This window comes from Numenius arquata, chromosome 3, assembly GCF_964106895.1.
Source record: "Numenius arquata chromosome 3, bNumArq3.hap1.1, whole genome shotgun sequence".
Taxonomy (NCBI): Eukaryota; Metazoa; Chordata; class Aves; order Charadriiformes; family Scolopacidae; genus Numenius; species Numenius arquata.
Genome location: NC_133578.1, coordinates 23,194,077 through 23,297,823, shown reverse-complemented (window position 1 = coordinate 23,297,823; position 103,747 = coordinate 23,194,077). Strand labels below are relative to the sequence as shown.

Below are 103,747 nucleotides of genomic sequence, written 5' to 3'. Positions count from 1 at the left end.
TTATTGATCCGTAGCAAAAAAAAAAAAAAAAAGTTCTGCTTTCTAGTTAAGTTGTTTTAAACTTACAGAGCTGAGATACTGTTTCATGGCTACCATTTTAAACTCCCAACGACCATATTGCAGTTTTGTATCTCGCTGTGTTGTCTTGAGGTACAGCACCAGCCGTCCTTTTTTGTGTTTCCCAGTGAGGTGTACTAAAAGGCATCTTGTTGGGCCCTTGACGTAGTACGGCAAGACAAAACATGCACTATTATTTCAGCCAGGTTTTACAAGCGCTTACTGTGATTGTGTCCAAAGAAAGTATAAATTCCTCCTTTCTCCAGGCTGTGGCCTGCAGAGTTTTCATGTTGAGGTATAAAGCACGTCAGCGTGCTCTACTGCTAATCTATTAGGAGACCCTGTCAGAAGCCACCGAATTCCTGCCAGAATTCAATACTTTGTGCCTCTGTTTCTTTGAAATTATGGGGCCGCTTTGCAGCCAGAATACGGGCCCATGAACAGTTTCAGTACTTGGTACCCATGGATACACCTTTGCTGACCCGCCAGAAATGAGTTTTTAAACCAGAAATGAGTTTCAGCCGCCTTTTTAACATGTTAGGTTTTGCCCCATGGCGGTGCTACCAGCCTCACCACCACCACCACCACCACCCGCCGCGCTGCCGGTGCCCGTGCTGGGGCGGGTGACCCGCCGACCCAACCGGGCCGATGCGGGGGCAGCGACACCGCTCCCGCCCTGGGTACCGGCCGAGGGGCCGCGGCTGGTACCGGCGGTACGGGCTCCGCTCTCCTCATCCCCGGCGACCGCTGAGGGGAGCCCGCCGCCGGGAGCGGGCCGGGCCGGGCGGGGCAGGGCAGGGCGCTCATTACCACAGCGCTGCGCTGAGGCGGCGGCTGTTGCGGCGGCGCGGCGGGTGGGTAGCGGCGGGCGGCTCCTCCTCCTTCTCGCCGAGCGCAGCATGGCGGTCAAGGTGACTCTCCCCCTCCGTCGCTTGTGGCAGGAGGAAGACGGGCGGACCCCCCGCCTGCCCGGGGGGGAGGAGGGCGGCGGGAGGAGGCAGCCGCTGCTGTGGGAGCCCCGCGGGGGGCCGGGGAGAAGCCGCCGGCGGGGGGGGTGGGTGATGGCGGGGCGGCCCCGGGGAAGGGGCAGCGCAGCCTGCCCTGCCTCCGCCCTCTGAGGTGAATCGGGGAGGTGGCGGGCCCGGGGCGGGCGGGGGTCCGTTACCCGGTGGCGGGCGGGCCCGGCGGGCGGTGGCGGCTGGTGTCGCGGGGGGCCGGGGCGCCCGCGGGTCTGCCCGGCGGCCCGGAGCCTGACAGCTGTCACCGGCGCTGAGCCCTGGGGAGTCCCGGAGCGAGCACCGAGAGCTGCTATTCGGGATTCGCCCCGCGGGTAGATAAGGGACTGGGTATTGCCGCTCTTATCAACGCAGGCGGCGGTTCTTATCTCCTCCCTGTCAGTAGCCGGCTAGCGAGGCACTAATTTGCGTGTGTTTACAGGTGCAGTCAACCAAAAGAGCGGATCCTGCTGAACTACGAAGTATTTTTTTGCAGGTAAAGAGATCTGTCTAATGTTGTTTGACTGACAGACACTTATTTTCTGCCCTTTCGGCAGTTTGCCACAGCACCCGACGCACGTCGTGCTTGTGGGACGCTTAAAAGTTCACTCTGCAGGCACGGTGTGTGTAAAGGGCCTTCAGGTGTTGAGGAGAAACTGCTCCTGACACAAAGCGTGATTAGCCATTTCCAAATTATAATCTTAAATAATTTTCAGAGGTATTTTCTAATTTCCTGTAAAGCAGTTATACCAGTAACTAAGTACTGTTACTGTTTAAATTCACTTCTGCAAGATTCTAAAAATTATTATTCCATGGTTGTATGTTTTGTCCTGGGGGTTTATATGTGTTCTCCTACAAATGAGTAGACGACTGGCAATGTTTTTAGAACTTAAGACTGATATCTTAAGATTGATGTATTTCATAATATTATCCCTTGCAGGGCCTTAGAATTAACATATATAAATAACAGCATGAAGCTTTCCCTACTTCCCTTAGTTACAGTGGAGCACAATCTGAAAGGAAAATCCAATCAATCCTAAAACTTTGATAATAAGGTTTGAACCAGGCATATGGAATAAGAACAACTATGGTTTAGGTCTATAGTTGGGCCACTGATATTTCCAAAATCACTACCTTTTTTCTTTTCCCTTTATGTTGAGTACTACACAGTATGTTCAAGAAGCTTTCCTCTATGAAAAAGGAAAAAGAAAAGTATTAAAGCTAATACTGTAAATAATAAAATCTATTATTTCATCTTTCACATGTATCTTTTGGTCCCACTGCATTATCTTATGGTTTCCACATAAGATAAGGAGACATACCTTTTTGCCTGAGGGAGAGAAGTTATATCCCAACCATAATTTTGGCAGATTTTTGCTGTGGCCTATTGTGTTACACTGGTAGTGTTGCTGGAGTGCTAAAACTTAGAACGCTGGAATCAAACCGTGAAAGCCCAGCATTTAGTTTCTGGTAAAAATATCTTCCACGACATGTTTGTTTATTGGTGACATGACATTTAGCTTTTGTAGATAAGGAGTGCAGTAGAGTATGTCAATAAAATAAGCAGCATGAAAATACAATTTTAAAAATACATATAAATACAATACAAAAATGTGTGGTTCTAGAACATCACACAACTCTTTTCCAACTTTTTGCAAGATACTTTTACATGTTTGATTGCAAAAAAATTTAAATGTGGTGTCAAAATACCCTGTTTACTTTTGGAAATGTGGACTTTTTATGATTGTTGACTTCAGTCAGTAGAAGTGCTTTTTTCTGGAAATAAGTAAATTGTTTGAAGTCCTTGATTTTGGTCATAAAGGGAAAAATGGAGAGAAAGAACGTTGTACCACTGGATCTTTAAATTGTCTCTCTGACAATACATGTTTTACTGACCTAAAAAGCAGACAGTCTGGTTTTAAAACAGCTTTTTGGTCTTCTCTATGTCTATCTTATAATCTTCAAAGAAACATGCAAATTAAGGTGTAGATTGTTTTGTGCTCTGAGGGATGAAAAATACAAAAACTCTCCTGCTTCCTCTTAACTATCTGAGATTTGCAGTAAAAAAAGACAACACAGACACTTCTGGCATAGAAAGAGATTTTATATTCTTTTGGATGATACATGATTATAATCTAGTTTGAAAATTTGGTTTTTGTTTGATAGATAGCAAGCAAACTTAGTTGCAAACTTTAAAAAAATCAAAAGAGAACCCGCTCTTTCTAAGACTAAGTTGTAGAGAGCCATGTTATGAAATATTGCTAGTCAGGGGTCAGATGTGTTGTGCTCTTTGCTGAGAGTGCTGGCCTGTTCTGTGAGCTTCAACTAAAGGGCGTGCATTCCTTCCTAAATTTGGCTTCCCTTGGAAATGGGCGCAAGGGAAGATGTGAACTCTAGGCCTCTTCGTCATCCACCTTATTCATAGAGAGTGTACTTAAATTTCCTTCTCTATGCTCTAATATGATATGTGTCCTCTGTCCATTCAGTTAAAGCTATATCATAAGGGATGCTTGATACACACCTTTCTCTCAGATTTTCTGAAGCTTGCTATATATTTATTTTTATTATTTTAAACTGTTAAAAATCTTAACTTTGACTTGTATTAAAAAGATGTGCTATTATTTCAGTGTATTCCTGTAACCATGAAATGCAGACATTTGAAATGTCATGTTTGTACACCATCAAATAAGTTACCTCTCAGATGTTTGCTAACCACTGAGTCCAGTAACAACTGTAAAGAATAAAATAGAAGTTCACTGAAGGATAAAAGGGTTATGTAGAACAACAGTTATCAGATTTCTTAGTGAGACTTTGTTCTTTATTCTTAGGCAAGACTCAGTCAGCCCTCGGGGAATATGGTTGAATTATTCCCTGCCTGCTGAATGCAAGTGGAACCTGTTCCAGCAAGGTGGAGAAAGAAGGGAAAAAAACAATTTCCCAATTTTAATACAGGAAACTTCCCTCCCCACTTAAAAATGTCCTGAATCTCTTGCTGATAGCTTAGCTTAACTTGAAAAATAATAAAATGCTAAGAGTACCCATAGGTCTCTCCTGTTTTGGCACTTATTTCTCCTCTGCCCAAATAAAATAATTGGGATAGAACCCCACTTTAAATTGAAAACTAAGCACTTTTTCAAAGGAAGCATTGTTTCTGAAAGTGTGGCGATACCTAGCACTGTATTGTGCAGAGTAGGATTTTTGTGTGTTCATGTTACGTGATGACGTTTAAAAAGAAGTTTCATGCAAATGCATCAAGTGCTTACCTGAGACAGTCTGTAAATGTATCAAGAATTTTGTGTTATAAAGTAATATAATTCAAGACTGAGGAAAATACAGATTTAATTGATGTGTTATGTTTTATATGCAAATTAAGATATAATTTACAATTGCCTATTTTGTGCTAAAAGATTCTTGACTTAAGTTGTATGGTGAAAAGGTAATTTGAGGACAAATGTAAATACGTGCCAAAAAGGGAATAGCCTAGCTACTTTGTCAGGCCTTAATTTATTGGCTTGCTGCCAGACTCTTTCAAAATACCGTGACCTTCTCATATGGAGCAAAATGTATCTGTCAGTTAATTATTTTTGTCTCAAAAATTTTTAACAAAACTTCCTCCACACAGTTGTGTGAAACAATTGTGAAACAATTCACTGTTTGTAATAAACTCAGATACGCTGGTATCTGAAGAAAAACAGATGATGATGTTTAGATTTTGACTGTCTTTGATATGCACTCTACTGTCATACAGTTGAATTGTTATTTCTGAAGATAACACTCCATACTCTGCATGTTTGATGGTCCTTCATACATAAAATTTTACTTGGATTGCATGTCTTGCAGCAGAATTGTGCTTCATAATGCATTTTTTAGTCACTGGTGTATGTGACTGAGAACCTTCTGAGTTGACTCAATGAAGCTACAATTTCATTATATAGTCATGTTGGCAGCAGTGTTGAATTAAAGGATTCCTCTCCACTGCTTTGTGTTCTTATTTTTGTCGAAATTGTCTATTTTAATTTTGGATTAGTTCAATAATCTGATTTACAGTTCAATCTTGCGAACGTCTGTCATCATAGCGATAGGGTGGAAGAAGGAGAGGTGATAAGGTGATGTGAGTGGCCGGTATTGTGGAAGATGCGGGAGATGCTGAATCAATGCTGATGCGAGCTCCTTTACGCTGAAATACTGCCCTGACTGAATTGGTTGGGTTGCGTACAGCTGAAACAAGCATGAGACATGTGAATGATCCCATGTATCGTAATGGAGTGTTACACCTTTGCAGGTATTGTGTGTAGGTTTTATTGATAATATTCTAATTTCTGTGAGTCCCTAGCAGAGTAAGGGCCCGTTTTGTTAGCCTTTCACATAAAGCCATGTCAACTGAATCAAGATACTGCAGTAGGTAGTGGAAAAGTTACAAACTACAGATAAGGCCATTAATTGAATTTTGAATTCACTAGCATAGATGTTGCAGTATAGGTCTTGGGTGGCTTGCCTTTTTTTTTTTTTTTTTTCAGAGAACACTTACGTAGTCATCTTTTAATGACTAGAACCTAGAAAGATGAATTACATTTTTACACATGAATTAAAAATCACCACTTTTATTGCAAATCCAAGTTCTAATTAAACAGTTGTGTAGTTTTGTAACTTTACTTTCTCAAAATGAACACAGTTCTGCGTATGCATTTGAAGGTCTGCATCTAAATCATTGTGTACAATAGAGAGTGAACAGAAGAGGTGTGTTTTAAACTATTAAGTAAGCTTTCCTACAGGTTTTGTGAGCAAAAATGCTTGAGAAACAAACTCAGTCATCAAACTGGATTAGGTCACAGTAGCTTAGGGAACTAGAAATCTTTTGTGAGCTACTTTCCTGTGTTCTAGGATGCAAGTATAGTTTAACTTTGAAATCTCAAAATTTAGGTTTTATTTATAAGATTACTGTCATGTCATAAATAACTACAAGAATTTTTTTTTCTGCAACTATACAGCCATCTTGAAACAAGATCTGAGGGGTATGAACTTCCATAATACATTTCCTTTCTATTCGTTACTTGTGATGCTTTCTACTCCTGCCTCAAGATTGGCGTTACCCAGTGTAACTGGGCAGCTGAGGGCATGGAATTTACTTCATGCTAAAACGTTCACTTTTAATTTAAAGTTGACCTATAGATATGAATAGATATAGATACGAACCAGTGATTAAAACAGAAAAGTAATCAGTAAAATTACTGATACAGACATGTGGCAGCTGTCTTGGTGTATAAGTAATAAAGCTTTACTTGATTATTTTATTTTTAGTTTTATTAATATTTAAGTTATGTAATTCTGAAATTTGCCTTTGATTTTAATTTGAAACTTTATTGTTAATAAAATTAAAACTCAAAATCAAAGTAAAACATTTCAATTGACCCAAATCTTTTTTGTCTGTGTGTCGGTTTTCACTTAAATGAAAATGCCAAACCCATTAGTTTCAGGATAAAAATTAATCTGAAAAGTTACCTCTCACAGAAAGAGGAGAGAAATAATACATATTTTCCAAGCTGACTGTAAGAATGATCAGGAACAATTATTCAGACAATATCTGCTACTGGAAATTGTAAGAAAATGTATGTGCTGTATTTTCACAATGTAGCTACAAATGGAAGGCTACAGCATGGCTGTAATTCTTATAAATTTATGCAATTGCCTGACAGTTTCTGAAAATACATAATTGTCTTTTTATTAGAAGATATTGGTCATTATGTGGACACGTCTATTCTACAGGGGTAATCTGATTGTCATGGTATGCAACTAGTATAGTAACACGATTAGTTTAATCAAGCCCTTCGGTTTCAGAGCAGTTAACGTGGAAACAGTTGTGCACCATTTTAAGTGATATTCAGTAAAGATACTGGTTTGATAATCACTGATAATTAGCATCTAAATGGATTAATTTTTGTTTGTGTGGTTTTGTTTTTTATTTTCACCCTAGTATGCCAGTGTTGAGAAAGATGGTGAGCATTACATGACCCCAGAAGATTTTGTGCAAAAATACCTAGGACTTTATACAGATCCGCGTTACAATCCTAAAACAGTGCAGCTGTTGGCTGGAGTGGCAGATCAAACAAAGGATGGGTGAGAATTTTGCTTTCCATTAGAAGCTTGTAATGCATGGGTAAATGCATGAGTTGGATAATTTCATCTTCTAAAATACATTATTGATTTTATTACACTTCAGGCTTCTTTAGATGATAAGTTTTTTCTCAAATGAAATAGGTTATAAATTTGTGGAAATTGGGAAAAAATTCGGTGTTAAACAGGGAAGAATCCAATGCACGTTTTTTAAAATTAACATCTGTTTTAGTGGAATTTTAAAAATTGCTACAAAGGCAGGGGAAGCTGAACTGGAAATAAGTTTAATGGGGTATGATTGCCTTGGAAAAGTTCTTTTCTGTATACTCAACATCCATGGTTAGATATTATGTAGAGCTTTTAGTACCTGTAATGAAACATGGAAAAGCTTTCTTAGTTCTGTAGTGTGCAATTCAAATGAAACCATTGAGTTTTTTTGAAGTGCTGGCTCTTAGAAGAGAGACGCTAATGACTCAATGAAGGAAGAAGGTGTTTGGCTAGTCAAGATAAGGTCACACCACATAAAGCTTTTCCAACTCTGCTTACAGATGATACTATTTGCTTTTAGACAGTTCTCTGAAACTAATTTACAAAATGTTTGCTCCACTGAGGTAGTACCCTTGGACCCACTCATCTTCATATGAGCCTTTTCTCTTGCTTTATGTAGGCTTCCAGCTTTGGCCTTGGATTGTAGTAGGAAGTGTGGACATTGTTAAAGTAAAGTGAAAAAGTTAAGATGGATCAGAGAAGTGGTCAAAAATGCAGAAGGGAGTGGGTATTTTGTAGAGAAGAGAGAAAGTTGGTTTTAAAACAATATACAATACATTTGTAAATATGCAGATGTAACTTAAATTTGAAAGCTCCTTGACTGCCTTTGATTTGTTAGTCTAAATCTGACCTTTGACATTGCTTAAATGTTTTTATTTTCCTCTGTTCTGCTTTAGAGTATTTTAGTTTGCATAGTGTCCTGAGCAGCTTGCACGATAACTGTGCTTTACGAATAAAATTGTATATGCTATATACATTTTACATTAAACGGCAAATGTAGGATCTCCTGTTTGATGTAATGTTACATGATTATTTTTTTTACTTTATAAAGCTGCAGCATTTTGATAACACATTTGATAAATCCAAATAACCTGTCTCCGTTTACAATACATAGCTGCAGTTTGTTGCATTGTTATGGATTGTAAATGCTATTTTGTATGTATCTGTTGAAATAATAGTCTAATTGATGACTAGTAAACCAACGTGTTGAGTATCTTGTTTCTCTGAAAGCTGCCAGTTATCTTTTACAGTGTGCATTTCTTCAGAAAATGTTTTATAAAAGGATCTTTCTTACACTAAGAAATCAATAATATGTTTTATTGCTACAACAGAACTTTGCATTGATGCATCACTTTTTTTGTTGCTTTCTCTGTGAATATAAGTTTGTTTTGTTTTAATACGGGTAATGTTTAAAGTGAGGTAATCAAATAGGGGTAAGTGTGCTTTATCTACTTCTGTATGGGAACAGTGGGAATAGGAATTATTACCATAGTGTCTGCAATACAAAATGTTTGTCTGTCTGAATACCTGTTGATATGTGTCTGAAATTTATTCTCCTAAATATTCTAATCTATATTTATCTCTAATCTGTATTTCATGTGAAGAATTTATTACAACCCCATCATGATCATTGGATTATTTATTTATTTTTGCATTCACATTCTTCTGTTTGTAGTGACCTGTAATATGTCAAAATCCAGAGTCTTATTACTATATCACCTGCACAGAGAGTTTAATCTGTAGCATGAATATTTATTATAATCTTCAACTGAATTCCAGAATGCATTACATCTTTCCAAGGACTTAAAGTGACTTTATGAAGTTCAAGGAAGTATCAGTAGTCCTATTCCATACAGACATTTGTAAGTTAAATGACAGCCCAAAGTCACACAGTGTCATGGGGAAGCTTTGGGTTCTGTAACAAAATTTCATTCCTGTATCTGCTGTCATATTCTCTTAGCCTTGCTTGCCTTTCAAATAAATATGCAATGTGTTTTTGGTAACTTTTCTTTGTTAGTAATTTTTTATTTAATTTAGTTTTGAGTTTGACACTTTAGAAAAAAAGCATGTCTTGGAACTGGCTGTCTGTAGACATATGTTTAAAAAAATGTATTTTTACTTCTTCCTGATGGTACTTACTTAAATGAGAGTGCAATTGCCTTCTCCCATTACTACAGTACAATACTGGTTTGCTTTAGTGGAACTCAGTAAGGTAGTCCTTAAAACTGATGAGTCTTCACTTTCAATGTGTTACTTTGTCATTCGTCATCGTTTCTTCGTCATTGTTACAAATGCATGTTCTGAGAAATGAATGGGATGAGGTCTGAGTAAGAATTTGGCCTAAACTGCCTTGTCTGCTATCTGTTTAATACAGTGGGATTCTACTGATGCTGTAGGTAAGCATTCCTGTGTCATCGAACTGCAGGCACTACTTTTGAAATTAGGATACATATCCTCTCTGAACATATACTCTGAATATATATATGAATATCTACTTACATATGTGTGCCAAACCCAGATTGCTAATTATGTAAGTCAGTTAACGTTTACAGGTATTGCAGCTTTAAAATCAAAGATATTCTTCTCCCTTCAAACCTTCAAAGTTTCACAGCAGTCATTCGGAGTTCTTCATTTTCATTGCTCATTTCTGGCTACTCTGCTTATCAGTTCTTAAAATTTGGAAATGTGTTCTTCTTAAGCTAAGTCCTGAAGAAGAAGTTGATGTTTCACATAATTGAGAGTCACAACTGAGCTATATGTAACGTTTAAAAGCAGTGTTGTGTGGGAAAAAAAGAGCAGAGTTGTAGTAGGAAAAAAGGAAAGATAGAGAAGAATTGTAAACACACGGCTTACTTTATGTGCCATTGAAGAGTAATGGTACAGAAGAAATAAGAGGAAAGGAAATTTTAAAAAATGTTACAGATAAAATGAAAGGTGAGTGACGTGATATTCTTATGGACTCTGTAGTGCAGCAGGTTTGCTGAATGATACTTGAGTAATGATTGGGTGGGAAGCTCCATCATTCTGTTTAATCCAGCTCCTGTTATCTCCGCGCTAATGGATAATGGAGGATCACAGGGGATATCCCTGCTCTTAGTCATTGCAAATTGAATATATGGAAAGGAAATTGAATGTGTCTGTCTCCTTTTGCTGTAGGCACTGTTAAAGTGAGACCTCTGAAGATGGCTTCTTTCAGGTTGAGGCTTCTACGAATGCATTCTGCAAAGATCGTCACTTGATTCTGTCACTTATAAAGCTTCCTGGTTAGGAATTAGTTTGTATGTCAGGTTTATGAATGTATGTGAGGTATATTTTGAAATTATATTGTTTACAGTTATTTTAAAGGATATTCTGCTTCTCTGATACTAAACCCTTACTCATCAAGATCATCCTTTTGGGTGAAATTGACTTTGCATCTGAAGAACCATTCTCACATCTTTGATTTTTGTGGTTAAAGTGTGACAAATTAGTATTGTAATTCTATATTTGCCATCTTAAGTCCTTTCAAAACGATTACTTTTTTTTTCTGTATTTTCTGTGTAATGCATACATACAAGAATGTTAACATATGTAACCTTGTTTAAAGTATCTCAGTTCTGCTTTATGTATACTTTGACAGGGAAAGACTCGATAAACTAATGAATATTGTGGCTAATGATCTCATATGAAGAGTACTAAATTTGTCTCAGTGGCCAGTCCAGCCCAAACCATGACACAGATCAATTATGTACATTTGCTAGGAAAATGTACCATCTATAGTGATATTCTGTTTTAACAGCATCTAATGAAATAGTAATTTTTTCTGTTTAATTAAAAAAATTTAATTGACGTTTGTATTCCCATTGATAATTTATTTGATGCTAAAATAGATATCCCATCATTTATTTCTATAGACTGAGCTCAGGAACTTGTAATTGCATGGAATATTCTAAGTCATTGAGCTAAGCCCCCTATTTTTACAAGGATGAGAACACACAGTAGTTTTAATAAACCAAGCTTGCTGTTAAAACCTAAGGCTCTTCTGCAGAATTCTGGAAAGGCCACACTATGTGCCTGCTCTGAGTATCTTTATGGATATGTGATTTTGTTCTTGTGCCAACATTATCCTTTATCTTCTCCTGGTTTAGGGCTTATCTTTCTGCAGCTGTTCCTACATACAGCCTTAGGATCCCGTCTATGTTTTTTCTGTTAGTCAGAATAAGCTGAGTTCCACTAGAAAAGTTATTTATGGTTATCCTAATAAGTTACCCGTGCATACATTCAAGTCTGACTTTGTATATGTGTTGAACACAAGGAATTGGATTTCTATGCAGCATTCCAGTGATGTTGTGGGAATCCTATCTGGGGATACTGCTGCTTCCTTATCTCACACCGAAACAGCTTTCCTAATGCATCCCGAGTTGCGTTTTTCTTTATGGTGACTGTCTTGCATACACAGGTCAGAATCTTGTGGTCTGCTGTTACACTCAAGTCCTTCCCTGCCTTGGTCGTGTCTAACTGTCCTTATGCCCAATTGTTATTATAATTTCTCTCTCTCTTGTCCTCAAGTACGTGACTTTGTGGTTCATGTTGTATTTGAAGTGTAATATTTTTTCTATATACATAGTTAAGTATAACTTAATCTGTTTGGTTTTTATGAATGTTATATGTTGTTTTAAGAAAATGCATATATTTTGTAGTATATTCCTATACCTCCATTAAACTATCTTTTCTTTCTCAGTAGAAATGCATATATAAATTAGTAATATAATGAGAGCTGTGTAAATTTCATGGTGGTAGAATTTCTGTGGGTTTTTTATGTCTTTTTAAGTGCTGTCTGCTTACATTTGTAATTACAAGGTAATAAGTTGTAGTTATTTCAGTGAGAATTTATTATATTTTGTTGTTGATGGATATGAAGAATTCAGTCATTTTATAGAGGAAGAAACTGAGTTGCTTAAATGTTAAGTAACTACTTAAATTTAACATACTTTTTCAGTTTCTAGTGTAGTGTCTTAAATTTTTTATATTAGAGTTTTATTTTAATAATTGTGTCATCCAGTTTTCTAGAGCATCAAACAGGAAATATCATTGGTGTTGTAAATAATTTTTGGAAATCTTTATAACTTCTGTATTTTTCTTTGTAGGCTGATTTCCTTTCAAGAATTTTTGGCATTTGAATCTGTTTTGTGTACTCCAGATGCAATATTCATTGTTGCTTTTCAGTTGTTTGACAAGAGTGGCAATGGCGAAGTAACATTTGGTAAGAATATCTTAAGAAAAACAGTTTAAGAAAGTGATTATAATAGTATAAGTCATAATAAGGGTTCATCACCATTGGTGCATAGAAATGCGTATTGTGCAGTACTGTACTGATTTCCTAAGAGTTTGCGTAAGTAATACTTTTTTTTTCCTTTCAAGTGATACAAGCTTAAGAAATGCACAGAAACAAAATACATTTTGCATTGTCTCCTTGAATCAAGATTTTTCATGTTCCTGAAGTAGTTAATACAATCTTGTTCAATGTCATCCTAAGTACGTTTTTTTGTCATGGACTTTGAACTACTTCAATGATGAGGGATTTTTGAGATGCGTTCTGGTTCTCCACGTATCTTTGAAGAATTGTCATTCAATACAGTAGGAGATCAATATAGAAGTGAAGGCGGTCTAACCTTTTGAATTCCTAGTTTAGTGTTCCTTTTCTTGAGGAACAAATCTTACTTTAGTATTATGAGTGTAGCTTCCAACTAGATCATATATTTGAAAACTTAGGAAGAAAATACGACCTTTTAAGTTTTGTTACTTCCCCCCCCCCCCCCCATCACATAAATTAGTAATTGGACAAAATTCTTTAACCTAACTATACTGCTTTATGATGTTGCTAAATAACTGTTATTAACATTGCAGTTTAAGGAGGACTAGGTTTTATTTTTAAAACTTTATATGTTTATGAAAACTAGATAAATCAATGCTATGAATTTCAATGAAATGAAATGAGAATTAAATGTTATTTCTATCCAAAAGAATAAAACTCTCAATAAAGAAAATACAAACCATGTTTGGATTTGTAACCACTCGCTGTTTGTACTATTTCATTCTTATGAAAATTATTACAACTTGTTGAAAAAAATATGCAAGTGTCTTTTTATGGAAACAAACCGCTTGACTTATGATGTCTGTTAAATTACATTGTTAACAGAAGGGTCAAATACTAAGCAATTTGCATACACAACATCTTGAAAAGAAAATCTTTAGAACTTAAGTAAAGGTGAAATCAGTAAATGCAGTCATTAGGAAGTAGACAGACTACTATAATCAGTGTGACCATGTTAATGATGGTATATTTAATAATCTCACAAAACGGGGATATGCACTTTGTAGCTCTCATGAGCACACTTGAAATAGCTGGTTCCATAAATGAACAAAAAGTTAATTTCTGTATACAATTTCTGTGTTTCTGTGTACAATTTCAGATTGTTTACAGATTCCTCAATCAGACTGAGAGCTGTTATTTTTAAGACCACATCATTATATTAAAGGCTGAAAGAACAACACAAACGGGAAACTGTAAAACAGGAGATTGTGCAATTTTTTCCATATATTTTTTGCTGTTTCTTTTTTTTATAAGGCTGATAAATTTTTAATAGGAAACTGTAGCAAATTTAAAATTTACTATTGGTTTCTTGTTTTTACAGAATCAATTATATTGCAATTATTACTATATTTAATGGTATGTTGTAACATACCAGTGCTACATATTTTTGTGCTACAGTTCCCACATTTACTGCTGCCTTTTTTTCTTTTGTTGTTTGTAACGTGGGCTACTTATTTTTACTTCCTAGGCATATCATACAAATTAATGCATGTGGAAGAAATGTGAATGGTGATATATGACATGTTCAGGATTTAATAACTCTGCAGTCAATTTCCAAGTCAGTCTTGTGGCCTATAGATGCTGTTTTGTAAATGAATCCTGCACTCTTTCATAGTCAAACTACATAAACAGAAAGCACAGAATTTAGTTTCGTATAAAAACAGGAGAATATATAAAATTAGGTCTTAAGGTTAAAAGTTGTTATAAATTATTAGAAATACACTGAAGTGGTGTAAATTTAGCCAATTGGTGTGAAAATTGCTATCAGACAAGTCAGCTCTCATTTTATGAGTGTGTAATGTATCCAATCTGCAGATAAACCATTTTGGTTATGGGAGCAAACATGAGCCAAGATTTTCTTTGTGTGGATGTGATTGCATTGGTTCCAAAGCTAACTCAAGCCAGTAAGTCTTTCCGGAAGTGGTAGGGTTTTACTGAGATTTTTCTTCACTGTGCATCTGGAACAAGGGGTGGAGGTGCTGGAAAGTGGAACGCAGAATCAGCTTGAGTCTGTTAGGCCAGTAACGTGAACGCAATACTGGCCTTGCTGGACATGAAATAATGTCTCAAAATCATTTGGGTATGGCTGTGTGGCATTTTCAAAAACTATCATGGTCTAATCAGGTTTTCAGTTATCTGGAGAAAGTTAAGTAGACTTGTTGATTTTTCGAGCTGGCTCTATTGGAAAGTAAGTTGCTCCAGTCAGGTTCACATTTCCTTTTTAGGATTTATGTACTGACATGGACTCAGACCATACTTGAGCACTTTAGGTTCTTTCAGTCCTCTTTAGTCTCAATTTGCCACTTGTCTCTTCAGAAGTTTAGCTTCCAACTCTCCAATAAGGAAACTGTTAATCAAATTGTATTACAGAAGAACCTTTGTCTTATGAGTGAAGAAATGGAAGAGCACAAAGAGTTTATGATTCTTTAGAACCTGTTTGGTAGAAATACTTGTTGGCTATGCTATGCTAATCAATGACTTTGTCTGTGCAATATCATAGGTTAATTGGGATTGTTGAAACTGGAAGCCTTCTGTCACTTTAATGACATCTACTTTCTTATTGCTTTCGAACATTTTTCCAGGAGTTTTGGACATCCAGAAATCCTGTACGAATGACTTTCATAAATGCGCAGATAGTGTGCTGCAGTATTTGTGTAGCAGGTCTATTGCAAGAACATGAAATTTGACTTAGTTTGTATAAGCAAACTGTATGTACAGCATGCTCAGTACTTTTCATGTGTTTCAGCTGCACTGGACTTGCTGTCACCTTGGTGAATAAAAAGCAATAAAACGACTATTTTAATAACCCATTGATACAAGTGACAGTGTAGTTTAAATGACTTTTTAATCATGGAGAAATAGAAAAGAAGCATTTCTTTTCCTGATCAAATGCTTGTCTTCTTACGGGCACAAGCTGGAACATAGGAAGTTCCATTTAAATATGAGGAAGAACTTCTTTACGGTGAGGGTGACAGAGCACTGGAACAGGCTGCCCAGGGAGGTCATGGAGTCCCCTTCTCTGGAGATTTTCAAGACCCTCCTGGATGCAGTCCTGAGTAATGTGCTATAGGCAATCCTGCTGTGGCAGGGGAGTTGGACTAGATGATCTCTAGAGGTCCCTTCCAACTCTGACAATTCCGTGATTCCGTGATTCATAAATGATTCCTAGGTGAATATTTTATGGGGAATGTATTGCTGATGAGCCCTTATAATATTACTTTAACTATAAAATATTTAAAAGGATTGCGTTCTGTAGCCAGAGAAGACTGACAACCACTTTGGTTTTTGATCATGTGATGTAACTGACTAAGCTACTTAACATGAGTGAAATATTTAAAAACACTTCATAAAATTAATGCTATTGTACTAAGGAAACTTCTTTTTATTGCTATTCTGTGCACGTCTTTTGACCTGATTTCAGGTTAAGGCAAACCTAAATATTAAATCTGCTCAAGCTATTTGGTTTACTTCAGTGTTGAAGCAGATAATCCTTACTGTGGTTAAAAGGTGAAGTCTGTGACTATCACTGAAACTTCTCTCAAAAATAGGTTGTCTAACTGTAAGTAAAAAGATTCTTTGTAATTTATCCCTTTGGCAAACTATACTATGATCTGGACTGTATCACTTTTAATTGGGATGTACAATTTCCAGGCTTTTTCCAGCTGTGCTTCCTTGCAGAGTCACCACAAAGAAAGCCATTTTCTGATAAACTGGAGAGTTTCAGAGACACTTTTTTATTTAAATACCCATGCTGGTTTGGGTAGAAGGATAGAGCTAAAATAATGAGATTTTGGAACAATTTTACTGCCTTCATGTTTATGATTTTTCTGTATTCAGAATTTTTATATTATTGTGGAGATAATTCGAAAATATTTACGGAACTGAACATAAGGCTTTTAAAAACATCCTGCAGCTCTAAATCTAATGAAAAATATTTTGCAGAGTATAGTGGCCTCTTCTTTAAATGCACTGGGTAATTAAAGGGATTGGATACCTAGTAATGCAACTATGTGAAAATTACCATGATATTGGTGAATTGAAATAATAAATGTCAATGTAATAATTTCAGAAGTTGGGTATATGGTGATACTGAAATCTTATCCATCTATTTTCTTAAACAAATTTTAACCTGGGAGAGAAAGTTCAGATTTCCCTTAATCAGAACATAGAGTTTGAGAACACTGGAAGAAGATGAGTGAGAAGAACAAGAGAAAGGAGTTGAATATATGCTGTTACAGTTCCTTGCTTTTGAGTATTACTTTTCAGGAAACACAGATCACTCCTAGTACTCACTCTTCCCCCATTTCCAAAAGAGCAACTGGATTGAAAGTGCTAGGATTTGGATTTAATCTTAAGAATTCTGCTTTATAAAATATTATTTGCAACCATAAAGGCTGGAAACCGTTTAAAATGTAAACAGAAGAAATCTCATAATCACATGCCAACAGATCTGAGGATATAAGAAAAACACCATGTGTTTATAAAGTATACTGTAAACTAAAGCTGCTATTTTTTCTTGACTTCCTGGTGGCCATACGTTAGTTGCCTGTTTTCAAGATGCATTTTTCTTAGCACACGCAAATAGTGTAGAAAACATCACTGTATGTTATAACTTCCATTTGTCCTCATATTTTAAGTTTTTTGGTTGTTTCTTTCCTGTTGTATGATTCTTTCAGGTTTAAACCACAGTTTTAAACACTTGTGAGTAGTGCAGGGTGGGAGCCCTTCCTTATTTTTTATAATAATATGGTATTAAGTTCAAAACCATAGTTCAGCAAGAGGGAGCAGAAAAGGAGAACTCCACATTAAAATTATATATATCAACAATTTGTTGTTATGGCTATTGATCTTAAACAGAATCATTAATCCTTTTAAAGTAAGAGCAGAAATACAATGTAACTATTTCTAGTTTAGCTTTCTCACTTTTCCTGCCACTTGTCATTTTGCTCTCATGTCTAAGCAATTATTGCATTGTTTACATTTGTATCACTTAATATACTTCTGATGCATCAGGTGCTACAAAAGTCTTTTTGCCTTTAACTGTGATTTTTTTATTTTATGCTTGAAAGTGGAAATATGTAAAATTTGCTGTTAGCAGAAATAGTGAAAAATTTCAACAGAATATGTTAAAATGCATTATGTACAGTAAGGCTCAAATATGTATAAATGGGACTGTAGATGACTGAGTAGACAGATTCAAAAAAACCTACCCTATTAAAGAACAAACCTTTAGCATACTTATGCTAGTATTTAAAACTATCAACTTTATATTTGTGTGTCTCTAACAAGCGTGATTGATGTTCCGTCACTGGTGAGAGGGAACGGCAAGCTCTGTTAACAGGTTGATGGCACCGGAATTGTGTGAGGTTTCCACTCAGCTTCTTGGGGAGCTGACAAGTCAAAATGATAGGTACTACCTCAACGCTTGCTTGGGGTACTGAGCTCATCCCCATCAACAAGACATCCTAGTGTTCCCGAGTTAAAGTATTCTTCCTCCTTCTGTGAAATTCAGTATTGCCTAAAACCTTTGTTTTTCTTACATCATTTTTCTGAGCCCGATAGGTAACAGTGTTGGATGGCGGTTGAGCCAGTCATGTGTATGCTGCCTGCAGATAGCTGCTCCAGGCATCTATAATTTGTTTAAAATGATTGGGTGGGGAAATTCTGAAGCAATCTTGAGAGAATACGTGTCGCCTTGGAGGTAATGTACTAGTGCACTAGAGTAGTAGGTTTATTGTTCCTGGGGCTGATGGTAAGTTGAGTATGTCATCAGGCTGCTGACTTGTATGCCTATCTGAGAAGAAAATGCATTGCTATAAGCCTGGAAAGAAAGTTATCAACTCAGTAGGAAAGAATTCCACTGCTGAAAGGTGAGCAAAGTGTAGGAGAAGACATTAGTAAATGAGCAACATGTATGGACAGGGACAATGAATGCATTCTGTAAAATGTCATACTAAAATGAAAGGGTTTAAAAATAATTTGCTGTTTGCCCCCTGCAGAATAGCTCTGTTGGAAATTTGAAGTACTTGTAGTTTATCTTAATTTAGAAGCATTACTGGGTTTTGACTGAGAGATAAAAAAAAAAAAAAAGAAAAAAGAAAAAAACCCCAGCATCTGTACCCTAACGTTACCTGTTTTTTTTATTGTTTACTTTGCTTCTGCTGTGAAAAAAATAAATTAAAAATAAGATGCGATCATAATTCACAGTGGTGAAAGTGTAGGTGATGATCACATTATGTATAATTTCTGAAATGTGATTGTCCGTTTGCTGCTTCTCATGACATGAATGGTTACTTGTGATGGCTATTTCCTTTAATAAAAATTGGATTAAAAAGGTATTCTTCATATATTGTGAAGAAAGCATTGCTACTCTTGAGTAGAAGTAGTAAATTTTAGTGTTTATCTAGAGATGTTTGAGAATCCCAAATGGCTTTGGAAGATTGTATTTAGAGTTGTAATGGTTTTAACTGTGTCAGTTATTCACAACAAGTACATGGTTTTGCTCCTGTACCCAAATGTTTCATAAACAAAGCCAACATGGAATTAATTAAACATTAGATACCACAGCATATTCTAAAACCCGGACTACTGTAATACACACAGTATACATTACTGATTGTGAGTGTGGAAGAAAGGTGGATAAGGCACCTCAATTTTCAGAGAAGCAGCAGGCTAATTTAGAGACCGTTTTTTAAAGCTATTTAGCCACCACTGGGATTCTTCAAGTATCAATACACTCAACTATTGAATACACATTTGTTAATTAATTTTCCAGTATTATTTTTATGTGCTGAAGAACCTTGACTTGTGATGTGTTGATAACTGGTTGTAAACATTTTTCAGAAGGAAAAATTACTAGTGTAGGAAACTGATTCTTGGTTGTTTAAGTAGTATACATTAAATGCTTGAATGGGAGTTATGAAAAGACCAGAGGCTTAAGTCTCATTAAGAGTATTTGAAAGATCTGTCTATATGAGCATATATGAATATGTTCTTATAAAAAAAGTGAGACTTTTTTTTTTAACCTTTCTCTAAGGTTAAAAGAAGTGATCATTGGAAACAATTGAAAATATAATTTAAATTTTCTGGCAGATGCAGCACGTTCCTTCCTAAATTTCCATTGTGCAAGTAGTCACTAGTTGGCACCCTGTTTGTACGCTAGTAGCCAAGCCAATAGATACAATTAAGCCATGGTGTCATCTGTTCCATTCACAGTTCAGTGCCATTTTGCAAGCTCAATAGTGAGCTGCACTGATCCGTTTGTGTTTGCAGTGCAAGAAGACTCTGGGTAACCTGGTCAGAAGCTGCAGAGAATCAGTGGTAGGTGGGGAGTTTATATTTGCATCTCCTGGTTCCTTGCCCTCTAGCAATGATGACTGAATCTACCACAGACAAAACTTTCAAAGGAAGTATGGCAAAACAAAATAGTTTAGCACCGACTATGTTTTGGGTGCTTTATTTCTCCTTTTTTTAACCCTCACTTTGCATATTGATACCGGTGAACAGATATGAGTGGACAGTTACAAGCAGTCAGGGTGGTTTTTTGTTTCTTGTTTACCTGAACAACTTGCAGTGCAAACTGTGGTTTAAATTGCAGGTTTTTTTACTATAGTCTATGTTTGACCTTTAAGTAAGGGCTAAATTACAGTTAAATCACTTACTAGGCATAATCTGCCCTTTGAACATGAAATCCCAAAGTAACTGTGAAGCAGATGATCTAGCCAAGGAATCCTACTTTGTGTGTCCCTGTTCTGAGACAGATTTGTTCTGACCATTCTCCTTCCTCTCCTCGCTGAAAAGATAAAACAATGTAGTGATTTGCCTAGATTTGATCTACAACTAGTAGAATGGCTGTAGAACTGAAAGTATGAATGAAACAAGGAGTCCTTTAGCATAGAGAAAGCAAGACATTTACTCCAAATAAATAGCTCTTGATGGAATTATCAGATTATATTAAAGTTCTTTTCATTGCATTTTGTCTTTTAGCAGAACTGTTTACTGTAACATATAAAAGAGTAAGTGTGTTTTCAGCTAAAATATTTTCTACTTTGTTTCAAATTTAAGCTATATGCCACATTTTATCTTAATAAAATTCTTGATAAGAAGAAATCAACTGGGGTACTTTGCGGTAGGTTTTGAAAAGTGTTCGGGTGGTATGGATAGATGTCCAGTTATACTGTTTATGTGGTTGGGTAATTGCCCAAAAAGCAGGCTTGTTTTGCAGCATGGCAATGCTGTATATGAATAAAGAATGCTTTTTTTTTTTTTTTTTTCAGATGAGGTTTTTGACTGAATTCAGATAATACATTTGGCATTGGGATTTCAGTTGTACAGTATACATATGGAGAATTCCATATTTTGAAATGACAGCTTTTTTTCTTCATTTAAAAGAGGACATCTCTATCTTCACTTATCTTAAAACATTTTAATAACTGAGACTAGCAATTATGTTTTATAGGATTTGATTTTTGTGCTAAGGCCTTATCAAAAGCTTTTAATAAGGTGCTTTCTGCTGAGTTAATGATATGTTTTAGATGGCATTTCTTATACCTATCTTCAATAGACATATTCAGACAGTGTGATTGTAATAATCAAGTTTCAATCAAACCATACTTAGTATGACAAATATTGCATGAGATTGTAATGCAGGTATTCATGCTCTTGATAAAGGGCTTAATTTGGCTTCTTGTAGAGATGGAGAACCTCTATTGATTTTTATATCAGAATGCAAAATTGCTCTTATTTGTCATGTATGAGGGAAATTGCTTCTTAATTAAAACTAAATAAAACATTCACGCCAAGGTTTTATGCAGTAATACAAAAAGTATCACGTTGTGTCACAAATGTGTTCTCATATAGGTCTGTAAAGGTCTGGTTAGCAATTATTCTTAACAAACTAAACCGCTTCTTAAACAGCTGCTTAAAACATCATTTGTTTGTATACTTCCTGGAATGTTTGTAGATTTGCTGTACCCCAAAGCTTACCTGTTGTTTTTCCCTCTCCCAAAGCAAATATCAAAGAAATATTTGAACAAACTATTATTCATCATCATATCCCCTTCAACTGGGACTGTGAGTTTATTCGACTGCATTTTGGACATAACAGGAAGAAGCATCTTAACTATGCAGAGTTCACTCAGTTTCTTGAGGTCAGTTATTAACCTTCTTCTAAAGTAGAACTGCAATTCATTTTCACTTCTAATAATACAGTAATACCGTTATAAATTTTGAACTTATTCTGGTAGTGATAGTCATTATCTGATACTAATCCTGACAGTTATGATGAACTGTTATTTCTCTATACCAGTTCTGTAAGCAGTGTGTATTCATTGTGGTTTAACTTGAATGCCATCCTATAAAAGAATGGGACTAAATATACTGTTTATGAAATTAACCATTTTACTGATTGTTGTTCAACTGGATTGAGGGCCTACTTTTTCTGTCAGAGGAATTTAATAGCAAAACTAACCTCGAGCAGAGAAAGATTGCATCCTTAATATAACCAGTTGTTATGAACCATATAACCTCCCATATAGATGTTTTAGCTTCTTTAACATCTCTTTTAGTTTTATAAACATTATCACGATACTTACACTTTTTTTCTCTCAATGGCATGCATGCAACCACACATATATTGGGAGCTTGGTCTTAAATGCAGCCAGCTTCACACGAGGCAAATCTGCTTTCCTGAGATGTTGCTGAAGCACTCTCTAGGGATCAGGCTTTAGAGGATCTCAGTCCTGGAACTGGACTTTGCTAAGCCAAAAAGTTAAAAACATATTATGAATTGAATCTTATACTAGAAGGAAGTAAAGGGAAGACATCAGTTACAAAGGATGGAGGAAGAGGATAGTAGGAGAAACGTACCTTACAATTCATGAGAGAGGAGTTCACAGAATTGTAGGTAATTGCACTGAAATTCATAAATTAACATGCAGTGATCACCCTATGTTATTATTTATAATTTTCTGTCTAGTAGACCTGAAGAAAAATAGATTTTGCACTTCTAGAACTGGTCTTTAGAACAAAATAATTTTGGACATACTGTCGTCTTAAAAGTAGGCAGTGATAGATGCACTTTGATATCATCTGTAATTATTGTCCAGGATAAAATTAAATCTAGAGCAAATTCTAGAAAAACATGTTGAACTAGATAGGTTCTGAAGTCTATATTGTAAATTGAGATACTGGAGTTTGGCACAGTCTTTCAAGGCTACAGTATAACTTGATGTTACTTTAAAGGAATAAACAGTGGCCTGCAATTGATACTGCATATTTTAAGTGATATGGCATGAATTTGGGACACTAGTGCAGAAAAAAAATCAGATTGCTAGTGAGAAGAATCTTTATGTTGGGAACCTGGAGCAAAGTGATAAATATCTGTTCTCTTTTTATTTTTGTTGTTCCAAGATACTGTCATAAAAGATACAGTAACCTCCTACTGTCTTCATATAATAAAACCCCTCAGCAGGGAAGGGTAGTATAGAATGCGGTAATTTCAATATGTACACAAGTTGGATATTGTTGTCCCTCCTTTTACATCAGGTTGTTTTTCTTATTTGATCTAGCAGCACCTTTGGGCTTTGGGACTTGGATTAGAGCAGGCTTGTTGCACTGTGATCTAGAAAACCTTGATCTTGAGGTTATAGGACGAGAAATTACTGTAAAGGTGATGCAAGCTAGATAGTTTTCCCTCTTCTTATTGTCTGTCAGAACACGGTTATTATTTTAGCTGCTTCTAGAGGTATGAATGATAGCTGAATGTGCTTTATTGTTTGCTTGAATAGAAGGAAACAACTTTTTCTGGACATAGAATTTACAACCATTGTTATTATCTTGAGGTTAGGTTACTGCAGCGTGCTTTATATGAAGGTTTTTACAGGTTGTGTAGGAGTTTTAAATTGCCTGAAATGAGTGACCATTTCTGACATTATGGGAGGTAGCTGTTGGTGGCCATCTAAATCTATATTATATAATTTTCCACTGTCCTGTTTATTTTCAAGTGCTTTTCAGTGAGTCTAATAGCCCAGTCATATTTCATCTTGTATGTGTAAGGTATCAGCTCACTTTGAGCCTTTAAGATCAATATCCGAAGTTTCTCTAGCAGTTAAGTATTTAATAAAGGAATTGGTAGCAGACAGGACATGGCTATGTGAAGCTTATTTCTCAAATCATTTAGTGAAAGTGCATATTTCATTACAGTTGAATCGAGGCTTTTCTTTGATAAAGGAATGAATCTGTGGATAAAATCAGTCTGAAGGCTTCTTGTTTTAGTTGAGCTGGTCTTTACGGTTGTGCTATGTTCTACACGCACGCATGTATTGAGGCATGCTGTAGTGAAAGTTCTGTGAACAGAGAGTTACAGAATTTGCATCTAATCTGCTATGTCTGACTTCGTTCTAGGAGCTGCAGTCAGAACATGCAAGACAAGCCTTTGCATTGAAGGACAAAAATAAAAGTGGTATGATAACTGGGCTGGACTTCAATGACATCATGGTTACCCTTCGGTCGCATATGCTAACTCCATTTGTGGAAGAAAATTTAGTTTCAGTAAGTGTAAAGAAAAGTGCCATTTAATAGCTGTACTGTTTTAAGATGCTGCTGCTTCTCTCCCACTTTTTCTTCTCCTACCTGTTTATCACTGCCTTGGTGCTAGAGATTATCACCTTCCTAACAGAGTGGGCAGGGTGAAACATGGCAGCACTCCTTGGCTGCAGCGGTGGAAAAGTTTGGCAGTCTGGTTTACATGCTTCAAGTGCCACTGGAAACAGTTTCAGTTAGTCTACTGTACTTTCCACTAAAGCAGGGCAAACTGTACTTGACACAGAAAGAGCATTCGTTTAGGACAAAAACATGTCATTTTTTATTTGAATATATCTCAAAAGGTGGAGACTACTTAACAGTTTTGTCCTTTTATATACTTTTACATTATTTTCTTTTTTATATCAGAATTTGGAAAATCAGCATGTAGATTCTAGAGGTAGTATGGTCACAGCAGTCTTCTGGCAAGATCTGTAGGTAAAGTAATGTCATAAAAGTTATAAGCGAAAAGTATATAGTATAAAAAGTATATAGGAATGAAAGTTATAAAAACTATAAAGTAATAACTTTTATAGTATTATTTTACCTCTTAGTCTTGCCTTGCCTAACTAATAAGGCATACTGTCTTCTGTAAAATTCACAGTATCTACCAACTTTAAACTTTGAAAGAAATGGTCACTACTGTATGTGATGCAAGAAGTCAGTGCCTTTATCTAAAGTAGCATTCATATGCATTTCTCTATTAGAAATAGAGTATTAGAAAAATACTCAGTGACACATTTAGTATGTGTATCAGATAAATTGAATAGTATTCTACTTACATGATTATTTCCTGATTGCTTCCTGATGTTCATTTTTGCAAAAAATATCCTGTCTAATAATTCTCCCCTCATGTTTCTGTTAAAAATATCTTAAAATTACAGGAATAGAAAGATATCATTAATTCTTTCCTTATTTGCCCAAAGGGATGTTTCTGTAATTTGTAATAAGATGTTGTTAAAGAGCTTTAGGCACTTAACTGCATTCGTTTAATTTTTAAAGGTAGCTGGTGGAACTGTTGCACATCAGGTCAGCTTCTCCTTTTTCAATGCATTTAATGCGCTTTTGAATAACATGGATCTTGTTAGGAAGATATACAGTAATATCGCAGGTACAAGAAAAGATGTTGAAGTCACAAAAGGTAAAGTATATTTCCTACATTTTATTAATCTTTTAGTTATGTCCAATTTGTAATCTGGTATTGCATATGGGTTAAGGCGAGTCAGAAGCTGCAATAGTATGCAAGGTTAGGGCTACTGTGAAAGTGTTTAAAGAGTGATTTTCATCCTCACAGGTTAGTAATGATTTTCAGCTAGCTCATTAAGGAGAGGAATTGGGATTCTGGCAGGAGATGTGTTGGCCTTATTAGTTTGAATAGATAACTGCAAGTCAGGATATTATTGAGGATTTTACCACTCCTTGAAAGGGATGCGTGGTTGCTTAGAGGTAGAAAGTACCTAGGGAATGTGATTGAATGGATTAAGTTTGAAAATTCATCATCAGTAATCTCCGTGTTGTTTTACCTCCAGTTACTTTATCCATGATTAAATCTTTTTTAGAAAAACGGTAATAATTTATAACTTCTTAGTACTTACTTGCCTAAGTGGTTTTGTATATAGTTTTTGTCTGTTAGTACATAGCTAATCCCTGTGCATATGAAAGGTTGTCATATTTCAGCCTTGCCACAGGCATGAGTGGACTGCTTTTGTAGTCATTTTATGACAGATTTTATCACCGATTTTATTACCTGTCTTGGATGGGACCAGCCAAGCCTATGTGTGGTAAAAAGCATGCCAAGATCTTTTTTTTGTTTGTTTGTTTCTTTTTTGTTTGTTTGTTTCTTCTTTGTTTGGCTTATGTTCATATGCTCTGCATACCTTTCATCCCTAAAGAAAAGCATAAAATGCCTGTCCTCATCCTCCAAATTGTGCTAACAAATTGCCTCGATGCAGAAATGCACCTTGCTTGGATTTGTGTTGTGAAAAAAAGCTACTGTTTTCACTGTTCAGAATTGATTACTGTAGCTTGCCAATCGTGTCATGAACATGTCATGTAATTTGGCTAGATGAATACCTAAGCTTGGGGTCATTCAGAGCTAGCAGAGAAAGAAATCTGGATGTGATGGCAATAGATGAGTCAGTTGCCCTTAAAGCTGTGAGTAATGTACCATTGTTCTGTGCTGTTCTGTTTTGCAGAACTTCAGAAACATGAAGCACAAATTATGAGTGTGCTTTTATTAAGCTTGCCAATATGAGGGGTTTTGTTGACTTTGATGAATTCTTACTGTAAAGCAAAGTTGTGGAGTCAGACTTGCTCTGTGTTGAAAAGGCCTGTTTCAAGATAGCAGTTCTCCTACAGATACATCTTCCCTCTGTGTTATGGGTTTTGCTTCTTGGTGATAGATTTCATTTTTATGATATTAAAGTTATTTGTGAGTATTTAAAGAGGAAATTTGACAAATAACACAATTGCTTTATTTCTCTTTCCCTTTTAAATCCAGAGGAATTTACCCACTCTGCAATCCGATTTGGACAAGTTACACCACTGGAAATAGATATTCTCTACCAACTTGCAGATTTATACAGTGTTACTGGGTAACATAATAATTAATTTTATACTTTAAAAATCATCAGTTTATTGGGTTTTTTTGTTGTCGTGTGAAAACCACTCATTTTCATCTTAATTTTAAAAAGTTGTGTGTTCCATTGTATTTTGTTATTATGGCAACTTATTAAACGTAAACTGACTTCAGTGTATGCATGGGTTTTATAAGTGAATTGTGTATATGAAGCACAATTATTAATTTTCATATTATAGGTATAAATATAAATAGCAAAATACATTACAGTAGTCCCAAATGGCTACAATAAACTGGTATTATTGATTTTAAGTCTTGATGGTGTTTTGCATGGATCTTTAACACATGTGAAATCTTAGGTAGGAATACCTAGAAATAATTTAACTTGTGTATTATATCCCTTATTGCTAGTAATCAAGAACTTGCTTCTGAATAATCCAAGCTCCCTTTATCTCCACTTGTGAGCTACAAGAAGAGAGTGCCCTTCTAAATCCAAGGACTCTTTATTGCAGTGTAGCAAGCTTCTTAGATGTGCATTCAATTATGACAGGTGGTTTTTTTCAAACTAAGGATGTATTCTGTGGTGTGTGGTCAGGAATACTATATTGAATATGTTTGATGTTTTATCTAACAGTAGTTTACTTTTCTCTGCCTTGTGTAAAGGCGCTTAACTTTGGCAGATATTGAGAGAATAGCACCACTGGCTGAAGGTGCGTTACCTTACAACTTGGCAGAACTCCAGAGGCAGGTAGGTAAAAGTGATATATATACAATAAAATTGTTGAAGTTAGCTGAATGTTTGTGTGTACCTGCATATGAAAAATAAGAATAATACACTTTAAACAGATTCCTAACAAGTGAAACATCCTGTGTGTATTGCTATAAGGACAGAAATGGGGCAGACTACTGAGTATGCGTCTAAACAAGATACTAGATGTCACACTGAAGTTACACATGCCTGTTAAGATATGAGCATGTAGAGATTCCTTACTGTGAATACTTTTGTTCACTCCTGAAAATGCCTTTTACTTCACTAAGTAATCTAACTCTATAACTATAAAATTATTTTTAGATAGTAAAAAAATATGGGTATTAAATGCAAGGCTTAATAATGTTTTCTTTTTTTAAAAATTGGACGAAATGATGGGCTTAACCGTTGAGCTAAAATGAATATTGAATCTTACTGTACTTGTTGGTATCTGACCTAAACAGTAGAAGGGGGATTCAGATTTATTGGGACTGATCAAAAGGGTAGAATTAGAAGATGAAAATCGTAACCCTCTATTTCACCAGACCTTTATTTTCATGTTTGTTAGCTTTGTTTTTATCATAGTTTCTGTATCAAACATATACATGTATAGTACAGCATAAGAGTCTCAGACTGTCCAGTAGGATTTTGAATATAAATTGTTTCTTACTTTGATGGCTCTTTTTACAATTGTAAGAACTGAAGATTTAGGACCAAACATTATTAGTTTATATTTGGACTTTCCACCACAGTTACTGGGTACTATACTGCACACTTTCAGGAGTATAGCTTGCAAGTTTGTGTTAAAAATAAATCCAGATTTTGGGGGCTTATCTTCACTATACTTTTGGTTCAACCTCTGAGAGGTTTTCTTTTGCAAACAAATCTGTCTAATGCTAGTTAATTTGTGAGTTAAATTTTACCTTGACCATCTAAGGTTGAACCTAAAGTACTGATGATACTGAAGCTCCACTCCATTCCATTCCAGATATATTCTAGGGGTATTTTCTGGAGCATTTTGTAGGTGACTGCTCTCATGAGAGTAGTTCAGGGGGAATTAACTCCACTATTAATAACGTATATACAAAATAATACACTCAAGAAAATCCTTGAAACAGCTACACAGCAAATTCAGAAGGGAGACATACAAACATGGTGAATTACTTAGTTGCATAATCATAAAATACCTAGGCTGGTTGGATGTTGGTGTTTATTCTGCAAAGCAAAAAAAAAATAAGACCTGGTCTTAAAAGTTTCTGATGTGCAATCTTGTATTTATTTTTACTGTTAGTACTTCATGAGAAATTGTAGTTCCACACAGAGCTGTACATTCTCGAGTAAGCTTTACAAGAGAATAAAATAGTGTTCATCTGAACCAGCACATTTTGCTCCAAGGATGTCTGAACATTCCCTTTCCTTCTTTAATATACAAAGAGAAGTAGCATATCTAATTCTTAAATTCTTGTATGGTTCTCTTGTATGAGAATCATAGTTCTGACTAAATACATCTTTGTGTACTCAGTAGACAAATATAATTTTTCATCCTGAAGGTTCCTATTTTCTTACAATGTCTAAACAACTCCCATTCTCTCTCTTTCAATTTGTGTTAAAAGTTTATGGGGTACCTATCAAAATATCTAAGGGCTCTGATTCCTAAGCGGGCTGGGTTCTGCTCCCAGCTGCCCACACCTCACTTGGTGCACAGACAGCTGAGCTTCTTACAAATCAGCTGCTGAACGGCCAGGTCTGGCAGCCCAGCGTTCATGGGAGTCTGACGCTGGTCATGAGTTGTGTTAAAATGCTGCTCCTGAGTTGCAGTGATTCAACAACTGATTCCCAAGTATCTCAGCCATCTGGGCTGTTGGGGCAGGAGGACGTGCAGCTGGCAGTGATACCTATGTCAGCCATTCTAAGCTGCAGTCTCCCATGAAGTGAAATTCAGATTTTCTACCCTGGTGATGCCTGTGATAGATAGTACTGCTGCAGGGTAGTCTGAGATAAAGCGGCAGTGCTGTGATAAAATCGCCTGTGCCTTGTTCACCACGTGAATGTCCTGTATTTGCCAGTGGCTGAGGTGTCCCAGGTGTCTGTCTGAAAAGAAAACCTTGTGTTTGTAAAGCCTTTTATTTCTCATCTCACTTTCTACACGTATTGCAAAGAGGTTCCTTTAAGCAGTTATATCCACTACAAAATCTAGGATATGTATAAGTGATATAAGTATGTGTAAGGAAAATCTTGAATTAGTTCAACTGCTATGGTTGAAAAATTGTCCTATACAGAATATAGCAAGTCTTCCATATGTGAGACTTTGAGTGTATTATGGTTATTGTTATTACAGGTGGATTTGATCATTCAGTTCTCTTTCAAAAAAATTGGTCTGAAATGCAGTGTCTGGTCTGTTCTTAATGTTACCACTCTGTTGTCCTCAGGCAATTAGACAGATCTGAGCCAATGAATTAAATGCCCAAAACCCAGTCAGTGGTAACAATCTTCCTATGGATTCCCGCAGACAAGGACGATGCAATGGGTTGATGCAGAAATATGTATACAACTCTTATTCAGATTAACGAGAAATATTTTTGATGAAGTTTTGTAATTACATTCCTAACTGCCAGCTTTGTTTATAATCAGTGTCTTTGTGGCACTCACCTTTCTGAGCAGACAAAATACTAATTTGTTTATTTTACACTTCAGAATTACCTTTGTAGCTTGGCAATGTTACAAAATGAGCTCAGTAATAAATTTTTCACTTATCACTAGAACAGAATATACTCTTTTCACACTCACAATACATTATATTTTCATCCTATTCTATGTTCTGTGTTAAGAGAGGACAGCAGAAAGCAAAGTAAGTTCATTTTCTGTGTTTTATAAGGAACAATATTTTACTAGACCTTATCCTAAGTGAACCTTACATTAACTTATTTAACCGTATTGATAAAATGAAAGCTGTCCCCTTTGTGGGAGAATATCATTCCAGTGAGGTCCAGCTGTCTCTGGAAAATGAAAACAAGTCTGTAATCACTTTTATGTGACTTCAAAATTCCTCCTTAAAGGAAAATCTAAATTTTTACATAAACTCGTTCTATCTTTGTAGATTTGGTGGAAATGGAAATTAGCCTCCTTTCAACCATGTTTACTTTATTGTCAATTTTTTCATTGTGTAAGATTTTCTTAAAGCCTAGCAGCTGAATATCCTATGGGGATGACAGCTACAGTAATTTCATGTTTATAAATATTCATGATTTGAAAGCCATAGCATTAATTACATTCATTTACATATCCATCTGAACACACAAGTAAACAGCAAACTTTGTGGACACTTATTTAATAATATAAAAGTGCCATTTCCTTCACAAAGAACTTGATTTTTAACATCCAGTGATGTATTCATTAAGATTAATGTCTGAATGTAATGATTGGATTTTGATGAGAACTCTGTGAAGCTTAGAAGAAAAAGAATAACCTTAAAACAGCTAAAAGGAAGCAGGTGTGTTAAAACTAGGAGAACATTTTTGTGGAATGAAGAATCAGTCCTGCTTCTAAGCCTTTGTGGGGTATTATTATTGCATGTGTCTTTTATTTACATGGAACAAAAGAAATATCTCTGTATTTTTGAAATGTTTTTGTGGTTATTTTGGTTTTATTGTGGGTTTTTGGTTTTTTGGGTTTTTTTTGTTTGGTTTTGGTTTTTTTTAGATCAGGAAAATTTAGTGGTTTGAGACTAGTGAGGACAGTCTTTAGATTTATTGCTTCCATTTGCTTGTAGAGGCAAGATGTTTGATTTGTGCTTTTTTTGTGCTGGTCCACGTCTGCAGTTTGTAATTTTGGTGCTACCCAGAATTTCTCTGTTAAGCTATGTTGTTTGGGGGAGGAAAATGTCATGTGGAAGGAAATGGTGGTACCTGTATCTTTTTCTTCTGTGGAAAAATTGTATAAAATATAATTCATGGGGTTTTTTACAGGTAATGATCCCATCTCAATCTCATAGGCTTTTGTCCTGCGTTGTGTACATACAGTGTAACATTATGCAATAGAGGCAGGTTTTGCACAGCCGATGTAATACCAGTCCAAACAGAGTAGCTTATGCTGAGGCACTTGCTGTCTTTCTGTGGATATTCCACTTTCCAGAGCTTCGATAAGCCGAACGTAACTTAGTTAAGTAGCCTTGGTGAGTTAGCTGTGAAATGTGCATGTGATAATCTTCATGGGGAGTTCGCAATGTGCATCAGAGCAAAGCCTCCTACGGCAGCCTGAGGTCTGTGTACATTCCAGCTGTGCTGTCAGGAGCGTATCTGCTAATGGTACAGGGTGCTTTTAAGAAAAACAGATTTGTGCTTGGGAGATGGGCTTAGTATCTGCTCTAATATGGATTTTAACAGTTAATAATCTTGGCCACTTATACAACCCAGACAAGTCATACTGCATAATATAAATTCTTCTCTAATCCCCTTATTCGTGTTTGGAAGAAAATTTGGCCCATCTTGCATACTATATAGTGCAAGTTTATGAACACTTGCATCTTGTTCATCAGTTACCTTTTTTCTAATAACTATCTAATAATATAATTATGGGTCTCTGCAAATATTTTCTGTGCAGACTTGTATTTATTTAAAACACTAATACATTTATAGTAGCAGATGTGATTGAAGTGAGAGGTCTTCATAACTGCAAATTATCAACTGCCTGAAAAAGTCTTGTGGAGAATACTTTGGGAAATAATTGACTTTTTGCTTGTTTTGAAGACATGAAATGTCATGTTTATGCTATGTATTAATATGTATGTAATCTTAAAATATATCCCGTGCTAATAGATGCTGTCTGTGAGACAGTGAATTCCTTCTGAGATAATGAATTTTATGAGCCAAAACTGGGTTCCATGCCTTACAAATTCACAGGCAACAGAATGGAAAGATGCAAAGTTTATTTGAATTTCTGTCTACTTTTTTTTGACCATAATTGTTTCAGTTATACTAGGAATATGTAAGAAGAGTATTCTCTGAAACGAGTATTTGAAAAATGTGCTTCATTCATTAGGTGTAATGGAAGTTACATAGTAATTTTTTTTTCTCTCCACAGCATAAAGCTACCGGTTTTTATCAGATTCTTTCTGTAATGTTATAAAAGCCAATTCACAGGCATCTTTGTTTTCCCCATGCAGACTTTGAAGCAATTTTTTTTTTCTTTTCTTTTCCTCACACAGCAATCTTTTGGAGAGTTAGGCAGGCCTATCTGGCTCCAGGTAGCTGAGTCAGCTTACAGGTTCACTTTGGGCTCAATTGCTGGAGGTGAGTGATATTTCTGGTGCTGTTTTCAAGCTTGGGTTAGTTTAACACTTTCTTGACAGACTACTTGGTCTCATCTAAGGTGCATTTCTTGGTTATACACGTGAAGAACCGCAAAGTGGAACCGCTTTTGGTTGTGCCATTCCCTTTCTTCCCTTACCACTTCTGTTCTAGTATCCCTTCATCCCTTCACAGTCCTCCAAAACTCTACTCCAGTAATGAATTTCCTTACTGGTAATTCAGATTGCTTCTTTTCCTGATAGGTTTTCTTTGTTCTACCTACCTTGTTTTGTGTAATAGTGTAATCCATTCGCTGTGAGACTTTTTCCAGTATTGTCCTTTCTTACTTGCAGCATGTCAGAGATCTTACCAACTTGTATATTCTTCGCGTTTAAATAAATGTTGTAGAAAATCATCATAAGAGTTATGTACTACACTAACAAGGATGTTGCAGAAATAATACTTCAAATGCTTTCTTACAGCTGTTGGCGCTACTGCGGTGTATCCCATAGACCTGGTGAAAACTCGTATGCAGAATCAACGCACCACTGGTTCAGTTGTAGGAGAGTTGATGTATAAAAACAGCTTTGACTGCTTTAAAAAGGTTTTGCGTTTTGAAGGCTTTTTTGGTCTTTACAGAGGTAGGTGAATAAAATATATCTTGAGCTGGGGGATTTTCTGACTTTTTTTAATACCTCAACAGTTAATTTCTTATGGGAAAGCCAGGAAACTGATGTCATGTACAATTTTGCTTCTATTTCATAGAGCTGAATATTTATCTTACCTTGAGCACTGTTCATCATTAACAATTGCTGGGAAAAACTGGGCTTTTTTTTTGTTTTTGTTACTGATCTGCTCCTTGCTGTGTAAGTTGTTTAAAGTGCTAATTTCTGGGGTGTGACTGTTGTGGACATGATTGTTATCTCTCGAACTACGGATTGTAACTTTTGTCCAGGGGCAAATAACAGGAGCAGTTTAGCATCTGAGGAATAAAGATCCATTTTATTGCAAATATTTTTTTGTTAAGAGATAAAAGTAATTTTGAAATGTGCCTGTTAAACTGGATGCTAGATCTTATCCCTCATGCTTTTGCAGGTAGTGGGACTTGTTTTATGATTTTATGCTGTGAACAAGATATTGCATCCTGCTGTTGTATTATGTTGCTTTATTTTACTTTAAAATATCTACAGTGGAACTCATAAAAGTTGTCATTTAAAAAAAGGAAAAAGCTTTCTCTAAAGTACAGGTTAAAAATTCAAAGCAACTTTTAATCAGTTTTATCAGTTGGATTGAAAGCTATCTTATATCTTGTTTTAGCTTTGGATAAGGTTCTGAAAGAGTTTTTATCCCATCAGTAAGGTGACTTACCTAGAGGGTACATGCTAGCCAGTCTTCTGAAATTGCTATTTAGTTGAATTCTCTATTTTTAATTGTCATTTCACATAACTTAATGAAGTGTGCAATTTTCATAAGGATCAGTAAGGTATTTATTAATTGGCACAAGTTGGTTTTTTTTTTCAGTTGGAGCAAAGTCACTCACTTCTGTAATGGTCACAGCCTTTTTTTCTGCTTTGCAATGTGTTCTGTTCATGAAGACACCGGACAGTGTCCTTTTAAGGACAGCATCTGAGAAGTTTTGCATGTGATAGCCTGTGGATACCTAAGAGGCTAAAGAGGTTTTTTGTAGTCTTAGAGGATTTTGCTGTGCAAGTGAGTAGAGGGAAGAATATGTCAGTGAAAACGTGAATGAAACAGCTGCAATCTCTGTAAATTAGATCTTGCTGGTAAATTGGTTTCCTTTTTTGTTGCTAAACCTTTCACAGAAGCAAACACTCCTTGAGTTACATTTATGACTATTTCTACAGTACTGTTTTACAGTACTCTTTTCTTTCTCTCACTGCCTCCCCCCCAAACACATTTTTGCACAACAGCTTCTGAAACTGATCATTTGTTATTTTTATTTTTGTTTTCTAACCTTCTCAAACACCTTGAATCAAGGTTGATTCATTGATGGGTTAAAAGCAATGCTTTACACTTGAGGAAGAATGTGCTTGTTTGAAGGAATGTCAGCTTGTTAAACTTTTTAATAGTCTGTTTAATAATTGTCTTTAAGATTGTTTAGCATAAGAAATTCATGTAGTTGTTTTGAAGGTGTTACAGTTAATGGTCAGTGTGTTAGTAAGATCTTGGACTCATAGAATTAGATGGTCTGCGGAAGTGTATCAAGTTAATCAATGGAAGCATTTGTGGAGTTGACTGTGGGTCTCTTACTGGGTTCTTATATTCCTGAGCTGCATTATACTAATTGTATTGTAATGTAACTGTAGAATGTAGTTGTTTACCACAGTTTAAAAATAGATCTGAATGTGTACTGGAGAGTTCATTTTTAAAATAAAAACTTATAATTTTTGGTCAAGAAAACTGTGACACTTTGAATCCTGGCATCCAACTTCAGAACTAAAGAAGTGTCTTCTAGACGGTGCAGGGTCCCAGGTTCTCTGGCACACCAAACGTGTGTGCCCAGTGAGTTCAGTTGCATAAAAGGGAGTGTGGGGGATTGTCTCGTGGTGTTTTGTCTGATACTTTGGAGTTTTTAAAGGCTTGTAGGCACTGCAAAGCTGGATTTTCTTTTCATGGTAGATCAGAGATTCAGGCTGGGAGGGCAGCATTACTTTTCGTTATTGTCAACCTTTCTTTGTGTTTAATAACTACCTTTCCTCAATGTAGTAAGTCTGGAAATTGCATGGAAAGTACTATGTTGGAAGAAAACACCACACTGCATATATTAACTGCTGCTCTTTCTATTTAGGTGCATTTGCTCGGAGCTTCCTTTTAAGGAAGTAGTATAAAAATTCTGTAGGCTGAGTACTTTTGAACGTTTTTAATGATTTTTTAGCTATTATTTTTTTCACTTAGTGGATAGTGGAAAACTGCATCGATACAGTTTTGTTGCTCTTACCAGATATTTGATATAATTAGCATGGGATTTTTTCTTAGTTAACTGGCAAACACTTTTGACAAACTTACATTCCCTAACCATGGAATAACATCAGGATATGAACACTTCTAATAAAAACAAGCTCTTTAAGTTTTATAATCTATACATATGCCAGAATGACTGTGGAGAAAATGGATTTAAAAATAACATATGCTGTTATAGTCTTGTATGTTAGGAAGTTAAGACTGCCATCTACTGATTTTTTTCTTAAACCTATTAGTTCCTAGGAAAGCGTATGTGCTTTCATCAGATGGCAGTTCATTTTGATAGTAGCTATTTTCCAGAAGCAAGTGCCTTTTCAAAATCGGTTCTGTCTGCTAATGCTTCCTTTTGGTGAGATAAAAAATACTTAATAGTAATAGGGTTTAAAGAAGTTCACGCTACCATGTTCGACTGAAGAAGAGAAAATCCTTTATATCCTTAGTTGGCCGGGGCCCTTAGAAAACTCGGGTTAGTGGGTCAAGTAGAAGTGAATTGATAATTTATCAGTCATGTGTATATCTCACAATTACTCTCATATTTTAAAAAGTAGTTGCAAGTTTTATGGGAAAATGATATTAAGGGGCTAAAAACGTGAAACAAACTCTGAGGTAGTAGACATATCCAAGGTTTATGTTCAGTCTTTACCCTTTTTTTCCTTCTGTACAGCAACAGCATCATGCTTGACTTGGTTGTGGAAGGCAGATCTGGTCACTCATTTCACTACCATTTTCAACAGAAATCTTAATATAAAATTGTATGGCTATGAATATGCAGTGCTTTGGCAGCGTGACATACATAAATGCCATCCACCTCAAAGGATATCCCGTGTGCAGGAAGGCATTTCTCTAGAGCTCTTATAAAAATACTGGTTTCTGTATTAGGAAGATAATGTTGCCTTATGATGTCTTTGTTTCTATAGGCTTGTTACCACAGCTGATAGGTGTTGCTCCAGAAAAGGCTATTAAGCTGACTGTACGTATCTTTTTTTTTTTTTTCCCCCGGCATCCTTTTGTTTGTTAACATATGTAGGATTTATTTCCTAAAATGTGTGAAAGATGACCACTTACAAGCACTCTAATATATATGGTTACAGATGTACTTGGTAAGTGTTAGTAAGGAGGCAAAATAACTTAAAATTGTGTGTAATGTATTGTATCTTTATTAGGTTAATGACTTTGTCAGAGACAAATTTACTAAGAAAGATGGTTCCATTCCACTCCCTGCAGAGGTCCTTGCTGGAGGCTGTGTAAGTATCAGTCCTGTATTCATAGGAAAAATTGATTCTCAGTCACGTGCAGTATGGTTGGAATGACAGTTAATGGGTGTGCTTTGCCAATTTGAACAGAACTGTTCTTTTTTCACCCAGTCGCAAGAACTACAAAAAAGTACTTTTTCTGTTTGGAAAGCTTTGCATATTTCTGAGTTGAGTTCCCTTGGAGTAATGTGCTTGAACAACTTCTTTTGGCCCAGTTTCTAACTTTCACTTTCAGCAGTGGTTTTATTCACAAAAGGCTAAAGAGAGGGTACCTTTTCTCCCATTCCATACTTTTGGTTGGATTGGCATTCATGGTTAGTCTGGAAAGATACAGGTTGCCCTTGAGAATGAATTATAGAGCTCATGTTTGAGTTTCCTTCAGTGGGGAAGCAGATCTAGAACAGTTTAAAAAAATCTATTTCTTGCTGAAGATTTAAAAAAGGTAAAAATACATTCTTCAAATTGCCAAATGTGAAATTTTTCTGTTTATGAAAATATAGAAAAACTGAGCTGTGTAGTCTTATCTTTCATATAACAGTTATGAGTGAGTTTTCTGTTTAAATGACTGTGTAAAATGTAGCTACATTACTCCTGATGCTAACTACATCCATCATCTAAATACAGTTCAAAACCAAGTTGTGTTTTCGTTGAGATTGAGGGCTGTAATTCATGGATTTATCATCAGTCAGTTAGTGGTTTGAATGATATTGATGATAGTTTTTTTTTTTTTTATTATTTTGCATGTTGGCTAATTTCATTTGTGGGATCCCCCAACAGTTGTTAACCCTATAAAATGTTTAAGGCTTGAGTTAGATTTCTTTTGTAGTGAAGAACACTAATAACTTCCAGTTGAGTAGGCTGACAGGCTGGTATAAAACCTCCTCAGCTTACAACAAAACCTGGGGCAGAAAGGTTGTTGACCTCTGCAAACTTTTAATTCAAAGAAGCAGCCCTGAAGGGAGGCTGCTTATAGTTCTGCCTGATTGAATTTGGCAGTCTGGTACATGCTTGAGTCTTCACCTGTCAGTGTACAATGTTTATTTTCCGAGAAATGTGAGAAAGCAGCTGTGATGTATAGTTAGCAAAAGACTAACCTTTTTTTCTTGAAAGCTCAATAACACAGAAAGCACATACAGGTCATTTATAACAGAAGTGAATGTAATTCACTAGTGTTTTTCTCTGTATTGTGGTTGAATTCCTAATTAAAATCAAATGTCTGATTATCAGTTTTATTATTTTACACTCTTTTGTACTGAAATGTATAATATTAAATTCAATCTACATTTGAGGCTTTTCCAATTCCTGGTAGGTACTCCTTTTTCAAAATAGCTTCATTGTCTTTCTGTAGGGAACATGCAAAAATTGGGGAGAAATTGGAGTTTCTGATCAGCTTTCAGAAATTTGGATGTTTCTGTGAAGCTGAGCAGATTTATAATCAGTCCAAACACAGCCCTGTCTTCTAGCTGACTGTCTTAGTTGGTGTTCTCATCTCTTTTTCTGAGATAATACTTACCTCGCTCAATCTGGGAGAATTTTGAACAAAGTTGGCCTTCATAGGAGAGGAGTTGGCCACAGCTTAGCAACCCCAGGGGTGTTAATTTCTTTGCAGCCTCCTCTGGACCACCTGATATCTTAACCAGTTGATGACTTTTCTGTCTGTACTGCTGTTTAGTTGCATTTTAGCAATTTCATGTCTTCATAAATACCAGAATCTTTATTAGCAAGCCTATAAACTGTATTCTAAAAGTCTGAAAGTATCAGTTGACTAAAGCAGTAGCAAGTTAGTCTTTCCCTTTCTCATCCTTAGGCCTTTTCATCCTCCTTGTGACAGCTCTTTTCTATGTTGACTTGCTTGGAAATAGTGTTGATCTTTGCACTTCAGGTGTTCATTGTATACTGTTTTTCTACAAAATATTATGACATATAAGCAACAGTTACATCCGAGGAAGTGCCACAAGTAAGCTTAGTCCATTCCTTTGTGCAGAGGCACGCAAGACTTTGTTTAGGTGATGCTACCTTTCTTCTTCACTTTTCCTTTATTCTGTTCTTTCACTCTCTGTTAGTACAAAATGATGGGTTACTGTTGGGACTGTTTGGGTTTTATATATGCCAAAATTATTTTCAGCATCTTGATTTGGGTAACGATTTTTTGTGGCTTTTCTTTATTGTTCAAGACTTAAATATTTTCTAATAGTACACTATAAATATGGGCTAAATTCAAAACATGCTTTTCACCTTGTGATAACATCAGAAGAAACAGCATTATGCCTGTATGTAGTTCTCAGAGATGCACTTATTACTGTCTCTCACCATCACTTGCCTGTGTTTAGTGTTAAACCTTATCCTGATCAAAAGGAATAATGCACTTTTTCATAATTTCTGGTATGGAACTGGTAGTGGATGAGCAAGATGAGAAAGCCATATTCTCAGCCATTTTATGGAGTTTCCAGCAGAGGCGTTCCTGACCTTTGAAGGCCCACCCTCCTGTGAGCCGTACAAAAACACATTGTGCATCCCACAGTCCTCAGCTGAGAACAAAAAAAATTCTTGTGAGGAAGTGGAGGCAGCTTGGGAAAGGCTCCAGCAGACCTAGCAAATTCCCCTCTCTGGATGGCAGTGCCATATCAAAGCCTACGTATGGTGTTACAGTCTTCTAAGACCCACACACGAGGACAGGTGAAACCTTTGACATTAAGACGGTGGTGATTCAAGGGAACCTGCGTGGGCTGTTCAGTATCCTCAGCTCTGGAGTGTCTGCAAGAAGTGCTTTACCATCCAACAAAGGGGCTGCCCACAGACATGTGCCTCTTCCAGAAACGGTAACTCGGAGAGACTAGATCTCTTTGGCCAAAATCTTACTTCTCAGGCTCCAGTTATTCTCAGCTCTTGTAAGGTTATGGAATAAACTCCTGTTCCCAGTAAGAGGAAATGTCTTCATTCTCGTAGCCGCTAACAAAGGCATCCGCCCACGCAGTGGCCTGTTTATGTGGTCAGCTGCCTGTCTGTTGTCTTTCCTTCCTTACTGCAGGGCAGGGACCTCCCGCAGGCAGCCTCTGCCCTGTGCTCCTTGAAACCTACCTGCTAGCCGCTGGGCAATGTAAATGTCATTGGGAAGTGTAGGGTCTGCTCTGTCAGAGCCCAAATATTCCCAGCTGCTCCCAAGCTGTAGCTGTATTTGAAGTCTCTAGAACAGCTACGGGGGGCAGCTCAGTTACAGCGGTCAGGTCATACCTGTCAATGAAAGGGCTCTGGTCCCTGAAGGATGAAACTGATATCCCATCTTCCTACCTTCCCGAGAGTATGCTGGTTTCTTAATCACCAACAGCACTATCCGCACTTACGCATGTTCAGAACAAACAGTTTCTTTCCCTACTGTTACTATAATTAATTGAATTACATGTCATTGTAATTCAGTGATTAACCTGCGTTCCTGCCTTTGGAGTTTTCAGCTACCATTAGCTTTGAGTTGCAGGGGTTACTGAGTGAGGCTTCGGCAATGCTTTCCTGTATCCCAACAGCAGCTGGGGAAGCAGAGTGCACGTACCTGATATGGACAGTGCTTCTCAAAGGAGCTTACAGGCACGACGCATGCGAGTACGTGGTTGGTGAAGGGCAAGGTGCTGTAGGGCAACTGCTTGCCCTCAGTTGGGAAGTGATGTTGATGCAGACATCTAGTGCTGTGTAAATGATTCCTAAGTACTGTTACCATAGACAAAGATGCTGTGATTATGAGCTGTAGTTCCTATGAGTTACACAGAGAAAACAATGGATTCTTCCCATCAATACAGTGTGCATGGTGCTTAGCATTTTGAATGGATGAATCCTGTTTCATCAGAAAGACTTTTCCAATTCATGCCGCAGGGAGGATGTGGGGTGCCAGGCAGAAAGGGTCTAAGAACCCTTCCTGGAGGTGTAGGCGATGCATCTGTTGATGATTAGGGGGTGGGTGTGTGTTTGCACATACAAACGCATAGAAGTCCAAATTTACCACTGATTTAAAAGCTCTTATATATTTAAACATTAAATATAACATTTAGTCTAAATATTCTGTTATATTTGTAAAAAAATAATTTTCATATGTATTTATACATACACACAAACATGTATATAGGCTTATCAGGCAAATAGCAATGTGTCAAATATTTATTTTTGAAAAAAAATACTGGTTTTATTTAACAAATACAAAATTTTAGAATTACAGCTGTCAGTACTTTTCCTTCAAAATCTTGAAGATACTCTACTTCTTTTAATATACTTTAAACAGATAAAGTGGCAAGCAGAATTAAATTTTACTGCTTTATCTTGATCTCGACTGGGACTTAGGGAGAAATTTATTCCTTAGCAAAAGAGACAGTAAGCTTACTGTAGGTGCACAAACAATGACAGCTTTGCCTTAAGTAAGAGGTGTGAGCTCTTTTGATGTTTTTAAACTAGACTGTTTTAAGTAACATCTTATTTTAGCTGCTTGTATGGGACATAGTTGTGGTCCAGGATGTGGTGGTTTCAGAAAGGAAGGAAGGAAGGAAGGGCTTGAAATAGGCCTCTCCCCCTTTGTAGCATATGCCTCTCGGGTGGAATTGGAAAGGGCAAGAGGTCTCATGTTGCAGGGTCATTTGTGTATTTCCTTCAGCCTTTGGCATGTCATGGGGTGTTTGCTGTGGGATCTCAAACTACATCTTTTCTCTCATAACCTTTGCTGTCAGATTTAGTTCCTTTATTTGCTCCTTGTAGAGTTATTTTACATGACATTAAGGTTAAGTAGAAGCTTTTATTACTGGTATTTTTGATGTGTATGAATAACCTCCATTCAGAAACAAATTTGTCAACCTTTTTTAAAGTGTCTGTTGTAATTTATGTGTGAAGGGAGGTTTTTATGGGGGGGGAAAACTAGATTTAGTGCACCTTCTCCAAAAGAAATTCAAGGACTGCAATATGTACCTCTGTGTATATATACACGTGCATGTATATTTAACATTCATAGCTGACAATTGAAGTAAGGTATTTTGAAAAAGAATGATGATGATTGCCAATGACTTGCACAGAAGCATGGAGATTCGTATTGCAACCCTGCACACTGCCAGTTCGTTTTTATTTGGAGATCCTTTGTGTCACTCTCCTCTGCACCCTCTTCTGGGGAGTGCTCTTCCTCTGCTCCCCAGGCAGCGCTCTTCTCCTTCTCACATGTTCTTCCACAGATTGATAGGCAACCTTTTACTTGAAAGAAAAACAAACAAATAAAAAAACAACCTCTCACGTTCATTTTCCAAAAAATACACAATGAAAAAGTTGGTTTTCTTGTGTTACACGTTCTTTATTAAAATAAATGCTTGTCGTATATGAACTTTTGATGTGTCAAAGACTTAACACATTCATGCAACTCCAGTGAATTCAGTGCTCCTCTTCACGTGAATCAAATCACTGCTGTGCAGGAAAGTTTGCCGAGTTCCAAGTATAACAGTATGAAAAGTCAAGACTTGGATAGAAGTACATATTGCTAATAGGGAGTATTTAACTGGGTATCCTGACAGCTACAGCTCTTTTTGAGAAAGCTGCCTGTTGGGAAGTTTGTCAACATTGTGAATACTTGATGTTCAAAGTGTTAATGTAATTAAGGAGCTTTTTGAATATTTTTCTACTGTTAATATAACCATATGGTAGGGCTTTCCTTACATTTTATTTTGCTCAATAACCCAATCATCAACTTGTATTTTAGTATTAATATTGTCGTAATATATAATGCTGTATTAACAATATATAATTAGTATATTGTATATATAACTAGTATTACTACTAAATTACTATAATTGTTGTGTTCAGAGTCTTCTCTTTTCATTTCTGTATCAGAAGAGGGCTGTTGCTGATTTTAACAGAAAGGTAGGCAGTTGTGCACCTAGCAGAGGAGAACGTTAATTGCAGGAAGATTCAATTCAGGGTAGAAAATAGAAATGTTTACGAATTGGCCTATTTGTGTTTCCGTGGTGGGTGTTAGGCAAATAGGAAGAGTTATTTTGGCTGCTCTGCAGGATGTGCTAATTTGTAATATTAAAAATAAAAAATGGATATTCACATATATATGTAAACACGGAATGCATATTTAATAGGTGGGTAGCAGGTAATTGTCTAGAAAGAGCGAATTTTTAGCTTAGTGTCTAAATCTAAAGTTATTTGAATTTTTTGTGGGGGGCATTATATTATGTAGTAAGAGCATTCTGCCTCATGTTTTATCTACCAAAATTATTTTTTAAAATGATGTATGGAAATGATAAACATTTGAAATGGGTTTTCTGTTTAATACAATGCAAACAAAAAAATTAGTTATTGTTTAATAGAACTTGCCAGATGAGAATTTTATGAGTTTTGTTTAGATTGGAACTTTGCCAGGCACGACAGCCATTTCATCTTGCATGCATAGGTGTGTGTGAGCTGTGAAAGAAAAGTGAGATGAGAAGTAAAGGCAGTCTGAAGAATGGCTTTGGACATGAGCGGTGTCAGGTCACGGAGTAAACATAATGCAGCAAGTCCAAGGGACAGAAGATGGGATCAGCTTGGCTGCTGTGGGAGTTTCCAGTGATCTTCCTGATGGTTGCAATAAATGTCCACAAAAATGTTGGCTTTGATTTTCTTTCAGAGGGGTGAAGAAGTGAGGGAATAAAACAAAGATTAACAACCTAGACCGATTCTTTGAGTGGAAAGTGTTAAAAGACAGTAACTATTACAGTGGGGGTAATTAATCAAAAGCGGGGGTTGATCTCCCACTGTTTGGGTCAAGGTACGTTAGTAAAGCCATAACAATGATGATTTTAAATGTCAGTATTGAGTGAAGTTATAAGTGGGGCTTGCAGTAGAAGGATGTCAGTGTGCTCAGCAAAGGTTCAGCGACGTATTGGATGCTCGGTCAGTGCAGATTTTGATGCCTCATGCCCCCGCTCACGTAGTACTACACAAGTGCTTGGTCATTCGCAATAAGAGCTGTTGAGATTTGCAATGCTCTTTTGTCTCAAGTCTAGAATAATTCAAGTTACCAACTTCGAAGGCATGCTTCAGGGCTAATCTCAAGTTTATTCTGCCTGCTGCTGGAGAGAGGAAAGGCAGAAGGGATTAGCGTTCATTAGTTCTGAATCAATTGGCAGAGAACGCCATGCATGCTGTCCAGGAGGTGCTGTAGCAGACTATTGATTTTTCCGTCACACAATTCCCCCCCGCATCACAAAGAGAGTTTATTTCCTGGGCAATTTAGAAGCGGAAAAAAGCTTTAATTGAAGATGTTCTGTATCTTTTTCCTTCACTAAAATTTGATGGGTTGGAGGAATAGATGAGGATTAAGAGGAGCTTTTAAGTTGTGGAAGAAATGCTTTTTATAGTTGGCTCTATTCAAGTGGTTATATGCCATAAATTTTAAGGAAGTGGCTGCAATTTTAGATGCAAAAAGGTGGCTTAGAGGAGGAGAAAAAGAAAGTTTAGTAAACTTGAGCTGTTTTGGAATGAACCACACACTTCTCCAGAAGTGAATGGTCGTACCTACAGCAAACCAGGGAGAAATCTAAACGTGTCATTTCAAATAGGTTTACATGTTTCTGAAACTGAACTGTCAGACTGAATCTCTCTCAAATCCAAAACATAGTTCTTTGAAAGTCTTCGCTTCAAGTGCAGAATCTGAAGCAGCTCTGCAACACTATTGCTGGGACGTTTGCAAGATAGTCCTTCAGCACTGCTAACAGAATATTTCCTGCACGTAAAATCTGCCATGCTCAGCTCAGAGAAAGTTATGACTCCCATTTCTATCTAGTATTGTATTTTGAAATGTTACTCTTCCTATTTAAATTTTATATTTTCTTTCCACTTAGGACAATTAAAGGCTGCTAAACAAAACTCCAAACACCTTTTCTAACAATTTAAAATTACACCATTAAATGCAAACTTACCATTTAAACAGCATCACCACTAAATGCAAACAACATGTCTACACATTGGTGATGGATTATTATTGAATAAACATAAGGTCTGCTTTATATGTGTTTGCTCTAGTAGCGCAAGTCTAATGATTATTTTAGTTTAGTATTTCATGCAATATCTGATAGACTTTTAAACACAGCCACGGCTTCTAGAAAGTGGTATCAAGGAAAAAAGCAGGGACAAACTGAATTAATACATCTCTGTGGACTGTAAACATGTAAGTGTAAAAATTTATTTTGTACAATCCCATGGTTTCTGATTTGGGGCTTTAAACTTCCAGACAGGTGCTTTATTAAATCTCTCTCTTACGTTTCTACATGAGAATATCAGCCAATGCAGTGAGCAGCAAAGGCGCTCAGCACCTTGCAAAAGTCAACTGGTCACCACATGCACTAGTAACGCAATTTACTTTCTTTTTCTGTGGGTTTGCAGGCAGGAGCTTCCCAGGTCATCTTTACTAATCCACTGGAGATTGTAAAGATTCGGTTGCAGGTAGCAGGAGAAATTACTACAGGACCCAGAGTCAGTGCCCTCTCTGTTATAAAAGATTTAGGCCTTCTTGGTCTTTATAAGGTAGGTATTTCTGCTTTGAGTGCCTTCATCGTTTTATGTTTTATGCTAAACTTTTACATTGTTGAAACAAAAACTGTTAAAAACAAAGAAACCTTTTGAACTTAAAACCAATCTCTTCCTGCAGGGGAGCCTCACAGTGGAAAACTGAAGAAAACCCACTTCTATATTAATGGCAGTGGGATACAAAAAAATACTCCCCCATTCTATCCTTTGGGCTTTTATGCCAAGCTACAGGGAGTCCTGTATTACAGACCTGCTGGCTTCTGGCACTGATCGTTTCATTTGGTGGGGTTTTGTGAAAAGTTTCTTTAGCTTTCCCTGTGTGTTTTTCTTACATTTATCTCTGTTATCTCTATTGTTACCTTTGCAGCAGGATATTCTCTTTGTCTTAATGATTTGATGGCAGTGAAACAGTAGTGGAGTTTAGTGGGATTCAGATTTTTAAGAAGTTAAGTGGTGGGATTTGTCAATAACGAATTTCATGAAAAAAAAAAAAAGCCCATACTATCCTGTACGTCAGCCGAATGCCAGTCAACAGATTCCTTCCCTGCAGGTATACTTACTACCACCATTACAGATCAGATGTAATGGAGCAGAAGCTATTAGTTTTCTTAAACAAGGAAGAGTATTTCGTCCTGTATCTTCTGCCAGTGCAAGGGGTAATACGTAAATTCAGCAGTTCTATTAGCTGTGCACTTACAAAACATTGTTTTACGTGATTTGTCTATAGACCTGCAATAATACTATAAAAATGTGCAAATTCACTTTTAGAGCTGAAGCTTTTGTTTTGAATCGGTAGATCAGATTCATGACTCTTACATTTCCTAAAGATCATGAGTGTTTTGGTACATGGGACAAAATAACCATTTCTGTTAGCAGTAACTAAACAACTGAGCTTACTAAAAATTCTGCTGTTCTTTAGAATTGCATTATCATTTGTGAATAACTGTAAGAACTCATTTTAGAGCATAAAGTATCTGTGTGAAAATCATCAAAGGGATGAGTTTCTCTTGATCAGGTCTTCTGCTTAAGCCACATAGGGTTTGTAATGCGTCCGTTAATAGAACTGCTGGGTGACTGGCCTCAGGAGGGTCCATCATGTGGCGGCTGCTGGCTTGGAGTGTGCTGGCTGGGTATTTCAGGCAGGGGTGGTGTTTGTGTAATGTGCATGCCTTCAGGGTATGCAAATGAGATTTCTGGACATATAAGTGCTTATTTGAGCTTTGTGCAGAAGGAGTTATTTTATTTGGTAGCAGACATGACTGAAGTTACTAAAAGAATATTAGATATGTTTTATTACGAGTATTCCACTGTTTTTACAGCATGCAAAGTTATGTTAAGGAACTCTCTAACACTAGGTTGTGGCCTGGAGCTACTCCTTGCGCTAGTTTTGTCTCCCTGTGTCTTCCCTTGACTGAAAGACTCCCATTTTGCAGCAGTTTCCCACATTTTCCTAGCCTTCCAGTGCAGCTTCTTCAGTCAGCCAGATGATGATCAGTGGAGATCACTATGAGGTCTTACAGTCCTCACTGATACTGTAGCAGTAATTTTGTGTTTGGTGGAAATAATGGCGGGCAAGGACTTGTCTTTCTGCTTCCATGGTTGTGGGTTGTAGTCAGCAAGACGTAAGGACAGACCTTTCTCGCATTCTTCATCGCATTTGAACACATCATATGTAAAAGGTGTTTATCCTAGCTACTGATGTCAGGATCGATGTCACGTATTGCACACGAAATTAGATGTGAACCGTGAATCTTCCTCATTCTAGAAACGTTCTTTAGGTGTGCTTTATTCTTTTTTCAAGTTCAACTCTACATCTTCTGTTTCCCGAGACATTTTATGTTCTGTGTTATGTACCTGGTAGATCAAAAGCGTTGGTACTTCCTGGACTCAGGCTGCTTGCTGGATAGCAATTTTAACCTTATTTACAAAATTTATTTGTATTATGTCTCTTTTCTGTGTGACAGGGTGCCAAAGCATGTTTCCTCAGAGACATTCCCTTTTCTGCGATCTACTTTCCTGTTTATGCTCATAGTAAACTGATGCTTGCTGATGAAAATGGCCATGTGGGAGGGCTTAATCTCCTTACAGCTGGAGCCATCGCAGGTAATTTTGCAGAATGTTTTTCTAGAAGTAATATATTTTTTTCTTTTAGAGAGCAATATTTAATATTCATTCAGCAGCCCCATATAAAGGAAGGGTACTGTACCATTGTATCTGATTTAATCTAAATTTGATCACTGTTATCCTTAGTGGGAGGCGATGTAATTTTGATGAGAGCTAATTACATTTGCATAATGTGGATAAACAGCGTAATGCAGCTCAGCAACTTCTAGTCAAATTTGATCTGTCTGTCTCAATGGGGTTGTACTTGTTACCGTGCTCTCAGAGTTGAAGGCTAATTTGAATCTTTGATGAACATAAAATGAGATATCATAAGAGCTAAGAAGAAAACGACCTATCTAGTTTTGGATTCCTGAATAACTGAGAGGAAACTTTGTTCAAATGTAATTGCTAAAAATGGGGTATTAATTTGTAAAGAAGTTGAAGAATGATACTCTGAAATGTAAAATATTTTAAGGCTTCTCAAAAACGTTGAGTATAAAGAGAACACACAGCTGTGATAAAAAAGTTGTTTTTACTAAGTAGCAAGTGGTATAAAAATACTAGATGTAGGAACCGTAGTGGTGGATATCTAAAAATGCAGATACAGAGGGACAGATTCTGCACTGCTGAGAATTAGATCGCTAGGATGAAACCCAGGTATCTGCAGTCCCTCCATCGTGAACGATTCAGTGTTGGAATCTGTGCAGTTTAGAAACATCATTGGGCTGAACAGACCTTTCACTAACTGTTACAGTCATAAGGATTAACTATACGTCCATCAGTCATGAGCCGTCTGTGTGTAAAGAGCAGTTTCCCACGTCAGAATTGGTACAGAGCTTGGCTGCACCTGCTCTTTGCCAGTTCCTCCTGCCAGAGGGAAGGGAGAGACCAGCTAGGAAACCAGTAACACAGTTGTAGCCCTGTTTATTCCCAAGTAATGCAGAGCTGCCAGAAGTGAAAAACTATTTACCTTACTGTACTCATAGAAGCACATATAAATACTATTATTTAACTTGTATCTCATATAAAGACTCATTGTTTTTAGATTGCAAACTTCACAGCTTGCATTCGTTTGTTTGGTTAGTGTTTCTGAGTCACCCATACTAAGTGAGGAACCCTACTAAAAACGTGTGTAAATCCCTTACACCTAGTTTTATAGCATGCACAGGAATCTGCCTTTCTGAATTGCAAATTTCAAATTCCTGATTGCTTGATCTATTCCCGTTACGCATGTGCAGCAGGGAAGAATACAGTCTGAACCTATCTGCCTGTAAAGGAAAACCTATGCATGGTTGCTATTAGTGTATGCTTATAATAGGCTTAACTACATTGCTTCTGTTTTCCTTTAAAACCTCCTGAATTGATCAGTGACACTTTATGATAACCTATGCAAATTAGTGACTCATTAAAATAAACTTTTAATTCAATACTATCTAATTTAAAGAAGTTCAACAGAAGTCAAAATCAATTTCAAAACTCTAAGTCAGAAGACGGTTCCTCTTTTTAAGAGGTTGACATTTTTACAGTAGTCAGAAGTATTCAGAAATATCTCAGATAACACAGTTATATACTGTGGAGTACATTTCTGAAAACTTTCTCCTTTCCTTTGACTAGAAAGCTGAGAGTGGTGCCTTGGAAGTGGAGATTTGTTCTTCCATCACTGTTGGCTAATATCATGCTGTTGGCACTAAGCAGACTTGTAAAATACCTTCTTTTTATGGGTTGCCTATTGAAGTAAGCGGCATCTATTCTCCTACAGAACCGTCCAAACAGCAGTACAGACCTATTTCTATAGAACAGGTGTTTTAAGTAGTAGTTTTCTTATTAACACTTTTAACAACTGGATGTGTAGGATTCAAGCTCCCAAATCAATCATCTTTGTAATTTGCAAAATATGTTGTAGAGTATTAGGACATACAGTAACATTGCACAATTAATTTTCGTCATGGCTATCTCTTATTACGTGTATAGCATATGCGTGAATTTAAAAATGCCTCTTCTGTCTACTTGAAAGTACTGTTAGTGACAAACCACTAGAAGATGCTGAGAGAATTGCTGTTGATAGTTTATTTTCTTTACTCTCAGTTATAGCCTTTAAATTTAGAAGAAACTCAGAACGACTATACGAAGCACAACAGTTTCTATTAGCATCAAGTGTAAGAACTTGCATTTTTAGTAACGTCTAATTCTTGCAAAAGATATTGAAGTTTGCAGTTTTATTTTTCAGTTAGAAATGTTTCATCTTTTACAAGATTCTTTGTGCAAATTAAATGTGGTTTTCTTCTAAAAGGTGTGCCTGCTGCTTCTTTGGTAACCCCTGCTGATGTCATCAAGACAAGACTGCAAGTGGCAGCTCGCGCTGGTCAGACAACATACAGCGGAGTTATCGACTGCTTTGGAAAGATTCTCCGGGAAGAAGGTCCTTCGGCTTTTTGGAAGGGAGCTGGAGGTGAGAAACGCACTCGGAATATTAAGGCTGACGCCGAATCTGCAAACTAGCACCTCCTCTGCTAAGGACTGAAATTAGAGCAGTATTTGCAATACCCGATTCTGCAAAACATAACCTCTTTGTTACAAGTGTTTAGCTTCTCTCCTGAAAAATTCTTTTCTCTGTTTGACACTATGATTTGTAATATTAACAGCTCGTGTCTTCAGATCTTCACCCCAATTTGGTGTTACTTTGGTCACTTACGAACTTCTGCAGAGATGGTTTTATGTCGATTTTGGAGGCCTGTAAGTCAAATACTGTCAAATTACTTTAAGATTTTTTTTTTAACTTTACAGGTTACTTTTTTTCATGCATGGGACCACTTAACCTGGTGACTTTGAGCACTTGTAGCTGCAGTATGCAGAAAATCCCCCCATCCTTATGTCATGGAGAGAAACTCACATGCTGTTTCTAAACAGATGAGGATATGAAAAGCTGTTTCATATTCATTTTAATATACTACATAAAACTTGTATTTCTATTGTAGCAAGATATTTTGCCCATTTTCCCCCATCTCACTGGAAGTTAAAAGAATTTACCAAGCTATTAGTTTAAACTTAACTTCCGTTTTGGCCCTGATTTCCCTTTAAGTAGTGGTCTGAACTGACAACTTCACTTGACCATAGAAGTGAATTAATTAAGGTCAGCTTTAACAGCCTTCTATACTCAGACAAAAGTTTAAAGTATTTAGTCTAGAATTCATAAAGTTATTCAGGCTAAGAAAACACTTTAAATACAGGAAAGGCTGTTTTTCTTTCTTCAAACAGTAAACCTTCTGGATCAGAACCGACCCCAAAGACTCGAATTTCGGATCTTCCTCCTGTTAACCCTGAGCACATAGGTGGATACAGACTCGCTACAGCTACGTTTGCTGGTATAGAAAATAAATTTGGTTTATATCTTCCAAAGTTTCGATCTTCCAGCGTCACCTCAGCTCAAGCAAAAAGCAGCAGCTGAATCCTGAAAAGATGTTTCAACCGAACAAAGTGATGCAGTGGAAGAAGTTCACCATAGTAGTACTGTATCTTTTCCAGTCAGCTGCATGTTGTTCTAGCTGAACTGAGCTTGCAAATCTAATTACTCCTTTCTAATATTAATATATACCTGCATTTATTTGTTTATTTGCACACAAGGAACTGATTGAAGCTGTGGTTCTATGCCTTGTTTTAACCAGTGGCATGAATCTGTAGCCTAGACTTTGCCTTGCACAGCTTGCATTTAATGTTACTGTACATATTGTACATCTTTGTACAGAGACATCATGGCATCTATACACATACATTTATATAATGGGTATTGCAGTTCAAAATAGTTTGAAATGTACAGAATGTTTTGAAGGCGTTTTGTTAACAATCGTGACAATAAAAATATTTAAAAAAAACTTAAGTTATTCACTCTTTCGTGTTTACAGAACAGTTGTCCAGTGTGATTTTATTTTTTTCTCCACAGATTAAAATTTAAGGATTAGATGTACCTATTTAATTAATGTACAGTACAGGACATAGCTCCAGTGTGTGTTAAATATGCTACCATAGAGGTAAGATCTAGTACGCATTTAGTACTACTATGTATTTAGAGGGAATTCCTTGTTACAAAGTAGCACTGCACAATAAAGTATTGCCTGTGCTCATCTAATTACTGTGCTTTTACGCTTACAAGCCAGCAGATTGCATTTTAATACCTTTGCTGTAACTAGCAATGGAGTGCATTCCCTCAGAGGCTATCTGCCAGTTATTAGCAGACTCAAGGATTTTTACAGGATTTTTTTTTTTTTCTGGCATGGAAAAACGTTAGAGGTATTATTTCTAAATTGTTTTGCCATTGAAATATTAGGTTATTCTGAGAAAAATAAAAACCAAACCAACTTTTATATTCTTTTTATATGCAAACCTGATTGTTTAAACTTCCAGTTGAGTGGAACGCTAAGTAAAATGGGAGGAGAAAGGAAAAGCTTGAACTATTTCTGGCTTAATGTCTGCCAAAAGTTTATCCGGTGTAATTTTTAAATGCAAAAATGTAAGAGGAAAGAGAGGAGTCTAGATTTCTACAGTCCTAGAGGAACAGTTACACCACCCATACAGCCAGAGAGAGATGGGTGGGTTTCCAGCCTTGCTTACTGAAGTATGACAACCTCCAGTCTTTAGTTTTACATGTTTCTTTCAGGCTTAAACAGCCTGGAGTACAGTGTATCCCAGCAGCATAAACTGACTTGAGCTTCTAATGCTTTCTCGCTCCGGTGACAGCAGGCCAATATGAAGCATTTTAGTCAGCTTATGAAGAAATGGCTTCTTAAAAACGGAACACTATGAACGCAGACAAGCCCTCCTTCAGTTCCAGCCTCTACGCAAGATACACAATCTTTTGGTGCTGAGTAATACTTAGTGAGCTAGAGGTTACAATACACTGAACTTGGGAGTTTGATCACTATTCTGCAACATGCATATGTTTATGTGTGTATATGTATTCTCTATATAGCTCCCCATTAGAAGGCTTCCAGTCTTTATTAGTTTTTTTTTTTTAATTTTCTATTTAAAGAATTCCCTGCTCTGTGCAGTTTTCTAGGAACAGGCTTCCCAGGAACTTGCTTCCCCATCTCCCTATTTTGCTCTGCGCTTTTCTAAATAGATACAAAAAAATGGTAGGTACCCACTGGCATTTAATCTCAGTCACAGCTTGTTGACTGACTTGATCAAGGCCTTTAGGAGACTTTACAATGCAAGATAGCATATGTATTTCTTACAGCTCCAGAACTGGACAGTGTGGCTCCCAGGATGATCATTTACCATATCTAGCATCACTGTTGGTGTCTTAATGTTGCAGGTATGGGTTTTACAACATTCTTAACCTGTTCTCAACTATTTTGTGAGAGAGGAACACAAGCTGGAATGAATACAGAATGGCTTTTTTGAAAGTTATTAGAAGGTTGAAGTTATGTAAAACTAATGCCGTATGACCTATACATTTATGCCACGATCCACTGAAAGTGAGCCTTATCTATGGGATTTCTGAAAATAAGGAAAATTATTATTAAATGAGAAGTAATAATCTCGGTGAAACAGAACGAAAGTCCTCCCCAAAACCAGCAAGACAACAGAACGTTCTGCTCTTTAAGAATTCTTGTGCCTAAAGGGTAAAAACCATCACATGACATGCCTGTTCTTTATATAGTTCACGTGTTTCTCAAGTGAGCAGATGAACTGCTGGCGTAAGGCTGAGCAGAGCATACAAGGCAAATGTCAAACTGCACGGCATGACTTTGCATTGAAAAGCGGGGGGCACTTTTGAGAAGCCAACACCAATGGAAGCCTAAATACACTTCCCTTTCAAATCCACCAAAAAAAAAAAAAGAGAACCTCTTGAAGACAGAACTGCTGTTACGGCTGCCAGTCTCTATGAGCTGCTCGTAACAGAACTGGCACAAGGAGAAATAAAAAGAAAACAACCAACCAACAAAACCCAAATTTAACGCACAATGAAAAAAGAATACTTCTGGACATAAAGCTGATTCAGGAATATAAACCTATTTCCTACTTTTAAGTATATAAACCGGCTCTTCCAGAAAAACAAGCTTGTGGCAGATTAAGAATGCCAGAAACAAACCTAGAGTCCTAAGAGTTTTTACTAAAAAAAAAAAAAAACCACAAAAAAAACCAACCAAACAAAACTAAACAACCCTTCCCCCATCCCCAAACCAGTCTTGATGGGAAACTTCATGATGTCCTAGGAAATATATACTTGACAAATTTAATCTTTAATAGAAATTCCAACTATTTTGTTTCTAGCCGTTGAGAGGTTTTGTTTTAATAAGCATGTTAAAAAGCAATGTAAACATCTTCCTTCAATTTAATACAGAAAATGAGTAGCAAGTCTGTAGTTAACAGAATGCAAACCATCATTCTATAGAAATTCAGTCAAAATCTAGTTCCTTATCCTGTGGAATAGAAAAATTTGTCAACAGTAGCTTTTTTCCTTTTGGCTGCTTGCCATGGTAGGAAGTGGAAGTTGGTGGTAGGAAGCAACTCTGTGATGTGTGAAGTAAAATGAAAGCAGCAGCTTCCAGGAACTTTCTGCTCTCAACCTACTGAAGGGACACAGATTAGGGGTCAGGGCAGCTGACAAGTGCTCATGTAATATTTATTTATGAATCAGTCTCACCTTTTAACGCACCAATTCAAACAAAAGAACATGGTATTAAATATGTATTTCATTAATTCAGGTCCAATTATCAAATAAGATGTAACTACAGACAAGTTTTTATTCACATATATTACCCACTACCAGGCTCTGAGGCTTATCTATGTATAAACAATGAAACTTACTTGGAACATATGCATGCATATCCATAAGTAATTTGAAGAGTTCTAATTACAGAACACTTCAGGGGTTTACTACCTAATGAAGGTTAGTCTGTGTAATATAGAAAGTTTAGTTTAGAAACAGAACTTTTACTTTTCAGAAATAGATATACCATTACAAAGTAGAAGTTCAGAAGCCCAATAGCAAATTTACACTGGGTTAGTGTTTCAGCAAAAGAAGTTCCTTGCAAAGTCAAAGTTAACTGTATTAAAAGTTACACAAATCCAATAATGTGTTTGTAATTTATATATAAAAAGTGATAACGCAAGACCTGATTTTCAGTGATCTTAATACATTTTCAAAGTCCATAGTTAAATCCATGTATTCCTCCCTTAAGCTATTAATTGAACCGACACATGCTTATACTTTAAGATTTGCATCAAATCATTCACTACTCTACCACTGCTGCGGATTTTTAAAGATCTACGCTGGAATGCGGGTTGCAGCTTCCTCTTCTGCATCAGCTCTGTTAGCATTTATCTCTGCCAGTGTTCGACCAAAGCGAGTCCACTCATCGCTGCGAGGAACGGCAATTTGCTGTTGACAGAGAGAACGTTATTTAAACCTACTGATAAGTAAAAACTGAGCTCATTTTGAAGAGCGGAGTGCTTAAGTAACCTTCAGAAGAGGTTCCGATAGAAAAGCTTACCTTTATTTAGTATAACTTTTTAAAATAGTCTGAACATCAAAAGCTCTAACTAATAAAAGAAGAATAATTTGAAAATCCCATATTTAAGTATGTAATAACACTATGACAAGCTCACATGGTACATCTCCATCTGAGAGACTGCCTCCAAAGGGGAATACTAATGCCATGTCCAATCAATTAGTTACGTACTACTGCAATACACAGAATTGCAACAGCAACAGCTTCCCTGTAGGAACTCAAGACTGCATCACTGCAACGTGTTCGGTACTTCTCAAGCTACGGTCAGAATTCACATGTGCCATAGTTACAAAGAAGATAAAGTCTCTACAAACAAAACCATTGATTCCTTCATCTTATTTCAGCAGCCTTACAATAATATTTTTACTTTTTGATTGGCTGCCAGATTGCACGATAAAAAGTATGCTAGAACACCTGAAATAGACACAAAAAGGAAACATCAATTTGAAAATAAAAATTAAACCTTATTCCTCTAATCACAGGGGAAAAAAGTTAAAAGCAAATTGCTAAAAAAGAGTAAAAGTCAAAAAAACTTGACTGTGTTGTAATGCACTTTGTGGAATACATGGTATACGTACCTCTCCCACATCATATATAACTATTTGTCCCTCTGAATCACCCACAGCAATCTCTCTCCCAGAATGTGTCCATCTCACACGGTTCAGAGCAGGATTGCCCTCCACAGTAATGCTTGCGGTTGGCACCTGTATTCATTTAAAACATATTGCTGAAAATGCGGGAGCATTCCAAAAGCTGGAGATCACAGAACACACCTACTCCCTTCAGTGCTGTATCAAAAGAAGTGCCCAACATTTCAACTGAGGCAGAGTATGTAGATCGCAAGGACTCTTAGTGGCCTTAAGCTGTCACCAGTGACATGATCAGAGCAACATATCTCCTGTCCCTTGGCCAAAGTGCAAACATCCTCTCTGTCAAGAAGCACATCTGCACTCTTGTCGTGAGCCAGGAGGCAGAGACACCCATTCAGTCAGACACCAAGGAGCAGCCCTGGGATCTCAAGAAAGGTTATGACAGAGGGCAGGGATGAGATCAGCTGCTTTGGCAGGGCAAATCCTGTCCAAAGGCTAGAACTAGGTAATTCCAATTTGAAGCCATAGGCTGGTGTATGTTCCTACAGAACTGCTCACTTTTCTATATGTAATTTTGAGAAGGTGAAATTTAAGCACTGAATACCTGTCAGGTTTTTGCTCTCACCTACCTCCAACAAGTTTTAGTCTTCGAAAAGGTTTATACTATAATTAAGTTTACAGCTCACACCAGAAAACCCAAGCGTTCAATTCTCTAAATTTAGAGACAAATTACAGCTTCACTGCAGTATTACTATGGCAATAAGAACAACAGTGGTGTGTGGGTTAACAGGTTTGTTCATACTGTTAAGGTACAGGCTGCCACAGCCATATTGGGGGAGATCTATAATCACTCTCACAACACAGATCAGTGTTACACTAACAGACGCTCTGCACTCTTGATACAGGTAAAACAATTTCATTACCACCATTAGTCATTATGAGGACTCATTTGAGTTCCAACCTTGTAATCAAAGAATGGTATCTATTACACAGAAACTACTGGAACTACAGAATATTTAAGAACAACCATAAAAAACCAAGCCAAAACGCTATGGTAAACTCTTACCATTTTTTTCAAAGCGTACAAACACTTTTCCAGTGACATTTGACTGTTAACCCGGCTGCCTCACCTCAGTGTCATTGTTGAGATTCCACAGGTCAAGCCTGCCCATCCCATCCACGCAGGCAAACAAGGCAGGGTGAGTTGGAGACCACATCACGTCATAAACATAATCTGAGTTGTCTTCAAAGGAGTAGAGAGGTTTGTTATTCTGAAAAAAGCAAACATAACAATGCAACACCCAAACTCTGCACTTCAAAATTCTAACAGGTAAGGCAAAATACAGAACTTCTCAACAGCATTATCAGCAATAACTATAGAGTGATTCACATTTTTAAAAAACGCCTCTGCAAAAAGCAGCCAAAAAATTAATTCTATTATTAAAGGTTTGCTTTCCAAAGCATGCAGCCTTTTTTCTGGCTGCTGCTATAAAACAATCAGTAGCAAGCCAATACTCTATGAGATTGCAAGTGCAATGCATTAAGAAGCTTGTAAATCAAGCCAATGATAATTCAGTGACAGCACTTCAGAGTATTACTTGGAGATTCTAACTCTGCTTTGCATTCTTCAGGGCCAACTAACAGAGAAAGGCAATTCTGGCAATGGGAATGATAGGTATTTCAGTTGTGAGCCTCATTGAGTTTAAATGACAGCAGTTCTGGTGCTGTCCATTAGTCCCTCCACAAAACTGCAGTAAAACATCTGCCTTATGCATAATACGAAGTAACTGATTTTACAGCATGATTTACATTTGATTACATTGTAACTGTTGTTGAGAACAAAGAGCAAAAGGATGAACAGAACGGATGGAAAGTATACAAATGCTGTACAATTTGAAAGCAAAGCTTTATGTTGTCAATTACAGTTCTGTTCATCAGCTGTCTCTGCAGGACTGCTGCTTGGAACCTTGAGAGCTTCACACGATTTGACTTCAGTTTACTGAAGTTTCTTAAGTAGCTTACATTATAGCACCACCTTGTGTCAAGGACTATGAAGAAAACCACTGAACTATATTAAAGTTACCTTAGTTGTCCAAAGCTTTACTGTCCAGTCAAAAGAAGAAGTGACAAAAAGATGCGAGAAGTCTACAGGTCCAACTGCTGCGTGGCAGTTGATACCTGTGATTGGTCCCTGGTGTCCTTCAAACATCTCACTGATTCCAGCTTTGCTGTTTTGGAATATATAACCAAGGTTAATTTATCTGGAAACTATACATATGCAGACAGATAGGACTGCAACGCAATTTAAATATAGCCACAAGATTTTGCTGCTTTGCATGGATGATACCCCACTGCAAAAGGCTTCATCACAACAGCATCCACCACAGAAGACCAGGTTTGAATATGATTCTTAACTTCAACGTCTATTTTCTGCTAACCTTAAGTACCAAAATATGCCACAGGGAGAAAAGACTCATTCAGCAGGTACCAGTGCACACATTTAACTACACTGTTCTCCAAGCAATAGCTAAAACTTCCCTTCACACAAAAAACCAAAATCCACCAGTGTTGAGGAATGAGCATAAAACTCTCACTGACTTAAGAGAAGCTGCATGTACCTCATGGACACAGAGTTCAGACACAAACCAGTGACAATATATCCCTAACAGTCTCCTATCAGGAGCAATGAAAAAGAAGGGGGGGAAGAGATGGGAAGGATGTTACACAAAAGTGATCCAATTTCGGGTATTTTGGAACCAAAAAGCTCTGCAGCAAGGGTGATGTGTGTTTGAGATGAAATCTGGACACTCAATTATATTTAAGAAAGCAATTGATAAGATACAGTCAGACAATTTCAAAATAGATTGAACAGCAGGAGAAGAGCTAGCCAATTTAAGATTTGTGCGTGATGTTACTGTACGATTATTTATAGAACCGGTATGAAGTTTGGAATGTTCTGCTACAATTCAAATGAATAAAACCGCAGTGACTTACGCTGCCATCCTCATCAACACAAACAACTTCTAGTCACTGAGGGCAGCGTAATACCAATTCAATATTCCAACTTCTGGTTTTAATGAAGCTCTTGCTCAGGAAAGAGTGCACACTGGAATTCATATACGGCTACTTTGAACTCCTTCAAGACAAAGTGTAAAGGAGTAGGAGTGTAAAGCGTGCAAGGACTCATCCTTTCACTATTTTTATTTCCTTTGAATAATTAAAAGTTTGTATTCACCTGCCATGACGGCACGCAGTGTACACTGAGCCTTCTTCACTGCCAACAACAAAGTTGTTGACATCTCCAACAGGGAAGGACATGCAGGTAACAGCCACAGCCTTGGACTGTTTGTGAACCAGCTCCATGCTATCCTGTAGTGAAAATAACACCAACTCACTTAAAAAAAAAAAAATAATTGAAATATTAACATCTACAAAGTCATTTAGATTTCTCAGTAGGAGGGGCTTTTTTGTTATTTTACTTGTGCAGAATTGGGCAGGAATAAGAAAGTTATTTCTTTTTAAAATGGCGTTCACCATTAACATAAGCGCAACAAAAATATCCAAAAGGATCAACAGACAATATTTGATTCCATGAGTGGGAAAATATTTTATCAAATACTTACCAAGTTGCCTTAAGTATAATTCTGTGTGTTGAGAAAATGTTTATTAATGCTTTTTAGATTAATTAAGTTTTTACAAAATATTCATCTGGAACAGATACTATATATATATATCCAAAATTATCTTACCTGTGGTTGGGAAAGCATGTCCAGACTCCAAGAGCATATTTTTCCATCAGTTGAGATACTAATCAAATTATGAGCATTCTGGGTCCCAACGACATTTACACAGTACACTGGGTGCTAAGAAATGTAAAATACTATCAGAAAAAGGAATTTCCAAAGTGACAACCAATTCCTGTATAATTGATATAAAGTAAAATATACAACTTCACCATTTAACAAAACATAAAATACTGATCACAGTACAGTATAAAGAACACTCCTGTATAAAACCAGTACTTGTTTTTCTGACATTTTGATTTTTATGAATAGCCCGGTTCTTCAGTGGTAGTATTGGCAAAATATGGATGGAAACATTTAAGCATTATCGATCAAGTGCACTGGACAGAGTTTCCTAGAGGTTAAACACATCTCAACAGGGAACAGTCCTTGAAGATATTTCACCCCCTACCGTGTGAGCAGCAGCCGAAAGTGGAGTTCTCTGCACTGGGGTTCTCTTATTGCTGCGATTATCCCATAGCACTATTTGGCCTGAGTATGTGCCACCAACCACCAGATTGGGATGAAATTTTGCAAATGTAGCTGACATCACTGCTGACTGAAAGGAAAAAAAAAAACAAACAACACACACACCAAAATACACAGGAAACTTTCAACAATGCTACTTCTAAAACTAAAGAAACTGGAACCAAATACCAGAGTAAGTTCTTTGCCTAGATTTATTTGATATCCTATTTCACTGTCCAATCACGTAAGGATTCACAAACCCTTTGTGAACCTGCAGTAGCCTTTTAATTTTAATTCGTACTTATAAAATGAGGCTATCCTCCTCTTTTCTTTCATATGTATACATTTGTATTTGTCCTAGCACAATTTGTTAGCCAGGGAAGGCCTAGTAATGCCAAGCTTTTAATAATGTTTTGCCGCATTCTGTGGTCATTTTCTTAGAGAACATACAAATCCATTTTGATATCATAAAGTTAGTTTCACAATCTGGGCTTTGACAGTAATCTGACAACACGAGATTAAATTTTGATTCAACTATGTAATTTTTCAGAATTATGGCATTTTGAAAGTAAAGCGGCTATCCCAGGCGTGGCACAATGGAAAAGATTTGCATGTTTTTATCTTTCAGAAAACCACCAGAAAACCTCCATCTGTGTCTTTCTTGACACATATGTTTCTAGTTTCCATCTTTGCTCCATCTCCTCAGGCCGTCTTCACTTCATTCAGTAAACTAAGGTCTAGTAGTATACAATCCCACTCAATCCCCTTACATACAAACTTAGTGGTTCAACAATTGCACAATAAGGGGTTTTTGTTTTTAAATAAATTAAAAATAAGAAAATGAGTTCTCAAACAAGACTGAATTTTGAATGATGTCAGAAATTCTGGAACAGAATAACGTTTCTAAACTGACATCTCTAGCTATCAACATCTGTTTGCAAATACATATGATTAATGTGAATGCCAGCCCAATGAAATCATTATGTTGAAGGTCCTTGTCCAAGTTCATCAACATAAAATCTTTAGCCTCTCAAGATTGAATCATACCTGGCAGTGAAAGACATACTCTGGGGTAGTTTTCTTGTACTTCATATTCCATACAAGGGCCACCCCATCAGGCTCATGAGGTGCATCCTCATTGTTGTTGTAAGAGGCTACAAGCAATTCTGAGTACTGTAAAATAAGTGAAAAAGACTCAAAGTAAGCAAGATGACTAGCTAATGGTCAAGACAATCCTAGAATCTTTGTCTTCTTTTGCCAAAATAGGGTTAAAAAACCCACCAAAAACCAAAAGCCACCATATTTTATATATAAATGAGAAATTGTCAGTTAAAACTGTAATTGTTTCAAATTTAGCTCATAAAACAGCATTAACTTATACCTTAGAGTCTTGTTCTTTCATCATAACCTAACTTTTAAATGTAAAACCCAGTACTTTGTAGTGAGCTTTTTTTAGTGAAGCTAACAGTTACCTCTACAAAGTAGTGTGCGAACCAGAAACAAATATGCCAAAGACTTTTGTTGTAATACAAACCTTACTACTTTTTCCACAAAAGATTAACAGCTCTATTTACTTTTTGCAAACTATGCAAGTAAGAACACACTGAGAAATACAACCTGTATCAGCAGAACTTATAGAAGGGTCAAGCACACAAAATTAGAAGAATTTACAAAGATAACTGCTCAATATAAACGTTATTTTTTACCTGAGATGACCAGTCCAAGCAACTGACAACACGATGCTTTGACCAACGTTCATCAAAAAACTGCCTATTTAATGACAGTTTTGCTCCTGCTTGAATCTCTCTATAAAGAAAATTAGCAGATATTAATCTTAGATCACTTTTTCGATTACAAATATTACACATCCACAGTAAAATATTCAACATTCATGTTACCCTTCTTTGTCTTCTAAGTCTCTTCCACTGTAGTCAAAGAAAATGTTGATTTGCTCAGAAAGGGCTCTTTCGACAATCCTTGTGGAGTGGTCAAAGAAACTTAAAAATTCTTCAGAATGCAGTATCTGTTGTTTTTCCTCTTCTGTCAGTTCATGAGGGGCAGCTAGAAAAAGAATTATACATGCATTCTCTGGACTGCATACTTTCACCAATTCTTTCCAAGAAAGAAAAATAGATTATTTATCATGATGTTGGAAAGTTTGTTTCCTAACATCCATAGATTTTTAAATACACTTTTACATTTTTTATTTTGCTAGCCGATTGTTAAAATGTACATCAAATTAATTACAACTTAACAGAATGAAAAGAAGTTAAAAATGCACTAATGCCTTTCTTTTTGGCACACTCAGAATGTCTTGAGGTGAACTGTACCTTCTTCCTCCTCCTCTTTTTTTAATGTTTTTTCTTCCTCAGGTTCAACTAACGGTTTTGGTGCAACCACATCATCTTCATCTTCCTCATCTAAGGAGAAACATTATGGTGAGAATGCCAATGTTTTTTTAAGAGGAACAGTAACATGCCACATGAATCTCGAATAAGCTGATGTAAAACGGTATCGTTTATCTTAAAATGGTTATATTTGTAAAATGTAGTCCCCAGGATAACATTATCTCAAACCAAAAGTTCATTGGAACACTGTCTACACCTGGATTTTAGTTGCACTAAATTATGTAGTTGTATAAACTAAAATAAGACACCTAAGAAATTGTGAAGAATCCAAAGTGGAAATCTCTCTTACAAGCATTTATGATTCCACACAAAACCATGTGGTGGATGCATGCTCTCTGTAGTACACTGACACATTAATGCTGCAGAATAAAGAAAAATCAAATGTCTAAAATAGTCTACAGAGCAGCTGCTTACTTGTGATCTGAAACCATCAGAGTCTAATGGGTCTTCGCATGGCATGAAGATGGCTTACATTAGCTTTCAGGTTGCTATTCTGAGAGGTAAATTTTGCTAAAGATAATAGCAGGGAGATTACATTTTTTTCTGTCATTCTAAATGCAAGTCTCATTATCTGTATCATGTTTAGCAATGAGAACTTTATAGCAAAATGTGTTTTCCCTAATTGCAACGAATACCATAAAATGTTAATGTTCAGGAATACTGACAAGGTTTACAGCACTTTCTGCTTTTCTATATTTTATTCTTTGAATACTGTAAACCAGAAAATAACTTTAAATTACTTAGTGTTGTGGAATACGCATTTCCTGGCTTTTCTTCATCCGCTTTCTGGAATAAGCTTCTGAAAAGACTGTTTTTATTGGTTAAACAGCTATGTCATCTGTTTATAAGGGAATGGCAGCAGGAGTCTGCTGCATGCCTCATCACACGTAATGAGACAATATTCAACAGGGACTACACTCGTTTGTTGCGGCCATCTCCCTGACCCATGTTCAAAGTTATCTAACAACAACAACAAATAAGTAAAAAAGCCTCCACATGCACACACACACAAAAAAAGGGAGGGGGAAGAAAGAAAAAAAAAAAAAAAAGGTGGTCAAGGGATGGGAACCAGCTGCCAAGCCATGGTCCCAGCAGCCAGGCCAGCTGACTAGATAGCAACAACCAGATGGTACTGCTAGGATTGTCTCTCCCCTACGAGGTGGCAATGGGATGGCACAACATTTTTCTGCCTGACTGCTTCCAATCATGTCTTTCCCCAATGGCAAGCCTGTGCAATTACCAGCACTCCAGGAGGTCTACAGACAAGCCTTTACCCTGCAAACAAAATACAGCTTGTAGGCCATACCAGCTGCCAAACCACACACATAGTGATAGGTTTAAAGAGGTCTGAAAATCTTTCTAACTCCATAGTATAAGCAATAAAAATATAACCGTACCTGCAGGAAAGAAAGCTTTAAATGACACTGTATAATGCACACAATAATACAAACTCCAACTTAATCAAAATGATAATGACGTATGCCAATCCTACATTACTTGAAATTGAGCGATTTTTACGTTCTGACAAGTTTACAGAACTAGGATAAATGGCATGAATGATTTCAATATATGCTCATACTTTTGAACCAAATGGTGAAGGTTAAAATCTTTCCTTTCAAGGGCCTCAATCAGCCACAAAGGAAAACAGTAATCACTGTCTTTTCAGCCAGCCCAACCGCATTTGTCAGCCCTTTCTCCGTCAATGCAGCCAGAGCAATCAACCTGCCAAACATTCAGAATGGAAAAACAATCTGAAAATACAGGGTATAATGCACCTGCCAGTGAAAATGGCCATTTCAAGAAAAGCTAGTGATCTCAGTGACCCTGCTGAGGAGGCGGTGGTGCAAAGGGGAAAGAACGCGTAAAAGAATTCTTAGTGATCTCCACTCTCTTGCACATTGACACTTCCTTACAAAGCATGCCAATTACAGCTTTTGTGCTACTTAAAAAAAAATGAAAGCTTTTTTGGGCAAAATAATCACGCAGAGAAACAGAAAGACACTGCTCCTTTTTAGATAGATTCGCATGTACCGCGGACTAGTAGTCTGAAAACCGTATAACTTGTACCAATTCTAAAGAATGGAATTCTTAATGTCAAATCACTATAGGTGTGAACACTGATTAATTAAAAAAATGTAATAAGAGTTAACACACATGATTTTGAGAACAACAAATACAGGACTACATATTCACATTACAGCCACTTGGGTAGAAATCCGCCCCTTGTTCGCCCTGCCAATCAATCTTGCAGATTTAAATGATGCCTTCAAATCCAGAAATTTGGTTTTGGGTCACCCTGGATACATTATTCTAGCTTTGAAAATCCCAAATTAGAAATTTCAGCCCAACCCCCCATTAGTCATACTACACTGATTCTAAGTACCATTTTCAGTGACAGGAGTCAAATTCTTGTCAAATGCAGATGGTCAACCCCTTAGTGCTAAGTGACCTTCTAATCTACATATTTTATTCAAAAGATCATATAGTTGATTGCTCCTGCCTTTTAATGTTTGAAACATAAATGGCATATATTATACAGAGATCTAAATTCCTTCATAGTACTTTCACTGCATACAGCCAGCTGATATTACTGCATTTAAATGCAGGATACAGCACTTATTTTAATATTCTCAAAGTATCAGACTTGAAATTGAACATGTCATCTCACTGTGATTTATCTGTAACTACATAAATCTAAAACCTTCTCTCTAAAGAAAGAAAAAGTCATATGCAAACTTTCTCATTAAGGAGTCTGGAGGGAAAAAAACCCCACAGGCCACACAACACACACAGCCACCCCCCCATATACAGGTTCTTGACCTCATTATACAAAACTAGAATGTTTTCTCACAGAAGTTTACAATCAAAAAAGGCAGCTTGAAGCTGTTGGAAAATAGATCAGAAATTTTTGTTTTAATTCCTTCTCCTGTCTCTTTTATTTAGAATGTATTTAATAACAGGCCAGCTGTGGATATTTGCAAGGAATTGGCATAACAGTAATATATTACCCAGCAAAAGAGTACTTACTGAAAGATTGGACATGATATTGCTGAAAGTTCCACATCTAGTAAGTCAAGAACCCATGGTGCAGTGATATACTGCATTTATTTCAAGTCAGCTACAGAAATTTGGAAACCTTAAATGGCACTGTCTAACTTCATCCTCTGTATTCATTATTGACTGCACCTACTGGCATTTTATGCCACTTCAATTGTCAGTATACCAAATACAATTTTGCATTTAGAAAAGGCTGCTAAGACTTAGAAGAGTCATAGGGCCATGAAGACAGGAAATGGGACTCTATGTCACATCAACATATTGATGAATATTCATTATAATATGCAAAGGGATTAGCTCCATGTTATTTCTGACAAGCGATCAGGGGATCTAAGGCTACAAACTGAGCATTAAAGATTGCATAAAAATAGAAGCTACTTTAATAGTGACACATTTCTTGTCAATGAATGCTAGAAACAGGTTTAATGAACCACTGAATTTTTACTTTGAGTTAACATCAAAATTGTGATGTATTTTGGCAAGAAAGAAAAGCGGTGCTGTAAATTAGGCTGCACCTAGCAATAACACTATAGAGTGAAGTTCCAGTTCTCTGAGTAATCTGTTGCTGCAGAGTAGGTTAATCAAAGTTAAATCATCTGTGAAATGGGTGGCTTTTGTTAAGCTGAATGTCTTCATATCAAGTTTTCCCATCTATATTTCACTGTACATTAAAGGCATGTACAGAATAATACATACATATATAAGGGTCCATTATTTCTTTTTAAAATATTAAAATGTAGAAGTGCTACATTCATTGTTAACAGCACCCAAGAAGCCAATCCTGTACACCAAGCTGTTATTACTCTGCTTAAATCAGAATTAAAAGGACAAAAATGCTTAATATTTTCATTCTGTGTCTTGCAGATTTTACCAGACAATAATTCCTCAAAGAGTGAAGCAAATGCAGTAATACTGTCTGCAGTGAGTTGTGATTGCACATGCAGAACATTGTACAGCAGCACTAAGTAACAAGTATCCCTTTAGTGCAGGAAAAGCCTTAATTGTGATAGCTGAGCAGAATCACATTGACCTATATGCCTATCTTTCTTTGGATTAATTACTTGAAGGATTCATAACATATTTTTTGGATGTACTGGTGATGAATTTCTTTCCATGCGAATTTGAACAGTATGTTAGCAAATCACAAAGGAAGAGATCAAACAGCATAGTAGAGAGCAGTGTAGCAAGAAGTAAAGATTGAAAAAAAAATAGCACTAATGATTACAGTACTCTACATGGTGGCCGACATGGAGCCTGCAGAACATTAAGACACATATCAGGGTTCACGTGTGAACTGCATCTCTGTTCCTGAAACTGCTTCTGCTGCCTGTTAGGAAGAAATGAGTCTGCGAAGGGAACACAATTTCAAATGTATTTTCAGAGGGTAGATCTGAAAATCTGCTGCCTGATGGAGCATGCCAAACAGAGGCTAAATAACAGCCCTAATAACCAGTTGACCACACTAACCAAAAAACATGTTCACCAAAATTGGGCAGTGAGGGAAGCAGGCGGCAGTGTTATACACAGCATTGTGGCAAATGAGAAATGATTTAGATAGCAGAAAAAGGGATGGCAGAACAAGGATGATGGGAAATGGAGTAGCCTAAACACAGGATGATCCTGCTATGATGGTGACAAAAGTTACGAGTGTAATAATGGTGCAGAGACCTAGATGCTTAGGGTTATTAGTTATGAAATAAGGGAGAACAGAACTAAGTACAGCACAACACTTCTCAAGCCAAAATAAATTTTTTTGGTCCCTAAACAAAAAAGATGGCCATCATTACTGTACCACAGAATGATTAAGAACCAAAAAACCAGAACAGGACATGCCAAGAGAACAAGAAAGAAAAAGGGCGTATCGCCTCTGCTATATTCTTCAGAACAATGAACCATTTAATTATTTCATTTAATTTCTTTTACATAATAAATACAGCTGCTACAGAAACATTCAGATTAGGAGACTACAGCTATTGAATATTCTGGAGAAAAAACCCAAAAAGGGGAAAAAAAAAATGAAGTACTGCAGACAGACACATGTCAGTATTTTCACCAAAGCAAGAAGTTTGAGAGCACCAAGATCACCACCCTGACACCATTTCTTACCACATTTCTCTTCTATATCCTTAGTCACTTACTTGTATACATGGGACACCAAGGAAAGAATAGCTGTGAGCTGCATCCATCATAAGAAAAGCCCATAAAACAAGTACTGCAGATTTACCTTCTAGGTCTACTTTGGATATGGACATCTTCCTACAAGAACTGTGAAACGTATTAAGTTCCATTAATGGGGAAATTGAATATTCTATACTGTTTAGAATACTGTAAATGACTTCCTGTGGCAAATACTTCATGCTCTAAAGACAACTTGATCTCTAATCAAAGAGTGAAATCGATTTATGGGAGAGATCCTGATTTTGTTGTTTTACAATATTATAAAAAGAATCAGTCTTCCCAAGACAGGCAGTTTCTGAAATACTTCGAGGTCATAATAAATCAACACATTAGTACTGCCATAAAATAATGGAAGTTGTGAGAATTGTTAGTACACTAAATGCCTCCATCTCCTAAGCAAGCTGTCACGTTTCAACACCAAGAGCTGGGCATCCTACAGAAGATGGCCTTTTCTTTTTGTTGTTTTGGATACAACACTTCAAAGGGGTGGGGGTGAAGAAATGTGGAAAAGTAATAATTCCAGCAGTGAATCTTTTTTGTCTTAGCATAAAGAGGCTACAGTGCCACCAGCACTGAGGTCACATTTAGCTCTAGCATCTAGGGCTGCATGCAAACTGGTCACTCTTTCATTACAGATGGAGCAGATCACCAGCTTGGAACAGTTGCAGCCGAGAAGCCTTGTGCCCACAAGATAGCGGGGGGAGTTACTGCATATTTGAATATTGTCTAGGATGGTGCAACATGTCTGCACTATACAGAAGCATGAACACATAAACTTAGTCTACCTCCCTTCTCTAACTATGGAATTTTCCTGTCTTGGATTTCTTAACTACCAAATACAGCCTTTTCTATCAACTTCTGAGATGACTGACCTTTGCAGTTTAAAACCAGAACTGTTGAGCTGGAGGATACTTATTATTTGAATTTAACTGTTTGTTACACTGAATCCAAAATGGGTATCTCATCTCCAAAGGCCAACTTTAAGTTCAGGACATGAAATCTCCCCTATGTAACTTTGTTTGTGCTGCCATAAGTATTTCCATGACAATTAGGAAACTGTTTTAGTAGCAGCTTTCCCCTACTTCTTATCTGTCCCACCAGACATACAAATTGTAGCTTGAATGTTTCCCAATTTAGGTTACAATTTAACCACATAATCATTGTAGCACACAGAAGTGGAATTGGTTTTTTAGTTTTTATTTGGTTTTGAGTTTGTGGTGGCGTTTTTTTTCCCCCAAATCAGCATTAGAACAATTCAACCTACAGACAAGTAAATCTAAACCTGCAGAATGCCTGCACAGTATATCTAATAAACCTGCTTCTACTTTCCTTTGTTCAAAAGCACAGCTCCAACAGCATTTTAAAATCTCAAGATACGATAATTAAGAAAGGTCTAGTCCACTTCATTTCATAATAAAGTGTGAATACTGGAGCTAGTCTAGTTGAGATGCAACTCGTCACTGCACAAGCAAGCTACCGAAGATTACTTAGATGTGTAAATTCAGTTGCAAGCTCAAGTTTCAAGTGTACTTTGTAAGATTATCTTTAGTTTACAGTATCCTGACAAAAAAAGATAAAATAATAAAACCCCCTCAGATTGTGAGAAGAAACAATAATCAATGAGATAGCTACATTCTATCTAATTTGAATTCAATTGCACTCTGAAAATTCAGCATATTGCTTTTGTCAACTGTTTTAAAGACTTCAAAATTTTCTTCCCATAATCAAAATCTCTCACCTAGTGATGCTCTTTCTGGAGGCAATAGGATTATTTTTTTTTAAACCTACGTTCTGTTTCAGATATTATAATAAATTATGATCGTAGAGCTTAATTATGAATGTATGTAGGCAGTCTTAAAACAGACCTTAAGAAGATCCTCAACACTGAAATGATGTAAAAGCATCTGTAAGTGACACTTGTGAAGTACACATACATAAAATAATGATGGCCCTCAAGAAAACACTATTATTTTTAAGGTGGAATGGATCAAGAGACAACATCAGTATTGAGAGAGCTTTCTAGTAAATGCAGAAGTATAGATGACCCATCTTTCCAGCTCCACTGCAGTAAAACTCAACCTCAGCCTATCCCCTGAGCATGAAACTAGGCTCGTACAATCCCCGGCAATTTCCACTGACAGCAGGCAGAAGCAAAACTCTTCAAACACTCAAACTATGAACTAAGTCCTCAGATTCCATGAACCTGACAGAGAGGAGGAAAAAACCTGAGGGATTAGAGAAAGGAAAAGGTAAAGGCATGGGAGAAATGAAAGCAGGAAAATCCAAAATGCCTATTTGTGCAGGGATTCAGGTAAAATTAAGAATGGAAAAGAAATGCAGTTAGAGAAAAAGCATATCCTCTGTTATTCTGGCTCACTGAATAATGAAGTTTGAAAGATCTAGTTTGTGTTCTGAAGACACACCAATCCTTCATACTGGATACCCAGAGATGAGAAGGGAAGAAATTTCTCAACAAAAAAATATTGTTGCAATTTACTTCTTTTCTTTTCCCTTCGCCCCCCACTTAAACTCATTCACAGTGTCATTTGCATCTAGTTAAACTTGCCAAAGTGACTTCAATACACACTCCAGACAAGAGCAGCATATTGATGCTGACTGGAGCAACAGCAACAATTCTGCATCACTTGTGTTACACTTTATATCATCTGTATTACACTTTCAGGTAAATTATACAGTTTCTGGAAACACCAGCATAAGACTTCAGTTGACTATTCATGTTTTAAAAAATGCTTTTATCTCCTTGTGAAATTTTGGATATGGAAATCCTTTGCATTCTAAATAGTAGGATTATGCAAAATTATGAATGTAGAACTAGGTCATAAAATTGCTAGCAGAGACACATACTCAGTCATATGAAACAACTAAAAGATTTTGTTGTGGAACCACATACAAAGTAGGCCAAGATTAGTATTTTCATTTGCAGCTAAATTCAAGTGTTTCAACATTGAAAAGCAAATTTATTAGCCAACTATGTTTTCTTTGGAAAAATTTCTTTTCTGAAAAGCAAACAAGTCATGATTGAAAGAGAGCGTATGTTCAATTACTGAGAACAGAAACTGCATGGGTTAATGAAGAAATGAGTTCCTTCTTTTAAAACCCAATGCATAAGCTCCAGGTACAAAAATTCAAATTCTTAAGAAGCTGGGCATTTAATTGCTAAGTTTGTTGTAAGGATACACAGCCTTCAAGTAAGTTGCCTGTGGATTCTTAAGTGTCATAAATGCAAGCTATATCCCACTTTTCTCAGTTATCAGCTAATTAAGAAACTATGTCTAATCTGAGTATTTACTAGGAGTGAGAAAATAGCATGTATTAGTAGTAAGACCAATGTTAAACAATATGCAGAATGACAGTGACACTCTTAAGTAAGACCTATATGAATTTAGTAATAGAATTTATATCAGTTATCTCACAGATCAACCTTAATTCTACCTTATTAAGTTTCAAGATCACAAGTGCTGGTTCCAATTCAGTCAGTCATCATTATTATAATAAACGAAAAATAACTTAGTAACAAGTTAACCATTCACCTTCCTTTGGCTGAGTCATAACAGGTGTTTGCGTCTCCTTTGTATATGTAACAATTTCTCGTGGAGGAAAGTCAACTTGAGTAATTTTGGCCATTCCAAGTTTAACAGGTCCACGTCTAAATAAATGAACAGAGAAATCACAAAAAATATTTAACTTTATGAATTACTTCACATTTTGCCTAAAAAACCACCCAAGTAGTCATGTTAAAACACTGCTTAGTCAAACTTAAATCCAGTAGAAACTTAACTCTGAAGAAGTCACTTGATTATGACTAATATTTTATCGTCATTATTTAAAATCAGCAGCTATTTATACAACTGCGACAAAAAGAAAGATGTGCAAATATACATATATGGATTATAGGATAGAATTTTAAAGTTTTGCTCTTTGTGGTTGACTAGGGTACGGCTATGTATGTATATATATATGACATATTCCTGTTTTCAGTGGAACAGATCTGCTCACAAGTCATGTTTATACGGCAGTGGTTCTAGGATTTTAAAGTTTGAAAACCAGCTTAGTTATTCTGAATGAAAAAGCATTTCCTAGTCCTTTTTAACTTTGTTGCCCTTTTTTGTCTACCTCAAAAATACTACTTAGCATGCAGAACTGCTAGTCTAACCTGAAACTCATACACGAAAGTGATTTATCCATAATACATTACTCCAGGATATGATACTGAAAACCTCTGAGCTTTCCGACGTTAGCTTATGGAAGATCCCATAAACAGCAGGTATAGTTAGTATCAAACTACAGTGCATAACATACTTCCGAAAACCACACAACATTAGTTCAGTCATTGTAACTTCCTATAAAAAACAATTTCAGTATGTATTGTAGTAATACTGCAATGATCCAACAACAATTTACCTATCTCAAATTTAGTTTATTATCCACCCCTCTCCTAAGACAAAAGCAAAAGAAAAAGAGTAACCCCTTTTGAAAGATTATGGTGGGCAGAATCATAATTCTTATAGCACAATATGGGTTTTAGTAAGTGCTTATAATGAGCTACAGTTTTTTAAAACATATTTATAAGTAAAGATGGGAATCACTCTGGTTTAAAATGTGGTTATTCTGAGCTTTTAAAATAAATTACTTCTTGAAGTTTACATTTTGCTAAGGAAAGACTCAAAGAAAAAACAGGAATAAGTTCTGTTATTAGAAATAAGCATCTTACATATATTAAATATAAAAATTTCCCATTGCAAGCAAACTTCACCAAGTCTAGGGATAGTGAATTTCTGTAACTTACAGAACAGTCTCTTAACACCAACTTGAAGTCTTAAAGAAAAAAGTTAGCTTTTATACTTATTATCTGTAAGTACATGAAAGAGGGAATATAAGAAATCTATGCAATACCCCAGATCGGAATCAGAGTGGAGCTGAAGAACTGATGGATCAGTATCCCAATGCAGCGTCCTGATACCCCAGGTTGAACAACCATGCAGCATTAGCAAAAAAGGCCAGAGATTAGTGAAGCAAATACACACTACGAAATGCCAGAGTTACAGTAAGTTTATAGCTATTTCATTGTTCACAAGAAACAAAAGCAATGTAACATCAGTTAAGGGAAATTCAGCAAACTTTCAGTGCAATAATACATGCAGTAAATACAAAAGTTAAAAAGCAAACACAGGATTCAGAGCTATTAGAAAAGAATTGAATTATTTTAAGGACTGAAAGTTAAAGATCTGCAAACAAATGTAGCCTTTATGAGAAGTAAATAAAAATATTTTAAATACTGACAAGAACCATTAAAAGCTTCAAATTCCTTTAAAAAAAATCTGTTCAGATTTGTTCATGTCATCTGAAGACAGATTTGTTAATGTAACACAATCTTGCCCAGAGCAGTAAATATGTGGAGGAAACTGTCATATTGGTAAAGGAAATGAGTCAACACATAAGCCTTTTGGTGGAGGGGCAAAAACACATTTCCACTGGGATAGAGAACTGCTAGAGTTTCCAAATCTGACATTGCAGTAATTATGGGTTAAGCACTGCCTTGGGCTTATAAGTGTCATCTGATTTAGAGCCAAGTCCATTTAAGATATTTAAATCTCTTCAAAATAGTGAGCTTTATATTAATAACACATTTCAAAGTCATGTGGAATAATGAAGAGAATAGATCCATTTCAAGTCACTTTTGTATCAGAAGAAATATGAAGGGGGAAATAAATCTTCCTTCTCCCTTCATTTTTAGCCTTTATCCCTTCTCCACAAATTTTAATTTAGTCTGCTGCCTGCTATCAGGCTTAGGCAGAATTTAAGGACAATCTTATATGAGAGATTAACAGATGAACATGCATGTTTTTTTCTGAAGTTCTTAGATGCTATTATAATTTTTTAAAATCATGTTTTATAACAAATACAAAAAATAAAAAATATGTAATATTTTACTATAATAAGTCAATAAAAGGTAATTTTCCATTTCCATTCCATACATAGTAGTGTTCTTATAAACCAGGTACAGAATTCCGAAAGGTAAAGTTGATCTCAAAGATGTACCAGCCATACCAATAAAACTCATAAATATGGGTGTGTCATGAACTACCTTGTTCTTGAAGAAAGTACACATCAGAAGAATAATTAATTATAGTTTAATTAAGAACTACAAATCCACTGCCTTCATATTTAGCAATTCATTCTATGTAACTGCTATTGCATCCACAGCAATAGCTTAATACCCAAATCTCTAAAATCTTTCCATATCTTTTGTGCATCAGAAAACACACCATTTTACCATAAAGTTAGTTACTTTGAGTTTACTTATTCTTTAGGTCTCTGCTATTTTTCTTGACCAAATAGATTTAAGCTTGGAGTTTAATTTGGTGCCTGTGACTTCAGGATGGATATTGCTGATATTTTGTTCAACCATGCATTAAAAAAAAAAAAAAGGAAAGAAAGAAAATAAAACAAAACCAAACCACCACTACCCCAACCTTCATGTTGCTTCTGCAAAGGATGACTTATCTACAGATCCAAATGCTGCATTGCCACAATACTTGTCAAACATTTTCTCGACTATCTCATTCCCACTTGAGAGGAACTTGGGAAAAAAGGGCTACGAATTTAAAAGGCTCCAACTTTTGTGTCTGCTTAAGACCTAGACCTTACTGAGGTTGCTTTCCTGCTTTCAAGGCATTCTTTTAACTTTCAACAGTTGTTTCAGAGGCACAAGGTATAGTCTGTCTTTTAAAAATAGTTTGAGTCAACAAGCAGCACAGGATATACAGTTAAGTCTCTCAGAGATTTTATTTTAAATACAGGTAACATTCCGAGATAAAACTCACGTATTATACATGCGCCAAAGTGATGTAAAATACTGTTCCTCTTACTTTCCAGATGTTTCTTATGCCCTAAGTTAAATGAATTTATCTAGAAGCCTCAGTGAAAAGAAGTTCCCATTCTTCTACATATGCCCAAACTTTTCTGTATCCAAGCAATTCCTAATGCTGCCTGTATCTCTGAAAGGTATTTTCTGCATTTAAACTAATTCCACGAAGCATCCACCTAGCCTAGAAGTAAACCAACTGCATTAACTTCCAGTCTTGAATTTATACTCTTAACTGAGGAAAAGAAAGAAAGAAAGAACAGTATCAAACTGGGAATCAAAACACTTTACTGATGAAAATAAAGCAAGGCAGATGGAAGTAACAGCAGGAACACAGTCTGAACACTGCTCTACTAATTACTAAATAAAGTTACTGGCAACACTCAGCATCATAGAGGAGGAAAGACTAAACTAACAAAGGAGATCATCTTTGTAAAGTATATTTGCAGCACGGCCAGAGAACAAATGGCCACAGACAAAAAAAAAAAAAAGGAACTGAAATAATACAGTAATATGAAAGGGTTTGTTTTAAGATTATCAAATTATTAGCCATAGTGGAACAATTTGGGCTAACACATCTCCTGTTGGTATTAAAGTCACCTGAGAAACGCCGGATGTAACGCTAAGGGATATCACACAGTCCAACTTTTCCCATTAACTTTCAGGTTCAAGCGTAGGTATACATTAGGAATGCTGTACAAACTGGTACTAATATACTAGGATATCAACATGTGTTTACTGCAGGAGGGGAAGAATGTTATCCAGTGGTGAGAGAATAAGCAAGGGGACTCTGTGACTCTATATAGCCTTCAGTTTAGCTAGACATTCATACCTCCAGGACTTCAAGATTCAATCTTTTTATGCTTCCATGTTGGGAAATTGTCAAGGCACAGATTTAGTTTTAAAGTCTGCAAACACATGAAGCTACAGAGGCTTAAAATATGAGTTCTCTCAAGGCTTCATAAGAAAATTTATATATACTACATTATGTTATGATGTCCAAGAAACATACAATCAGAAAGCACAGTACACCAATGAGGTAGAGATCAATTCAGTCGCAACATGGCCTTCAATTACAGATGTGGCCTGTACATATTGTTTCATATTGAATTTAAATTATGTATGAATGGAAAGAAATTTTTTTTTTTTTTAATTAAAAAGTCATCATCAAATGATTCTTGGGGATTTTTCTAGACAGTGAATTTAAATATAAAATGACAATTTAATAAGTAATAATCACAGATTTAAAATAATTTAAAATTTGTTTGTTATCTGAGTAACAAGCAATTATATTCATTCTTTATTAACATGACAGGTGAACTTGAATTGCATAGTAAATAAACTATACACAAAATCACACCTGGGCACTGCTAAAAAAAAAGATAATTTGGGTTCATATCTGTTGCCTGATGTATTATCCATTTTAAATTAATGGTTGCTACTTAGATATAGGCACCTTGTAACCTTTGTTCAGGTCATTAAAATCTTGAATATTTTCAGATTAAGACTGTATATAGCTATGTATGCATAATCCACACACATACAAGATGTTACGGCAGTCTTTTAAAAAGATGTTTCAAAGCAGTGTAAGTATTCACTCTTTCTCCAAAAGAACCGCTCATATAAGCACAGAAGTAACTGATGATAACTGCTTCATTAACTGCTTTAACTAAGTTTCACCCAGAATGCATACTTAGTACATTTCAAGTACATGAATTTACTTTGCTGAGAAAAACATAGGTTACCAAAATTGATTAGGCAAATACTATTTCCAGACTGTGCATGGGAAACAGTAGAAATACCCTTTGGAATAGTGTTTCTCATTTATCTCCCACGTATTGTCACTTGGAATCCCTAGTTCAACAGAAATATTTATCTGACTCTCTTTAGAGCAGCATTTCTCAAACTGTCATGCACAAAAAAATGGTCAAATAACTGAAAAAAAAAATCCTGTGGCTGTACTAACATGGTGCTATCTTTTGACCAAATGAGAGAGATTATGAGTAGCATAGTTGTGTTACAGAGATGGCCGCAAAGTGAAATAACAAGAAAAAAAGAAATCAAAATCAGAAGCAAGGCAAAATTTGTAGACAGTATCTTTTATTGGACCAACTAGAATAGAGGGGAAAAAAGAAATAGCCTATCATCTATACACACCCTCCTTTAGAAAAAGCTGGGAAAAGCCCAGAAGTTGGACTCTTCCACTTTTCTATTCTCCTGAGACATTAATGCACACGAGAATATTATCACAAGACATTCAGACTCATTTTACTTTAAACTTGCAAGTTTAAAAAACTCCACATTAACAGTGGCAATTTCAAATTAGGAAGTGTAGTTGCATTTCAAATTTTAAAGTACTTCTGTAGAATAGTCGCCATTCACAGATTCAGTAACACTGCAACCTCATATTATTATATTATAATCAAGTAATTAACCTTGATTTCTTCTAAAGCTTAATTGTTCAGAATACAAGTATTAAGCAAAGGAATATGACACGGAAAGTGACATACCTAGATCCAACAGCGCCATCACCAGAGTCCTGGCTTCCAGCCTCACTTGGCGTACTCACAGATTTGGAAGATGGAGAGGTAGGAGGAGGGACTAAATAGTGAAACAGACAGGTATCCGCTGTTACTACTCGCAGAGGTTGCACAGCTTAGGATGTTTTCAAATTAATTTAACATGAAGTATCAAAAAAAAAGTGATGGCAAACAAAAAATACATGGATGAAAATGAACAGTAGAAAGAGAGGGGAAAAGACAATGTTAACAATTCATGCTGGACTTTCATGCAGTTGTTTGGCATTTATGCATCTGGAGCATACAAAAAAAAAGACATGGAGGGAAAGACATTTAAGAGAAAATGAATTGAAAATATACTTTTAATCTGAACTTCTGACAAATGATGGCATCTTTTTTCAAAGTGCAATTTCCACTAAATCATGTTGCTTAAACAAAAAAGGAAGGTAGTTGTTAAAATAGCTTTGATGTGAGTTTTTCTTAAAAATTAGGGATTGAATGTATTTAATGGGTACTTTCGCTTCAAAATATATAATCAAACCATGGACAAAAAAAAAGTGGCTTTGTCATACAGCATATTGTTATTTTTGTTCTAGTTTGAATCAAATAACATAAAACCTGTTTATTATAACAGAGTTTCTAGTGTTGGGTTTGGGGGCATTTTCATGTTTTCTTTCTTTTTACTTGACAGTCTAGTGCTGTTCTATTAAAACTTTTTCTTAAAAGTTCATTTTCAGCATGTAGATGAAGATCACGATCATCATTTAAAAAGCAACATGTTTTTTGGAACTGATACAGAATAGTGAATGATAACGTGCAACCTGATACAAACACAAAGCTATTTTGATATTTCTTTCAACTTTTCTTTTTAGAAATAGTGAAAGTCATTATTTGATGAAACTTCGGTTTATGCTGAAGAATCAGGTGTGTGTTGAAGGGCCTTATACACTTCACTTTTCAGCAATATGTAAAACATTCATAAGACACGTTCATTCCTTAGCAACCCTTAAGAAGAACCTTGAACCAAGGATACACAAGTTATGTATGTAAATTGGTATCCACTCTGTCAGGGGGATTCTCAATTTAGATCTGCAACATTTCTAGTGAATTTCCTGAAATCACAAGTATATTGTGAATTCTGAGGAATGCTTCCATCCCATCTCAGAACAGAGACATAACTCTGGTTGACAAAAATTCTACACTAATTTACAAAATCATCACAGTGAATGCTTCAATTTATTAAAAGTTAATTCATCCTACAGGAGAGAATTTTATATAGGTCTAGAGTTGTACTTCATAAATTCATATATACACACACTTTATACATCTATATAAATACGGATGTATATGAGCGTATATATATTCTTCAATTCATTATCGCCATCTACTGAATAATTTATACGAAAGGCCTTTATATTCCTACATTATTTTTATGCATTATCAGAAACGACGACATTTTTATGTCACCTTTTCTTAATTGAAGGGGTGACATTAGAAACATATCTTGTTACCATTTACAAAAGTCAGCCAGCTGTACCTAACAGTAAGCACAGCCAGAAGAACTCAGTAGTTTAGTTTTGATGCTACAGTGCCCTCTTGTGGGGCACACTGTTTTCAAGAAAGTTTTTCCATTAGTGTCAGATTTAAAAAAACAACCACCACACGCATTTCTGCAAGAGTCTCGTCAGCTGCCTTAGCAAAACCGCACACAAGAAGGCATTAAACTATTAGACTGCCAAACAAAAAAACCTCTAGTAGGTAAGAACTGATTACTTAAAATGCTGTACTCTAGAGCTAACGTAGCCTAAAGGCAGACTCCAAACTGCGAGAACAGTTCAAACTACTAGAACTGTCTGCTGCGGCTGTTGGAATGGGAGCAGCTATAATGGTATTTATTCCACGTTCACTTTTGAACGCTTGAGAACTTTGCAAGAGCCATTATAAAGATACAGTCACAGATACAGTTTATCTATGACAAATTATTATTTTTCATTCACAAACCCAGTTGAAATAGACCCTCACCATTGAGCCAAACTGAAAAAAACTCCTTATGTTTCAAACATAGGAGTTTCAAAAAACTCCTTTTAAACTCCTTATGTTTCAGAACTAGAGACAAAAACTGAAGTTAAACTGTCACCCTCTTCACTTTTGTCTTCCAGAGAGAAGTGGGCTATGTAAAGGCAAAAATCAACAACCCATATGCTAACCCATCCAAGAGCAGCACAGACATGAAACATCATCCTTAATAATTAAATTTTATACTTAGCCTTGCTATTACTCCACCAACATCACTCAAGTATTTGAGATAAGGGAAATTAGGGTGTAAAAGATGCAGAAAGGAAACAAGCCAACTCAGCACAAAAAAATATCAGAGTTAAAATTTGGCATTATGAAAGAGAGAAAGGAAAAAAAATACAGGAGAATAATGTGCACGGAAAATAGGAAAAAAAAAAAGAACAAGTACATGATATTTATAAAGACTCCAAATAATCCACTAAGTGTAAAACATACTTTTTACAAAATAGTACTAGTGATGTGTACTGGAGCACATCATTTGACACTCACAAGAGAGATCACGCAGGACAAAGTAGTACAAAACCCAGACATGTATACCACAAAAAATAGTGGCCAGAAAATGTTCATGCTAGTTACATAAATAACCCACCACACCTCCCCAGTAAAACCCAAACACACCCCCACCCCCCAAAAAACCAACCCAAACAACCAAACAAAAAGTCCCCAAACATTTATCTCAAACTAATATTAACATTCCTACCAACAGGAGACTCGGGTGTCAACCCCATGCTCTGAAGTAATGCTTCAGCTTCTCTTCTCTTCTTTTCAAGATCAGATTCTTCTTGTACAGGAAGAACTTCTTTCTTCTGATCAGTCTAAAAATAGTTCAATAATTATAGCATTTAAGAGGTATTAAGAACCGTTTCATTTATTTTTTGAGATATCATAGGATCTTTCATGCTACTGAAACCTATCATCATATAGGTTAGATATTCAACTGTAGTAATTCTGATGGTCATTTCTATAGATAAGGTAAACGACAGACAGGAATCATAAAATTGCTCCTGTCTTTAAAAGGCATAACGTACAAACAGTACCTCCTCATTTATCAGAGTAACTGACACTTCATAAGATCAATAATAACTTTTTCTACACTAATGCTAAGCACTGTAAAATGCAAAGAATGAAAAAAAAAAGTACTATGTACCTGTGTATAGAAGCATTTTAAAGACATGGCCATATTATTCCAATTTTGAAATGACAATAACTGTGTCAAAGAAAAAACTATAGGGTTCGAACAACAGTAAGAGACAACCCTCTTTGGTCAAGAAAGTATTAGGACACTTGGCTAATCAGAGCACACATTAAAGTGTGTAGCAATTAAGAAAGTATGTGTAAGATGTAAAAGTGATGATTGTCTATGTGTGCATTTTAAGCTATTTTTAAAAACAATAACATCAACAAGCTGTTTAGTGAGAAAGCATTCTTTTGGATCTCAGGTTTCACAAGAAAAATAGAAAGTCTTAAAAAAAAAAAACTTTGCAGCGACTTCAAGTTTACAAGGCATTTAAGTAGTTTTCTTTAAGGTGTGTTATTTGCTAGATTTCACATACACAACAAAAATTACATCCTCATCCCCATAATTTAGAAATAACACAAGCTCTACTGTGAAAGATGCTGAACATTTTATATCTTTCCACACTCATTTAGCTGCTCATTCAATTACAGAAATACGTTTTGTATCTTAAGGTGTTCAAAACTCAGTCATTGGCATGGTGTTTATTCCACATTCGCAAGTGAGCATTTTGTAAGTATAAATTGATGATACAAACACAAGTCTTTAATAGAAGCAACAAAATCTAGACCAAGCTTTTCTATATCTATGCCATTATTAAATACTAATTGCTCCTCACATGACTGCACGTTATGTTTCTAATCTACTGCACAAGTCCTTTTAAAAAAAAGCAATTCCCAAGTTTTAGAGCAAGTTCTCAACTGATAAACTATTACATCACATGTGGAATCTCAGATACAAGCAACACACTGTTACAAGATCATCAGAACATAACCTGAGATATTTCCCTTTCTCTCTGAGTCATGTAGCTGGCAGCTGCCCAGCCTTCAGTCATATGCTAATTTACAACAGCTGCAAGATCATAACCAAACGCAGAGAAGTCTTGAAAAAGTACCCCAAAACATTCCAGCAGAAGTTTCATTTATGAGGTATAACCTGCATTCAGGAGAAACATGATATTAAATCACTGATGTCACATGCTTTTGTAGAGAGAAATCCAGAAGACTGTTAACAAACCAAATGTAACACACAAGCAGCATACACATCTTGACTGTTGCTCTGATTTTAAAATTCAGGCTAAAATGAGTCAAAGAGGAGAAGAACGTAGCAGATTGTTTGTACAATACAAGACAGACAATTCATATGGACATCCTCAGAACACCACTTCAGAAATGAATTATCTAAATAACACCATCACCGCTCACTAAGCAGAGCTTTTGTGCAATACTTTGCAGTGACTTCATTAACAATGTCCCATGCATAAAAGTAGTTTTAGAAATCCAAACTTTATACAAGTGTAGGATTTTTTAAAAAAAGTTAACATCTAACTTACCATATGGATAATTCTAAAGAAAACAGTAGGTGTTTGCTCTTACCAGAAAATCAAAGTGCTACATTTGCATCAGCAACCAACCATTAAATAGACATTCCCTGAATAACATGTAGCCAATGACTGAGCGCACCTACCCTTAAATTTTGGGCAAGTTGCATATACAAACAAAAAATACAATACATATACAAAAAAAAAAATTTCAAAGAGAAAATTATTTCTTACTTCTTTTTTCTTTCTTTCTTCTTCCTTTCTTTTCTTCTCCTCTCTGATTTGAGCTAATCGTTGCTTCTTGCGCTCCAACTCTGCCTTCAGTTCACTTTTGTCAGACATGGCTGAAACACTGATCAACAGAAATTATACCATTGTTTGGTTTTGGGGTTTTTTGCTTTTGTTTTTTAAGATAGCGGCTTTCCTTTAAATTAGTTCATTTAGTGATAACTTCACTAGCTTTTTAAAACCAGATCTGTGAAAACTCTTATTATAATAATTAAAAAAAAAAAAGTCACATCCTATTCCACATTTCTTTCACTTAACACATTCTCAATACTAAAGGGACTGATTTAAAACAAAACTATGTTCAAACAGAACTACAACACGGTGACAGGATCCATTCCCAATGTAGTTCTGACACTGTTTGAAGGAACTGCTTTGAAAGAAACATTAGGCACCAAAGATGGGGCTATCTGATCTTGCCATTGGATTCTGTACAGCTACAGTGCCAACTATGAGACGAAAAGAGCAAGAAGGGTACCAACACAGTATCTTTTACTTCTCACTTCAACTTCACTTGGCATGCTATAACTTAGCAGTATATAAGCTATATATCCTTCTACATGCAGTTGTAGTATTCAAAATACAGATTTATTATAAGATCTAGTAGGATTACTATTAATTGCAACACAAAGTAAGTACAAGTGTGATGGCTAAAAAACCCTGTAAAATATGTGTATTATAATTTTTTCCCAAAACTTTTTGTATGCTACTAAGAAATTGGTGGATCTGTTAAAAACAAAAATTTAACAAAAAGTTTTCCTAAATAGCTAACGCAGTTAAATACAGACAAGAAGGTCAACGGTAAACAAAAGATTAAAAAAAAAAAACCAAAACACCACAGAACTTAACAAATATTTAGAACACAGGTATGAAAAACCATGTGAATGGGCTGAGTGAATAAAAGCTTAATTTTACTGTTTGTAAGCAAATCCAAGTCAGTAGAGAAAGCTCAGAAGCGGTTCTACAACAGAGAAGGGAATCCATAAATGCTTGACAACAAGGATACTGGATTACACATTAGTAATATAACTACTCACTAGTTCAAAATTAACAATACCTGCAAGTGTTTGCATAGCACATCTAAGAACAGAAAAAGATGCAAAACGATGCAAGCCTCATACATCTACCCCAATATTCTTGGTAGCATATGTATTAGTGTAAATGTACATATTCCTCCATGTCGCCTGCAAACACTTAAGTGCTAATAAATAAGTAAAATCTCCTGTCGGAGTTGATAAATGGCATTCCCGTGTCACTTTAAAAGGGCACTCGGAAGGTGCGTTGTCACCACACCATGGATTCCCGCCTCCACCCGTCTCTCGTACCGACCCAGGAAAGCCAGGAGGCACAGACCGAGGCGCGCCCGCCCCGTGTAAGATGACAGCGGCACCAACCAGCTGCCGCCAGGACCACGTTCCCCGCCCAAATCCCGCACGGGCCGCGCCAGGGAAGGAGCCTGGCAGCGCACCCCCACCCCGACCGGACCCCACCCCACGGCACCCTCAGGCCCAGGCGAAGGCAGCACTACCAACCCCCCCACGGAGCCCGCCCGTACCCCCTCCCACTTACCGCGGGCCGCCCTCCCGCCCCGCTCTGCTGCCGCGCCCCACAGGGGGAGGCTGAAAGACGGAGGGTCCGCACTGGGAGGGGCAGTGGCGGCGCCAGGCTCACCTGGCAGCGGTTCCTCCTCCTGCTCCGACGGCCCTACTCCGCTTCCGCCGCTTCACAAAGGCGCCGGCAGCTGACAAACAGCGGCCTACGGCGGGCGCCGAGGGTCACACCAGCTCCTAAAGCGTTGCGGGATGCGCTGGGACTTACAGGAAGGACACGGAGGCCTACACCGTACCGCGGCGCGCTCAGACACCAACGTCCCGCTCGCCCGCGCTGTCAGGGGGAGAGATCTGACAGGAACTCCCGCGGGGAATCAGCGTAAAGCGAGGCCGGGGTAGGGTGCTCCCAGATGTCCGGCACCAAACCCAACCGGCGGAGCAGCTTTGAGAACAACGACGCCCGACATGCAACGCGCCCTACGGCGTGAGGGTGGGGCAGCCGCGCTTTGCATGATAGGAGATGCAGTCTTTTGGAGGGGCGGTGGCCGCGCATGCGCTCTCTGCTCTGGCTCGTGCGGCGGCGGGAGCGCGCGGGCGGGGTCCGTGACTGGGTGTGGCGGTGTCGGGCCTGAGGAGAGCCGACTCTGAGGAGAGCAGGGCCGGGCGGGCCGCCCGCCTGCGGGGGTCTGCCGTTCTCCCTTCGGTTTGGTTTCTGGGGGCGGGTGAGGCCCCACGCTGGCCCTCGCTGTGCTGGCAGCGACGCGACGCGAGTCAGCCCCGTGCGGGCACCGATCGAGCTGTGTGAGTTTAACCGTAGACTGGTCAGGCTGGTGGCTGTAATCACTTCCGCGTGCTAAAGGTAAAATGTACAAAAGCCCGATTTGCTGTGAGTGTCAGGCTAGGGACAAAGTGACCCACACTTTGCAACTGCTTTGCGTTGATGCTGGCAAGAGGAGTTTAGTTGCCAGGTTGATATGACTCTGTACATTAATTAACTGCTTCATTGTGTGTGCTGAATGGCACAAAAGCTATGCCAAACCCAAACTGCTATAAGCTACCACTGATACTAAGTGACTTCACTGTTACCAGCTTTGGAGTCCTCGGCACCAGAAGGATGTGGACCTGTTGGACTGGGTCCAGAGGAAGGCCACAAAGATGATCAGAGGGCTGGAGCACCTCTCCTGACATGCTGAAAGTTGGGGTTTTTCAGCATGGAGAAGAGAAGGCTCTGGTGTGACCTTATAGCCTCTTCCAGTATCTGAAGGCTGCCTACAAAAAAGCTGGAGAGGGAGTTTTTACAAGAGCATGTAGTGGTAGGATGAGGGGTAATGGCTTCAAACTGAAAGAGCGTAGATTTAGATTGACTGTCAGGAAGAATTTTTCACTATGAAAGTGGTGAGGCACTGGAAGAGACTGCCTAGAGAACTTGTGGATGCCCCATCCTTGGAAGTGTTCAAGGCCAGGCTGGATGGGGCTTTGAGCAACCTGGTCTAGTGGCGGGTGTCCCTGCCCATTGCCGGGGGGTTGGAACTAGATGAACTTTAAGGTCCTTCCAACCTAAACCATTCTATGATTCCCCAGCCATCTTAAATAAATAACTATATTACCACTTGTATCCTGTAGAAACATACATCAAGTTTTTCTACCTTTTTTTCATAACTGCTGAGCTAGTGCTGTAGACTACTATGTCAGTGAAGGGCTTTATTTCTCAGACTGCTGATCTTCCAAAACTCTGCTTGCCAAAATAGAATTAATATGGACAACTCATATAGTTCAAGTAGAGCATGTGTTCACAACACTCTATGAAATGAAGTTCTTGGAGGCAGTAACTAACAGCTCCAGAGAGGGTTAAAGTTTCTGCTATTTCAAATTGGAATAGTTTATTTAAAATCACTGGATCTACAAACATTTATGTCTGGTGAGTATATCTTCTGAACCCCTGCTGATGAGCACTGGAGAAAGACTGCATTTGCAGTCAGGCTCTGTCAGGCTGCAATCCTGTTATGTATGATAACTGAACAGGTTGGTTGGTACTTTGCTGGGATAGCTCCCAGGAGAACTTCAATTGCTGCAGGAATCAGTGTTGATTATTTACTTCTCTCTAGTCTTCCATCTGAGTCAGGGTTCATACTATACCTTAAGAAAAATTAGAAAAACTGTGTTGCCTAGATGGCTTTTGATCATTGAGTAACCCCCATGCATTTCATAAGAGTATGGGTGTTACCATTCAGAGAAACTGTAAGTGGAACTGTCAAAGAAAATTGTATGATGTGCAAGAGAAGGGGTTGCATTTATCTTCAGAGATGGAAATATGAATATGATAGTAATAAACTTCCACAAACAGCTGTCGCCTTTGAATTTATTTGCCAGAATTTTTTAATACCACTTACAATAATGTGTGCACCTCAAAACAAGAATGTGTGTTTTATTTTTGTATTTTACATATGCTTCTTGTTTGGCCATAAAATATCAATTTTTTATTTGAAGCTTTCCAGTAGTATTTTTCAAGTTTACATTTAGAATTATGAATGCAGGAGCCACATATTTCACATTTGTGATGAATTTAGCCAAGTGATTTTTGGTAATTGATCTTCAGTGCTGAAGTGTATTTCTTGGTCCTGAACCTACATGTATCTGCTGAAGGTCATATTACTATTTTTTACATTAGTCCTTCATCTTACACAGAAACTACAATACCTAATTTTTGCAGCACTGACATCCCCATTGTTGTAAATGGTGGCTATAGTTTTCCAATAGCTTGTCCTGCTTTTGGCTGGGATAGAGTTAATTTTCTTCCTAGTAGCTGGTATAGTGCGGTGTTTTGGATTTAGGATGAGAATGATGTTGATAACACACTGATGTTTCAGTTGTTGCTAAGCAGTGCTTACACTGAGTCAAAGACTTTTCAGCTTCTTATCCTGCCCTGCCAGCGAGGAGACTGGGGGTGCACAGGAATCGAGGAGGACACGCAGCCAGAGCTGCTGACCCAAACTGCACAAAGGGATATTCCATACCATATGACATCATGCAACAATAAAACTGGGGGAGTGGTGGTCACTGCTCGGGGACTGGCTGGACATTGCTTGGTGGGTGATGAGCAATTGCATTGTGCATCGCTTGTTTTGTATATTCTTTTATCATTATATTACTATTGTTTTTCCTTCCTTTTCTGTCCTCTTAAGCTGTCCTTATTTCAACCCACGATTTCTTACATTTTTTTCCAATTCTCTCCCCCATCCCACTCTGAGGGGAGCAAGTGAACTGCTGTGTGGTGTTTAGCTGCCTGCCAGGTTAAGCCACAACATAGCTCTCTCTGGGTTAGTTTAGCAGTGACACGCTCACTGACAATGCTAACTCTATACAAATACATTTATGATTTTTTTAGCAGTTACTGATTTCACAAGTAATTACAATTTAAATTTAAATAATCTGACACATTTTCATCAGCTGGAAGGCTCATGAGGTATATGGTGGGAGGACAGGTTTGAGAAAGCATACTGGTTATAGTCATTTACAAGTGAGTGTTTTCTTCTAGCCTCAGCTTCCTGGTGACAGTATCTTTTGGTATAGTGACTCCCAATTTTATAACGGTCTGTAAGAATGTGGATAAATTATACTATGAGGTGGACTCTTCCTGTATGTAGGACTGGGAAAACAGCTTGTAGGGGATTTTATGCACTCATCCTATGCATCGGGTCTAGGATGAAGGCTTGGCAGGCTTGATTAAGGCGTGAACACCAGATTTAACAGTGATTGTGTACCCATGTAAACACAATTAGGGTATTACTGAGAAGGTACTTTGGGACATCTAAAGGAGCGATAAAGATAATATCAGGTCTCTGCTGCAGGAGACTCCTGGGCAGGAATCCAGACTAAACACAAGATACCATTCAATTCAGAAGAACCTCTACTTTTCTCTTTCGGGGAACATTAGACTTCCATGCTGCCTGTATCAGAAGAAGGGTAGATAGCAAAGGCAAGCAGAGCCTCACCTTGCTTTGTCACTTAACTGTGCTGCTGGAGAACAGTGATTTGCTCTGGAGCACAAGCCCAAGATTTATGCTGGAGAGGACAGTTCCCTCAAGTAACTACCACCACTGCGCTGTCCTCTCTAGCAGTATGAGAGACTGGGAAAAGGCAGCTGGCCTACCTTTCTCCACTGAGGCTCCATTTTAATTTTCTTTTTTTTTTTCTATTTCAGGAAAATTAAAAGTCTGTTTTACGGAGTTACTGAAATTGAAATAATCAGGAAGATCTCATCCCATAATATAAAGTTATAACTTTTCTAGTACCCTTTAATAGTCTGTGCTTTTTCCTTAGAAAATTTTCTGCATTGCTAATACAGGTTTCTTTCTGTCCTTCTCCCCGCTTTCCTATTCCTGCTAGATGGACATATTTTTTTTCCCTTGTGTCAAAATAAGGTGATGGTGAATGATGGGTCCTTTCTGAGATGAGAACGCTTTTGCAATCTGGTAACCTTTGGCACAAAACACATATACTAGTGAATGGTCCAGCACTTAAGAGTGATTCACTACTAAGCATTATAGAAAATAGGTTTACCAGTTGAAAAATTCCAAGGCAAGTTCTCCTTCCTCGGTGTCGTCTGTGTACAGGACTCTCATTTTGTTTCTATTATGTGGTTAAGAGAGGAGATAATGAGAGCTTCTTAAGGGATCCTGTAATGCACCAAAACCTGCACTAGTTCTAATGGCTTTAAGAGAGAGTATGAAAACCACCCAGAGATCAGCCAAAAGGAACTATTTTCAGATATGTTGTATGCCAGGTTATATTCTACCCTCATTCATTAAAGGGAGAATGCGTTTGAATACTTGTTAAGATGATAACAGAATTCTTTTTTGGTATGTATTATGTTAGCGTTATTAGCCAAAAAGATAATAGGACAAATAAGAAGAGAGAAAGTGTTCACTTTTTTTCAGTCTGGAAGCAAAAGGAGTATCTTATATAATCTTAAAGTATATTTTAGACTAGAATCAATAGGAACAAGAGCACACTAAAATACTAAGTTTTACTAAAAATGAATGCACTTTTCATCCCCTGACATCAAATTACCTCATTCTAGAAATGTTAAATAATTATGCATATGAAGTACTACATAATTATTTACAAATTAAAAAAGAGTTAAAAAAGACTAAGTGACAAGACCACAGGGATTAGAATTTAGGACTCCTAGCTTCTGGACTTCTATTCTTGCCATAAAGTAATATTTATTCTTCTGTAATTGTTAACTGTAACAGTTAACTTTTCATGTTTTCACATTCTTTTGGGAATTAGTTGAGTCACTGACTCACAGCATCAGTCAGTTCTATTCAATAAAGACAGGTGCCATGGAGTCATTTTGCTGCTCACAGCAATGCAAGTAAAAATAGAATTTGTTCCTTTTTTTTTTTTATTTTTAATAAGAAACTTGCTAACGTGTTGGAAGAAGGTCTGAAAAGTTACATGGAATTAAATTATAAGGCAAACACATAAACAGCAATTTTTAATATAAATTTTTTCTCAGAATATCTCCTACTTTTTAACTCAAATCTTTTCTTTTAACATAAGTTGCAAGGCAATAGGTAGTTGGAAATGAATTTATTACTAGCAGAACCCAAGCTCTAGGCCATACTTACAGAACATCTGAGCAGAAAGGAAGTGGTATAGGAAATCTCCTGTAACAATTACTATAACCATCTGGTTTATAGTAAGCACCTTGCTGGAACATATCACAAGTCCCAGACAAATCCATAGAGTTAGTTCAAACTGGAAGCAGCCCTTCTCTGGCTGAATATTTACTGGAGTATGATAGAACTTCATCCTCCTTGTTGACAGGGGTAATGTGCTAACACTGGTATTTAAGCCTTATATCATTTGCGATGTTTGTGAGGGGATTTCCTGTGCATCTTGCAACAGTTTTTATGCAAGAAAACTTCTATTTTGAGAATCTGTTTGGCTATCAACGAAGACTGTTGCAGCTAAACTGTATTTGAATTTGATTCAGATTTTTGTTGCATTTCAAAAATGCTAAAATCAGTCACTGAGAATCTGCAAAATTTGTGTGTGTTCCTATGCAAAAAATCATAGAGAAAAGTTTTAAATTCAAACCACATATAATGTTAGTAAACATGATTTGGATACATCTTGGACACATCTTAGGGCTAATGTTAGTTTAATTTTGTATACTTCAAACAAACAGAATTTCCTTTGTTTTATTTATAAATTGTTTTCCTAGACAAACACATCATATTGTCTTAACCTGTTTGTTGTTTTTTAAAAAATCAGGATAAATCTAATCTTTCTACTTTGCTTGAACAAAATTTGACCACATTAATATCCTGGTATTTAATCTATTTGGTGAGTATTTTGGATTATGTTTTCTTGTGAAATAGTCTGATCTATGCAAGTAGTTAGTTTTAAAAAACACATTTTCAACAAAAGTCATTTGTTTAGGTTTGAATGTTTGATCATTCAGTGCCCTTATTACATTAGTGCATCTGTATTAAGAGAGAAAAAGAGAAAAAAAACTGCAAAAGGCCTTCTGTAAGGCTTGTAAATGGAATCTATGTGTGTGAACTTGTATAGACTTAAGTAAGTGTACATCTTTCCAATGACACATGATTTTAAGACTCAAGAAAACCATAAGACAATGAAATGCACACATTATATAATGTTAGAAATTTAAAAAGCTGCTGCTTTCAGTTTTTGAAAGGCTGAGAGGAGTATACAATTTCCTGCAAATAAGATATATATTGCTGGTATGTATGTGTTTAAGTGGATACTCTACCACTGACAAATTTTTCCAGTAAATGCTTTTAACCATAGACATCATCACCACAGGTCTTGATGGCTGTCAGTGTTCAGTTTTCTGTGGAGTCAGATTTGTCATTTCTGTCAGAAACAGTTTTAAAAGGCATGAGCCTGTTTGTCTCAGAGAAAGCAGTTTGTGGTTTTGTTTTGTCAAATTTGCTATGGGAATCGCTTCTGTCTGGATATTAATAGGAGATTAGACAGCTATTATATGTTAAAGTACAATGATTCTGCTAAAGCAGCTTGGACTAGATCTCTGGATGTATTTTCCAAGTCTGTGTTCCTATCGTGCTGTGAGTACAGGAGGAAAAAAAAAAACCCTGATGTAATTCTTCTCATGCAACAACACCTTCTTGTGAAACAGCAATCTGGAATCTTATGCAGCGTTAGTAGTTTACAGTCAAACTCTGCTTCTCTGAAAAAAATAAACAATTTGAAAAAATTAAATTCTTCAACTACATTATAATTGCAGAAAAATATTTTTATAAAATTTAAATTCCATTTAATTATAATAAAATATTAAATATATATTTATAGCTGGGACTTGCATTTATTTTCAGGAAATAGAATATGTTCAGATATTCTTCTTGAAAAAAATCTGCTTGTATGGTTTGGCAGGTTTTGTTCTGCATTACCTGTACAAAGCAGGGTCTATCCTGTTAAATCTAATTTTTTATAGTGATATGACAAAAATTAAACAACATTATTGTTGTTACTATTGGGTATGCCTGTAATGCTAGCAAGCTCCAACACATATTTACAAATATGTATGTAGGAGCAAAATGTACTTACAGCTGTTCTTGAAGTCAGTGGAATTATGTGATATTTAAGCAATACTCTTGTTAATCAAGAAAATTATTTTTCATTTAACTATAGCTATGAAGTATTATATCTTTTTTTGCTATTCATTACCCTAAAGGTGGCTGCAATTCAGGAGGGAGGAAAAAATCCATTGTAGATGCTTGCTTAATTCATTATATGTCTCCACAGAAAGTTACTGACCAACTGTTGTGATATATTTAGAGCAGCGATTTAGTGTTCAAGATTAAGTAAAAAATACAGATCCATTAAATTTTATAATTTTATGCTTATAATTTTTATGTTTACTGATACATCAAGCATTTCGTAGAATTTGTTTCTCTGAAAGAAGCTTGTGGCTACATAAGCCACATAGTTCATCTTAAAAGGGACCATTTTCCTAGCTCTTGTCCTTGCTCTGGAATTGTGGGGGCAAGTGACGTAAGTCATCTCTTTTTCACCTTGATATCAAAGGAGGAAAAGTGGTCTTTTGCCACCAGAGTTTTTGCCACTGGTTCTTAGGTTACAGACATGTCTTTATTTTCTCTCAGTCTCAGTTTCTCAATGTGTCAAATTAACCATATTTATTTCAATAATGATATTTCTTACAGCTAAAGCTATGTGAATTGATATTTGAAAGGAAGCTTTTTGAATGGAAGGCACCATATATAATTTTGAGTGTTATTAAAATCATATCTGCATGGCATAGATCATAACTTCTTTACTGACAGAGAAATCAACACCTGAATCATGCCTGCATGATTTCTGAGCTTGTCCTTCTGCCACTCTTCATAAGATGACAGTGACTCTTATGACATAGGTATAAAGTAAGGGTGACAAATATTATTGAGAGTTTTACAGGACTTAACTGAAAATCAGTCAGACGTATTGAAGTGACAGTTAAAATTTTACTTCCAACTCCTAGTTCCATGATCAACTCAGAAGAACAAACTAGTTTTCTTAAATATCAAATACTGTTTAGAAGTAAATATTTTAAATGACTGCAAATTCTGCATTTGTAAAGTTAAAAGATGGCCTCTATAGCGTGGAAATTTCTATGGGCCATTGTTTGAACTCCTGAAAGGTACTAAAGCAAATTTCATTTTTATTTCCATTGAGAAGGCAAATTACTTTTTATAGAAAAGGATCAAAAGCAGCAGAGTGGATATGGTATGTTAATAATAGCTGGGACAGGGAGGGTAAAAGAACTGATGGGACACTTAACGGTTCAAGGAATTCAGCACTTTTCATTTAAGCTGGAAAAAATGTAAATGATGTCACCCTCGCCTCCTAGTGCAAAGTTATCAGACAGACATCACTAACTCATATCTCTGACATTAAAATGACTGGAATGATATTTCCTTCTATTTCTTTTCTTTTGGAAATCTTACAATACCTCATAGCAAATGAAACAAAAATTCACATATAATGGTGTAAGAAACAAAGGTCTTTCTTCTTTAGTCTTGGTGCTGGATTATTGCCATTCTGTCTCAAAGCTAATTGAAATCCAAGATGTTTGTATCAAAGCTGTAGTGAGACACTGACAAATACCTTTCTGCCCCACTGGAAATGTAATCTTTCTATTGAACATTTTGTCCTGGTAAATTCCATCTGCAATAGGACTAGGCATTTTGCATTTGAATCAAGAAGGTCACTCCTTTGGATCAGATGATATGGTGTACACTCCACTTGCCTTTAGATGAAATTGATCCTTTACTGTGTTGGACATAAGACTGAATTTTTTACACCCAATTATCTTATTGTTTCATCTAGATGAATTTGGAATGCTAACACTAATGCCACTTTTTGATCTTTGCATATATCGGTGTGACGGTTCTCTTAAAAGCCTGTTATTCCCTAGCTGGTAATATATTTTAAGTATTCAGTTGCATTTCTTTTCTAAATAAAACAGAGCAAGATCACAGTGTTTCATTTATTGATAATGTATTACATCATTTGTGGGAACTGAATATTTGATAACATTTTCCTCACTTTTGCAGCAGTAAAACAGTATTCTATGTATAATTACTCAAACTTGTTTGAGTAAACTTATTTCCTTCTAAATACCTAGAAACTAAACTATGTATTCAACATTTTGGTTGTTTTGCTCATAAATAATCCTACTGACTTCAGTGAAGAGAGGCACTGTAAACCTGAATGGCAGTTGCAATCTGTATGCTCATCTTCAGTGTTAAAACTTCCATTAGCTTTATTTACAAATGTATCTTGTTATTTTTTTGATAATATAAGGTAGATTATATGGAGTATATGTACAAAATCACTAATTTTTTCCTCTTTTGTTTTGACATAAATATATGCTCTTAGTATTTTCACTTCACATCAAATGAAAAAAAAAACGGAAGAGATCTCTAGCTATGGAAGGGATAATGCGAAAGGCATAAATAGTAGCTAGTCTCTGCAGGTATGAAGCTGTTCTTATTTAAATCGATGGAAATTTCACTGCCGACTGCAGTGAATGCAGTATCAAGTCCTCAACTCTTTCTAAAAATCAATTAGATGCATTCTTAATAGGCTTTCATGCCTTTGAAAATGTGTCTCTAAATTACTATTGGAGACCAATCAATTAGATATTGGAGTTCATTTTATTAAAATAAATTCCACAATATTGTCTAAAATGAAAGGAAGTGCTTTAATTTACTGGGTTTTTATTTATCCAAAAAGATTAAACTGTATCTGGGATTGTCAAATCACCTCGTCGTATTTCCTGAAACATGTAGGACTCAACAGAATGCTGATGTGACTCTTTGTGTATTATTTGAATTGTTTCTGCACTGTGATGAATAGTGCTGGTATTAGGAAGCTGAGAGAAGAGAAATTGCTATGTCAGGCATTGGACTGAAATACATTTTAAATAGACTTTTTATATGGTACTGTAGCAATTGAAAATTCTGATTCAATGTCTGCTAAGGAAATGTTGGAAATGCTTTTAGAAGTTTTTTAACCAATACTAAATATGCCAGTTCAGTAATAGTGGATAACCCAAAATATAATCATTAAGGAAGATTAAGCAATTTTTAATGTAAAAACTGTGACTTATTCTGATTTCGATTTATTTTGAATCTTCCATTGTTCACAGGAGATTCGGTGATGGCTGAAGAGTATGTGACAAAAGCTGGCAGGTGGTACAGCATAAGGTTTGCATAAAGCTAATTTTTTCATTTCTCATTTCTCATCTGCTGTCTTTCAGACTCAATAATCTGTTTCCTTAAACTGCATTATTGTTAAATGTTACATTGACCATGAGATCATATAATGTTGTGTTAATGTTATGCTACACTGTGCTGTATTTACCTAGAGAACAGCATGTTCTTTTGAAATCTTAGCTAGTTATATAGATTTTCTAGATTTAAAATTACATTAACATCTATTTTGCATAATTAAGATACATTTTAATTGAGATACTACAAAACAATATATTTATGGTTATATAAATTAAATTTATGTAATGTAGGTAATATATCAATACATGCATATAGTATGTATATTAACATATGCATATTTAATATAATAAAGATTGAGATTATTATTAGTTTTATTTAATAAATTCTGATAGTGAGTCAGGTCAAAAGATGCTCTAAATACATTATAACTTTAACAGACCCAGAGAGGAGAAAAACTTCAGGAGGAATTTCAAAGCAAAGAATTTTTGAAAGTGGTGTTTGAGGAGTTATTCTATTACTTATTTGTTATTAAAAGGGGAAAAAAAATAACAAATTTGAATGGAAATTAGGAACTATTGTAATTTGTAAATATTTAATAAAAGCAACTGTGTCTGTATATATTTGAAAGCCTGATCCTCAAAAACTACTGAATGCATTCTCTCAAACTAAAAGTGGTAAAAATGTGACTGTTAGTCTGAGAACAAGCATGAGAAGTATTGGCCTAGAGGTAATTGTTTTGAAAAATTATTTTAAGCTAATGAAAAGAAGATCATAGAATAAAAGTGTCATTTTAACCATGTAAATGTAATCAAATCAGCTAATGCAGGAGTGCATTTTGGCAAGAATAAATAAGCATTACAAAGCCTGATATGGACAGTATGGAATACAGAAAGGTATCCAAATGAGTAAGCATCAAATGAAGGATTATCCCTACTTGTGAGAAATCCATTCCAGCAAGAAATTGAACCATGGACTACTGCATCTGAAATTTGTAGGACTCCCTAGAGACCTAAAAGGGAATCTGCAGATTCTGTCATCAGTACACCAAAGCTCTCTGCACTGTAGTGTAGTGCACAAAAGTACACGTTGCCCAGATTTCCCTTTTAAAGAACTTATTTCAGAATACTAATCAGACCTTGGTGTTCTGAGTTTTTAAAAGTATAGGTAGGTTCTCTTTGCTGTTGCTTTGCATTTGAATGCAAGAAAAAAGTTCTGATTTTTTAAGTGTTCTAAAATAAGAAGAAAAATATTGTGATACTCTGAAATGGCTTGAAAGGTGAATAGAAAGTTTTAAAATGCTACCAAATGTGCAGGCTTTGCAATAGTAACAGTGACAACAGGAAAAGAGAAAGCATAAGCATTTAAGGAGAAATGCTTTATTCCACATTTAGCCTGAAGTGGAAAGAGACTGTCCAAAGCAAATAACAGAAAGACAACCAGATCTGTGAAACCTGGTGTCAGGAGACTGAGGAAGTGTGGAGGAAGAAATTTCCAAGGCCGCAGAATAAAGGTGTTAGGTATAAATCAGAACTGATTTTGTACTGAAGGACCTGCCAAAATGATGGTGCTAGAGTATATTGGTGCAGGAGCATCCTACATATATTGCATATGTCTCAAACAACTTCCAGAACAACACGCTAGGCCTCTCCAGAGCAAAGAAATTATCCATGGATAATGAGTTGAAAAGATCTTTATATACCTTTTTAATATGGTATAGAAAATAGAAAGAACTGCTGAACAAGATAATGGCAAATTGGATACTCTTAACAAGGTTAATAACTATGTGTGTCAGAGATTATGTTAATAACATATGTATAATGCCTGCCACAAAACCACTTGAAGCCTTGAGGGTAGTAATTTAGAACATATATATTTTAGCAATTGTCAAAGAGATAGGAGATAAGGAAGTGAGGATAAAATAATGAAATTATTATTTCTTGCAAAGTGACACTGATTTTTGGTGACCAAGGGGTATTACTTTGAGGGTTAATTTTGTCATTAAAATAAACACCAAGAACTACAATGACTTCAACAGTCAATTATTGACGTTCAACAGTTCTTAAAAATTAAGTCCTAACATCTCAAGTAGACACACATAAATGGACATATGCAAAGTCAACAGTCCCCTTGAAAACCGTAGTCAAACAGCACAACCATCTTTTATGTAGATACCGGGTTTTTTTCGAAAAGAATCGCATTATGAAATTCTGTCTCTGGACTCGCGAGGTAATGTGATCTGTAGAATCAATTCTACAAAAGACTTGACAATTTTACTGGATTTTTTTAACTTTGTGTTTTGTGTTTCTCCTGCCACACATTCAGTTGGCAGGCTCACTATAGTGTGTTATACTTCTCATATGATCAGGAAACCTGTGATTTTAATTTCTATAATTTTAGATATGCAGTGTCACAGTTCTCTCTTAAACACTGTTCCCTGATTGACTTTGTCAATGTAAAAAGTGTGATTTTATGTCATACTTTCCTTATCATTTATTTGTAAGCTTTGTTTGCACTAAAAGGTATTTTAACTGAACTTCTGATTAAAACTTAATTCAGTTTTAATTGAACAAGTGTAGATCCCTGTTACAGAATCCCCCAAGTTCCTTTAAGATATGTAATTTTAAATTACAATATGTTTTACATAAATACTTCTTTCATTGAGTGTTCTGGCTAAACTAGGTCTCACTGTGGACACCCATTCTCACCCATATTCCTTTTAACTGGGCTGGTTATTTGTGTGATCATGTGAAGAACTGGATCAGTATTCTAATACAGTTCACCACATAACCCTGCTGACACACTACCATGATGGAAGAGGAAGTTATGAGTCAGAAACAAGAAGCAGGAGATCATGGAAGTTCTTCTGTCCATGTGCTCATTCTTACCTTGTCCCTACTGTAAAACAGAATATGTTAGTTTCCTCAACTTTCACCAACATTTCATTGCATGAACTCATAGAGAACATGAATGCATACAATTAGGATTATTCTGTTAATTCTGCAAGCCTTCATAACTTGATTTTTATTTTCAGTCCTGTGTCCAGCTGCATAAAAATAGTGGATTAGGGCTTATCGTGCACAAAACTGTACTGAAGAATCAAGATGTTTTAGCAGAATATCCCAGCAACCAGAGCTGTGCAGAATAGTCCAGTTAAGATACTGTTAAATGTTTTTGCCAAGCTTTAATGAAAAACACTGTTGTAAAACTTAGAACAACAGCTAAGAAACATAAACATATATTCAAGTCAATGAAAACTAATTAGATAAGCTCTCTGACATTAAATTCGATGTGATTTGATTATATATCCAGAAAGGAAGCTTCATGTTTATGAAAACTAGATTTCCAGTAACATAGTAATTAATTGCAGCATTGCAGCACATCTTTGCCAGTGCTTTTTGACCATAAAATAGAAAAGATTTTTCATTTTGTTTATTCTATAACAAATGGCTGCATGTTTGTGATAACACTGTAGTAAACAACATTGACTTGTGGAATGTTAATGAAAAATCTCATCCAGAAAGTGTGTTTATTTCAAACAAAGCAGAAGTATTCATAATTTCATCTTCGGGGTGATATACAGACACTTTTATTGTGGAAATACAGGCCTGATCCCCTTAGATCTTCAGTCATAGAACTCAGCTGAAGTCAATACTTTGGACCTTATCTACTGTACTCAGCAAAAAGCTTCCATATTATTATGTTTGTATTACGACATAAATAGGGGCCCTAGTCAGGAACAAGGAATTTGCTGTATGATGGGCTACACAAATTTAAAAAAAAAAAAAGATACCTCTTCACTAACGGGTCCTATAATCCAAGTATAAAATAGGTTGGACAGAGGTAGACAGTTTACTATTAAAAAAAAGAAGCCAATATTGGCTAGTATGATAGGTAGTGATGTCAGTGTGTCCGTGACTAAAGCACTGTTAAGTTTTGGTAAGCATCATGGAACAAGACAGTTTTAAGGAAAGAGCTCCAGAGAGCTGGCAAAACTGGATCCCAACAGCTTAGACAACTGCTTAGGCAACTGATGATAAGTCTATTGGTAAGCAGCACTTAAATCATGGCAAACGCTTATATGTTCTGGCTGGCGTTTTTACTTTTACACAAATAGAATACAAGGATGAGTCCTCTCAAACTGGCAGAATCTAATTTGTGCTTAAATATACACTAAAAACACTTGAAGGGCAGTTGTGCAGAGTAGTACTTGGGTATATGCTATAGCATATCTCATTATGCAGTAATTTTCCAGTGCAGATACATCTTTGAATAAGTGTTAGGTGGATTTTATTATACTTTTAAGGCCTCAAAAATTAATTACTGCTTTCCATTTAGAAGAACAGTTCCATCAGTGCAAACAAAATGATGGCATATAAAGCTGCCCTGCTAGTTGATTCATGTGAAAAAAAAATGTGTAACATTTAGTTTCTAAGTAAAGTTTGAGGTGAATAGTTCGGAAAAAATCTTGTTACGTAAACAATAGACATACTGGATTTATAAGTCTTTGAAATATGGAGAATATTCATAGAACCACTCTATGCCTCTATTTCAGAGAAAAAATGCAGCTGCTCTTCAATGTATCAAAAGATCTGTTTCAGGGTAAAATGCATACAGAAATCCAACTTATATCATTTATCTTATAACTTTGGCAGGAAGCAAAAAAACTTAAATAATTATGTTGTCTTTGGAGTAACAATCTTAAGATGTTCTTCTCAATACAATTGAGGGGGGAAAAAAGCAAAAAACACTCAAACCTGCCTTCAGGGAGAATGGGGTTTTTTGTTAACTAACAGTTTGTAACAGCTCTAATAGTTATATTCTGTGGCTGCAGTTTAACTTTGAGTGTAAACATTCAAGCTCCTGATAGTCCATTGCTTACTCAATGCTGCTATTGTATAAAATGACTTAGAGTGTCAGCAAGAACTGTGGACATGGTAAGAGAGTGAAGGCAAGGATCTCCAAGTCAGTTTCTTAAGGTTGTGTGGTTGTAAAGACAGTAGTGGAGCACGGCATTCTGAACTAGGACCACTCTTGAGTAATTTCACTTGAAAGTCTAAGAAGACAGTTGGCAAGAACACTGCTTGAACTCATCTCCACAGAAGTTGGTGGGAAAACAACTGTAGCAAAGTGTGGATTCTATGGTATATATACTGCAGTGCATGCATGTATGTGTATAACTGTATACACACACACACACTCAGTAGTCAAGGCACTTCCTTTTCAGAAAAGCCTTCAGTTTGCAGAATTATGCCATATTTAGGCTATTTATATAGTATCCGTTGGTCGGGTGGATACATGTTAAAGAAAAACTTTGTGCTTCCAGGAAGAGGAATAGAACTCTGATTGTGAAAGCCAGCTACCTCTGCATTTCTACAGTTGCTTATGCAGTTGGAGATGATTTATTAGGCCATTATTAGATGTGTAGTTTAATAGTTCAAAATAAAAGACAATTTGACATTTGGCAAAAATAATAGATTTAGCATGTTCTATGTTTATAGATAACTTTAAAAAAGTGTTAATCCATAAATTTTGGATCATGACAACTGTAGGTTCAAATGCTAGCTTTTAGATATTTTAAATTACCTACTGCCTGGGCAAAACCTGTCATTTTATGTACACCTGCACGATGTGCAGCCTGTTACAAGATTATTACTTACACAGTATCGGAAGTTGTTTTGAAAGATTTGGACTTCACAATGTATATCTATCTCCTACAAAGCAGCTAGCACCCACAGGCCGTATGCATGTGTGTTTGTGTCTGTACGTACCTGTGCCACTGGGTGTTAATTCTGTCATTCTAAACTCAAAATATATAGGCAGAGTTCCTTCCTTTAGCTACTTTTCATAGGAATGAGTTAAAAAACCTCAGGTATGCAATTATTGTGTACAATGCGAAGCCATCCAATTTTCCTGCAGCATGCCTAGATCAATAAAAAGTGGAAGATTTCTACTACCAAAAACCCTTCTATGAACCAAGGGAAATATTTTGCTATGAATGGCTGTGGAAGCTAGTTATACATTAAAAAAAAAAAAAAGACAAACAGACAAGACCCCAACAAAAACTAGATACATAGTAAGATGTAAGGAAAAAAAAATGTAGTATTTCCCTACAGTCAAGGAACTATTGGAATATATTACTTCACTTAATGTTTGTTCTTTTTCTTTCTTCATACTTCGTATTGATAGTTTGATTACTTTTGAAGTACAGTCATGTTTAAGGAGTTTATATCCATAAACTCTGAAGTAACTCAATTTCTTCCTTTTTCTCAATTTCTTTTAACTAAGGCTAGACTTTAATTTCTAGTGTATTAGAGATATAAGACAGCCTCAGATGCAGAGGATGTAAAGTAGTCCTGCACTTGGGTCACAACAACCCCATACAGTGCTACAGGCTCGCGGAAGGGTGGCTGGAGAGCTGCCTGGTAGAAAAGGACATGGGGGTGTTGATCAACAGCCAGCTGAATATGAGCCAGCAGCGTGCCCAGGTGGTCAAGAAGGCCAACAGCATCCTGGCCTGTATCAGGAACAGTGTGGCCAGCAGGACTAGGGAAGTGATTGTCCCCCTGTACTTGGCACTGGTGAGGCCCCACCTTGTGTTCAGTGTTGGGCCCCTCACTACAAGAAAGACATTGAGGTGCTGGAGCGTGTCCAGAGAAGGGCCACAAAGCTGGTGAAGGGTCCAGAGCACAAGTCTTCTGCGGAGCAGCTGAGGGAATTGGGGTTGCTTAGTCTGGAGAAAAAGAGGCTGAGGGGGGGACCTTATTGCTCTCTACAACTACCTGAAAGGAGCTTGTAGCAAAATGGGGGTTGGTCTCTTCTCCCAGGTAACAAGCAATAGGACAAGAGGAAATGGGAAACGGCCTAAAGTTGCACCAGGAGAGGTTTAGATTGAACATTAGGAAAAATTTATTCACCGAAAGAGTTATTAAGCACTGGAACAGGCTGCCCAGGGAAGTGGTTGAGTCACCATCCCTGGAGGTATTTAAAATACGTGTAGATGTGGTGCTTAGGGACATGGTTTAGTGCTGGACTTGGCAGTGCTAGGTTTGTGGTTGGACTCAATGATCTTAAAGCTCTTTTACAACCTAAATGATTCTATGATTCTAGAGTCCATCTGACTTCCAAATAAAATGCTAAATTTTATTCAATAAAATATCAAGTTACAGTTTTATAGATGCCCTAGAATTTGGTAGGTTAGCCAGTGTCAGAAATTACCACCCTAGGGCATGTTCTAGAAAACTTCAGTTTCTCTTTTCTGGTGCCTTAATTTTATATTGCAGGATGAGTTTATTGTAATATGTTGTTAGAGTTTTTGTAATTGGAGTTTCATCAGAACTCCACTTGAAGAAGAATCTTAATACTTGGAAATCTCGGTCTAAAAAGTACTACCTGCCTTGCTCTCTGTATGTTTCCTCTAATGTCCTGTAGTACATTTAATTACAGCGTAAGACTTTCCTACAACTATTGATCATCAGTTTGCTTTGGAATTGTAAAGCAATCATGGCACTCCACAATAGTATTTATCTCAGAGAGTAGTAGTCTCTGGAGTGGAGAACAACTGTAAAAGTTGCCTACCTGTTTACTTTTCTTCACTTTGTTGTTCTTCCATGTCATTCTAAATTACCCAGAGACCACCTGCCTATATACAGATAGGGTTGCATATTGCATGGGTACCTCAGCTGTGAGTCTTTTTCATTGCAAACCTTTTTGCTAAAAGTCCATTAGGTCACAATGAGCAGATAAGCTTATTTTGTGAGAATATCCATGCTTGTACCTTTGAGTCAAGGGGCATGAAAAATTAATAACATACTCAAGCATCTCTTGACACATGAGTATTTGTTTGGCAGTGCAGAAATCTGTGTTCCAAATACAGAAGAAAGTATACCCAAATCAAATATGTCAGGAAATATATATGGAACCACAGACTGCAGTGGTTTCTCTCTGCTACCCATTTGGTGTGTCTACTGGAAACTATCCTCGCAGTATTTACTTATTTATATTTTATAATTAAGTACAGGAGCAATGTGCTTGTCATTTTGCAAAAATAGCTCGACAGGACTCAGCTAATAAAGCAGCAGTGGTCTGGAAAGCTGGGAAGCTGCCAGCAAGACTTCTGTTTTTCTGCTTGGGATCCAGTTTGCACATACATTTAAGAGTTTGGACATTTTTTGGTATTTTACAGGAAAGCACTATGTTTCTAGCTAGTTTCCACTGATGTGGTGTATATATAGTTACACTGTTTCCTTTTCATTGGCACTTTTTCCTTTAACCTTTCAGAAAGGCTCTCTTGGTTATATTGCTAACTGTAATCATGGGCCGGTTGGTCACTTTTTAAAAATCTCATTGTACAGGTTTCTGTGTTTGGTGGAAATGGGATGTGATGGTTTGTCTTTCTGATAAATCTGGTGAAATGTTTTTCCCCTTCATAATATCACCTCCCCAACTTGTGCTGCAGGTGTAGAAAAGAATTGAGGCAACGAAATTATGAGCTGCTGGTAGTTTTCTCCCAGTCCCGCCCTGAACCGTATGAATGAATGAAATGGCCAAAAGAACCATTGGAAAGTGACCTGTTGTCCTGTTACAAAAGTCAATTTTATACCAAATCTTTAGAAAACTAAAGAAAACTTTATTTTTCAGATGAAATTGTGAGAATTTATGTGAGTTCATATGTCTCAAAGAAGTCCTAAAGCCACCTTTGTCATATATAGGATAGTTTTCTGTTGTATTTTGAAGGAATAAATGTGAACTTGCTCTGCCTCTGCACAGAGCCTGCTGGACTCTGTTGGAACATAATAAATATGGTGACAGTTTGAGCTGGCAGTGACAAGCCCAAGCTTGAGCTATTAAAGGTTTTAGCTTGGTTATAGCCCTGTGTAATGGTGTAAAGTGATCTTCCTCTGTGTAGTCTTATTCCTGGTTTAATTACTAATAATGGGATTTAATTTTATTTATTAAGTGTATATGATTTAATTAGAAAAATTACTAAAATTTTGTTAAATTACCTGTTAATAATTACATTTGAAAACCTATATGCTTTCAGTGCTCAACTCCCTCAAACTGCCTTCTGCCCTCAGTATTTCTTGCCTGCTTACTGTGGAGTCTTGCTTTGCTTGTGAAGTTCCCTGCATTGTGATGCAAACATTTTTCAGTATCTCACAACATGGCATTTTCCATAGGTACTGTAGGTTAACAAAAGACAACAGTCTGACAACTGGCTGTAAATGATTTCCTGTTGCACAAGTCTGCCATACAAGCAAAAATTTTAACATTCAGAGCTTGTAACCCAAAATCAAAGAAAGCGCAAAAGAGTATACAGACAATTAATTGCTAAAATAGCTGTAATGACGCACAGTTCTACCATCACCCTTTTCTCTCTGCTGAAGGACCCTGCATATAAGGCAAATCTCCACCTGGCAAATTCTAATGACAGTTTTTCTTAAATTACACATATGTTACAAGATGCGCTATGGTCA

General features: G+C 36.6%; 2 protein-coding genes across 5 annotated transcripts; one reads left to right on the top strand and one right to left on the bottom strand.

Annotated features, from left to right (window-relative positions):
- The first annotated feature begins 705 nt into the window (after positions 1–705).
- On the top strand, positions 706–51,513 carry SLC25A12 (solute carrier family 25 member 12). The gene is given in 19 exon segments (XM_074145573.1): positions 706–759; positions 762–968; positions 1,495–1,548; positions 7,024–7,166; positions 12,338–12,453; positions 21,574–21,713; positions 23,968–24,114; positions 25,147–25,285; positions 26,645–26,738; positions 27,386–27,470; positions 32,674–32,758; positions 33,238–33,396; positions 36,655–36,707; positions 36,901–36,981; positions 45,376–45,516; positions 47,484–47,622; positions 49,913–50,071; positions 50,265–50,355; positions 50,878–51,513. Coding segments are annotated over 19 exon segments (2,277 nt in total). The 3' UTR covers positions 51,068–51,513.
- Positions 51,514–53,843: 2,330 nt separating this feature from the next.
- DYNC1I2 (dynein cytoplasmic 1 intermediate chain 2) lies at positions 53,844–83,670 on the bottom strand. Of its 4 annotated transcripts, XM_074145451.1 has the most exons (17): positions 83,507–83,634; positions 81,887–82,004; positions 79,798–79,912; positions 77,013–77,103; positions 72,531–72,590; positions 71,168–71,283; positions 62,304–62,393; positions 61,872–62,034; positions 61,680–61,779; positions 61,021–61,146; positions 59,918–60,064; positions 59,473–59,586; positions 58,959–59,092; positions 57,807–57,951; positions 56,854–56,994; positions 55,712–55,837; positions 54,225–55,003 (listed from the first exon to the last, which is right to left on the bottom strand). In XM_074145451.1, the coding sequence occupies exons 2-17, from the start codon at positions 81,992–81,994 to the stop codon at positions 54,890–54,892; spliced, it is 1,890 nt and encodes a 629-aa protein (XP_074001552.1). In that variant the 5' UTR covers positions 81,995–82,004; positions 83,507–83,634; the 3' UTR covers positions 54,225–54,889. The 4 variants fall into 4 exon arrangements, with proteins under 4 accessions (XP_074001554.1, XP_074001555.1, XP_074001552.1 ...); XM_074145453.1 differs by lacking the exon at positions 72,531–72,590 and having other exon boundaries at positions 53,844–55,003; positions 83,507–83,670; XM_074145454.1 differs by lacking the exon at positions 72,531–72,590 and having other exon boundaries at positions 53,891–55,003; positions 83,609–83,670.
- Between the last annotated feature and the right edge of the window lie 20,077 nt (positions 83,671–103,747).

Excerpts from the sequence above, each read along its gene's own strand:
- DYNC1I2 (XM_074145451.1), bottom strand. The coding sequence starts at position 81,994 with ATGTCTGACAAAAGTGAACTGAAGGCAGAGTTGGAGCGCAAGAAGCAA. Across the intron at positions 60,065-61,020 it reads AGTATGTCTTTCACTGCCAG|TCAGCAGTGATGTCAGCTAC; the intron begins GTATGATTCAAT and ends TTTTCCTTTCAG. Across the intron at positions 57,952-58,958 it reads ACTGCGTGCCGTCATGGCAG|CAAAGCTGGAATCAGTGAGA; the intron begins GTGAATACAAAC and ends ATTCCAAAACAG.